This window comes from Aotus nancymaae, unplaced genomic scaffold (assembly GCF_030222135.1).
Source record: "Aotus nancymaae isolate 86718 unplaced genomic scaffold, 86718_ANA_hifiasm-v0.15.2.pri h1tg000020l, whole genome shotgun sequence".
NCBI lineage: Eukaryota > Metazoa > Chordata > Mammalia > Primates > Aotidae > Aotus > Aotus nancymaae.
In genome coordinates, this window is record NW_026988432.1 from 50,801,571 (window position 1) to 50,945,749 (window position 144,179).

Here is a 144,179-nt window from a genome sequence, read left to right on the forward strand (position 1 = left end):
CCAAGAAGCCGAGACTGTGGTGAACAATGATAGCGCCACTGCACTGCAGCCTGGGTGACAGAGCAAGACCCTGTCTCAAAAAACAAAACAAAATCTGTGGAGAGAAGGGGACTAGTGTAAAATCTGTCATTTCAACAATGTCTGTAATAATTTATAATTTCTAACTCATCAGTGGACTACTCAAATGTATTTGGCGATTGAAGCCCTAATATAAAGATGTTACAGCAAGAATAAGTATTAAAAGTCGTATTTGACTCCTATGTAATAAGTATGGTTATTAAACGATGTTACCAATTTCAGGATCATTTGATCCTGTCTCAATATGTATGTAATTGTGGCTTATGGTGACCTAATTTACTTCGACCACAGAACATGACAGCTATTGAACAGTTTTTTGCCTCTTATCAGTGAGATACACTCTTGGAAGTCTTGGAGTTAACTGATTTTCAATGTACGTGTGGCTGGTCTATGACTTGGTTGAAGGCTATGGGCATGCTCTTATGAATGTATGAAAAGTGGGGTCTTCTCTCTGCAATCGTAGACCTGCAGCGAATAAAAGACAATTTTGAAAGTATGCTATTAAGAAGGAATTGAGACAATGTTTTTAAATCTTGGACTTTAGCTACATTTATGATGGCTGCTAATGCAGGAAAACCTGCTAATGAGTAGGCCGCTTGTGTAATTTTTTCTTTGTACTTAAAGTAAAATGTAAAATGTCAGGCAACTATCCATGACTTACTCTAGGGAAAGGGAACAGCTAATGATTAGTCTTCTGTTTACAATTAAAATCTGATTTCTTTTCCTAATTTTGGTTGACTTGCTATTGGTCCTCTGGACTCCTAATAGGCCTTGTGGAGTCTGAATAGATTCTGCTTTGACTCCCAATTACCATGCAATTAACAGACCTGCAAATGCTGCCCTTTAATTTTGTTTATGTTCCTTTTCTCTAGACTTTTATTCTGTAATCTACTTTTAGTTACCATGTCTGTTCTTTATAATTTTATATCGTTTTTTAATGATATACCACCCTGATTTTCCAATATGGCTCTTCTTTATGTAAGAAAAGATACAAGAAAATCACCAAAATGCTTGCATAAACTTTGTTGGAAATAAGTTGTATGACAATGAATTAAATAAAAAAAGAACTGGCTTAAGAATATGTGCTTAGCTCGAGACCTGGAATGAAGGGATGCTTAACTTCATTATTTTGTGCTTAGCTTCCTAGGTTTAACTAAAGACCTTTTGTTTGTGTTCTAAGCTGAGGTCCCATTGTATACATTCTCCGGAGTCTGCATGCACTTAATAGGCTGTTTAATAATGGAATGTCAAGCTCTATCCTTTCACCATTACAGACACAGTCCTAAGGGCCATTTGCGGTGGCTCACGCCTGTAATCCCAGCACTTTGGAAGGCCAAGGCAGGCGGATCACGAGGTCAGGAGTTTGAGACCAGCCTGGTCAATATGGTGAAACCCCGTCTCTACTAAAAATACAAAAATTAGCCAGGCGTGGTGGCGCATGCCTGTAGTTCCAGCTACTCAGGAGGCTGAGGCAGAAGAATCACTTGAACCTGGGAGGTGGAGGTTGCAGTGAGCCAAGATCGTGCCACTGTATGCCAGCCTGGATGACAGAGTGAGACTCCATTTCAGAAAAAAAAAAAAAAAAAAGACATAGTCCTGAGGTTATTTACAGAAATCCTCCCTTGAAGAGCTGGATTTTTTGAGCCCTTCTGGGTGATGGTTAACTAAGCTGGTCATGGGAGAAAATTATGGGAGATTCCTCATGGTAAGTGTAAGGGTTATTGCCGAGTTTAAAATGAGGAAACTGAGGCCAGCACAAGAAGATCCAATGCGAATTTATTCAGCTCCTGGGTGAGGTTCTGCGGTCCGACAGGAGGGGCCAGAGAAGTCGCAGGGACTCCTCTCAGAGGTGGGGTTTTATAGGGAGTGGAGGCGTTTGATTGGTTGTGGGAGAGCAGGACGTGGGTGCGGCAAGCTTGCTACTGGCAGGTAGGCAGGGTTTGAATGCTATTGGGTAGCTTTACAAGACTCGACTGCTATTGGGTAGATTTACAAGACTTCTTTTGCATTTTGGCGGGGTTCTTCAATGACTGGCTAGGTGCTGAGTGCAGAAGTGGGCATGGAGTAATGACGTAGTTTCTAGGCGCAGAGAGGGATGGGCGTGTCCGAGCTCCCAGAGGGAGGCAGGTGTGTGTCCAAGCTCCCAGCGAGGCGACTGGCCTTACAGTAAGCAGCCCACAAAAATACATTTTAACAGTGACCTTTGAAGGGCCATGTCCCATGCCCTAAAGGAATTACTCAACTAGTGTCTAATTAAGACTTTTTTTCTGAAAGTAGCCTTAAAAGCAACTTCAATATTGGGGATTTCAGGAGGGTAGAACAGCTGGGACCTAGCAGGGCCTCTCCCATCACATTTGGTCTCTTCTAGCCCCATGGAATGGTAGCCCTAGACCCAAAGATCTTCAAAGGTCTGAAAGAATATAGGAAGAAGCCCAGGTACGAAGCTCTTAATGAAGATCAGTTCAGCATAGTAAGCAGTAATCACCATCAGACCTTGCAAAAAGTGCTGAGCTACTTTCCTTCTGCTTTCTCTTGATGATTCAGGACAGTAGAGGGGAAAAGTCACTGATACGGGTTACCCCAAACCATAAATAATTGCAAGTATATGTAATGCAAATTCTAATTCATTTCATTTAATAACAACCCCACTTAAACTGCCCATTCAACTGTGTATGCCAGTAAATGGAGTGGAATTGGAATTGACAAGAGGAGTTTCTCTTGACTGTGCTCGAATATGCCAACTGAATTGCAGAAATGCCTTCTAGTGCAAAACACAGAAATTGGCAAATGAAGCCAGTCATTTTGAGATACCTTACTACTTCTTTGTCTTCCTGATGAAGCACCTAATGAAATGTTAAGTGATCTGAAGAGTTGTAGTCAGAAGAATGGCTAAGTGGAATAATTGGCAGAAAGGTGGTTGCTGTAACAATGGGTCCAGGCTTATGGGTGAAGGTGTAAAGCAAACTTCCAGGCTGGGGTTAAACAAAGAGTACTCAGGATGGGAGAATAAGGGACAACAGCCTGCAGAGAAGGCAGCTTTCTTGCAATCACTGGTGTCATCCGAGGTTTAAGAACAATGCAATTTTAAATCAGATAATAGCAGATGCAGTGAGGTGGTGTTTAAAAATATTAACTCATGTTTTTTCTCTGTCTTCTATGATTAGTGTCTTCTTTCCCTCTTCTGCCCCACGCCATTGAAGGAATTCCTCTAGGTCATTGCCTCAAGGAAGTGCTGTGAAAGGTGTCCAAGAGAAAGGAGAAGTCACTTTGGTTTCCAAAACCTAAGCCTCAGGTAAGATTTGGGATAAAGGTGAAGAATTTGATAGAATAGGGTTTGAGGAGAGGGGTTTCTCTCTGAGTAAGAGACAACACCCTTGGGCCAGGGAGTGGATGGCTAGGGGAAGGGAGGAGAGCAAAGCTGTTGGTGGGTGATGGAGGGGGATCTGTGCCCTATTTCCCAGGCAGTACTGAGAGAGGTGGTGAGAGTGCTAGCCTGCACAGACCACGATCAAGGTGGCACCCAAATAGCAAGGTGTTCCTGTGCCCCTGCAAGTACTGTGGCATCTATGGAGACAGAAATGGGCCCAGGGTTGGGGGGTGGGGGCAGGAAAGATTGAAGAATGGATGCTTTATGGCCTCCTATAATGACCAAATATTTGTGAGACCCCCTTACACACAATCCTGGGGAAAGAATGTGGATTCCAAATTCATCAGGACTGTGCCCCTACCACCCTACAATAATGTGGTTTTAATACAGACCTTAAGTGAGTTCATGTAAAAATAGTTAATGAATGAAAATAAAGAGTGTACCTGTCATGGGTGGGGCTGGATCCAGGATTTCTTTTTCTTTCTTTTTTTCTTGAGACTGTGTCTTATTCTGTTGTTCATGCTGGAGTGCAGTGGCGTGATCTTGGCTCACTGCAATCTCCGCCTCTTGGGTTCAAGCAATTCTTCTGCCTCAGCCTCCAGAGTAGCTGAGTCTACAGGAACGCGCCACCATGCCTAGTTAAAAAAAAATTTTTTTTTTTTTGTATTTTTAGGAGAGATGAGGTTTTGCCATATTGGCCAGGCTGGTTCAAACTCCTGGCCTCAAGTGATCTGCCTGCCCTGACCTCTGAAATTGCTGGGATTACAAGTGTGAGCCACTGTGCCTGGCCTCCCAGAGGAATCCTTATGGCTTATGCCTGTAGGAAGAGACAGGCCAGCAAGCCCTTTCTGAAACTACAATTTCTCCAACGTTTGCAACTTGAAATAATCAGTATACCAATTCAGCACATTTGGGGATGAGACGTCCTTCGCTCCTTCGCTCTCCTCAGACATTTCAGACAGGCAGGTGGAATCTCCCTTGTCCCAGCTGGCCTGACACTCAAACAGGCCCTCAGTGGCCTGGGGCACTTGCTGAGGGTGGGGGACTAGGCCTTGGAGCAGGAGAGACAGATGTGGAAGCGGGAGTCTGCGGAACACTGCCCAGGCTCAGAAGGGCAATGTTTTGAAGAGAGTTGCAAGAGTTTCGGGAAACACAGATTTCCTTCCTTTTGCTTTTTTTGTAGGAAAAAAAAAGTGAACTTTTCATGGCAAACTCTAGAACAGCACAGCTGGCAATGACCAAACTAAGGTAGAATTGAGGTGGTCTTGGGAAAGCAAAGGCAGATCATAGCATGTGGTCTCTTAATTCCTGAGAATGGAAGATCAGGTGAGAATTCTCCACCTCCTGTATAAGGTGCCCGCCCAGCCTCACCTGAGGAGGAAGAGAGCAGACTGGAGATCTGAACAAGGGAGCTCACTACCCACATGGCTACCATCCTGAAGCCAGACACTGACAGGGAGTCCATTTTATCTTTGCACAAAATTCACTTTAGCCTGTTGCCAGACTCCCTCTGGGGCAGTAAATGCAAAAAGGAGAAGCTGAGGGACTCCTAGATGAGCCATCCCCAGATAAGTGAGGCAAGAAATTCGCTCTGCAAAAGGGCTTCCCTGCTTGAGCCTGGAGAAGCTAGCACCCACAGTACCATGGAATATTTTGCTAGAGAGTTACTGTTCCAAAAAACTGAATTTGGGGCAGAGACCCAGTTTGCTGGGGACATGTAGAGGAAGAGTAAGTTTCTTTTGCAGGAATGCACAGATCTACCAGAATACCAAATGTGGTAGAAGATAATTTTGCACTGATGTTTGTTTCTGTCTCCGTATTTCTCATTCTGGTAGTCCGTCTCCACCTGCCGTGGACTCTGGTTTTTGTGTTTCCAAAGCAGAAATCTGGGCTACAGCTATCACGAGCAAGGTCTTTAGGATGGAGGCATACCCCTGAGTGACAAAGATGAAGAGGGGGAGAATTTCCTTCAAGAGGTCGGTAAAGGATCCTCATGGACTGGTTTTGGAGAAGGAGAGTTAAAAACAGAAAGTCCAGGCCGGGTGCGGTGGCTCACGCCTGTAATCCCAGCACTTTGGGAGGCCGAGGCCAGCGGATCACGAGGTCAAGAAATCGAGACCATCCTGGCCAACATAGTGAAACCCCATCTCTACCAAAAATACAAAAATTAGCTGGGCGTGGTGGCGCGTGCCTGTAATCCCAGCTACTCAGGAGGCTGAGGCAGGAGAATTGCTTGAACCTGGGAGACAGAGATTGCAGTGAGCCGAGTTTGCAGTGAGCCAAGATTACACCACTGCACTCCAGCCTGGCACCTGGTGACGGAGCAAGACTGTCTCAAAATAAAAAAACAGAAAAAGAAAGTCCAATTTATTTGGGGAGGGCACATGTCAAAGGGAAGCCAGACACTGATTGGAAGTCCACCGAGGCTTACCTTGGCAAAATATTCAGTTTTGTCTGGTCAGACCTCTGCTGACAGCCTGAGCATCTTTGGGTTCAAGTTTTCAGGATTTGAATTGGGCCCCAGCCTGGCAATGCCTGTGTCTCTGCACCCTCTTCCTGGTCTTGTGGTGTTTTGGAATTTCCTTACTGTTTTGTTCCCCTTTGTTTTCTACCACTTAGTTGCAAGGTTCTGAGCAGGACCAAAAGGATGCTGCAAAGTGCCTGGACTCCCCTAACTCTTTCCACTTGCTTACCATTACTCAACATCCAAAGAGCCATTATTAAGGGCCTCCTCGTATACCAGGCACTTGTTTGGTGCTAGATATCAGATGGGAGTCCTGTCACTGTTGCTGAGTGACAGGAAAACTGAAAAATCACAGTACAGTCTGACAGGTGCTACCAGTGATGTGTACACTGGGGGCAAAAGGGACATATGAGTCAGCTTTTGGGGGTCTGGGGACTTCCTACCTGGAGAAGCTTCCCAACTGCTTTGTTTTTTTTTAAGAGGTGAATTTTGCAAGAGAATCATGGAGATGTTGACTCATCAAGTTGACATCTGTGAGAGACTGAATCAATTCCTAGAACTTCCTATCAGACTTCTTGTCATTTGAAGTAATTAAATGTATTTATTGCTTAGATAATTTTATGATTTCTGTAGCTTTTAGCCAAAAGCAATCCTGACTGATAGAGTGTTCTTTGTTATTTTCCATATTAAAGCATGTTGAGGAAAAAGTTGAAATTCTGCATTGTTTTGACAATACTTACTATTTGTTTTTTTACTTGCATTGCAATTTATGCAAGGAGAAAGAGTCCAACTCCAAGGAAACTGAAACACACTTTCTGTCTCTCTCCCTTCTCTTCCTCCCTTCCTTTCTTCCTTTTTTCCTAGTTGAATTATTTAAAACAATGTCGGTAAAGTAAAAATTAGTGGCTTAAATATTATCTTGTTGAATTAGTTAAAATTCATTTTCATCTGCTAAATAAACAATGAATAAACACTGTCCATACCAGACAAGCATACTTATTAATCTCAATGTTAGAGATTATGTACCAATAAAATAGTATTTATAAAGCAGAACCTCACCAGCGAGCTTCTGGCAAATAAGCTACCCAGGGCTCAATGTCATGGTGACAAAATACCAATTAAGTGTAAAGATTATAGGAAAGAACCATCACTCCAACCTGGGTAGTATTTATATTCTTGGTTTCTTTGAGGTAACTGACTTTTAAATATCTTGAGATTTCTTCCTCATCTTTGTCAATAAAACGTGAAAGACTTGCTCAGTGGTTTTTCTCAATATTTTATTTATATCCCTGCTGTTCAAAACTTGTAGCTAGGCCCAGTCGTGTGTGCTCTCAGCTACCTGGGAAGTTGAGGCAGGAGGATTGCTTGAGCCCAGGAGTTGAAGACTAGCCTGGGCAATGTAGCAAGACGCCAGCTCTAACTTATGACCTCTGATTTTAACTTGAATTTTAATTGAGGCTAAATTAAGGAAATTTGGGCTTATAATTTTTTGTGGTTTACTAGTAGTCCTCTTTTCCCTAGTGACTTATCAGGGGGCTTTATATTAATACATTAATATGCTAACTATTGTCATTTATGTTGCAAACATTTTCTTCTATATGTTGTTTGTAAATCACCTTGCAGTTATCTTTTTTGTTTTCGAGAATTTTTGTGTTATACAACGTACAGTCTTTGATTTGATCATTTCTGGCTTTTGTATCTGTTTTAAGAGGCTTCCTTCAAAATTGGGATTATAAAAATAGTTACCTATGTTTACTTTTATTATTTTCAAGGCTTCATAATGATTTTTAAGTCTTTGATCTGTGTGGAATTTATTTTAGTATAACAAATAAGTTAGGAATTCAAGCTTGCTTATTTGGGACGTAGCTAGCTACCCTATTGTTTTAGTAAAATTTGTTGAGTTTACCTTTCATCACTGCTTTAAAATGCCACATTAATCATCTAAATTTTTTTTTATTGCATTTTAGGTTTTGGGGTACATGTGAAGAACATGCAAGATTGTCACATAGGTACACACATGGCAGTGTGATTTGCTGCCTTCCTCCCCTTCACCTATATCTGGCATTTCTCCCCATGCTCCCTCTCCCCAACTACCCACTCCCTTCTGTCCCTCCCCTATTTCCCCCCAACAGACCCCAGTGTGTGATGCTCCCCTCCCTGTGTCCATGTGTTCTCATTGTTCAACACCTGCCTATGACTGAGAACATGTGGTGTTTGATTTTCTGTTCTTGTGTCACTTTGCTGGGAATGATGGTTTCCAGGTTCATCCATGTCCCTACAAAGGACACGAACTCATCATTTTTGATGGCTGCATAATATTCCATGGTGTATATGTGCCACATTTTCCCTCTCCAGTCTATCATCGATGGACATTTGGGTTGGTTCCAGGTCTTTGCTATTGTAAACAGTGCTGCAATGAACATTCTACTATAAGGACACATGCACATGAATCTACTAAATTTTTATGTCTGCTTGCCTCACATGATGGCTTGTTAGCTCAGTTGGTTAGAGTGTGGTGCCAATATCTCCTTGCCTCTATTTGTGAAGTTTCTATTGGATTAACTCATCCCTCGGTCTATATACCCATGCCGTTATCTCACTTTAAGAATGACTCCAGCTTGGCGGGGCATGGTGGCTCATGCCTGTAATCCTAGCACTTTGGGACGCTGAGATGGGCGGATTACCTGAGGTCAGGAATTCGAGACCAGCCTGGCCAACATAGCAAAACCCTGTCTTTACTGAAAATACAAAATTAGCTGGGCTTGGTGGCAGGTGCCTGTAATCCCAGCTACTCGGGAGGCTGAGGCAGGAGAATTGCTTGAACCTGGGAGGTGGAGGTTGCAGTGAGCCGAGATTAAGCCATGTACTCCAGCCTGGGCAATGGAATGAGAATCCATCTTGGAAAAAGAAAATGACATTGTAATAATTGGTAGCACAAGTTCTTACACTGCCTACTTCTCCAAGAATGTCCGGCTCTTCTTGCATTTTTGTTCTTTCAGATGGATTTTTAAAACAGTACTATAGCCAGGCATTTAATTTGTTTATTGTTTTTTTCTGTATTGACATTTTAAGAAAACAAATTATAAACATAAGCTTGCTATAACAAATTCAAACGATACAAACCAGTGGAGAATAAGTCTAGAACCACCCCCCAAAAACTCCACCCTTAACAGCACATCCCAGCCGTCACTCCTGCCAGCTATTTGTTTAGGATTTTTTTGGACTTTCTCCTACTTTTAAGCATAAACACACTTCATGAAGTGCCCCCAAAATACCAGTGAAATTTTGACTGGGATTTCTCAATAAATATTTGTAAGGAAATATTTTCGTTCACATTTCTGGCTTTCAAGTCAGGTAATGCCTGAGCCTTTCAGCTTCTTATATGTACACTGCTACAACACCACTTATCTACAACACAGAAATCGCATGAGACAATGCGTGATAATAAAACACAGTTCAAAAATATCTGATCATGGCGTTCCTCAAAGTATGTTCTGTAATACATAGATCCTGCAAGATACTCTGCAAAGAAAATAAGAGTTCCCTGGGCAAATGAGTTTGGAACATTAGATGATGTATTTTCCTTTTTGGACATTCATAATTCAGGGCAACATATTAGAAACTCTAAGTCCTATAGAAAAGGTTTAACTTTGTCTATCCAGTGTTTTCCAAACTTGTTTGATCAGGGAAAGTATTTTGCCTATTGACACGATGCTCATAAAACACCATTTGGGAAATGCTGAGTTAAGACTGGCCTCGCTCTTGGCTGGGGTGGGGTAGTGAAGAACCTAGACTAACTCCTAGGTCTCTGGCTTTGATAAGTAGATGATAGGTGGTGTCACTGACTGAGATGAAGAGTAGATGTGGAGATCAATTTTGGACATATTGCCTTTCAATTCTTCTGGGAGGTTCAAATGGAGATATTTAGTAAGCTGAGAATATACAAGTCTGGCACTCAGGTGAGAGGTCATTGCTAGAGAAACGTGGGTTAGAAAGTTTGCTTTGGATTGAAGTGTGTTGTCTAAAACAGCTCATTTTAAAATGCACATATATTACCTAGGAAAGGTAAGCATTAAATTATTAATACATATTATATTATCATATTAGCTTACCATCATTTTAAAGCAGAGATCAAGCCCCTGAAGAAATGGAAGTCAGGAATGGTGAATTTTGAGTGGAGGTCAGCCAAGACTCTGAAGTGATTTTCACCTTCTGCGGGCCCTTTTTCAATGCTAAAATAATTCACCAATCTCCCCACTGCCCCCAACATATTCAACTTTTAATATCTTTTGATTGAGAAAATATGTCCTGACTATAACTATGACTTAACATAGTTATGTCAGGACATATTGTTCTATACATAGAGGACATGTGTATGTATGAAATAGGTACATGTTTAGCAGGGTGTTTATGCTGCTTCCAGACAGTCAGTGTTGCTGTCCATACGGACTTCTGAGCCTCCTGTCACTCCTGTGGTTCTGTTACTGAAACACCGGGGCTTCAGTCTAGGTCCTGCTGTTCACCACCCAGAAAATCAGTAACTGAGATGATGAGAATTGTCAAGGAGGAGGGTTTTCATTCGGTGCTGCAGCTGAGGAAATGGGAGATCAGTCTCAAATCCTTTCCTTGACCGACTAAAGGTAGGGTTTTATACAGGAGGGAAGAAATGAAACAATGTGTAAGAAAACAGGAGCTACCAGGTGCAAGGAAGCAATCATGATGAAGGAGGGGTCCAGCATCTCATTGTTTGGATGCCATGATCTGGTGAGTTTCAGGTCTTTGATACTTTTTTTTTGAGAGGCTTGAAGGTCCTTTCCTGAGGAAGAAACTCAGATAAAACAAATGTAAGTTTCAAGCTTTAAGACCAGCAGGGTCAATTTGTATGTTTTTCCAAAAAACTATATATGGGATTATTGGGTCAGTTTCAGTTCCAGGCTGGGGCTGATTTACAGGATGTCACTTTTAGTTCTAAGTAAATATTGTGTTCTCCTCTTTACTTAGGCTCATGTCAATCAAATTCAAACTACAAGCCAAAGGAGCGAAAGATGATCGTACAATTGTTAGGTCAGTCTGACTATGTTTCAGCCTGGGTTCATTTTAAGTAAGAGAAGATGTGGGTATGTGGGAAGAAACAAGAGTGGACTCTTGGCTTGGGTTTACCCCACCACTAACGAGGTAACCTTAGAGAAACCTCTCTTTCGCCTTTACTCTCAAAATGGGGTAATAGTAATAACTTTTCTCTCCTTCCTGGGCCTTTTTACAGAATTCAGTAAAATAAATAATTGTGCAAGTAAGTAGGAAGGTTAAAAGTGCTGTAAAATGTAAGGGCTTTTCATGCCTGCATTTTAATATGGCTACCACTAGGTATGCTGAAGGTAGCAATTCCCCAGGAAGTGGTTCAGTCTTCTAGGTTCACCATAGGGTGGACTCCATTTAACCTTCGTGTTCTAGTTGATTAGGTTATTGTGTGTAGATTGCAGGAATTTCAAGCTCTACTCCATCTTTTTCTCTCTGATATAATTTTAATGAGATTCCCTCATTCTTTTATTGCGTGGCAGGCTACTGCTAGAATAAATATAAAGAAATTTTTACAATTGCAGAAAACAAGAGAGCTTGGGAGATGGAAAAATGCAGAGGGTGAGGCAGGGGATGAGGGCAGGAAGACTGTTCTCAGATCTGCACAGTCTCCCAATGACTTTAGAATTCCTGGGGCCCTTCTTTATGGGCCAGGCATTCTGAGAGCTAAGAGAGATGCCCTGACCAAAGCCACTGAAAGAAATGTCTTTTTTAAATTGCTTAAAGGAGCACCACCTTCCTACCAAGAAGCTCCATTACCAGGCCCAGGAATCCAATGCGTTTTTTTTTTTTTTGTATTGCACAAGTGAAGTCCACAGGTCTAGACTTTTCCTGTGTGATGGCTGCTAGTGTTTCTCTGAATGGGAATTTGTATGGGATATGCCAAGAGATTTAAAATGATATGAAAATTTTGGCAGAGTATATTTTTCAGTAGATCAATCTAGGTGATATGGTTTGGCTGTGTCCCTACCCAAATCTCATCTGGAATCGTAGTTCCCATAATCCCCACATGTGTGGGAGGGATCCTGTGGGAGGTAATTGAATCATGGGGGCGGTTACCACCATGCTGTTCTCGTGACAGTGAGTAAGTTATCTGGAGATCTGATTTATAAGGGGCTTTTCTCCCACTTCACTCTGCACTTCTTGCTGTCACCATGTCAAGAAGGATGTATTTGCTTCCTCTTCTGCCATGATTTTAAGTTTCCGGAGGCCTCCCCAGCCCTGTTGAACTGTGAACCATTAAACCTCTTTCCTTTATAAATGATCCAGTCTCAGGTCTGTCCTTATAGCAGTGTGAGAATGGACTAATACACTATGTAACACTTAAAAGCCATTTGTCCTGAGTTGAGGTTGTTATTATTCATTAATCAGGTCTGTTGATTGAGTATTAGCAATTTTGCCACTGACTAAGGCGTCACTAACTAACAAGTCATTTTATCACTGAGGTCTTATTCGTTTTCCTCTCTTGTGAAGGGATGTGTTTGTGTGTGTGTGTGTGTGTGCGCGCGCGTGTGCGCGTGCACGCATTGGGATGGGGAGTGTAGGGGATCAGAATATGTCACCCTAAAATATGCCACTTTGGCATGAAGATTATTTTGAACTGACTGAGAAACAGCAGATGCCAAAAATAAGTGAATGAATGACTGAATAAATAAAGCTCTCTCCCTTCCTCCCATTTTGCAGGCTTAGAGTCTTAGTAGGCACTGGAGGTAACTCTAGACTTATCAGCCCTGGGACAGCACTTAGAAGAATTCACATAACGAAACTTACTGAAATAACCCTTATTTTCCCCATATATTTACCTTCCCACAGCTTGCTGCCCCTTAAAGCCTAAACCCGTTATCCTTCATCTTGTCACTTCTCTAGGAATTTACTGTTCTTTGTGAAGATACAAGCTCCAAGTTCTATCCATTCCTTTGAATTACTCATCTCTGAGTTTCTCCCACATGTATATGCATTGCACATGTTAATACTCTCTATTTGTTTTCCTCTTGTTTGTCTGTCTTTTTCCCATTTAATTTTCAGGTCCCCAGTCAGAGAACCTAGGAGTGTAGAGGAAGAGTTTTGTTTTTCTCCCCTACTGGAGCAAGAGAAGTATGAGTAGCTGATACGCTGTGAGGTGGACCACTGTGATTATTTAATCCAATAACACAGGTAAGCATTAGTTCTCCCATTGAGCTGATATGACTCAGAGAGATGGAGTAACTTATTAAAGTCAACAGCTTGAAGTAGCTAGGCTAAATTTTCAATCTAAGTGTGATTCTTGGTCAAACTCATCTCACTGTACCAAGTTATTTTTGGTTTGATTCAGAGGTGGGAAAGAAGTTTCTACTCATATTTCACCTCTGGAGAGGCTGCCTAGAGGTGGGTTCCCAGGAAAGAGCACCGTGAATCAATCATAGATATTTATAGGCAGTGAAGGATGAGGAAGTGGGTCATATAAGCCATGTGTATGCCTTCCCTTGTTTAGAAGATCTCTACCAAACGTTTAAATTTTACCGTGCTATGGTGCTTTTGAGTGAGTAAGGGGGTTTCTGGAAGAAGGAAAGAAGGGAACGAAACAGCATTTATGGAGCACACAGAGGACTTCCTACAAGCCTGAGCATCCAAGACAAGAAAGGGGTCAGCAAATGACAGAGAGAAGTTCATAACATTTTGTAAATTCTCTTATCACCAATTTTTTTTGGTGTAATGATTTCTTTCTATGCAATAGAGTATTTTTTGGGCAGAACATTCTAGAAACTAAGTAGAGTCCCCTTGTTAAAGGACAATAGCCTGTCCCTGGGATGAAGGCATTATATTCTCTGCCTTTTGGGAATTAATGCCTCTGTAAAGACAGCCTCTATCTATCTATGCCAAGAATAGCATGGAGTAGAGAGTGGCCAGATGAGTGGGCGGGGCCTGCCACCATAGCATCATTGTCACACAAGGAGACATAATTGACCAGGCTTGGGTGAGCCATATCAATGAGGACCGGCAGTGGGCATGTGTGGAAACCATGTTTACAGTGTCATTGTCTGTTTTTCTTATTACTTGGGGACAACTTGAGCAATTTATTTCAGGAAAGAAACTACTTACTGTAAATTTGACTTACTTTGCTCTGCCAATTTTAGTCACTATTTACTTTTACAGCATTTTACAGCTGCCAGCATGGGAACTCCACTGTCAGCTTATATCCTCTTGAGGTATTTAGGTTCAAAGAATCTCATTCCCCTGGCTCCCAGCTCTAGATCAGTGGTTCTCAATCCTGACTGTACGTTAGCATCCTCTGAGGAGCCATTAAAAATACTGATGGCTGGGCTCCATCCCAAGAGAGTGTGATTTAATTGGTCTAGGAGGGACCCTCACATTGGTATTTTTCAACAGCTCCCCAAGTGATCCTAATGAGCAGCCAAAATTGGGAATCACCGCTCTGGATGGTCGACTCATCCTACATAACCCATCAACTGGAGTCTCTATGGCTTCTGGGGCTGTGCAACTACATTGGTGCCTTTGTGTGAATTAGAAAGCGGTGCCCCTCTTCCTGCACACATTAGAAAAATGTGCCATTTCTTCTAGATTAACACAGCTACATGGGCACATGGCTTGGCAAGCAGAGTGCACAGTCTTCACCGTCCTGTGGGCCAGTCTTGGTGGATTCCAACCTTAGGTTCCTCTTTGAGTCTTCTGGTTTCCTGGCTCCTAGCCTTAGGCAAATTTTATTTTTTAAAAAAACATAGAAGGAATACTTCTAGAATAGTGGTAAGAGGAGCTCCACTGATCTTCTCCTCAGCTAGCCAATTCTTTTTTTTTTTTTGAGATGGCGTTTTGCTCTTGTTGCCCAGGCTGGAGTGCAATGGTGCGATTTCGGCTCACCACAACCTCTGTCTCCTGGTTCAAGCAATTCTCCTGCCTCAGCCTCCTGAGTAGCTGGGATTACAGGCATGTGCCACCACACCTGGCTAATTTTGTATTTTTGTAGAGATGGGGCTTTCTCCATGTTGGTCAGCCTGATCTCAAACTCCCAACCTTAGGTAAGCTGCCTGCCTCGGCCTCCTACAGTGTTGGGATTACAGGCATGAGTCACTGCACCCAGCCTCAGCTAACCAATTCTTACCGGTAAACATTTTGAAAACATCATTTAAGGCTTCTGGAAATTGTTCTAAGGGCATACAGCAAATTAAGAAACATTTATTTAAGACAATTTACTAAGTCATTTTGGGAGGCTGAGACTGGCGGATCACCTGAGACTAGGAGTTCTAGATCAGCCTGGCCAACATGGCAAAACCCCATCTCTACTGAAAATACAAAAATGAGCCGGGTGTGGTGGTGGGCACCTGTAGTCCTAGCTACTCAGGAGGCTGAGGCAGGAGAACCTAGAAGGTGGAGGTTGCAGCAAGCTGAGACTGTGCATTGCACTCTGGCATGGAGGACAGAGCAAGACTCCATCTCAATAAATAAATAAATACAATTTATTAAGTCTCTATAAGAATAGTAAGAGTTAGTGACATTTAAGCAGAATTCCAACCCCTCCTTACAACAAACCCCATCTCAGTGTGATGGAAGCTCTGCTCTAGGCAGGTGTGGGTGAGAACAAAGAGCTTCTACTCCCCCAAACTCCAGTCTAGGGCTACAGTTTCTTCCTGGAGAAGCAAGCTGCTAGAGTTTCTTATTCCCCACCCACCAGCTCCATGTTGCAGAAGCTCTATTATAGACAGGCCAAAAATATTGGGCTCAATGGCTTTCACCTGAATTCACTTTTACAGTCCCGTTTCCATGCCAGGAGAGAAGACACAGACCAGGGCTACCACCTCCTCCCAATGCCCCACACATAGAGCAGAGATGTCACTCCAACAGAGGCAGGCCCTTCTTCCTTCCCTCAGCTCCAGAGCAGTGGGACAGAGGTTTTTCCCAGCGGGAAAGGCAGGCTGTAAGAATAGAGAGCTCCGCAGCTCTCCCTAAGGGAATGTGGTAAAGCTGAAGTCTAAGGCTGCTATCAAAAGCAATGGAGATTTTGGTAGTAAGCAATTATGAAGAGGCTGGTAGCTTCATGATAGCCATAAGTTAAACCACAGAACAGAAATAATTAGGGAAAGAGACAACTAACAAAAGCCTTTCCTGAGATTGAAACAGGCCTCAAAGACTGTCTTTGCAAAGGGGTTCAAATTTAATTGGATTAGACTGTGGAGCAATTAATGGCCCAGAGCATTGCTGAGAACAATAAAGCAATCAACTGTCAATTCCTGTAGCCAAACAGCTGAGTGAGATAGCAGTAGAGGCAGACTCTTAGGAAACTAAAAGAGAGTTGGAGGAGTGAGACAGAGAATCCTGCTAAACTCACTGTCATCTTTGGATTACTGTGAGTATACTCAACTTCACCTTTCTTCATTTAATAATTTAAAAGCACTTGTATCTCCTCTCTTTCTCTGTCTTCCACACCCACATCTTGATCTGTATTTTTGGACCTATAGCATAGAAAGATGTAATTTATTTGCCAATAATAACTCAAAGGATATGGGTACACAAAAGAGCAAAATGATTACTTTAAATTATTTGTTTATTCTTAATTTTTTTTTTTTTGAGGCAGAGCCTTGCCGTGTCACCCAGGCTGGTGGGTAATGGTACAATTATAGATCACTACAACTTTGAATTCCAGGGCTCAAGTGATCCTCCTTCCTCAGCCTCTTAAGTAGCTAGGACTACAGATCTGCACAACCATACACCCAGCTAAGCAAAGTTGTATTGGTGTAAAGTGACACCATATGGTAAAATCTGAAATCATGGGAACAAATGAAATGGTAAATAAGAAGGTTAATATCATAAACTTAAAGAATATATACTTAGTCTTACTTATTTGCTCAGCTTCTTTAAAAGACATAAGATTATATAATGTAATAATGTAACAATATATTCTTGGGTTTCTAACATGTAAATATAATATGTATAACAGTCATACAAAAAGGAAAGAGGAAATAGCACTGTACAGAAATAAAATTTCTATATCTCACTGAAATTAAGTTAGTATAAATCTGAAGTCGATTCTGAAAACTTAAAATGTACATGATAAGTCCTAGAGGAAGAACAAAAAATAAAAATAAGAAAGTATTTTAAAAGTCACTAATAATTGAAACGGTTACACAAGACAGTATTTGTTTAATATAAAGGAAAGGAGTAAAGGAGGAATAGGAGACTAAAAAGACTTGAGAGAGGGCCGGGCGCGGTGGCTCACACCTGTAATCCCAGCACTTTGGGAGGCTGAGGAGGATGGATCACCTGAGGTCAGGAGTTTGAGACCAGCCTGGCCAACATGGCGAAACCCCATCTCTACTAAAAATAAAAAAATTAGCTGGGCACGTGGTGTCAGGTGCCTGTGATCCCAGCTACTTGGGAGGCTGAGGCAGGAGAATTGCTTGAACCTGGGAGGCAGAGGTTGCAGTGAGGTGAGATCACCCCATTGCACTCCAGCCTGAGAGACAAGAGCGAAACTCTGTCTCAAAAAAAAAAAAAAAAAAAAAGACTTGAGAGAGACTTACAGAAAAAAAAAAGTAAAATAGCAGTGTAAATTCAACCGTATCAGTAATAACACTAAATCTGAATAAATTAGACAATAGAAACAAATAGAGATTGGAAAACTGGATATAAAACAAGATTCAACTACATGCTGTGTTTAGAAATCACACTTTAGACACAAAACAAGTTTGTTGAAGTAAAAAAAAAAAGAGGAATATATATACCATGCAAATAGTAACCACAAGAAAGCTGGAATAGCTATGCTAATATCAAATATGTTTTAAAACAAAAAAATGTTACTAAATGGGCAATTTATAATGACAAAAGAGTCAGATCATCAGGAAGATATATGTACGTGTGTGTGTGTGTGCGTGTGCGTGTCTGTCTGTCTGTCTGTCTGTGTGTCCCTAAGAAGCCTGTCTGTGTGTCCCTAAGAACAGAGTTTAAAAGTATGTCAAGCTAAAATGGACATAATTGAAGGAAGAAATGGACAATTCAACAATAATAGAACCACTATAAAGAAGATCATTAATGAAGTAACATAGTTGAACATCAGAAACCAGCTATATTTAATAGACATCTGTAGAGCACTTTACCCAACAACAGCAGAATATACATTTTTCTCAATTGTATATAGAATGTTTTTCAATATATATACCACATACTAGGCCATAAAAACTAAAAACAATCAAATGAAATCATGTTTTCTGAACACAGTGGAATGAAATTAGAAACTAATAACAGAAAGAAATTTGCGAAATTCTCAAATATGTGAAAATTAAATAACCAATGAAAATTGGAAAGTTAGAAACTATTTTGAGATAAATAGAAATATGATATACCAAAAGTTATGGGATGAAGCTGAAGCAGTGCTTAGAGGAAAATTTATAACTTTAAATACCCATATTACAAAAAAGAGAAAGATCTCAAATCAGTAATGTAACTTTTTATCTTAAGAAAGTAGAAAAAGAAGAACAAACTAAATCCAAACCAAGCAGAAGGATGGAAAATAAAGAAGTAGGGCAGAGATAAATAAAGAATAGAAAAATCAATAAGAGAAGCAGTGAAACAAAAAATTGGTTCTTTGAAATGGTTAACAAAATTGACAAAGCTCTATCTAGACTGAGCAAAAAAAAGAGGGAAGATTCAAATTACTAAATCAGAAATGAAATAGGAAATATCACTACTAACCTTAAAGAAATAAAATGGATTATAAGGGAATGCTACAACTAATTGTATGTTAACAAATTAGATAACTTAAATGAAATGTACAGATTCTTAGAATGATACAAACTACCAAAAATAATTCAAGAATAAATAGACAATCTGATGAAACTATAACAGGTAATGAGTTTAAATAAGTAATTGAAAATATTCCCACAAAGAAAAGTCTGGGCCCAGATGGCTTTACTAGTGAATTCTATCAGACATTTAGAGAAGAATTAATACCAATTCTTTATAAACTTTTTCAAAATATAGACTAGGAAGGAAAACTTCCCAACTCATTCTATGAGGCCAATATTACCCCGATACCAAAAACCAGACAAAGACATCACATGGAAAAAAAACCCAAACTAATATTTTTATTAAATATAAACACAAAAAAAAAACTCAGCAAAAGATTAGGAAATTAATATGACCATGTGAGATTTATCCTAGGAAAGGAAGATCTGTTTAACAGCTGAAAATCACTTAATGTATTATACTGTATCAATAGGATAAAGGACAAAATTACTTGGTCACTTTGTTTAATGCAGAAAATTATGGAACAAAATCCAAAACTCTTTCATGATAAAAATATTAAACTAGGAATGGAAGGGAACTTCCTCAATCTTGTAAAGAGTATTCCAGAAAATCTTTTTTTTTTTTTTTTTTGAGACGGAGTTTCGCTCGTTACCCAGGCTGGAGTGCAATGGCACGATCTCGGCTCACCGCAACCTCCGCCTCCTGGGTTCAGGCAATTCTCCTGCCTCAGCCTCCTGAGTAGCTGGGATTACAGGCACGTGCCACCATGCCCAGCTAATTTTTTGTATTTTTAGTAGAGACGGGGTTTCACCATGTTGACCAGGATGGTCTTGATCTCTTGACCTCGTGATCTACCCGCCTCGGCCTCCCAAAGTGCTGGGATTACAGACGTGAGCCACCGCGCCCGGCCCGAAAAATCTTATAAGTAACATTATATTTGATGATGAAAGACTGAATACTTTTCCATTAAGATCTGAAAAGAAGATGAGGACGTCCACTCTGGCCATTGCTATTAAATGTTGTACTGGAGAGATTCTAGCCTGGCAACTAGATAATAAAAAGAAACAAAATCACCCAGATTGGAAAGGAAGAAGTAAAATCATGTCTACTTGCAAATGACATAGTCTCATATATAGAAAATCCTAAGAAATACACCAGGAAAATTAGAACTAACAAATGAGTTCAGCCAACTTTCAGTAAATATTTGGTTGGTGCAAATGTAATTGCAGTTTTTGCAATTACGTTTGCACCAACTGAATAATATCAGTATAAAAAATTGTATTTCTGTATACTAGTAATAAATGAAATTAAGAAAACAATTTTATTTACAATACCACAAAATAATAAAATATGCAGATGTAAAAGTACGAAACATGTACTTTAAGTCTCCAAAACATTGCTGAAGGAAATTAAAGAAGATCTAAGTAGAAGAACATCTTATGTTCATGTATTAGAAGACAGTATTGTTTAAATGGCAATACTTGCTAAATTGATCTACAGATTCAACACAATCCCTGTCAAAATCTCAGCTGCCTTTTTTTGTGTATGTGCAGAAATTGACAAACTATTACTAAAATTCATATGGGTATTCAAGGGATCTGAAATTGCAAAAACAATATTGTAAAAGAAGACCAAAGTTGGAAGACTCACACTTCCTGTTTTCTGAACTTACTACAACATCAAGACAGTGTGATAAGGAAAAGCATATAGATCAATAGAATAAAAATGTGTGTCCAAAAATAAATGACCACATTTAATGTTAATTGATTTCTGAAAAAGTTGCCCAGGATGATCTTTTCCACAAATGATGCTAGGAGAACTTAATACTCACATGAAAAATAATAAATTTAGGTAGTTTCCTTGCACTGTATACAAAAACTAACTCTAAATGGATCAAAAATCTAAATGTAAAAGATAAACTATAAAATTCATGGAAGAAAACATGGGCGTAAATCACAGTGACCTCATATTAGGTGAAGCCATTTTAGACATGACACCAAAAGCTCAAATGACCAAAAAAAATTAGATAAATTGAATTTCATCATAATAAAAATATTTTGCATTTCAAAAGACATCATCAATAGAGTAAAAAGAAAACTACAGAATGAGAGAAAATATTTACAAATCATATATCTTAAAAGGACCATGTGCCCAGGATGTATAAAGTACTCTTAGAATTTAAGAATAAAAGACAAATAGCCCACTATGGAAATGGGTAAAGAGGACAGATGTGAAGGCTCATGCCTGTAATCCCAGGACTTTGGGAGACCAAGGTAGGAGGATTTCTTGAAGCCAGGAGTTTGATTCCAGCCTGGGCTACAAAGTGAGACTCCATCTCTACAAAACACATTTTTAAAAAAATAGCTAATCATGCGGGAGCATGCCTGTAGTCCCAACTTGGGAGGCTGAGGTGGGAGGATAACTCAAGCCCAGGAGTTCAAGGCTACAGTGAGCTATGATTGTGCCACTACACTCCAGCCTGGGAGACAGAGAGAGACTCTGTCTGTTAAAAAAAAAAAAAAAAAAAAGGCAAAGGTTTGAGTAAATATTTCTCCAAAGAAGACATACAGATGACCAATTTTCATATAAAAAAGTCCACTGTCATTAACCATTAGGGAAATGCAAAGCAAAACTGCAACGAGATATCCTTTCACAGCCACTAGTATAATTAAATTAAAAAATGCAGATAATAACATACTCATGAGAATGTGGAGAAATTGGAACCCATATACACTTCTAGTTGTAATGTAAAATGATGCAGTTTGAAAACATTTTGGCAGTTCCTGAAAATGTTAAACATGGAGTTATCATAACCCAGCAATTCCACTCCTAGGTATATTCCCATGAAAAACAAAACTCACATTCACACAATATCTTGTACTTAAATATTCATAGCAGCATTATTCACCATAGCCAAAAAGAGAAGACAACTAAAATGTCTGTGAGTGATGAATGGATAAGCAAAATGTGATATTTCAATATAATAAAATGTTATTCAGCTATACAAATAAATTGTGGTATAATACCATAGAATATTATTCAGCAGGGAAAAGGAATGAAGTACTGATGCATGCTACAGTATGGATGACCCTTGAAAACATTTTACTAAGTGAAAGAAGCCAGTCCCAAAACACCATGTATTGTGGGATTCCATTTATTTTAAATGTCTAGAAAAGATAAATCTATAGAGGAAAAAGTAGATTAGTTGTTACCTGTGCCTGGATGTTTGGGGAGAAATGAAGAGTGACTACCAAGAGAAACATAGTTTCCTTGTGGGTAATAAAAATCTTCTATATTGAGATTGTGGTGATGGTTACACAGCACTGCGAATATACTAATAACCATTGAATTTTATATGTCAAATGTGTGAGTTTAATGAGTATAATGAGGTATATTATACCTCAGAGCTGCTAAAAAATAATTATAGTTATATGTAACTGGTTTACAGTATTGTCCTTCAGTATACTGCCGTGGTTTGAATGTGTTCCTCAAGAGTTCATGTGTTGGAAACTTGGTTGCCATTGTGGTGGTGTTGACAGGTGAGGCCCTCGGGAGGCAATTGAGTCATGAGGGCATACATCATTTGTTCTTCTGCTCTTCTGCCGTGAGATACCGCAGCAGTAAGGCCCTCACTGGTGCCGGCCTGTTGACCTTGGACTTCTTGGCCTCCAGAACCATGAGATGAATAAATCTTTGCTTTTTACAATTTATCCAGTCTGTAATATTCAGTTATAGCAACAAAAAACAGACTAAGATATATACATATACAGTCATGTGCTACAAAATGTTCTCATCAATCACAGACTGCATATTATGGTGGTGGTCCCATAAGACTATAATATCATATTTTTACTATGCCTTTTTTATGTTTAGATCTATAAATACTTACTATTTTGTTACAATTGCCTTCAGTATTCAGTACAGTAATGCTGCATAGGTTTGTAGCCTAGGAGCAACAGGCTATCTTCTATAGCCTAGCTGTGTAGAAGGGTATGCCATTTAGGTTTTATAAGTATACTCTATGATGTTTACACAGTAATGAAATTGGCTTATAAGACATTTCTCAGAATGTGTTGCCCTCATTAAATGATGGATGAATGTATGTGTAATATACACATAACAATATATATAATAGACACTAATATATGTATTATACGTGAACATACCTATAGTATACTTATATGTATTAGATTTTAAAGCTTATTTTTATTATACAAACAATACTCATCTACTACAGTTAAATTAGGAAATATACACAAGAATCATCCATACTTCCAAGCATTAGGGAAAGCCACAGTTAATATTCTGATATTTATGCTTCTAGATACTATTCTTTGCAAATATACATAACATATTGAAAAGAAGTAGGATCATGCTCCCCAGGCTGTTTTGTTTTCTTTGTATTTCAGGCACAGAAAATAGCCATCATTCTCTTCTGTATATGCAAGGCCTTTCTTTTCTCCATCTGTCTCTGTCTCTTCTCCCTCCCCCTCCCCCTCGCTCCTTATCTTCAACCTGCTTCCTATCCTTTCACTCACTTGGACACCCATTTTATATCTTTGATTCATTTCCTAATATGCATGTATTCCTGTAAAAGGCATACTTTATGTGTAGAAATGGTCCTTAAATTTATGTAAAGGATATTGTAATATAATTTTTTGCAGTGATTTTATTTATCTAAGCAACATACATACATGTTTAGTTATAAGATATTAACTAAATTTCGGTGGCAAATATGCTTTATTGTGGCTAAAAAGCACATAACACATACCACTTTCACCATTTTAAGTGTACAGTTCCGTAGTATTAAGTGTAATTCACATCATCGTGAAACAGATTGCAGAATTCTTTGGCTTGCAACTCTGCAACTCTACACCCATTAAAGAACTACCCTTTCTTCTCTCTCCCTAGCTCCTGGAAACCAAGATTCTACTTTTTGTTTCTTTGGATGTAACTACTTTAGTTACCTCATAAGATAGGGTCATACAGTCTTTATCTGTTTTGTAACTGGCTTATTTCACTTAGCATAATGTCCTCGAAATTCATTCATGTTGTATCACGTGTTAGGATTTTCTTCCTTTTTAAGACTGAATAATATTCTGTTGTATGTATATCGCACATTTTATTTACCTAGTCATTCATCAATGGCCATTTGGATTGCTTCCACCTCTTGCCTGTTATAAATAGTGCTGCTAAGAACCCAGGCATACAAATATCTTTTTGAGACTGGCTTTCAATTCTTTTGCTTATATTCCCTGACATGAGATGACTGGATCATATGGTGGTTCTGTTTTTAATCTTTTGAGGAACTTCCATGTTGTTTTCTGTAGCAGTTGTGTCATTTTACAATGTCACTGATAGCACAAAAGGGTTCCAGTTTCTCCATATTCTTGCAAACCATTATTATTTTTTTAACAGCAGTCATTCTATTGGGTGTTAGGTAATAGCTCATTCTGATTTTGATTTGCATTTCTCTGACAATTATTGTTGTTGAGGATTTAAAAACATATATTTTTGACCATTTGTGTATTATTTTTAGAAAAATATCCATTCAAACCTTTTGTCTATTTAATTTTTTTTTTGCTGTTGTTGAGTTGTAGAATTTTTTTGTATATATTCTGGATATTAACCCCTTATCAGATATATGATTTGCAAATATTTTCTGCCATTCTACAGGCTGCCTCTTTACTCTGTTGATTGTGTCCTTTGTTCCTTCCTGCACAGAAGTTTTTGAGTTGGGTACAGTCCTACTTGTCTAGTTTTGCTTGTTGCCTGTACTCTTGGTGTCATATCCAAGCAATCATTGCCAAGTCCAATGTCAGGAAGCTTTCTTCCTGTGTTTTCTTATAGGAGTTTTACAGTTTTAGGTATTACATTTAAGTATTTACTTTATCTCGAGTTTTTTTTTTGTTTTGTTTTGTTTTGTTTTACAAGGTGCAAGATAAGGGTCCAACTTTATTTTTTTTTTTGAGACAGAGTCTTGCTTTGTCACCAGGCTGGAGTGTGGTGGCGCGATCTCAGGTCACTGCAACCTCCACCACTGCAACTTCCACCTCCCGGGTTTGAGCAATTCTCCTGCCTCAACCTCCCGAGTAGCTGGGACTACAGGTGTGCGCCACCATGCCCAGCTAATTTTTATTTTAGTAGAGATGGAGTTTCACCATGTTGTCCAGGATGGTCTCAAACTCCTGACCTCGTGATTCCCCCAGACTTGGCCTCCCAAAGTGCTGTGATTTCAGGTGTGAGCCACTGAGCCTGGCCTCAACTTTATTCTTTTGTGCTTGGATATCCAGTTCAAAAGAACACCGCTTGTTGAAACAAGTGGCCTTTCTCCATTGAGTGGTCATGGCATTCTTGTTGAAGTGTGAAAGAATCTTACTCAGTTTCCTCACTGTAACACATGGATAATGGTAATACAGTAGCTTCCTATATTCGTTTCCCATTGTCTATCTTAGTCCTGCTAAAACAAAATACCATAGACTGCATGGCTTTAATAACAGAAATTTCATAAAGTTATGCAGGCTAGAAAGTCCCAAGTACAAGATCTGGCTGAGTTGATTTCTGGTGAAGGCCTACTCCTGGTTTTACAGATGGCCACCTTCTTGCTGTGTTGTCATATTGTAAAGTTAGAGAGAGAGAAAGGGCGGGGGGGAGAGAGAGAGAGAGAGAGAGAGCATGGTAGAGAGTGGTCATTTGTGAATGAGTGCTAGCCATCTGGTGTTTCTTCTTACAAAGACACTAATTCTTGGCTGGGCGAGGTGGCTCATGCCTGTAATCCCAGCACATTGGGAGGCCGAGATGGGTGGATCATTTGAGGTCAGGAGTTGGAGACCAGCCTGATCAACAAGGTGAAACCCCATCTCTACTAAAAATGCAAAAATTAGCCGGGCATGGTGGCAGGTGCCTGTAATCCCAGCTACTCAGGAGGCTGAGGCAGGAGAATCGCTTGAACCCAGGAGGAGGTTGCAGTAAGCCAAGATTGCGCCACTACACTCCAGCCTGAGTGACAGAGCAAGACCCGTCTCAAAAAAAAAAAAAAAAAAAAAAGACACCAATTCTCTTGTATCAGAGGTCCACCCTTTTGATCTCATTTGACCTTAAGTAATTAAGTAACCTTAATTACTTCTTTCCTCTGAATACAGCTACACCTTAACATATGAATTTTTGACGGGGACACTCTCCTAATCTCCTTTTGTATACAAGACCACCTAACAAATTATTAAAACTCTGCAGCTTAAAATATAGCCATTCATTATCTCATAGGTTTTTCTTTTCTTTTAATTGAGATGGGGCCTCACTCTGTCACCCAGGCTGGAGTACACTGGCATGGTCTCCGCTCACTGTAGCCTCTGCCTCCCAGGCTCAAAGGATCCTCTCACCTCAGCTTCCCAATTGGCTGTGACTATAGGCACATGCTACCACGCCTGGCTAATATCTCCCAGTTTTTGAATTAAGAAGTACAGGCAGGCTTGGCTGGATTCTCTGCTCATGGCCTGACAAGGCTGAAGTCACGGTGTTGTTCAGGCTCTCATCTAGAGGTTCTGGGGAAGAATCGAATTCCAAGTGCATTCAGCTTGTTGGGTGAATTCAGATCCTTGTGGTTGTAGGAGTATGGGACTGAAGGCCTCACTTTCTTTCTGACTGTTGCTTGAGAGCTTTCCTCAGCTCCTAAGGAGCTTTGGCATGTGAAACTCTGTATTCAAAGGCAGCAATCACTCTTGTGCTTCAAATCTCTTACTTCCTCTTCTGCTACCAGGCAGAGAAACCCCCGTGCTTTTAAAGGTCTCATGTGATTAGATAAGACCCACCCAGATAATCTACCTTTTGCCACATAAGGTAACATAATCAAAATCACAGATTTCTCCCACCCCTCAAAAGAGAGGTGACAAAGCTGAAGGTCAGTTGAGTTCATTCTTAGAATTCTGCCTACCACACTCGCACAGAAGAAATTCCACCTGTGATGACAGCTTCCGCCTGTGCCCCTAGAGTTTCATCTCGCCTGTCGTCTTCCCTTCCTGCCTCCCAGTTGGTGAGAACTTTGTTCTGTGCCCACGATCTTCAATTCTCCACAGCTTTTGGGCTTGCACATCCGCTCCTAAATTTGTGTAAGTCAATTTCTTGTAAAAAAAAAAAAACTCTCTTAATAGATAGGTATATGTTAAGAGATATATAATATATAAACTTCTGCATGCTTGGAGGAAACGAAGAATGGCATAAAAAGGTAGGATATACCTGTAATCCCAGCACTTTGGGAGGCCGAGGCGGGTGGATCACGAGGTCTAGAGATCGAGACCATCCTGGTCAACATGGTGAAACCCCGTCTCTACTAAAAATACAAAAAATTAGCTGGGCATGGTGGCGCACGCCTGTAGTCCCAGCTACTCAGGAGGCTGAGGCAGGAGAATTGCCTGAACCCAGGAGGCGGAGGTTGCGGTGAGCCGAGATCGCGCCATTGCACTCCAGCCTGGGTAACAAGAGCGAAACTCCGTCTCAAAAAAAAAAAAAAAAAAAAAAAAAGTAGGATATAAACGCGTGTTCATAGTTTAAACATTCCTGTATTGCTTAACGTTTTTATGGGAGTGTATTCATGTAGTTGTGTAATTAAATACATATGTAAATATATACATATACATATCCTGTTGGAATGCTTACCTGGTTGAATCCTCACTATACCATATTGCCCTTTATTTGCCATTAAAAGTAATGGCAAAAACTGCAATGACTTTGGCACCAACCTAGTAAGATCATGATGACTAAATGAGTTAATATATGGACATATGTCAGAAAACTCATGGGGGTTTCTGATTACTTCTATGTAAGTATTGGTTGACATTATCACAATTATTATCCCTCAGGTGTGTTTTTAAGATGTATCCATTTTGTTTCATGTCCATCCAGATGGTAGCTTCCACCTGCTGCATAGTATTCCAGAACATAGATCCTCCACAGTGTGTTTATTTGTTCCTTTAGTGAAGGATGCTCCCATTGTCTCTCAGTCCCCACTGCTACTCACATCCATGCACGTGTTTCCTGAGTTTGTGATGTTTGGTGGGCATTTTGGGGTTTCCCTCAAGCATGTGTCCATTAGCAGTCAGCCAGAGATGTGTGGAGCTTTTATTACCCCTGCCCTTCTGAGGTTCTCTCACTTCCAGTATTGCCTTCTTTTAACCGCTCTGTCCCCCATCCTGAGTCCAGATCCCTCTGGCAGGTAGAGCTGAGGGTTTTGTCACCTAAGCTTAATATGCTTTCAGGCAAGGAAGCCACAGAGTCACTTAATTACTTAATTTACCCAAGCGATAGTTTTCTTCTTTTCTTTTCTTTTTTTTCTTCGTGTTTTGAGATGGAGTTTTGCTCTGTTGCTCAGGTTGGAGTGCAGCGGTGCCATCTCGGCTCACTGCAAACTCCGCCTCCCGGGTTCCAGAGATTCTCCTGCCTCAGCCTTCCTAGTAGCTGGGATTACGGATACATGCCACTGTACATGGATACTTTTTGTATTTTTAGTAGAGATGGGGTTTCATTATGTTGACCAGACTGCTCTTGCACTCCCGACCTCAGGCGATCCTCCCTCTTTGGCCTCCCAAAGTGCTGGGATGACAGGTGTGAGCCACTGTGCCCAGCCTAAGTGGTAGTTTTCATGAGTAAATACTTCTCCAATTGGTATCTACTTTTGGTCATTTTCCAGTTACCTGAAATTGATTATTTCTTAAAATAAATATGGTTGTCCAGTCTTATATTTATTTCTGTGGAGGGCACTCTCCTAATCTCCTCACATCGCCGTTACTGGAAGATGTATTTTGGGACCTTTGTCCCTAGAATCCAGTCACTGTGCCATAAAGCAGCACAGAGACCATATGGAGAGACCACGTGCAGGTTGTCTGGCCAACAGCCCGGCTGAGATCCCAGATGACAGCCAGCATCCACCTGCCTTTAGACGATTCTACCCCAGCTGTTGAGTCACCCCGATGTGTGAACCTTCCCAGCTGAGGCTCCAGGCATTGTGGAGCAGAGAGAAGTCACCACTGCTGTACCCTTCTCAAACCCTTGCCCCACAGAACTAGGAAAATAATAAATTTTTTTAATGCTACTAAGTTTGAGGTAATTTATTAGGCACTAACAAATAATTTGGGAGCTTTGGAGTATGATGATTGGAATAATTTCCCTAGATTGATGGGTGCCTGAGTATAGAACTGCAGCATCCTTTTCTAACATCATTTAGAAGGGAAATCAGGTTCCATTTATGGGTTTCAACTTTTAGCATTGTGTTCTGATGCAGAACCTACCGGTTCGCCTGCTTTTTAGATCTATTGCCACTCCAAATGTGTGATTCGTAACATAAATCCTAGTCATTCTCCATACCGCTGAAAACTCCAAGGGAAGAAAAGATGTTTGTAATTGTTTATGAAAAACATTCTATTTCTCTGGAAAGGATTACTGCAAAATTCAAGTCTAATTTTGCCCCCATAAAATATGTTGTAGTGGGAAAAGTACTGGGCGGGACAGTCAGAAAACCTGGATTGGAGTCTGGCTGCATGAGACAGGACCGGTCACAGAAATTCTACCAACCTCAGTACTCTCTGAAAAAACAAAGGATTTTTGACTAGGCAACTTTAAGGACACTTCCAGTGCTAACATTTATGATGAGTTCTAAAGGCGTGGCAACTCCTTAATCGTTCCTGCCTTTGTGAACAGAACTTGGCATGATCTTTTAAAATTTAATATTTGCACATTCTTCATCCCAGCAATTTTATTTTTAGATATCTGGCCAACAGATGTACTTGCAGAAGTGTATCAAGGTAGTTCAAGGTGTTCATGATGTATTATTTATAATAGGAAAAGATTAGAAACAACCTTAAATCAATGCAGAAATGACCAAATAAACCATGATACATCTTATTGTTCAGTGTTGTGCAACAGTTAGAAAAGAATGAAAGAGGCCTATAGGCAGCAATGTAGAGATATGGTCAGTACATATTGTTAAGCAAAAAAGCAAGTAGCAGAGCAGGCATATGGGAAAATCATGTTTTTGTGAAGTGAGACAAACCCAAACTATTTATTTACGTATATACTCAGGACTGCAAGGAAACACAACACAGATCTCGAGTTGTTTTCTGCCTGTGGTCATTTTGAGTGATAAGAAATGGCTCTCTTTGGTAAAGATGTCCAGTTTTATATTTATTTCTGTAGAAAGAATTCTCTGGACCTCTTCATGCTTGGTGGGGAGAGAAAGATGGAGATGGGCCATAAAAGGGTGTTCACGGGTTAGAGATTTCTGTGTTGCTTAAATTTTTAATGGAAGTGTATTCATGTCGTTATGTCATTAAATACATACAGAAAAGTTTATCCTCTGTTGTGAATTTTGTTGCTACTTTCTGAAGCCAAAATTTTGGTTCAGAGAAAAGAATTTCTAAATGTCCATGAAGTTATTATTTGCCTGGGAGAAAAAAAAAACAAAACAGGAGCAGCTGCCAGGGTTGAGAGCGTGTTGCCAGTTGAGCAAAACAGCAGGGGGACCTGCTGGTCACCGGATTTGTCCACCCCCATGCAGGTGCCACTGCTGTTAATAAGAATTACTACTTACTTAAAAAAAGTTGGGAGATGGGGGACTAATACAGACTATCTGTTGGTAATAAAAATGGGAATATATATGACCCAGTTATTTAGATGAAACACAGTTCTGTATTCCTTTGACTACCACTTTTGTTGTTAGCTTTAAATGTAAAGAACTTAAACATTGCTGTGTAGAAAGACAGAGTGATCCCAGAGAAGCTCCTGTCTGGTGTTTAATTAAACTATAATATGTGGTGAAATAAATTAAGCATCAGTGAAATTACAAGTAGCATTGTGTGTGGACTGGGATGTTTTAAAATGATGCATTCATAAGAGTATTTTATCTAGACAAACTGAAAATGTCCCAACCTCACCATTTTTAATCCTTTCTTGAAAGCACTCTTGTGCAAGTTATCTTTGTTGAAGGAATGTGGTTGAAGACGGAGAGCATTTAATTAAGAGTTATATAAGCTAAAGGTAGTAACAAAAGAAAATTTAAAAAACTCACTTTACAATTGGTTTCTGAATATTATATTTTGAAAAGTATATTTTGATACCTTTCTTTTGTTTTGTGTTTCATAGCCAACAAAAATATGTGGTCACATTAATTAATATAGTTACAATGACAATATCTTGACCTATTTTTCTATCCACTTATTAAAAATAAACCATAGTACAGTATTTTGATCGCTAAAATCTAGATACTTACCACTAGTGCCCACTAGGGGTCATGCTACTTACACGGGGGAAGTACCGATTGTAGTACGGGCGTTGTGTTGGCTGGATGCAGACAGGATTCCTTTGAATGATTTTTGTTTATATTACTGTATAGAGGAAGACAGTAGCATTGCTTTTCTTCAATTAGTGCTCAGGGTTTCTGTCTTCTAAATATGGAAAATTATTTGAGGATTCATGAAAATAGATTTGAGAAAAAGCATTGGGAAAAGAGGCTTTTGTTTTGTTTTTTTTAGATGGCAGAAAGAAAATAGAGTCCTGCCTGAGTGTGAATATTCAGTAGGCCAGGGGACACAAAGGTGAGATAACTCGGTGGTTAAGATCACTGAAAAGAGGTGGGAGGATCGCTTGAGCCTGGAATTGAGATCAGGCTGGGCAACAAAGTGATGCTCTGTCTCTACAAAACAATTTTTTAAAAAAATGAGCTGGACATGGTGGCACATGCCTATGGTCCCAGCTACTCAGGAGGCTGAGGTGAGTGAGGTGGGAGGATTGCTTGAGCCCAGGAGGTCAAGGCTGCCGTGAGCTGAGATTGTGCCACTGGACTCCAGCCTGGGCAAGGGAGTGTGACTGTCTCAAAGAATTAAAAAAAAAAAAGTCTGTCCAGTGTCTGACACTGAATCACTGTTCAAAAAATGGAAGCTACTGTTGGTTACCAAAATAGCTGCCTTCATTTCCTAACTTAAAATAGCCAAATTTCTTGTTAGTTTCTTTTCTGTATTCTCAAGATGAGCAATTAGAAAGCAAAATTTATGTTTCCTTTTCTTTTAAAAAATCTTCCCTCTGAAAGACTGTATGTAATTTAACACAAATTTGAGAAAGAAATTTACAATGGAAGGGGTAGGGCAGGGTGGGGAAAGTGAAATAGGATGGCTTCTTTTCTCATCTTAAAACAAAAACAAAACAAACTTCCAATCCAGTAAGGGAGAAAAGAAATGTTCACAGAGTACTACAGTCAATATTCTAAAAGCCGTATAAATACAAGTAATGATAAATAGGGTGGATTGGTGGAAACTGTGTGCTTTTAAGTCTGACAGCCAAAGATTTCATTCAAAAAGGTCTCTTGAGTCTCAGTTTCAGTATCTGCTAAGAACAATAATACCTGTCTTGCAGGATTGAGTGAGAATTAAATGAGATAGTTGTAAAGCCCCTAACAGGGCTGTAGTTTGTTGCCTTTCTTTGTAAGTCAAAGTTTTTCTCTGACCTTCCTCAAAGAGGAGAAAATATGTGTGAGGAAGATGTTTCTCTTCCTATGGGAGTTTAGAAAGAAAATTCCAGGTTAGGGAATCACTGAATAGGTGCATTTGAATTAAATCTTAACGTTTGTGTAGGATTTTAAGCTGAGGAGTTAGAAGGAAGGACATTCTATGTGGTGCATATGGCTTGCATGTAAAGACCTGGAGTCACCTTGGTTTCTTTTGGAGCCCTGAGTAATTCAGCTTGACAAGAATTATGATACATATAGGGAAAGAGTTGGATGAAGTTGGATTGAAATTTAGGGACATACCAAGAAAAGGCTTAAATGCCAGGCTGAAGAGTTTGGCCTTTTGGAGGAGGAAGGAGAGCAGTTGGTCATCAACTCTAAAAAACAGAGATATGGGGCCAGGCACGGTGGCTCACACTTGTAATCCCAGCACTTTGGGAGGCCAAGACGGGCAGATCACGTGAGGTCAGGAGTTCGAGAATAGCCTGGCCAATATGGTGAAACCCTGACTCTACTAAAAATTCAAAAATTAGCTGGACATGGCGGCAGGCACCTGTAATCCCAGCTACTTGGGAGGCAGAGGCAGGAGGATCACTTGAACCCAGGAGGTGGAGGTTGCAGTGAGCTGAGACAGTGGCATTGCACTCCAGCCTGGGCAATGAGAGAGAAACTCCGTCTCAAACAAACAAACAAACTGAAGAAAACTGAGACATGGGATTTTGAAAGAAAATTCTTTCCCCTGAATTTGGGATGAGGCTGGGAATAAACTTACTCATGAGCAGGTATTTATAACATATATTAACTTTCATATATATTTATATATTTTTCCCTTTTACTTGCATCTTTCAACTGAATCTAACATGGGCTGGCACTACAAGGCTCCCAGGAACCAGACTCTACTACCTACATAAAGCTCATACGCCAACATGTTGCCTTCTTTCAGCAAAGATGATTGGTTCTTGGAAATCAGGAATGTCAGAGGTAACTCTGATAAAAACAGCAGGCTCTTTTGCCTCCATATGCATGTTTCACCTGGAAATTAATCGGCTACTTTGTCCCTTGGCAGGTGTAACTACAGTTATAGATCCTCACCGTGATACAATGTCCCTTACACTAACACTCCATAAATTACTCTTTCTTTTCATCATAATAGATGAGATCAGGTTAAAATGACATTTCGAGTAAGGGAAAAAAATCACACAAAACATGCCCCTTAAGTTGTTCTGCTGTGAGGAAGGACCTTCCTATTCATGTGGTTTGGGATGAATTTCAAAATCCCACTTGTGCTTATTCTGCTCTGCACTTTATTTATTCTGGAGACAAAGGAGAATGAAATTCTTGGAAAAAACTTTTTGAAATCCCACTACGGGTAGCTGGTGGATCACAGTGCTAGAAATACTAACCAAAGTAATATGTTGATTCATAATGATTTATTCTCTGTAATCTTGGGGGCCTATTCTATCATCTCAAACCCCAAGAAAGGAACAGAAGAAGTTAGTTATAAGTAGGAGGAATTCCCATACTCATTACTTCTGCCCACAGCGTTCAGCTGTATTTATCAGGACAACTTTGCTAGGTGAAACTGTGCAATCAAACAGGAACACAGCTTTGGAGGCAATTAAGGCAGGAGACCAGGTAAAAATAAAGCTTTAGAAAGAAACACCAGATATTGAATGCCTACTTTCAAACTGCTAGGGTATTCTTTTTGAAAAAAAGGCACATGTTTTTGAAAAAAAGTATGTATGTGTGTTCATGAGTGTGTCTTCCTCAAGGTAAATGAGTATCACTGTAGACGGATAGATTCTTACTTTATAACCCCCAGTGAATATTAGTCAGACAGGCTGTATTCAAGTGAAACAGTATAAACACAGTATTGTGGTTGGGGTTGATTTATAGGAAGGCAAAGGTGGTTGATGGCCTTGTAAGGTCCATTAATGTGTGAGTCCTCCTGCTGGAAATCAGGAGATATGTGGAATGGAGAATAATGTAATTCTGTTGGCAGGTGACAATATTTAAGTATTGTTACAGTTTACAAAACCCTTTCACATATATTATCTTAACAGCTCTACCCCTTAGTGTAGCACACTCAGGCAGAAAAAAAATATGTTAAGGCTCCTTGCAAAGAACCCTACTAACCTGATGGCCCACTTGGGTCCCAGACCAATCTTTCACAATAGCTGAAGGAGTCCTCTAACTTTGTAAAAGAGTAAAAGGGTTTGTTGAGACTGGCAGAACCCATTCTCTGGAGTGCATAATTTATAGTTTACCAGTTAATTTAAAATTAAGTACATGTACCAAAAATGACAATTTTGATAAAGTGGCTATGGGATCAGCTCCAATCCCTCTTCACCGGAGAACTGGTAAAACCCTCAGCAGCTTGAGCTCCGGCCAGATTCTTCCCTTTCATCGACCTGTCTCTGCACCAGTTGCTCATCCTTTGTGTCTACTATTATGTCCTTCATCCCAAGTAAATCACTTACTTTGGGGAGGAAAGATACGAAAAAGGCTTATGGAGAACTCAGATTTTCCCATGGAAAGTACTCAAAAGTTTAGACCAAGTTCAGGATCTTCATAATGATATAATTAGGGTTCTAGTGCCCGCTCTTTCTAATTGACAGGAACACTGGTTTATGCAGTGCTACAGGGAAATTCATGACTCTATTAACCAGAAATCTGTCAATCCAGGCTTCACATCCTCTTTCCCCACCCACTTGATTGAAACTATTTTCCGACTGGCCTCCATTGTACTCCAAATCACCCAAAGCTAGGACAGTGAATGTTGTGGGATTGTTAACAAGGTAGTGTCAACCATGGCATTCCGCGACATCGTTTCTGCTGGCTTAATCCTGAGAATGTCCAGGAAATACAATAATCCTATTTTGTTTCCCTACAAAAATAGTCTATATGTGCCAGGCCCATGGTTCACAGTAGGAGGTAACTGAATTCTGCTGCAGTCCATCAGTTGAAAAGCCTGTGCCTGCTACTGTCTACAGTGAATTTTGTCTGAACTGAGAGAGACTCTGCCCAGGTTGGCACTTGACATTCAATAAAAATTTTAACAATTGTCTTGAGCTTTGTGAGTTTAGGGAACTTGTTTTAATAATCTGATTTTTAGCAGAGGAGAGCTTTAGATCATCTAGTCTTAGGTGTTTTTGAATGTAAATGTGCAGAGACAAATCTTACTTGTTTCTGAGTGTTAAATGCATTATTGAGAACATGAATGTTTCCGGCCTCCAGTGGGTTTACTTTCTTTCTTGGGCAATAGACCAGTCCTCCAACTCTACTAACTATTTGCTAGAGAAAAACCAATTTCACTTCTGGCAATAGAGTTCTTGGACAGATTTGATTTTCTCTTGATGAAAATTAATATTCGGCTGGGCATGGCAGCTCACACCAGTAAGCCCAGCACTTTGGAAGGCTGAGGGGGGTGGATCGCTTGAAGCCAGGAGTTTGAGACTAGCCTGGGCAATGTGGTGAAACCCTGTGTCTACTAAAAATAGAAAAATTAGCTGGGTGTGGTGGCAGGCACCTGTAGTCCCAGCTACTTGGGAGGCTGAGCCAGAGAATTGCTTGAACCTGGGAGAGGGAGGTTGTAGTGAGTCAAGATTGTGCTACTGCACTCCAGCCTGGCGACAGAGCGAGACTCTGTCTCAAATAAAAAAAAAAAAAAAAGGAAAAAAGAATACTGTTGTTATTATCATTATTATTATTTTTGAGACAGAGCCTTGCTGTGTTGTGCAGGCTGAAATACAGTGGCACGATCTCAGTTCACTGCAACCTCCACTTCCCAGGTTCCAGCAATTCTTATGCCTCAGCCTCCCAAGTAGCTGGGACTACAGGCATGTGCCACCACACTTGGCTAATTTTTGTATTTTTAGTAGAAGCGAGGTTTCACCATGTTGGCCTGGATGGATCTTGATCTCTTGACCTCGTGATCTGCCTGCCTCAGCCTCCCAAAGTGCTGGGATTACAGGCGTGAGCCACTGCACCTGGTCATAATAGTCTTTCTCTGTTTGTGCCTCCTTTTCTCTGTGAAAACAGAGTAGAGTCTCATATTCTCCCACCAGCTCATGATTAGTCTACCTTTGTCCACAAAGAAGCTGGAAACTCCAGGTTGGCTTGGGCTGACCTTCGCATAGTATTATACCACTGATGGTTTAGAGTAGGTATTTCCAAGTTCTTATATTTAGTGGGTAAGATATTTTTAAAATTTCTGTGGATACATAGTAGGTGTACGTATTTATGGGGTACATGAGATATTTTGATACAGGTATGCAATGCATAATAATCACATCAGGGTAAGTAGGGCATCCATCACCTCAAACATTTATCCTTTCTTTGTGTTATAAACAATCCAATTATACTCTTTTAGTTGTTTTAAGTAGTACAGTAAATTATTGTTGACTGTACTCACCATGTTGTGCTATCAAATACTAGATCTTATTCACTGTATCTAACTGTATTTTTGTACCCATTAGCCATCCCCACTTCCCCCAGCCACCCCTGCCCTCCGCTACTGCCCTTCCCAGTTTCTGGTAGCTATCATTCAACTTCCTATCTCCAAATGTTCACTTGTTTCCATTTTTTTTAGCTCCCTCAAATAAGTGAGAATATGTAAAGTCTGTCTTTCCGTTCCTGGTTTATTTCACTTAAGATAATGATCTCCAGTTCCATGCATGTCGTTGCAAATGACAGAATCTCATTCTTTTTAATGACTGACTAGTTCCCCATTGTGTGTATGTACCACAAATGTTTGTCATTTGTATGTCTTCTTTTGACAAATGTCTACTCAGATGTTTTGCCCATTTTAAAATCAGATTATTAGATTTTTTTTCCTATAGAGTTTTTTTGAGCTACTTATATATTCTGATTACTAATCCCTTGCCAGATGGCTAGCTTGCAAATATTTCCTCCCATTCTGTGGGTTGTTTCTTCACTTTGTTGATTGTTTCCTATGCTGTGCAGAAGCTTTTTAACATGATGGAATCCATTTGTCCATTTTTGCTTTGATTGCTTATGCTTTTGGGCTATTACTCAAGAAATTTTTGCCTAGACCAATGTCCTGAACAGTTTTCTTAATGTTTTCTTGTAGTAGTTTCATAGTTTGGGGTATTAGATTTAAGTCTTTAATCTACTTTGACTTGATTTTTGTATATAGTGAGAGATAGTGGTCCGATTTCATTCTTCTGCATATGAATATATTCAGTATATTTTTTAGCACTATTTATTGACAAGACTGCCCTTTCCCCAATGTATGTTCTTGGCACCTTGGTCAAAAGCGAGTTTACTATAAATGTATGGATTTATTTTTGGGTTCTCTATTATGTTCCATTGGTCTTTGTGCCTATTTTTATGCCAGTACCATGCTGTTTTGGTTGCCATAGCTCTGTAGTATAATTTGAAGTCAGGTAATTTGATTCCTCCAGTTTTTTTCCCCCTCAGGATAGCTTTGTCTATTTTGGGTCTACTGTGGTTCAATATAAATTTTAGGATAATTTTTTCTATTTCTCTGAAGAACATCATTGGTATTTTGATAGGGGTTGCCTTGAATCTGTAGATTCCTTTGGGTACTATGGACATTTTAATAATATTGAATTTTTTCCAGTTCATGAACATGGAATATCTTTTTATTTTTTGATGTCTGCTTTCAGTTTCTTGCATCAATGTTTTATAGTTTTCATTTTGGAAATTTTTCTTTGGTTAAGTTTATTCCTATGCATTTAATTTTATTTGTAGCTATTATAAATGGGATTACTTTCTTGATTTCTTTTTCAGATTGTTCATTGTTAGCATATAGAAATGCTGCTAATTTTTGTTTGTTGATTTTGTATCTGCAACTTGACTGAGTTGGTTTAAATTAGTTCTAATAGTTTTTTGATGGAGTCTTTAGGTTTTTCCAAATCTAAAATCATATCATCTGCAAACAAGGATAATTTGACTTCTTTCTTTCCAATGTGGATACCCTGTATTTCCTTCTCTTGTCTGATTGCTCTAGGTAGGACTTACAGTACTATGCTGAATAACAGTGGGACTAGCTGTGGGTCTGTTGCATATGGCCTTTATCGTATTGGGGTGTGCTCCTTCTATAATCATTTTTTTGAGGGTTTTTATCATGAAGGGATGTTGAATTTTATCATATGCTTTTTCAGCATCAGTTGAAATGATCACATGGGTCCTTCATTCTGTTAACATGATGCAGCACATTGATTGATTTACATATGTTGAACCATCCTTGCATCCCTGGGATAAATCCCACTTGGTCATGATGGATGATTTTTTGAATGTATTGTTGAATTTGATTTGTTAGTATTTTTTTGAGGATTTCTGCATTGATGTTCAGCAGGGATATTGGGCTGTAGTCTTCTTTTTTCCATGTGTCTTTGTCTGAGTTTGGTATCAGATTAATACTGGCCTTGTAGAGTGAATTTGAAAATATTCTCTTCTCTATTTTTTGGAATAGTTTGAGTAGGATCGGTATTAGTTCTTCTTCAAATGTTTGGTAAAATTCAGCAGTGAAAGCATTGGGTCCTGGGCTTTTCTTTGCTGGGAGACTTCTTATTATGGCTTTGATCTTATTACCTGTTATTGATCTGCTCAAGTTTTGGATTTCTTTATGGTTCAATCTTGGTATCTTGTATATGTCTAGGAATTTTTCCATTTCTTCTAGATTTTCCAATTTATTGGCATATAGTTGCTCAAACCAGCCTCTAATGATCCTTTGAATTACTGCGGTATTGGCTGTAATGTCTTCTTTTGCATCTCTGATTTTAATCTTCTCTTTTTTTCTTAATTAGTTGGGCTTAAGTTTTGTTGATTTTATCTTTTCCAAAAAACCAACTCTGCTTCATTGATCTTTTGCATTTGTTTTGTTTCAATTTCATTTATTTCTGCTCTGGTTTTTTCATTGATGAATTTTGGGTTTGATTTGTTCTTGCTTTTATAGTTCCTTAAGATGCATCATTAGCTTGTTTATTTGAAGTTTTTCTACTTCCTTTTGCAGGCGTCTATAGCTGTAAACTTTCCTCTTAGCTTTGGCTGTATTCCATAGGCATCAATATGTTGTGTTTTTATTATCATTTGTTTAAAGAAATTTTTCAATTCCTTCTTAATTTCTTCATTGACCCACTGCTCTTTCAGGAGCATATTGTTTAATTTCCATGTGTTTGTGTAGTTTCCAAAATTCCTCTTGTTATTGATTTCTAATTTTATTCCACTATGGTCAGAGAAGGTACTTGATACGATTTCAGTTTTTATGAATGTTTAAAGACTTGTATTGTGACAAAACATAATTGTCTCTCCTTGAGAATGATCCATGTGCTGAGAAGAAAAATGTGTATTCTACAACCATTGAATGAAATGTTCTTCAAATATCTATTAGGTTCATTTGTCCTATAGTGCAGATTAAGTCCAATGTTTCTATGTTGACTTTGTGTCTGAATGAAGTGTCTAATGCTGCAAGTGGGGTGTTCAAACCTCCAACTATTATTACATTGGAATTTCTCTTCAGCTTTAATAACATGTGCTTGATGTGTCTGGGTGCTCCAGTGTTTGGTGCATGTATATTTATAATTGTTACATCCTCTGGATTGACTCTTTGATCATTATATAATGATCTTGTCTCTTTTGATACTTTTGTTTTGAAATATATTTTGTCTTATATAAATATAGTTATAGGTTTTTTTTTTTTTCCATATGCATGGAATATCTTTTTCCATCCCTCTATTTTCAGTCTATGTTTCTTCATAGGTAAAGTGTGTTTCTTATAGACAGCATTAGATCTTGTTTTTTATTTGTTGTTTTTTTTCTTTCAAGCCATTTAGCCACCCTACATCTTTTGATTAGAAAGTTTAGTCCATTTACATTTCATGTTATTATTGATAGGTAAGGACTTATTCCTGCTATTTTTGTATTTGTCTTCTGGTTGTTCTGTGGGCTTCTCTTCCTTCTTTCCTTCCTTCCTGTCTTCATTTTATTGAAGGTGATTTTCTCTGGTGGTATGCTTTAATTTCTTGCGTTTTATTTTTTGTGTATCTGTTGTAGATTTTTTTATTTGAGCTTACCATGAAGTTTGCAAATACCATCTTATAACCCATTATTTTAAACTGATGACAACTTAACACTGTATAAACAAACAAGCAAGAGAAAACTAATAAAAACTCTACAATTAATCTCCCTGCTTTTTAACTTATTGTCATTTCTATTTATATATTATATTGCCAATGTCTTTAAAGGTTGTTCTAGTTATTATTTTTAATAGGATCATTTTTTAGTCTTTCTATTCAAGATATGAATAATTTACATACCACAATTACAGTGTTATAATGGTCTGTGTTTTTATTTGTATTTACTATTACCAGTGAGTTCTGTACCTTCAGAGAATTTCTTATTTCTCATTAACATTCTTTTCTTTTAGTTTGAAGAACTCTTCTTTAGCATTTCTAGTAGGACATATCTGGTGTTGATGAAATCCCTCAGCTTTTGTTTGTCTGGTCAAGTATTTTGCTTTCACATTTGTGAAGAATACATTCTCTGGATATACTATTCTAGGATAAAAGTTTTTTTTTTCCCCTTCAGCATTTTAAATATATCATGCCTCCCTTTCCTGGCCAGTATGGTTTCCACTGAAAAATATGCTGCTAGATGTAGTGGAGCTCCTTTATATGTTATTTGTTTCTTTTTTCTTGCTGCTTTTAGGGTCCTTTTTATCCTTGACCTTTGGCAGTTTGATTATTAAATGTCTTGAAGTGGTCTTATTTGGGCTAAATCTGCTTGGTGTTCTATAACCTTCTTGTACTTGAATATTGATATCTTTCTCTAGGTTTGGGAAGTTCTCTGTTATTATCCCTTTGAATAAAATTTCTACCCCAGTTTCTCTCTTTACCTCCTCTTTAAAGCCAATAACTCTTAGATTTGCCTTTTTGAGGCTATTTTCTAGATCTTATAGGCGTGCTTTATTCTTTTTAATTCTTTTTTCCTTTGTCTTCTTTGTGTATTTTCAAATCACCTATCTTCATGCTCACTAATTCCTCTTTCTGCTTAATCTATTATGCTGTTAAGACATTACGATGCATTCTTCAATATGTCAATTGCATTTTTAGCTCCAGAATTTCTGTTTGATTCTTTTTAACTGTTTAAATCTCTTTGTTAAATGCATCTGATAGGATTCTGACTTCTTTCTCTATGTTATCTTGAATTTCATTGAACTTCCTTAAAACAGCTATTTTGAATTCTTTGTCTGAAAGGTCACATATGTATCTCTGTCTCTCCAGGATTGATCACTAGTGCTGTATTTAGTTTGTTTGGTAAGGTCGTGTTTTCCTGCATAGTCTTGATGATTGTGGGTGTTTTTGGTGTCTGGGCATTGAAGAAGTGGGTATTTATTGTAGTTTCACAGTCTGGGCTTGTTAGTACCTGTTCTTTTTTGGCAGATATTCAAAGAGACTTGGATGTTGTGATCTAAATTTTTGGTCACTGAAGCTGTATTTGCTTTAGGGGGTGACCCTAGCCCAGTAATGCTGTGACTCTTGCAGATTCATATAGGTACTGCCTTGGTGGTCTTGGGTAAGATCAGGGAGACTCTTGTTCTCTTCCCTTACTTTCCCCCAGAGTCTCTGTCTGTGCTGAGCTGTCAGGAGCTGAGGGTGGGGTGACACAAGAACCCTTGTGGCCATCACCACTGGGACTGCATTGGGTTAGGCCTGAAGCCAGTGCAGCACTGGGTCTCCCCCAAGGCCCACTGCCTGGCTACTGCCAATGTTCATTCAAGGCCTTAGGGCTCTACAATCACCAGGTAGCAAATCCAGGTAGCAAATCTACAATCAGCAGGTAGCAAATCCAGCCAGGCTTGCATCCTTCCCCTCAGGGTAGTGAATTTCCTCAGCCCCAGGTGGGTCTGTAGATGCCATCCAGGAGCCAGGGCCTGGAGTTGGGAACCTCAGGAATCAACCTGGTACTCTATTCCACTACAGCTGAACTGGCATCCAAACTGGATGACTAAGTTATTCCCACTCTTCCATCCCCTTTCCTAAAGTGGAAGAGTCTCTACCCATAACCATCACTGTCCCTGGCCCACAGTAAATACTGCCTGGCTACCACTGATGTCCACTCAAGGCCCATACCTCTTCAGTCAGCTTGTGGTGAATGCTGCCAGTCTTTAAGGGCAGTGGGCTCCCCTCTGGCTCAGGGCAGGTCCAGAAATGCCACCCAGGGACCAAGGCCTGGACTCAGGGATCCCAGGAGCCCACTTGCTGCTCTACCCCTCTGCAGCTGAGCTGAACCCCAAGCTACAAGACAAAGTCTCCTTGACTCTTTCCTTTCCTTTCCTCAAGATGAAGAGTTCTTTCTCTATGGGCACCACAGCTGAGAATGTGCTGGATCAAACCTGAAGCCAATACAGCTCTGAGTCCCACCCAAGGCCCATGGCTACCACTGCTGATTATTCAGGGTCCAAAGGCTTTTTGATGAGCAGGTAGTGAATTCTGCCAGGACTGAGTCCTTTTCTTCAAGGCAGTGGGCTTGCTTCTGGCCCAGGGCATGTTTAGAAATGTCATCTGAGAGCTAGGGCCTGGAATGAAGGCCTCAGGACTCTGCCTGGGGCTCTATTCTTCTGTGCCTGAGCTGGTATACAAGTTGCAAGGCAAAGTCCTCTTCACTCTCTCCTCTACTCAAGCAGAGGGAAGGAGTCTTTCCAGGAGCTGTGAGCTGCGCTGGTTGGGGCTAGGGAAGGGGTGACCCAAGCACTCTTTTGCCTCCCTATGCTGATATTTCACTATAGCACCAGGACTTGCCCTGGAATTTCAGTCTTTGTGGCCTTGACTGCCTTTCAAGTTTATTTTGAACTCCAGAGCGCTTTAGCTCATGGTGGCAGGACTTGCCAGAACTCAGGTTCTGACTGCTGGGGTGAGTGATCCCCCTCTGGTTAGGGCTGGTCTGTATGCTCCCTCCATGAATGCTGGCCTAGCTGTCATGGGGCAGAACTGAGTTTCAATCCAAAGACCCACAATCACTGTGCTCTCCCTCCCTCAAGCACACAGATTCTCTGCACCATGCCACTGCTGCTGGAGTCGGGGGAGGAGTGGTGTAGGCAATTCAAGACTGCCTTACCTATCCTTTTCAGTGCCTCTTTCCTTAGCGTGATATTAAAACCAGGTAATGATCACTCACCTGAAATTTGGTTCTTATAAAGGTGCTTTGATAGTTGTTCAATTTGGTGTTCCTGCAGGGGGGTGATTGCTATCTGGCCATCTTGCTCTGCTTCCCTTCAGTGGGTAAGATTTTTGAAGATGGACTTTTATAAGCACATAAAGATGCATTGAACAAAAACAAAATGCCACCTTTTACTTCAATGTTTTTCTCCCTATTCTTCCCCCTACTCTTTGGCACAGTGAAAAAAAATGGTTAAACAGAATACTCTTTTTTTTAAAGGTAGAAGAAAAATAACCCTGTAAGATTGAAGTTTGCATTGTATTCACATTTTTCTTTTCTTTTCTTTTTTTTTTTTGTTTCATAAGTATCAGGATTTTATTGTTTCATAAGTATTTTTTAAAGTTACACACCATTTCTGTCGTATAAATAAGTCTATGCAGATGGGCATTGAGACTGTCACGCTGTTGCCCAGATGAGTGCATTGGTGCCATCTCTGCTCACTGCAACCTCTGCCTCTTGGGTTCAAGGAATTCTCTGCCTCAGCCTCCTGAGTAGCTGGGATTACAGGCGCCCGCCACCACACCTGGCTAATTTTTGTATTTTTAGTAGAGATGGGGTTTTGTCATGTTGGCCAGTCTGGTTTCAAACTTCTTTTTTTTTTTTTTTTTAAATTGCATTTTAGGTTTTGGGGTACATGTGAAAAACATGTAAGGTTGTTGCATAGGTGCATACGTGGTGGTATGATTTGCTGCCTCCCTCCCCTTCACCTATATCTGGCATTTCTCCCCATGCTATCCCTCCCCAACTCCCCACCCCCCCGCTATCCCCCCTCCCCCCCAACAGACCCCCGTGTATAGTGCTCCCCTCCCTGTGTCCATGTGTTCTCCTTGTTCAACACCCGCCTATGAGTGAGAACATGTGGTGTTTGATTTTGTGTTCTTGTGTCAGTTTGCTGAGAATGATGTTTTCCAGGTTCATCCATGTCCCTACGAAGGATGTGAACTCCTCGTTTTTAATGGCTGCATAATATTCCATGGTGTATATGTGCCACATTTTTCCTGTGCAGTCTATCATCGATGGGCATTTGGGCTGGTTCCAGGTCTTTGCTATTGTAAACTGTGCTGCAATGAACATTCGTGTGCATGTGTCCTTATAGTAGAACGATTTATAATCCTTTGGATATATGCCCAGTAATGGGATTGCTGGGTCAAATGGAATTTCTATTTCTAGGTCCTTGAGGAATCGCCACACTGTTTTCCACAGTGGTTGAACTAATTTACACTCCCACCAACAGTGTAAAAGTGTTCCTATTTCTCCACATCCTCTCCAGCATCTGTTTTCTCCAGATTTTTTAATGATCGCCATTCTAACTGGCATGAGATGGTATCTCAATGTAGTTTTGATTTGCATTTCTCTAATGACCAGTGATGATGAGCATTTTTTCATATGTTTGTTGGCCTCATGTATGTCTTCTTTTGTAAAGTATCTGTTCATATCCTTCGCCCATTTTTGAATGGGCTTGTTTGTTTTTTTCTTGTAAATCTTTTTTAGTTCATTGTAAATTCTGGATATCAGCCCTTTGTCAGACGGGTAGGCTGCAAAAATTTTTTCCCATTCTGTTGGTTGCCGATTCACTCTATTGACTGTTTCTTTTGCTGTGCAAAAGCTGTGGAGTTTGATTAGGTCCCATTTGTCTATTTTGGCTTTTGTTGCCAATGCTTTTGGTGTTTTGGTCATAAAGTCCTTGCCTACGCCTATGTCCTGAATGGTTTTGCCTAGGTTTCCTTCTAGTGTTTTTATGGTGTTACGTCTTATGTTTAAGTCTTTAATCCATCTGGAGTCAATTTTAGTGTAAGGTGTCAGGAAGGGGTCGAGTTTCTGCTTTCTGCATATGGCTAGCCAGTTTTCCCAACACCACTTATTGAACAGGGAATCCTTTCCCCATTGCTTGTTTTTATCAGGTTTGTCAAAGATCGGGTGGTTGTAGATATGTTGTGTCGCCTCCGACGCCTCTGTTCTGTTCCATTGGTCTATATCTCTGTTTTGGTACCAATACCATGCTGTTTTGATTACTGTAGCCTTGTAGTAGAGTTTGATGTCCGGTAGTGTGATGCCTCCCGCTTTGTTCTTTTTGCTTAGAATTGACTTGGCTATGCAGGCTCTCTTTTGGTTCCATATGAAGTTTAAGGTGGTTTTTTCCAGTTCTGTGAGGAAGGTCATTGGTAGCTTGATGGGGATAGCGTTGAATCCGTAAATTACTTTGGGCAGTATGGCCATTTTCACGATATTAATTCTTCTTAACCATGAACATGGAATGTTTCTCCATCTGTTTGTGTCCTCTCTTATTTCGTTGAGCAGTGATTTGTAGTTCTCCTTGAAGAGGTCCTTTACGTTCCTTGTTAGTTGTATTCCTAGGTATTTTATTCTCTTTGTAGCAATTGTGAATGGCAGTTCGTTCTTGATTTGGCTCTCTTTAAGTCTGTTATTGGTGTATAGGAATGCTTGTGATTTTTGCACATTGATTTTGTATCCTGAGAATTTGCTGAAGTTGCTTATCAGTTTCAGGAGCTTTTGGGCTGAGATGAGGGGATCTTCTAGATATACAATCATGTCGTCTGCAAATAGAGACAATTTGACTTCCTCCTTTCCTAATCGAATACCCTTTATTTCTTTTTCTTGCCTGATTGCTCTGGCTAGAACTTCCAGTACTATATTGAATAGGAGTGGTGAGAGAGGGCATCCTTGTCTAGTGCCAGATTTCAAAGGGAATGCTTCCAGTTTTTGCCCATTCAGTATGATATTGGCTGTTGGTTTGTCATAAATAGCTTTTATTATTTTGAGATACGTTCCGTCGATACCTAGTTTATTGAGAGTTTTTAGCATAAAGGGCTGTTGAATTTTGTCAAAGGCCTTCTCTGCATCAATTGAGATAATCATGTGGTTTTTGTTTTTGGTTCTGTTTATGTGGTGAATTACATTTATAGACTTGCATATATTGAACCAGCCTTACATCCCCGGGATGAATCCTACTTGATCATGGTGGATAAGCTTTTTGATGTGCTGTTGTAATCGGCTTGCCAGTATTTTATTGAAGATTTTTGCATCTATGTTCATCATGGATATTGGCCTGAAGTTTTCTTTTCTTGTTGAGTCTCTGCCGGGTTTTGGTATCAGGATGATGTTGGTCTCATAAAATGATTTGGGAAGGATTCCCTCTTTTTGGATTATTTGGAATAGTTTCAGAAGGAATGGTACCAGTTCCTCTTTGTATGTCTGGTAGAATTCGGCTGTGAACCCATCTGGACCTGGGCTTTTTTTGGGTGGTAGGCTCTTAATTGCTGCCTCGACTTCAGACCTTGTTATTGGTCTATTCAGGGTTTCGACTTCTTCCTGGTTTAGGCATCGGAGGAGGCTACTGTCCAGGAATTTATCCATTTATTCCAGGTTTTCTAATTTATGTGCATAGAGTTGTTTGTAATAATCTCTGATGATGGTTTGAATTTCTGTGGCATCTGTGGTGATATCCCCTTTATCATTTTTTATTGCATCTATTTGGTTATTCTCTCTTTTCTTTTTTATTAATCTGGCTAGTGGTCTATTTTGTTGATCTTTTCAAAAAACCAGCTCCTGGATTTATTGATTTTTTGTAGGGTTTTTCGTGTCTCTATCTCCTTCAATTCTGCTTTGATCTTAGTTATTTCTTGTCTTCTGCTAGGTTTTGAGTTTTTTTGATCTTGCTCCTCTAGCTCTTTCAATTTTGATGATAGGGTGTCAATTTTAGTTCTCTCCTTTCTTCTCATGTGGGCACTTATTGCTATGTATTTTCCTCTAGAGACTGCTTTAAATGTGTCCCAGAGATTCTGGTATGTGGTGTCTTCGTTCTCGTTGGTTTCGAAGAACATCTTTATTTCTGCCTTCATTTCAGTGTTTATCCAGTCAACATTCAGGAGAAAGTTGTTCAATTTCCATGAGGCTGTGCGGTTCTGGGTTGGCGTCTGAATTCTGAGTTCTAACTTGATTGCACTGTGGTCTGAGAGACTGTTTGTTACGGTTTCCGTTCTTCTGCATTTGCTGAGGAGTGATTTACTTCCAATTATGTGGTCAATTTTAGAGTAGGTGTGATGTGGTGCTGAGAAGAATGTATATTCTGTGGATTTGGGCTGGAGCGTTCTGTAAATGTCTATTAGGTTTGCTTGTTCCAGGTCTGAGTTCAAGTCCTGGATATCCTTATTAATTTTCTGTCTCGTTGATCTGTCTAATATTGACAATGGTGTGTTGAAGTCTCCCACTATTAATGTGTGGGAGTCTAAGTCTCTTTTCAAGTCTTTAAGAACTTGCCTTATGTATCTGGGTGCTCCTGTATTAGGTGCATATATATTTAGGATCGTTAGCTCTTCTTGTTGCATTGATCCTTTTACCATTATCTAATGTCCTTCTTTGTCTCTTTTGATCTTTGTTGCTTTAAAGTCTATTTTATCAGAGATGAGAATTGCAACTCCTGCTTTTTTTTGCTCTCCCTTTGCTTGGTAAATCTTCCTCCATCCCTTTATTTTGAGCCTTTGTGTATCCTTGCATGTGAGGTGGGTTTCCTGGATACAGCACACTGATGGGTTTTGGCTTTTTATCCAATTTGCCAGTCTGTGTCTTTTGATTGGGGCATTTAGTCCATTTACATTTAGGGTTAATATTGTTATGTGTGAGTTTGCTCCTGTCATTTTGATGCTAGCTGGCTGTTTTTCCCATTGGTTGATGCAGATTCTTCATTGTGTTGCTGCTCTTTACCATTTCGTGCGTTTTTGGAGTGGCTGGTGCTGGTTGTTTTTTTCTATGTGTAGTGTCTCCTTCAGGAGCTCTTGTAAAGCTGGTCTGGTGGTGATGAAATCTGTGAGTACTTGCTTGTTCACAAAGGATTTTATTTTTCCTTCACTTATGAAGCTTAGTTTGGCTGGATATGAAATTCTGGGTTGAAAGTTCTTTTCTTTAAGGATGTTGAATATCGGCCCCCACTCTCTGCTGGCCTGTAGGGTTTCTGCTGAGAGATCTGCTGTGAGTCTGATGGGTTTCCCTTTGTGGGTAACCCGACCTTTCTCTCTGGCTGCGCTTAGTATTTTCTCCTTCATTTCAACCCTGGTGAATCTGATGATTATGTTCCTTGGGGTTGCTCTTCTAGAGGAATATCTTTGTGGTGTTCTCTGTATTTCCTGGACTTGAATATTGGCCTGCCTTGCTAGGTTGGGGAAGTTTTCCTGGATAATATCCTGAAGAGTATTTTCCAACTTGGATGCATTCTCTTCGTCACATTCAGGTACACCTATCAAACGTAGATTAGGTCTTTTCACGTAGTCCCATATTTCTTGTTGACTCTGTTCATTCCTTTTTACCTTGTTTTCTCTAATCTTCCCTTCTCGTTTTATTTCATTGAGTTGATCTTCAACTTCTGATATCCTTTCTTCCGCTTGGTCAATTCTGCTGTTGAAACTTGTGCATGCTTCGTGAAGTTCTCGTGTCGTGTTTTTCAGCTCCATCAATTCACTCATATTCCTCTCTAAGTTGTCCATTCTCGTTAGCATTTCATCAAGTCTTTTTTCAAGGTTCTTAGTTTCTTTGCATTGGGTTAGAACATGTTCTTTTAGCTCACAGAAGTTTCTTATTATCCATTTTCTGAAAGCTGATTCTGTCATTTCATCACACTCATTCTCCGTCCAGTCTTGTTCCCGTGCTGGTGAGGAGTTATGCTGCCTTGTAGTGGGAGAGGTGTTCTGGTTTTGGGTGTTTTCATCCTTTTTGCACTGGTTTCTTCCCATCTTTGTGGATTTATCTGCCTATTGACTTTGTAGTTGCTGTCTTTCTGATTTTGGTAATTTTAAGTCTGCAGCAGCTGAACTCATAAACCCCCTTTTCTTCTCCCCAGGTGTTCTGGCCCAGGGGGTTAGCGCTTTATGTTTTTCAGCTGTGTTGCTACCGTTTTCCCTGCCCACAAGGTGGCAGTCTAGTCACACTCAGCCTGCAGAGGCTTCGCTGAGCTGTTTTGGGCTCTGCCCAGCTTCCGTGTGAGCTTCCCTGCAGTCCTGTGGGTGTAGTTAGAACTGCTTCTGCTATGCTGGCCCGCCCCTGTAGTGACGGAGTCTCTGTGGTGGCGGGTTGTCTTGGTTACGGAAAATTGCCCCGGGAACTGCAGGGTGTTTCCCGATGGAGGACGCCCCTCCCCCACAGAGCTGGACCGTCCCGGGTTCAGCCGTGTTTCCAGAGGGGCCCTCTTTGCCCGGTAATCTCTTGGCTTGCCTCCTTGCCACAGCTCCCCTTGCTGGCCCAGAGGGGACACAGTCTCGTTCACTTTGCTCAAGGAGCTGCTGCTCCCCACCCCCGGTGCAGGCCGAGCGGCTGCTCTGGTCCAACCAGCGGCGCTGGGAACCCGTGGAGCTTCTCCGCCTGTGAATCTCCTGGTCTGTGGGCAGTTAAAATCCGCTGCCCTGTGTGCCGCTGTGTCAGCCGAAGCAGCGGCTCTGAGATTTGTGGCACTCCCTTGCCCAGGGGTCTTCTGGCTTGGCTCCCTGCTTCAGCTCCCTTTGCTGGCTCAGAGGGAACTCTGTCTCTCTCGCTCTGCATAAGAAGCCACTGCCCCCCGCCCCAGGGCGTAGGCTGAGCGGCCACTCCGCTCAAACCAGCGGTGCTGGCGACCCATGGGGCTTCTCCTCCTGTGAATCTCCTGGTCTGTGGGCAGTAAAAATCCGTCTGGAAATGCGGCGTCCACTCACCCTCTGCGCCTTCTCTCGGAGCTGCAATCCCGACTTCCTCCTAAGTGGCCATCTTGGATCCTCCCCCCTCTTTTCTTTTTTGCTGAAATAGATATTGATGTTGCTTATACTTAGTCAAGTTTGGGACTCTAAAAATTTCAGGGGAAAGTTATTTAATTTCATTTATGGGCTGAGGTTTTTATTTTTGAAAGACACCAGGATTGAAGGAGCTTTGAATGCATGCACAAGCAAAAACCAATCATGCTGAACAATTACCTGTAAATAGATTTTACTTGACTCACAGTAGGCTGACAATTGTTTACCAAAGGCTTACCCATTAGGATATTTAGGGGTTGTTGGCAGGACTAACACCAGGCAAAATTGCCAGGTAGGACAAGCTTTCTAGGGACACAGTACTACATAGAGGAAAGCGCAGGGACTTTGGAAAGCAGCTGTTTAGGAAACTGAGTTTAGTTCTGGCCCAGGCACTTGCCAGCTGTATGATCTTGACATACTTTTTATTACCTTCCGTAAAAAGTGCCTTGCTATCCCCTCACTCTGCCTTATTTTTCTTCATAGCACTTATCACCATCTGTTATGCCATACATTCATTTTAAGAATACGTGTTATCTATCCCCTCCACGTAGCTTGAGTTAGCTCCTTGAGAGCATGGACTTCGCCTGTTTTCATTTTTGCACTATCTCCTGAACTAGACGACTGCTGAGCATATCTAGCACATGTTCAGTAAATATTTGTTGAGTGAATGAATGCCAATTGGGAATAATACCTGCCTTGCTGGAGTTGTAGGTTAAATACAGCATACATGTGAAACAACTAGCCAAGTGGACAGTGCACAGAAAGGGCTCATTAAATATTTGTTCCTTTTACCACTTCTCCCAAGTCTCACCCCGTCTCCGTATTCCCCTTGTTTTGAAAATCTCTAACTTTTAGGCATTCAGTATTTGGGTGGCCCTTTCAAAACCTTTTCTCATAAAGTACAACTGTCTCTTGGTATCTGTGAAGGACTGGTTCCAGGACACCCCATGTACTCAAATCCATGGATACTTAAATCCCTTATATAAAATGGCGTAGTGTTTGCCTATAACCTGTCCTCTAGTATACTATAAATCACCTCTAGATTACTTATAAAACCTAATACAATGCCTATACATCACTTCATTTGCATGGATTAAATGTGGTCTGTGGTGCAGGCAAATTCAAGTTTTGCTTTTTCAAATTTTGCTCTATTTCCCCCCCTGAATATTTTTGACCTGAGGTTGGTTGACTCTGCAAATGCAGAACCCGTGAACACAGACGGCCAATTGTATTTGATAGAAGTCCTAAACTCCTAGGGTGAATTTAATCAAGAGATGACTGCTCCTAGAAACATGCACTTTTAAACCTTATTTTTAATTGTGGAATAAAAGGAACTGATCCCCATTAAAAGAATTTAAGATTATTAGCTTAGCAGATGCAAAAGAAGCAGAGGCAGGATGGAAACGCTATGTGCCCCTGAAATCATACTATATTGCTGGTTTTCTACGCTGCCTGTGAGGATGGCTGGTCTGGCGCAAGTCTCAGAATCCTCGGCTGGTCTCAGCATCCCTGATGAGATCAGATGAAGGTGCCTGCTGCTGAGGTGGATTAAGAGCCCCTGGAAGAAGCACTTGACTGTGAACCAGGAGATGAGTTCTAATCTGAAGTCTTCCACTAATTAGCCTTGAAATATACAAGTAATGTATTTCATTTGACAAAACATGTGTCTAGAAGTAAAGTAACAGTGATAATCTTCAAGGCCTTCAGCTAAGACATGACAGCACAATACTGTGCTTTATCTATTTCCATTGGATTTCATGGTTTTACTATGACTTGACCCAAACTAAATTGTGGACTGCCGCTGGTAAATAGAATGATGTTTTTGTGTCATTTTTTCAGAAACGAGGTCTCACTGTGTCACTCAAGCTGGAGTGTATTGGCATGATTATAGCTCGCTTCAGCCTCCAGCTCCAGGGTTCAAGTGATCCTCCTACCTCAGCCTCCTGAGTAGCTAGGACTACAGGTGTGTCCACCATGCCTGGCTAATTTTTAAATTTTTTGTAGAGACAACGTCTTGTTACATTGTCCAGGCTAGTCTTGAACTCCTGGCCTCAAGGGATCCTCCCACTTCCGTTTCCCAAAGTGTTGAGATTACAGGTGTGAGCCACTATACCCAGCACATACTTTTTAAAATAACTTTTCTTGGTGTGATGATGATGATAATAATAAAAATAATAATATAAGTTTAATAGGGGAAATTTCAAAATAAAGAAAGGCATAAAGGAAATAAAAATTACTTGTAATCTTACTATCAAATATACTCATTGTAAACATCTTGGTATATTTCATTCTACTCTTTGTTTCTTCTATCTGTGGTCTATCTCTGTTTCTAACCTATATTTGTATATATCATCCTGTATAAAAAATAATGTGTTCCTTTTTCAATTAACATATTGTAAATATTTTCAATATAGTAACTGTTCTTCAAATCATGATTTTATGGAGTGTGGATATATGTTTATACCATAGTTTATAGAACCATCTACATTGCCATATAGTCAGCTTGCTTCATGTTTTCGTAGTTAGAAATCATGTCAATATGGAATTCTTGATTTAATCACCCAGCATGTTCCCCTTTTAGGCCTCCCCATCTCAGCAAATGACATCACCATTTATTCCATCACTCAAATCAGAAATGCAGAAGTCATCCTTTCCCTTATTTAAAATCCACTTCCTGTCCATCTCCTGATACTGCTAGTTCTATTTCCAAAATGGATCTTCCGCCTGCCCCTCCTCCTCATCTCCACTGTCCTGCCCTGGGCTTGCACTTGCTCTACTGCTGCGATTGCCAGACAGCTACCTCTGCAGCTCTCCATGTCTCCTTATGTCCATTTTCCACATGATCTTTTAAACCCATATGCTGCATCACGTCATTCCGTGCTTTGAATCCTTCAGTGGCTTCTTAATCGCACTTGCATAAAATTCAAAGTCCTCTAAGCCCTCCAGGCCCTACATGACCTGGCTCCTGGCCTCGTTTCCAATCTGATGATAAGTCACTTTGTTACTTGCTTACTGTTTCCTGGTCATGTCAGTCTTTGGCCATTTCCCAGAGGATGCCATGGGCTTCACTTCATTCTTCAAGGACATTGCACCTGCTGCTCCTCTCTCTTTCAGGCTTCCCCCTTGCTCTTCCTTTGACTGGATCCTTCTTATCCATCATGTCTTGGCTTTAATGCTTTTCCTTCAGCTGGGCTCCCCAGACACATGTTGTCTACAAGCGCTGCCCTTTATTTCAACACAATGCTTATTTTCTTCATAGACCCATGTTGGCAACTGGTGTTTATTTATTTATTTTTTAACCATCTGTAGAAGTTGTACAAGGACAGAGACTCTATCTGTTTTGTACACTTGTTTTTATTTTTGAGATGGAGTCTCACTGTGTTGCCAGGCTGAAGTTCAGTGGTGTGATCTTAGCTCACTGGAACCTCCGTCTCCCAGATTCAAGTGATTCTCCTGCCTCAGTCTCCCATGTAGCTGGGACTACAGGTGTGTGCCACCATGCCCAGATAATTTTTGTATTTTTAGTAGAGATAGGGTTTCACCATGTTGGCCAGGATGGTCTCGATCTCTTGACCTTGTGATCTGCCTGCCTCAGCCTCCCAAAGTGCTGGAATCACAGGCGTGAGCCACCACACCCAGCCTGTTTTGTACACTTTTATAGCCCCAGCATACAACAAAATACCTGAGAAGTGGCAAGCTCTCAATGAAATACTCACAGATGTATAAACCTCATTAATAAGCTCTAAACTGGAAATTAAAGCATGATTTTTTTGGCCAAAATAATAGAACATTAGAGACTGACACACGTAGTATTAGAAGCGGGGCAGAAAAATGCACATTTTATCTTATTTTATTTTTTTCAACTTTTATTTTGGTTTCAGGAGGTGTATGTGCAGGTTTGTGACATGGGTAAATTGCATGTTGTTGAGGTTTGGGATATGAATGATCCTGTCCCCCAGGTAGCTAGTTTTTCAACCCTCACTCTCCTTCCATCTTCCCTCCACAAGTAATCTCCCATGTCTATTGTTTCCATGTTTATATCCGAGTGTACTCAGTGTTTAGCTCCCATTTGTAAGTGAGAATATGCAGTATTTGGTTTTCTGTTCCTGTGTTAATTTTCTTAGAATCATAGCCTCCATCTTGCTGCAAAGAACATGTTTTCTTTCTTTTTTTATGGCTGCATAGTATTTCGTGGTATATGTGTACCACATTTTCTTTATCCAGTCCACCACTGATGGGCATCTAGGTTGTTTCCATGTCTTTGCTTATTTATTATAGAGCAGCTGCAAATTTCCAAAGCTTGGGTTCTGCTACTCCCAGCAAACCTCTAGGCTACAGTTAATCCATTGGTCTGTTCACTTGAAACTAAAACTACAGATACCACCTCTACATCCCTAATCCTACCCTCCATCCTTCTGGTGGAGGAGGGGGAGATAGTCAAATAAGATCTATTGGATAAAAATGAAAACTTGTGAGATGTACTAACTATACTTGACTTCCCTTCCTGCTTGGGAGTTCATTCAGAACAGTTATATGTAGTTATAGGTGTGGGAGTTCACTGGCTGAGACCCAGACTGGGGAGGTGAAATTTTTACTAACAAGGTTTTATTAAATCCATGAGATAATTGCAAGACCCAGGATGTTTTGAACCTAATGGGACATCAGTGCAGTTGAACTCCCAAACAGCTGTCATTCATTTTAGGGTAAAACTTGTGAATTAATCCCTTGATGTCTTTTTTTTCACTTATTTTCCTTTTGGTCTGTAGGAAGTGTGCCTCAGCTAAAGGTTACACTTTTAAAACTGTTCGGGAGGCAAACCCTTTCAAAGCTTTGTGTGGAAAATATTCTTTTAATTCAAATTTGGTGAGAAGTTGCCAGGGTAGCAAATTAAAGATTTATTGTCTGGGAATTTTTGGATTGCAACCTAACATAGGTCTGGTTGCTTTATTCTAAAATGTTTGGAGGTTTTCCAGCCACTGAGCTTTCTACTTGGGCCAGGTATTGGAAGCATAGCCAATGCATTGATTAATCAAAGCAATACATGTTGTGAATTCTGTTTCTGTGACAGATATTTATAAAAGATGTTGATGTAGCTATTTAATTATTTTTCTTGCCAGATTATTGCATGTTGGCAATATTTTTGAACTACGATAACCACGAAAATGTACCCTCTCGTTAGGCAGATAAAGCTTGGAGGATTAATACAGTTTTGTAAGAGTGTTAACTCATCAAGCAATGGCCTGTCCAGGATCACAAACAAAAACAAAGATGTGGTTCCAGGTGACTGTGCCTTGTAGCCACTCAACCCAGATCAAGTGAAATAAAGTGAAAAGGTGTTTTAAACTTCAGAAACTGCAGGACAAATGGAATGTTACTGATGCGAACTCCCACAAGGTACCAAAATAGATGCACTTTTACTCTGTTTTGAAATTAATTCCAAGTCCAGGGAGCAGAATACATAATGTCTGTAATAATTTCAGAGTGAATCCCAGGGAAATTAAACATTAAATCTGGCTGAGATTTCACATTATAGGAATTATCGAATGTGTGCCATTAGCAAACATCATTCAGCAACTTACTGTATCCGAAGCTGCGAGGTTTAAACAAATACTCCAGTGTAACATTTCACTTATTAGGAGGCGTGACCAAACAATCAAATTACCAAGAATAAAGTGGGAGTTCTAGACAGCCTGGTGTTGTAAATAAAACTAGTCTTAGCTCTGCACCAGGCATTGCTCTCTTTGGGTACCTTTGAATCCAGAAGCCAAGGGAAGGTGTATAAAGTAAGTTTATTTCAGTGGAGAAAAAGATTGTTCTTTTTAAACCGTATATTCCCCCTTTCCTCCCATTGCCACTACTGCTGGCTTTCTCTCAGGTGTTCTCCTCTCTCTCTCTGTTTCTCTTTACAAATCGCTTATCTTTCCCCCAAATCTTACTACAGAACAGGAAAGACTGGTATCTTGCTTGTTGAGGTGAATATTTACTTGTAAATTGCCTTTCTGAAGTTAGATGACTGATAGCTTGAACTTTTTTGCTTATGCTGAGTGAACTAATCTTGTTCAGCTCCCCTCATTTTAACACGTGTCTCCATACACTGGTCAAGGACCTGTCTTGTACATATGGTCCCCTATGTGTGGCATCTCTGGCAAAATTCCCAGGTTGAGCCATCCCTAGAGGCCACCTGCAATCCATGGGATTTTGTTTCCACACTGAGCTTTTACGCATTCTGAAGAAAGAGTCCAGACGTTCATTGGTGGTAAATGAGTAGCTTCCAGCTGCCATGGCATTTCTAAGGGTCAATAATCACTCTGACCTTCAATAGAACTTCTTGCGTGGCTCCCAGGAGCTATGTGGCTAGTATAAGACTTAGAATAATTTTTAAAAAGTCCAGATCCTGGCAGCATCTGGTCACATCAGACATGCCCTGTTTATGTGGAGCCAGTTGCTCAGGTGGTGAGCACACGGAGGGGTGCAAGGGTTAGCCAGAGTCGCCAGCACCCCTCCCTGTGACAGCTGCTGGGAGAAGAGTGCTGTCGATCTCACGGGGGACCAGGGCACTAAATATGGATGTGGATGGACCCCAGGAGTTGGTTACCGCTCCTGAAAAAGAACACAAAACCGGCCAAAGCTTACGGCTGGGTAATACATAGATAAATAAATATGTCAAGTGTCTCTGAATGAACCAAAAATCAGTCCATATTGTCAGACGAAAACTTTTTTGTTGTGTTTTTAATAAATGGCCTTTCTAGTGACAGGCAATTGGAGCTGTTGCCGAAGTCTGGGCTGAGTGGTTGACGTGCACGAGAAGGCCAGCGGTTGTTTGCCAGCTCTTCCCTCTAGGGCTGTAGTTCTCTTTGTACAGTGTATGAAGGGATCCTTTCCCTTTTTAAAGCCCCTGAGTCTTTAATGCACACAGGTATATTGTAACTTGCAGTCTGACAGCAAAATAAAAGTCACGATGTACGGCGCACCACTTCAGTATATTTTTTCCATGTATGACAATGTGGAGATGGAAACCCTTTTAAACTAAACAGAGAGCACCCAGGAGCTAAATCCAAAGCACATAAAACAAAAATCCCAATTTAACAAGTGGAAGGAAATATCACATTCTAGCTACACTATACATAATATTAAGAATTTTATTTTCTGCTTTTTCAAGAAAACCTCCCCGCACTTGAACCCCCTGTGACTTGCAGAACCAACAAAAAGGCCTTTGCCCCCAATTGAAATCCCCCTTTCCCTGATGCAAACTGAGCTGCGCACCTGGGGTGACAACCTGCCATCCCCGCCCGCTCAGTAATCATCAGCCAGTCTTTCCCTTTCCCGGGGACTGGAATGTTTTCTCAGCTGTTGTCATTCCTCTCTGGGTTCTAACAAGAGGAGGGCGTGTGCAATGCTGGGAAAGGGCTTTGGGAAAATAAACTATCTCAGTCGCCTGAAGGAGTAAGTTAGTTGGAAATAATGACACCACTTGGAGATAAAATTCAACAGCATCTTTTCCTTTTCATTGAACACATCGCTGGGTTAGTTTCTGACTTCAGTGCATTACAGATTAATCTTTTCCCCCTGTTGTATTTCAGCTTTAAGGAAGTGTCCACATCTGGACATGCTAACTGCTTTGCTGACAGTCCTCCAGGGCAGAACTCTCGAGTCGCAGAGCAGCCTAATCAGCAGAAGGGGTGAGTGGCTGAAACTTCCAGGATGCTTTCTAAGAGCATTTAGCCAGATGGAAAGAATCATTGTTTGCTTAAATGCAAATATCCCTTATATATCACTGGCACTTTTCCTATGAGATTTTCCTATGAGAGTGGCTTGCTCAGGAACTCTATTCATGACCTTTCTTTGGGGATTTAAAGAGTTCGAACGGCCAGCGTTCAAAGTGTCTGCCTCTCAGTACACTATAATGACTCTTACTTCAGCTAGCTCTCTATTCAGGTCCAGTTAATATTCATCCAATTTTTCCATAATAAAGATCAAGAGCTAAAGCTCTTCAGGGTGTGTTCACCTTATATCCAGATCAGAATTTTCCCTTTAAGGGCAAGTGAAGGCAAAGGCTGTGTTTGGACCCAAAGCAAAATGTATGCTTCGGCCATTCATCCTCCTACTGTTTATAGCCTGGCCTCCTCCAAGTCCTTAGAGCCACAATTAACTTGGCCCCTTGCCATTTGTCTTAGTCCATTTGTGTTGCATAAGAAAATACCTAATGCTGGATAATTTATAAAGGAGAGAGGTTTATTTGGCTCACAGTTCTACAGGCTGTACAAGAGGCATGGCACCAGTATCAGCTTCTGGTAAGGGCCTCAGGCTGCTTCCACTCAAGGGGGAAGGTGAAGGGTAGTTTGTCGGGAGATCACATGACAAAAGAGGAGGCAAGAGAGAGGAGGGAGATGCCAGGTTGCTAGGCTGTTTTGAACAACCAGCCCTTGTGTGAACTAATAGAGTGAGAACTCACTCTTTTTTTTTTTTTTTTTTTTTGAGACGGAGTTTCGCTCTTGTTACCCAGGCTGGAGTGCAATGGCGCGATCTCGGCTCACTGCAACCTCCGCCTCCTGGGTTCAGGCAATTCTCCTGCCTCAGCCTCCTGAGTAGCTGGGATTACAGGCACGTGCCACCGTGCCCAGCTAATTTTTTGTATTAGTAGAGACGGGGTTTCACCACGTTGACCAGGATGGTCTCGATCTCTTGACCTCGTGATCCACCCACCTCGGCCTCCCAAAGTGCTGGGATTACAGGCTTGAGCCACTGCACCTGGCCGAGAACTCACTCATTACTGCAAGTATGGCACCAAGCCATTCATGAGGGATCTGCCCCCATGATCCAGACACTTCCCAGTAGGCCCCACCTCCAACACTGGAGATCGAATTTCAACAGGAGGTTTGGAGGGTCAAACATCCAAGCCATAGCAACATTTATATATCTAATTGGGCCAGGTGACATCAGGGCTTAAGCAGCTCTTTCGTGGAAGTAAGTAAAAGCAAGTACCTTTTCTTTATAGTTATCCTGCACTGATAACGAATCATCCTTTTTAATTGTAGAGGATTCCCAACTTCAGCTATAACGCAATGCAAACAGCATAACTTGAGCTACAGAAGCTATCAGGTGTTCTGAAGAGCAGCCAGGAGACCCTGCTTAGAGTACCTTTGGACATTTGACCATTTTTTGAATCATTATCTAGACTACCAGTTTGCAAATGCATCTGGTTCCCAAGATATTTTGTCGGTGGAGGAATGGGAGATATAAATACCCCAGAGTTCACCTACTCCTTGGCCCCAGTTGACTGCAACAAAAATTAAATATCTTGGAAGTTAATGAGGAAAACAGGAATGATTTACATTAGACACTTGTAGTATGGATGGTTTATCAAAATAATACTTGTGTACCTTGTTTGATAATGTGGAGTTTTCACTAGGAGACTGCTATCTAGCTTCCCTTTCATCCATGAGCGGCCATGTGATTGGTTCTTGCCAATAAAACATAAGTAAAGGGGATTTGTTGTCACATTCAGCTGAGGCTTTTAATTAGGTGGGGTCTCTCTTTTTCCTTTCCCCTGGATGGAAGTAGAGTCCTCTAAGGCCCTAGGGGATGGTGGCAACACAAGATGGAAGAAGCCTGGATCCCTGAATCACCATGTGCAGGAAATCACCCAAATGACCAGGAAAACTCTCATGGAATTGATAGATGAATGAGAAATAAATTCTGTTGTGTCAAGCCACTAAAATTTGGGGGTTTATTTGTTGTGATAGTTAGCATGAGCCTAATACACTAATAAGATGGTGTCTGATTTTTATATCTAATGAATTAATAATTCACTTAGGAAAAAAGCACAGATATTTTGTTACTATGAACGTTCATAGCACAAGATGGCAGAGAGCTCCCTAGAAGGCCGTTGAGACCACCAGAACTTAATCAAGAATGAAAGGTCAATCATGTTTATTTCCATACTGATCTTACATGATCTTTCCATAAAAATGGATGTCTTCTTTATGATATAAATGTGTATTTTAAAGTCGGAGACATCCATGCATTTTCTCTGGTGCCTGTGTTGTTATAGAGGTAGATATTGTGAGTCCTGGTGTTTAATGTTCACATGAACTAAGTACAGTGGTCCCTCCTTATCCTTGGATATGCTCCGAGACCCCCAGTAGACACCCGAAACCACAGACAGTACCAAACCTTATATACGCTACGCTTTTTCCAATACATACATACCTACGATAAAGTTTAACTTATAAATTAGGCATGCTAAGAGAGTAACAACAACAATAATAAAATAGAACAATTATGAGAGTATACCACGATACATGTTAGGTGAATGTGGCCTTTCTCAAACTATCATATTGTGCTACACTTACCATTCTTCTTGTGCTGACATGAAATGATAAAATGACTGTGTGATGAGAGGAAGTGAATAATGTAGGCAGTGTGATGCCATGTCAGGCTACTGTTGGCCTTGAAGACAAGCACTGCAATACTACTGCAGTTCATCTGATAACTGAGATGGTTACTAAGGGAGTAAGGGGCGGGTATACAGCTGGGAGACTCTGGATTAAGGGATGATGCATGTCCAGGCATGTAAATTATTTCTTTATGGAATTTTCTATTTACTCTTTTCAGACTTGGTTGACTGCAGGTGACAGAAACTGTGGAGAGTGAAACCGTAGATATTGGTGGACTGTTGTATAGTGTGAGTTAACTTTCTGAATTAAGGTGTTTGCTTTTGTCTTGTGAAGGAATGCTACAAATTCCAGTTAGTCTGAATCTTTTTTTTTTTTTTTTGAGACGGAGTTTCACTCTCGTTACCCAGGCTGGAGTGCAATGGCACGATCTCGGCTCACCGCAACCTCCGCCTCCTGGGTTCAGGCGATTCTCCTACCTCAGCTTCCTGAGTAGCTGGGATTACAGGCACGCGCCACCATGCCCAGCTAATTTTTTTGTATTAGTAGAGACGGGGTTTCACAATGTTGACCAGGATGGTCTCGATCTCTTGACCTCGTGATCCACCCGCCTCGGCCTCCCAAAGTGCTGGGATTACAGGCTTGAGCCACCGCGCCCGGCCAGTCTGAATCTTTTATTCCTTTCCAGGTTTAGCCAGCACCTCTGGAAGTACTACTTAGGGGCCTTATACGAATTTGCTTTCGTAAGAAAAATCCCAACCTAGATATAAGACAATAAAAATAATAGTTAAAATAAGTCACATGGTTTATTAATGGAAATCCATGCATAGTCACTGATGTAGTTTCAACAATAACTCTAATCTTCAGAAGCACAGATGTTAAACTGCTCTGCCTCTCCAGATGTGCTCACGCCGGGTCTGTCCTAATAGAGCAATATGTAGTCTAAAACACGCTGCCCTCTCAGAGAACAGAGAGGTACTTAGTCCAGTTGTCCAACGTCTTTGTTTTTCCTCCAATAAGATCAAAACAGAGCTCTTAATATGTGTTTGGTTTAAATTTAATGACATAAGTATTTGCTCCCATCGGCACTTCCTCTCACCTGTGGAGATAAACTGTGTTATTTTACTACAAAACCCATATGGTTTCCATCTCTGTCTCGCCTGCCTTGGTGCAGTATCTGTTCACTGTGGAGTGGTCAGCAAGTCCGGCAAACACTTCATACAGTGTTGGTAATGCACTGAATTTTATATTTGCTCTTTTCTGTTCAGCTTATGTTAGGCCCATCTTAAAATAAACACAAATTCATTGAAAAGTATTTTCTGTCAGACTTAGCCTTAATAAATACCATCAAACTAGCTGAGACAGGAAAGTGCCATGAAATTCTGTAATTGCTTGGCATATTGGTTTTTTCTTCACTTTTATGCCATTTCTCCGAATAAACTCTAATTTGAAAAATGCATTTTTTTTTTTCAAGGAAACCATTCTGAGTTTTATACAAAACATATTGAGAGCTCTCCTTTTTTTCTTTTTGGTCTAAGAGGGATAATAATTCTTGTGGTATTTTTATGATATAAAGGGCTCAGATTCTCTTTTAAGAAAGAAAAGGAAGCAGACTCAAGATTCACTCATTTATCTAATTCAATTAATAAATGCTTTTAGGGTACACTGAACATGTCAAACATAACATGAAGAGACACTGTACCTCTAGGAGTAGTTAAGACGGATATGGTACATGATGTTGTAGGACTTAGCGGGCAGTAAGAACAAGTAATTTAAAATCTGACGATTGTTACAAAAGGGGAAGTACAGGGATCTGGGGCTCCGAGGGTGTCAGCTGCTCCATTTTGAGGTGTCCTCCTCAGATAAAGATAACCCAAGAGTTCTATGAAATTAACATGCCAACAGAGCATGTTTATGGTGCACTGAGTTACAAATCAAGTGCGATATGTAGATTGAGCTGGCTTCCAAACGTTACAGAATCTCAGATTGGGATAAAGATAATCTTTCCGACTCAGTGGATTAAGGTGAAATATGCAACAAAAGTGGCACAAACAGCAGCAACAAACAACGATGTCTCCTGAGAAAAAGCTTGCTGGGTTTACTGCGTGCTGCTCTTTACCAGATATCCTTTCTTTTCTTCCTTCCCCCGCTTCCTTCTCCCCTCTCTTTTTCTTCTTGTATAAAGCAATGGTACTTAGAAATGAAATCCTAAATTAATGATGCTCCCACCAGTTAAAACAAAAACCAACACAAAGTGAGGGGGAAAATAACTTGCCTTGCTTTCAGTGATCATTCCGCACTGGACAACACAGATGGTGATTATTTGAGTGTGAAAATTGGGTTGTAAAATGAATATCTTCAAAAATGTCAAGAGTAAATGCCCTTTTGCAGGCAAACATGATACTGAAAGAATTCCAGCAGCTTGCTGCCCAAGGCCCTTCATTCCATGTAAATTGAGCTTAGAGGAAAATTTGTCTCTGAGAGTTTTTGATAGTGCCAAGGCGCACTTGACTGAGAAGAAAAGGAGATTATGAGTTATTGAGTATTTTGTGGTGTGTGGTTGGGAACTAGGCATCAGGCTGTGGGGTCTGAGGTGCAAAGAATCTGCTTACATATTTTGTGGAACATGCACAAAACAGGATTAATGGAACCAGGTAATAGCCAAGTTGATCTCAGTTGAATAGCCAAGCTTATCTCATCGTATTCTCTTTCCAATTGAGACTGGGAAAGGTAGAAAACTGGGTAAGAAAAATGGATTCATCCCTGACTACTTAACTATTCCCTTTTTTAAAAATTAAAATTAAATAATTTTTTGAGATGGAGTCTTGCTCTGTTGCCGAGGTTGGAGTGCAGTGGCACAATCTTGGCTCTCTGCAACCTCTACCTCCCAGGTTCAAGTGATTCTCATGGCTCAACCTCCCAGCCTGTAGCTGGGACTACAGGCACCCGCCACCTTGTCTGGCTAATTTTTGTATTTTTAGTAGAGGTGGGTTTTTCACCATGTTGGCCAGGTTGGTCTCCAACTCCTGACCTCAAGTGATCTGCCCACCTCATCCTCCCAAAGTGCTGGGATTACAGGCATGAGCCACTGTGTCCAGCCAACGATTCCCTTTTAAAACAGACACACAATCTGGTTATGAGATACAAGTTTTAAGAATCAATCAAAGGCACATAGCTCCTTCAGATACACAAGGATGGAAGGGGATACAAACAATGCAATTTTATAGTTAAACACAGGGCAGATTCTAAGCCAAACCCTTATCTTCTGCAGTGTTCTGGAGAGAGGTTGGTACAATTTGAAGATGCAAAAAAGCACAGGATTAGAAAGGGCTGTCAGAAAAAAACGTTTCAACCAAAATACGCAAGAGAAAAACTAAGTTTCTTCCTTACCAAGAGTCCTTTTCTCCCTGGGAAATTGGAGAGAATGTTAGGATAAAGAAGCAAGAACTAAGCGCTTTTCTCTTTTTGTTGATAACCCCGTCGTGGCTCACTTGTGTTAGACAATCTTTACAGTCCTTAGGCTTTCTGAACAGATGTTTTTCCTCCCTTAAATGGTGAAGTGACCCCACCTCTTGGCCAGGTGGAAGTAGATGAATCTGGACCACTGGGATCAGCACTGAGAAGAGCCCAGGGGAAATTTCCTGGGGACATAGAGCCAATTTCATTTTTCTTCCCAGGGAAGAACGGACTGTCAGGATGCTGGAACCAAATGAGTGGGATATACTAAATTCTTAGAAGTGCACATTAAAATCCAAGGTAGGAGACAAGAATATAATGGAAAGTCTTCTGGGAGGCTGTAGCTCTTATCATCTGATGGGAGCTCACCCAGGTCATCCTATAAAGAGATCTGAGCCTATGTGTGAGATAGAAAATGGAGACCAGCCCCAGGCTGCAAGAACCTAGTGAGGGACCAAGGGTTCAGTTTACTCTCTGTGGTGCACAGCTAGATTCTAGTTCCCACCAGGGACCCGGAGGGAAAAACTGGGCACTGGAAACCATGGCAAAAGGGGTAATTAGGGCATACTTAAAGGGAGGGGAAGCAGGGAAACCCTTACCAGGTGCTCCCAGGAGTTCCTGAATGACTAAATGAATCCACGAGGCACATTAGATGATGGGTGTCAGAAATGCAGACTGTGTCTATACTTCATTTGCTGGAGAGAGGCGGGTGGATGACCCCAAACCCATGGACCCGGGGAGCTCTTTTGCTGGTGACTGATGCCATTGAAAGAGAGAGAAAGAGAAAGAGAAAGAGTGTTAGGAGGGTCATGATAGAATTCTGGGAAGACCCAGGATTTAAAAAATGCCTAAGTTGGCCAGACACGGTGGCTCATGCCTGTAATCCCAGCACTTTGGGAGACTGAGGCAGGTGGATCACCTGAGGTCAGGAGTTCGAGACCAGCCCGGCCAACATGGAAAAACCCCGTCTCTACAAAAATACAAAAATTAGCTGGGCGTGGTGGCAGGCACCTGTAATCCCAGCTACTCGGGAGGCTAAGGCATGAGAATCACTTGACTCTTGGAGGCGGAGGTTTCAGTGAGTCGAGATGGCACCACTGTACTCCAGCCTGGGTGACAGTAAGACTCCATAAAAAAAAAATCCTTAAGAATCACTGGAATTTCAAAGACAGACTTTTCCTAAGTCATACTATCTGAAACACTATTTTGATCATTCCACAACACAATGGTAATGAGACCCATTTTACAGGTAGAGAAAATATGAGAAAAAAAAATCAAAACTGATTCACTTCAGGCTACCCAAGTTAGTTATAGTGATAATTGGTTTTCAAATTTTGTAACCCAAATTTGCTTTCCACATGACCTTATTTAATAACAAAATAGTTTGTTCTCTTTGGTTTTACATTTGCAAATCTTTCCAGAGTCTGTTATTGTGGAAAACTATTTTAAAAGCTTCACATTTCTGAGAAATGCTTTGGTGTCTGGTCTTTACCAGAATTTCTCATTAGTAGCTTTGCACCAGATTGACGCTTCATACAGTTCAATTATTTGAATTGCAGCCTTTTTATTTTAAATTGTCAGTTATTCCTTCATTTTTGTAAGGCATAGGGAAGGATTGTGGAAAGAGGGAGATGATAAGGGCTGACTCTGAAATTGCAATTGACATGGCTTTAGTTTCTAATTTGTTTAGCCCGTTAGAGTTGATTTTAGAGGGTTCTGCAGAAAACAAACAAAACACTAATACAGAGCGAAAAGAAAAAAAAAAAAGCAGAAAACAAACCAAAACCAAAACCACAATAAAAACAAGCAAAGAAGGCAAAGACTCAGGGAGATAAAGACAGCCGCACTAATGAGTCCCTAACTGATTAAAAGTAAATACATTTCTATTCCTAGAAAAGTGTAAGTAACATTTGTTGCCTCAAACTGTTTAGCTTTAGCAAAAATAAAGAGTTGCCCTCAAATTTGTTACGGGAGGACAGCAACACTGCAGCTAATTATTTCCCAGGCGCCTCTGGCCTGAATTTAAAAATGAGCTACTAACGGCAACATGTGAAATGGGCCCATCTTTGGGCCCAGCTTGACAGATAACTCATCATTATGTGTGTCTTTAAGGGGACTCTGCATCATGACTGGGCATTGATTCTCTGCATGGTACCAACTAGATTTATGGGAGTTCCACAGTCTAACATGGGGTTAAGTACTTGAGCTCTAGAGTTAAAGGCCATCTGAGTTTGAATCTTAATCCTGCCTGTGTGACTTTGGGCAAAATACTTGTGTCAGTTAGCTTTGGCTGTGTAACAAACTATCCCCAAATTCAGTAGCTGAAAAAAATCACGATGTATTTGTGCATGATTTGATGGGTTGACAGTTTGACTGGGTTCAACTGGGACAGCATCATTTTGCTCCTCATAGTGTTGGCTGGGCTCACTCACACATCTGCGGCCTTGGGTAGGGCCCTTCTCTATGTCCTCTCTCTTCATCTAACAGGCTAGCCTGGGTTTCTTTATATGGTGGCTGAAAGTTCTCAGCAGCAAGAGAGGGAGAGCTCCAATGAGCAAGCATCTATCAAGCCTTGACTTATGTCCCATTTGCTAATGTCCCATGGACTAAATGAATTCACATGACTAAGACCAAATTTAAGGTTTAGAAGGCTGGGTGCTGTGGCTCATGCCCGTAATCCCAGTGTTTTGGGAAGCTGAGGTGGTAGGGTGGCTTGAGGCCAGGAGTTTGAGACCAGCCTGGACAACATAGCAAGACTCTATCGCTTAAAAAAAAAAAATCAGCCAAGCATGGTGATGTGCACCTATAGTCTTAGCCATGGGAGACTGAGGTGAGAGAATCACTTGGCCAGGAGTTCAAGGCTGCAGAGAGCTATAATTGCACCACTACATTCTAGCCTGGGCAACAGAGTAAGAGTCTATCTCTTAAAAAAAAAAAAAAAGAATCCTGGAGAAATAGATGCCTCTTTCTGAATAGGCATCCGTACAGGGAGTTGTGAACAAATTTGGGATCACAGTAGTCACAATTGACCACACTCCTTTTCTAAGCTTCCAGATTCTCACTGGTAACATTAAAACATAATAGTAGCTACTCACAGGGTGCTCAGCACAGGGCTCAATCAGCATAAGGTGTAATTATATTACAGACAATTAAGAAAGGGAGAGAGAAAGAGAAATTAGGGAGAAGAGATAGAATGGAGGAAAGGTGTTGAGGATATGTCTTGAAGGTTGAGATGGGGAGGGCCCTATGGAGAGTATGTTACTGATGCTACTTGAAGAACTAATAATTATTTGGTCCTGGTTATAACCTGTTATCACTGACCTTTGTGGTTCTTATTATCTCATTGACAATTTAGAAACAGTTCTTTCTACAGCAGAAAAACATATTCTCTGTAATTTTAAGTTTCAAGAGTTTTTTTCATCACAGTGACTATATTTGATGGTGGAACCATGGGTGGACTTTCTTTTCTCTATTTTATACAGTTTTGATAATGGGATCTTATAGCTTGTATAACAAAAAGCATTTAAAATATCTCAGTTTTAGAACAAAAATTCTTTCTTATTTTTCAGTTCTTTTAGAATTCTTATGGAATTCTAGACAACTTCACATTGGTTTGTAAAGTGGATAATTTTCAGAATTTTCTTTGTTACCTCAGAGGTATCAGTCAGTTTTCTCACCATACCCTGAGGATTCCCTTGACATGTGTAAGCTATCTGCCCATCTGCGTTTTTGAGAGATTAGAACTTCCTAATTCCAAAGTGCCCGAAGGTTTCATTTGGAACCAGCACTTGTTTATGTGATAGTACAAGTCAGAACTACATTTAGCTTTCTGGTGTGCTGTAAGTTGGGTTCTATAAATTTAAAATGATCTTTTCAAGTATGGAGTTGGAATAGTCACCATATAAATTTTGAGAAGAATGTTAAATGAGTGATTATACACATTCTAGGCTGAATTAATTAAACTAGCCTGAAAGTTTAAACGTCTCCTCTCACTCCCTGCCAAATTTGTTAGAAAATGGAAAAAAAAAAATCACAGCTGCAGTTGGGAGCTTTGGACCAGGTTTTTATCAGATGAACTTTCTAAGCACAGTGGGATATACTTACATCTTTCTGCATCTGAAGGGCCAGATCAACTCCCATTTCTCCAAGTGTGGTCTGTGGACCAGTATATGTGAGATCCCCAGAGGGGCTTTTTTTTTTTTTTTTTTTTTTTTTTAAGATGGAGTCTTGCTCTGTCGCCCAGGCTGGAGTGCAGTGGTGTGATCTCTGCTCATTGCAATCTCTGCCTCCTGGGCTCAATCAATTCTCCTGCTTCAGCCTCCCAAGTAACTGGGATCACAGGCATGTGCCACTACACCCAGCTAATTTTGTATTTTACTAGAGACAGTGTGTTTCACCATGTTGGTCAGGCTGGTCTTGAACTCCTGACCTCAAGTGATCCTCCCACCTTGGCCTCCCAAAGTGCTGGGGTTACAGGCATGAGCCACTGCACCCAACCCGCAGAGGGGCTTTTGACAGACAAGACTCTTTTTTGGGGGCCCTGCACTTGCTTTTAGGTTCAGACCTGGAGCTTTGAGGTATGAGAAGAATGTGATTTGCTCCAGGGCAGCGCCTTCTCTGCTGCAGAACTGGAAGCCCTTGCTCCTCTCCAGCTCTAGACCCCCACATGCTACCTCTTGCCCTGAGTTTCTGTTTCAGTGGTGACTGATTGTGTATCTAGACAAGGCATCTGAAGATATTTTCTCTAAAGGGCCAGGGAGTAAACATTTCAGGCTCTGCAGGCCACACCATCTCTGTTGCAACTACTTGCCTCTGCTGTTGCAGCTCCAAAGTAGCCTTAGACAATATGTAATGGGTGAGCATGGTTGTGCCTCTGTTAAACTTAACTTGCAAAATTAGGCAGCCAGCCAGATTTGACCAAACCCGGATCTAGATAAATTCTGGTTGGAATATTTTAGTCTTTTCCTCCTCCAAGCCCAGAGCAATTTTTTTTTTTTTAAACAATGCTCTGCTCAGTTCCTCAGAGGACCTAGATTTATGCAAAATGAGGTCAGAGAACATTGGGTAATCCTGGAATATTTGCAGAAGAAATAGAGGCTTCCAGAATAGGTTATACTTCACCCCAAGGGTATAGAGTGGAGTAGCGGGTTTGGATCACGGTGTTTGGAATGACTAACCATTTTCTAGATAGAACAGGATAGAAGGATAGCAAGGTGAAGTCCATCTATAAGGTCATCTTTGAGTGGGCAGCTGGGCTAGGAGGTGACCTCAAAGCTTATTCTGCATTCTCTAGAATACAGTTCTCCTACTTGAGCTAGCATCAGAAACACTGGGCAGGGGGTGGGCTCAATAAAATGCAGATTACTGGGCCCTACCCCAAGAGTTTTCTGGATCAGTAGGCTTCGGCTGGTGCCAGAGAATCCGCATTTCTTTTTTTTTTTATTTATTTATTTATTTATTTTTTTTGAGATGGAGTCTGGCTCTGTGGCTCTGTCGCCCAGGCTGGAGTGCAGTGGCCACAATCTCAGCTCACTGCAACCTCTGGCTCCTTTCTGAATTTGATCTCCTGCCTCAGCCTCCCTAGTTGCTGGAATTATAGACATGTGCCACCATGCCTGGCTAATTTTTGTATTCTTAGTAGAGACAGGGTTTCGCCATGTTGGTCAGGCTGGTATGGAACTCCTGACCTCAGGTGAGAATCTGCATTTCCAATCAATTTGTGAATGATGCCGATGCTGCTGTCTGAGGACTGTGCCTCGAGAATCACAGCACTAGAGGAGGCCACTCTTATCATACCTGGCCACAGCTAAACATTCTCTTGTTTCATGAAGCTTTCTAGCAGCTTTTCTCTGGTAAACAGAGATGGAGTCTTTCTCTTTCATCCAGGCTGGAGTGCAGTGGTGCAATCTTGGCTTACTGCAACCTCCGCCTCCCGGATTCAAGCGATTCTCCTGCCTCAGCCTCCCAAAGTGCTGGGATTACAGGCGTGAGCCACTGCGCCTGGCGGACTACATCATCTTTATTTTCGTCCTGAGGAAAAAGCTCCACACCTCAATGAGGGTGCATTCCTCATTGGCTTTATTAATTTTTGATATGAAATCTATCTAAACGTGATCGGTACACCGTAATGAAGCTCTGGCATCAACGCTTTCTGCTCCTGAGAATGGTGACAGTCGGTCACTTGGCCACTCTCCGGAGCAGGTGCTTTCCCAGCCCCCATGGCACCTCCACACTCTGCTTCAACCCCTCCTGTTTTCCTAATACATCCAGTCACATTTTAATGGCTGAAATGGCTTTGAAGCTTTCCCCACGGAACCAATTTTCACCCTCAGCGAAGGGCAGCTTCTGTCCTTCAGCAAGGAGTGTGCTTCAGTGATAAGTTTTCACAGGAGTCCGGAACTCAAATATATTTTGACTGTTGCCTGGATGGCAGCATGTTAACATCGGCACCAGAAGTAGATTTGTCATGGAGCTTTTCTGATGAGACAGGCTCTCCAAATTAATCGAGGCTGATGGCAGATTTTGTCAGTTGAGATGAGATGTTGCCCACAGCTAGTTAGACTGCTGGAATATTTGGTGCTAATGGCAGTGTTTCATTGAGAGACATACTTAGGAGAGTCACAGCTAATATGATTCTAGATCCTTCCAGGAAAATGGTGAACTTATTATAAACTACAGGACACTGATAAAAAGGTTTTGCACCAGTCAAAAATTCACAGCTTAGGTTCATTAATAAATGCTTTGGGGCAGGGGGGATAAAAATTGGCCAACCAAGCTGTTCAACTGAAATATCAAAAGCCTGAAAAATCTTAAAAGTCCTTCGATGTATTACATGTATCTCCAGAATTCTGAACAAAACCGACATCAGTTTAAGTTGCGTCTGTTGATTGTAATCCAACAGAAATATCATACCTCTTGGCTTCGCCCCGGGCAAACTTTTCACTGAAGTCATTCGTTTTGCTTTTTGTTATGGTTACCTAACTTCAGTTAGAATGCAGCAGGCTACCAAAAAATGTGAGGCAGCCATCTGGAAAGTTCCAGTTCCTAACATTTCTCTGCTTTGGAAATGGGACAGAGTCCACTGACTTTTCCCGAATTTGATCTTTATTTTAAAGATAGAAGAAATTATGATTAGGTATGGGAAGGGACTCAAATGTCAGCATGAGAGAAAGACAGTGCATCTCACAACCTACACACATGCCTGGGATCGCTAATTTGGCTGCCTGGAAATATTAGTACCACCATCTACCCCTCTCATTTTCTCAGAGTAAAGCCCCAGGACATGGGGACTCAGCAATAACTCTTGCTCCCAACTGGAAATGCCCCAAGTCTTCCAGTTCCAGAATTAGAGGGTTATATTGTTTTAAATTTTACAGAGCACACTATAATTATGTGGCTTTTAAAGATGTTTTAAACTTTGGTATATTGGGTCCAGAAATCACCCTTTCTGAGAGCTCACTTACCATAGGTAGTTTCATTCTTAACTAGTAGCTCAGACCCATGACAAGAACTCATGAGGAATCAATCCTCTTTGCTTATTTTGTTTCCATGGTCAAATCCTTCTATAGCCCACTTTGGGGGCTCATTTATTCCTACAGAAAAATGTGTTCTCTATTTACAGGTGCCTAGCATGGTGCTGTGAAGTGAGTCACTGAGAAAGGTAATGTCTTGTCTTCTGACTTGGAGTTAGTTGTGCAGACAAATACTGGTAAAGTGGATGATCTGTATGCGTAGATTTGTATGGAAACTTACAGGAGCTTAAGGGAGGGGGAAATAATTGTCGGAAGAGGTTAAGAAGGTGATACTTGATTAGGATCTGGAAAATGAGAAGATTTTTTCTAGGAAAAGAAGTGGAAAGATATTTCAAGCAAAGGTCATAGCTTATGTGGCAGAGAAAATTTGTGCAGAGAAATTGTCAGTGTGCTCCCCTGTATGTTTTTAGGTTTCTTGTAGTTGAATTGATCCTCGTGACTGAATAGGGTTGAATTGGATCCTTAGTGAATAGGGTTGTGAGCAGAGATGATGCATGACTTAGTATACTAGGCATTCAGGCATTGGCATGCTTCATGCATTTCTCCCTTCTCCTGCTGCCGCAACTTGGTAGTGATGTGCTGAGCCAGTTGAGTCACAAGATGGAGGGAACCTGGATCCCTAAGTCACTGAAAAGAAGAGAGTCCTCCTTGACTTGCCGGGTACTTTGTGTGAAAGAGAAATAGACTTTTATTGTGTCATGTTTGTCTGTTGTGGCAGTTTTCACTAATTACTTCGATACAGCATGTGGAATACTTGAAGACATAGAAGAGTATGGCATATCTGTGGAATGTTCAACACCTCAATAGAGCTGGGGGCTAGCATATGCAGGAAAGAATTTACAGCTAGGTTGGAATCCAATAGGAATTCTCTAAGCCATGGTAAAACGATTGAAATTCATTCTTGAAGCAACTGGAAGGTATGGGAGATTTTTATGCAGGGTAGTCAAGTAATAAGAATTAAATATTGGAGATAACATTATGATGGAGTGCATAGAATGAGTTGGAGTGGGGACATCCTGAGGCCAGGGATAAGTTAGAAGTTACTGTAATAGGCTGGGTAAGAGATGGTGAGGGCCCAAGCTATGGAAAAATATTCTTTATATTTTTGCATCAGTCAAATTTTTTAGATAAAGAAGGAAAGTTGCCTCACTCAGCAGATGAGGCTGGCAAACTCCCATCACCTGTTTTTTTAAAGAAAACTTTATTGCAATGGAGCTGCACCCTTTTGCTTGTGTGTAATCTATGCCTGCTTTCACAAGACATGGACAGAGTCAGATGATTGCAACAGGAGCTGTGTGGTCCCCCAAAGCCTCAAATATTTACTCATCTGTCCTTTTAAGAAAAAATTAGCTAATCCCTGGGTTAAACTATACAGATAGGCATGAGTTGAACCCTGGTAACATGTTCAGAGATACCTGTAACTTGGTTAATTGTGTCGAGGACTAGTTTCTGCCCACTAAGTTCAAATCTGTTAATATATTCCTATTTAGCTGTCCTATGTAGCATCACAGTAGCATTGGGAAGAAACCTCTCCTCCCCACGTCTCTCACTGCTGGGTTTCCATGGGCGTTGGAGATGTATGTGATTGGTGAGGCAGTAAGAATGGGATACTCATTGTTTCTCTAGTGAAAGGAGTTAATAATGGCTTACAGGTGGCCCATATGTATGGCCTTTCCTTATTTAGTATTCTGCTCAACAGGGGTTGAGTGGAGCCATAATCTTTTAAGTGACTGCCTAGTTAATTATCTACTTGGTTGTCCCATATTTCCCACGTGTGGATTCTAAAATCCAGATGTAATGGGATGGTGTAAAAAGACTGTTTTGATCTCTGGTCATGTCTCTATACATGCGCACATAAAGATGACCTATACCCCACATAGTTATGCACCTAGCCTTGTAAAATTTAACTATGCATCATGGAGTTTGTTCCTTCTCAGGAAATATCAAGCGGCCTCATTCTTTGTACTGGTAATCAAATCAGTGTTTTGATCTTTATTTGACTTTTATATTGATTCAGAACTTGGAATGGAGAGTATGTACAATTTAGGAACCTTCTCAAACTCCTGTATAAATGATATAAAGTCTCAAGTTTGGACATCTGTTCTAGGACCTAGACATTGTGCTGGTGATATGGTTTGGAAAAAGGCTTTGGAAAAGGTGAGTCTGTCAGATTTTTCTTTACAATCTGTGACATCTTTATTGCTGGTAGTCACAGGTGTGTGGCTATTTTTATCAGGCACAGGCGATGGGAGTGGGGTTGCTGTTTTTGACCTTAGCAGGTGCACTGGGTATAAAATTAAAGTATCTTTTGTTGTACAGTTTTTTTGGCTTTGGTAAGTGGAAACATTTTTGTTCTCTTTACATGTTTCTCTGCAGGCCAGGACTTAGAAATACTGGTATGTATGGTTCCAGCCTTTAAATTATAAAGGGATTGGTAGCAGTTATTGGTCAGCTGCTTCAAATCCTCATCTTTAACTTGTTTTGACTTGTAACCAGTTCTAGGGTCAACGAGGGAACAATGGCAAGACCATCCTCTTGGTATCATGTGGTTTGTTCTTGTGCTATTGAAGCTAATGCCCTTCATCATCCAACATGGTCTCAGATTGACTTTCTCTTGTTAATTATATAATCTTCTATGGTTGTAGATTTCAAGGACCCATGCAGGGTTCAGATGCAGGTAGATTTTTGTTAGTAAATCTCTAAAGGAGAATGGGCCCTTACAATACGAGATGTCATCCTCTTGTTAGGTGGAGGAAAACCTCAGTGGAATTATTGTAATTACATCTTTTTAATATAATAAAAGAAATTAAAAAGCTTTATGTAGTTCTCTAGAAATCAAGTTTGCTGAAACTCTCCAGGAAAAACTGAGTAGGTTTAATAGCAGGCTTTGATTTAGAAATAGGAACAGTAACAGTGGGAGATTGAAAGAAAAATCATTCTGATTGATTAGGAATCATTTTGTGAGGAAGAAAATTTCCTTAAGAAAAGACTGAGATTAAGTAGATTAAATGAAACAGATAGAAAAGGTCAAGTGAAATCTAGCAAATCTTAAGGAAAGGTTGGAGTCTTGGAGGCCCAGTAAGACAGATCTGAAAGAAGGACAGAGGAGGCCAGGTGCGGTGGCTCACGCCTGTAATCCTAGCACTTTGGGAGGCCGAGGCAGGTAGATCACGAGGTCAAGAGTTCAAGACCATCTAGGCCAACATGGCGAAACCCTGTCTCTACTGAAAATATAAAAATTAGCTGGGCATAATGGTGTGTGCCTGTAATCCCAGCTACTTGGGAGGGAGGCTGAGGCAGGAGAATCACTTGAAACCAGGAGGCAGAGGTTTCAGTGAGCTGAGATCGTGCCACTGCACTCCAGCCTGGGTGACAGAGTGTGACTTCGTCTAAAAAAAGAAAAAAGACAGAGGTTGAGCTCCTGGAGGCCTCCTGTTCGAAGAAATTCTTTTCTTTCCTGACCTACTTGACTCAGTCTACATTTTTCAGCAATTTAACCCAACAACAGAGTAATACACATTTGTGTCAAATACTAATAAGGCACCCATAGATGTACCATATTTTCTCCCATAAAACATTAAAAAATTAAAGTCCTAAAAAGTTTACAATTATAATAGAATTAAATTAGATATCAGTAACAGAAAAAGAGAAAATCTTCAATTAATTTAGAAGTTAAGCAAAACTTTTAAATCATTCATGATTCAGAGAAGCCCACAAAAGGAAATTTAAAGTATTTTGAAATGAATACAAATAAAATATAACATGTCAATATTTATGGAATAAAACTAATATAGTACTTAGATTTAAATGTCTATTAAATGCTTATATTAGAAAAGAGGAAAGCTCTCAAATAAACAGACTAAATACTGACTTTATACAATAAGAAAAAGCAAATTACACCAAAAGCAAAAGGAAGGAAGAGATAATAATAGTAAAAAGAGCCAATTTAATTAAATATAGAAAAGACAATAATGAAAATCAATGAAAGCAAAAGCTTCTTTTTTGAAAAATTCAGTCATTAGTGAAATTCTATCTGGACTAACAACAACAAAAAGAGACAAGAAACTAAATTTAATATCAGGAAGGAAAAGGAATCATCACCATAGTCACCATGAATATTAAAATGGTGGTAAGACCCGGGCGCGGTGGCTCACGCCTGTAATCCCAGCACTTTGGGAGGCCGAGGCTGGTGGATCACGAGGTCAAGAGATCGAGACCATCCTGGTCAACATGGTGAAACCCCGTCTCTACTAAAGATATAAAAAATTAGCTGGGCACGGTGGTGCGTGCCTGTAATCCCAGCTACTCAGGAGGGTGAGGCAGGAGAATTGCCTGAACCCAGGAGGCAGAGGTTGCGGTGAGCCGAGATCGCGCTATTGCACTCCAGCCTGGGTAACAAGAGCGAAACTGCATCTAAAAAAAAAAAATGGTGGTAAGAGAATATTGCAAGTAAATCTCTGCTCATAAATTGATAAACTTAAGTGAAAGGGACCAATTTCTTGAAGAACACAAACTATCAAAACACATCCAAGAAGAAACAAAACATCTGAATAAACTCTTATCTATTAAGGAAATTGAATTTGTAGTTAAAAACTTTTCCCACAAGGACAACTTTAAGTCTTGATGGCTTTATAAGTAAATTCTGTCAAATATTTATAAAAGAGACAATATGAATTCTTTTCAATCTCTTCCAGAATTATTTTTCTTTTTAAAAATTAAATTACATTTAAAAATTTAAAATTGACACAAAATCATGTATATTTTTGGAGTGCATAGTGGTGTTTCAATATATAGAGTGTCTAGTGATCAGATCAGGGTAATTAGCATATCTATCCATCATCTCAAACATTTATCATTTCTTTGTATTGAGAACCTTCAATGTCCTCCTTCTAGCTATATGAAACTATATAATATGTTATTGTTCACTGTAGTCATCTTACAGTGGTATAGAACACTAGAACGTATTGCTCCTATTTAGCTATAATTTTTACCTTTTAACAAATCTCTTCACATCCTTCTCTCCTCCCTACCCTTCCCAGCCTCTAGTATCCTCCATTCTACTTTTCACTTCTGTGAGAACTACTTTCTTAAGCTTCAGCATATGAGTAAGAAGATGCTGTGTTTATCTTTCTGCTCCTGGCTTAGTTTGCTTAATATAATGTCCTTCCAGGAGATTCTTGGTCAAATTCTCCTTTGTAGGTCTAGTATTCCCTTAACTCCCATCATATATTTGATGATTTTGTTACCTCTTAAAGAAGAAAGTAATATGTCAGTAGAGTTAGCTATTGTTTTCAAGTTAAGGCACAAACTTGTAGATGCTTTTCCCAGAAGATGAATTTTATATTATTACAGCATATGGAATATATAATGCTTGCTAAGTATTCAAAAATTGTGAAAGCTTGATCTTTGAGCTTAGTTTATAAAATCCACTTCGAAAGAGGAAGTAGAATCATTGGTTGTCTTCATTGCCAACCATTTCTTTCTCAGGAAATTGTATAAAGAGGATGAGAGCACACCCACCTGCTGCCCTACTTTGTAGCAGTTGGCTGGTTGTAGACCAGACCTCTATGCCTGCTGTCCTCAAAGCCCAGGGAGTCCAGGTCACTGTGGGTGCTTGAAATCATTCATCTCACAAGCAAATGGCTAAAACCCATGAGTAATACCTCAATGTTCAGTAATCTGTGTAGAGTCAAGGCCAAAGCAGTGGTAATAAACCAATTATTGACTGGCCTGTAGGTCGGTCAGTGGTTCAGGCCTGTAGAGACTGGTCTGTCACAGGATTTCTTAGAAATCACAGGATGTCTAAGTCTCTTAGCAGTGAGATGGTCTGAAACATCTGCCTCCTTGAGTATTTTAAAAGAAACACAATTCAGTCTTATCTCAAAGATTTTGGCAAGCATCTAAAATACTGGACTGATACTAGACTAATGGGAAAGAAAAAAGCAAATAAGTCAGGCATATTGCTTGTCAATAGGAGACTAAGAGAATTACCAGATCAGGAGAGGGACTGAGCACAAAGAGCTCCAATAGAGGAAGACAGGCAAGGTCTGGGAGAACAAATGAGAATGATTATCCCTGAGGGATCTGAGAAGCCCCAATTGTGAGGGGCGTAATTAATGTTGGGGATAAGGAGTCAAAATAAAAGCCACTGGGGCAGCTTGGAGATTGAGATAGCTGTGTCCAATGTGCTATCATTTTGGACAGATTTGAGATAGGAAGACCAGAGAGATGAGCACTGAAAAATTTAACTAGAATTAGACGAGTTTTGGGGTAGCACAGAAATTGTAGGTGGGAATGTAGCCATTATTTATCCCCTGAGAGAAGGTTCCTGGGAAATACAGTCTCGTGCCACATAACGTTTTGGTCAGTGATGGACCACGGATATGATAGTGGTCCCATGAGATTATAATACTGTATTTTTACTTTTCTGTGTTTAGATATGTTTGCCATTGTGTTACAGTTGTCTGCAGTATTTAGTACAGTAACATGCTGTCCACGTTTGTAGCCCAGAAGCAACAGACCATCCCATATAGCCTAGGGATCCAAGAGAATATGCAGAAATCGGTTAGAAAGATGAGTATCTGGGGCAGAAAGAAAAGGAGAAGCAAAAGGAAAGAAGGCTGTGGGATCTACTCCTACATGTGGAAGAGGAGGCATGGACTCAGTGTAAGGATTAGGCTGCAATGGGAAAGATGTGGCTCGCCTGCCTATTGCAACGAGGACAGCAGAGGGAAATGGAGCCCGAGGGCAGATCCTGGTATCACCAGTGGAAGGAGGAGCAAGGCGCATTTCTGTGTTGCTGAAGTAGTAGATGCTATTCTCCCTTTTGTGAATCTCAAGGCATTGGTTGGTTTGGAGTTACGAAGGGTAGAAGGCCCAATTTGGGCCTAAATAAAGCTAGCTTCTCCAGTCCAGTTTCCCCGATTACAAAACTAACATTTGATTCATTTTGAAGGCCTGGGTCTATTTCCCAGTTTGCTTAGAACTCAGCATGGAGAGTGATCCACTAGCCTCAAAAATACCTAAGCTTTCTGTGTTAAAGTCTTTTATAAGTTCTCTCTTTATATCCTTTATTTATACTTCCCAAAGCCCTGTGAGGGGGGTTCATCCCCATTTCACAGATGAACAATGTGGGGCTCAGAGAGCTTCAGTCACTTGTCCATGGTTCACGTCAGAACTGGAATGAGAACAGGGATCTGTGTAACTCCAATGCCCTTCTACTCTCGATGCCTCTGTGAGATCACTTCACTGACATGCGATTACCTTAAGCTCATCCTGTTCTGTGATGGGAACTTCTATACAGACCACCAACCTTTCTATTGGTTTCTCTTCTTCTCGCGGTAGTTTTGGGAGGAGCCATAGATAGTGCTGTTGATATGTGCTTTCTCTGCCCCAACCTTCCATCCCATTATGAGCATCCTTGAAAATAACCATCAGGAACAGCTTGGCTTATTTATTCCCTTCAAATTCACAGGCTTGTTAGAGTGAAAGACAAAAGACTTTAAAAAAAAATCACACTTCTAGGTGGGCACAGTGGCTCACACCTGTAATTCCAGCACTTTGGGAGGCCAAGGCAGGAGGATTGCTTGAGGCCAAGAGTTTGTGACCCGAATGGACAACATAGCAAGACTCTGTCTCTATAAAAAGTACAAAACAGCCATGCATGGTGGTGCATGCCTGTAGTCCCAGCTCCTGGGGAGGTGGGAAGGCTAAGATGGGAGAATTGCTTGAACCCAGGAGTTTGAGGCTGTAGTGAGCTATGATCATTTCACTGCACTCTAGCCTGGGTGACAGAGCAAGCCTGGGTGACAGAGCAAGACTCTGTCTCTAAAAAAAAAAATTAAAAGAGAAAGAAAATGTCATTTTTGTTGCTATCCTCTTTTACTGGGTTGTGTTTGGCAGCTGACCTTGAGACTTAAGAGGTACAGAATGCAGCAGATGAAATGATGTGACCCAAACCGCCTTATTTCCTGGCATAGGGAGAATGATAATTGGGATGGAGCAACTCAGGATAGAAAGCTGCTTGTCACTTAAAGCAGTCATCCACTCAGTCATTTATTCAGTCATTTATTCAGCTGGTCACAGAACATATTCTGAACCTCTTTTGTGTACCAGGCACTGTGTTAGCCTCTGAGGATAAAAGACAAGAGTGCTAATAACTAGCAATAATAATAACAACAGCATCAGCTAACAGTGTTTGGAGGCTTGTTTTGTACTGGACATTTCTGCTTAGAGACCTTACAGGCTATTAGCATCATCCTAACTTTTAAATGAGAAACTGCTGCACAGAGTGGCAGTAACTTGCCCTGGGTCACACAGCTTTGTAAATGGGGAAATAAACACCTTATTTATCCTTGAGGGATTCTTTTTTTTTTTTTAAGGGCAGAAGGACGGGAGAAAGTGGGGAAGAAGCTCTATCCCTGAGGGATTCATAAAATGTAGATTAATATGTGAAGAAGAAATTTGTAGTGAACAAGTATTTTTTTGTAAACAAAAAGAAGGGAAAGATAATACCAAAAATTCCCAGGAGAAATAGAGGATATTTATCCTGCAGTATCTAAGAAAGAGGCCCAGATACATTGACTGTTGGCAAATTTGATGAAAATTAAACATCGAGGACCTTATATGTGTTACAGGTGACGTGGTGACTTGAATTACCCATTGAGTTCCAAGCTCATACCAGATTGTACTGGCCTGGGGAATGGATGCAACCCATCACACCTTGGTAATCTGGAGCAGGTAGACTCTGCACTGGGGAAAGGAAAGGAGCAGCCATTTACTCTCTCCTCTGTGCCAGGAACATCCATTACCATGTCCTGCCTGCGCAGGCCAGAGCCAATGCAGCTGCTAAGCGAACAGCAGATGACTTCCAATGTAACCTCTCCTAACCAGCACAAAAGCATTTTGCTGGCTGTTTACTGGTTTGCCTGGTCTGAAGGGGGTCAAGGCACAAGTGTCATCCTTCTTGCTCAGTCTTTTTTAATTAGTTACCTGCTAGCCACTGTTCTTTTCTTGTTACTAAAGCATTCAGGAGTCCCGATTTCCTGTAAAGCAGCATATTTTGAGTTCAGCCTCAGTAGTGGCTGTCCCCTTGAAATGCTTCTGCATCTCCAGGGTGGGAAAACCAGCCTCCTGTTTGTGCAGGCTGGGCGGCTGTCTGTGCAAATTGATTGCTAAGTGCTCATTTTCCCACTATGGGTCTCTGAAATTGCAAATATGGAGGTGGGATGGCAATGTGTGGGTGAATGAGGGGTGAATTGGTATGTGCTGCATATGACAAGTGCCCCCCATGTGTCTGCTTTTGAATGTGCTGTCCTGGAGCTAATGACACTTCTCAATTAAACTGCAGTTTTGCTCTCAGTAGCTTTGCCCTATTGTCTAGGCCACTTGACCTGTCAGGCAAAGAGGAGAGGGTGTGTGGGAAAAGAAAATTCCCTCCCTCCTCGCAGAGAGAGAAGCCTGTTCGCATTCTGAGGATCTCTCAACTTTGCAGAGCTGGAATGGCCTATCTCAAGACATCATCAGATGCAAATAAAACAAAGCCTTTCAGCTCTGGCTGTGCAGTATTCTCTATCTGCGCCGTGAGTCACCGTGCTCATAGTAATGGCTTGCCTTGTGAGCCGCTATCAAGTGTGTGCGTGTTTTCCTTTTTGAGAGATGACAGTTCCCAAGTGAAAAGACACTTCAGTGCTGATAAAACTTTCCTTCTATTGTTTGAGTTTTGTGTTTGTTTTCTGGCAAAGCCCACTGCTGCCTGAGCATTGTGTGCAGTGGAACATTTTCCATTTTTGTATGGTGAGGCCAGCCTGGGTCTTTAGGGGGTTCTTACTAGTATTGCCTGAAGCGAATACCACAGCTCAATAGCAATTTAATATTGTAATCAGGGAGCAAACTGTGCAGTTTTGGCACATTGTGATAATTATTAACTACATCTATTAGTGTTATGGTTCTAGTAAGTAATATTTACAAAAGGTTCCCTGTGTAGGGGAGACCTTGCCCAGACACAAATGTCTGAGTTATTCCTAAGTGATTGTCAGAGGCCCTTTGAGTCAATGTTCATGTTCATCACTATTTAAAGATAAAGCATCAATCCTGAGAAATCAGACTTCAAAAGGCCTGGCTCATGAATAACAAATTCTCAGGGTGTAAACCTAAGCTGAGGTTTGGAACATTTTTTCATGAGTTTTTGGGAAAGTTTTCCTGGGGGAAAAAAAATCTCAAAGATAAATTGAGAAAGAGAGAGAACTAGAGATATAGATAGATAGATAGAGAGAGAGAGAGAGAGGAAGAGCCAGAGGATAACACAAGGAAATACTTCTATTTAATTGGTGTAATCCAGAAAAAGATGAGTGCATGTTCCCCTTTATGTGACAGCAGAGTAGCTTTGGAATATCAGTGTTTTTGTTCTCCTGGTGTGCTAACTGGGTACAGTGGGCATGATGAGTGGCTTTTAGGGATGGGAAGCTGTTGCATGCTGCCAACACCACTCTTTAGCACAGAGATCCAACAAACTGAGTCACACAGGCTCAGTGAAGAAGCTGACCAAAAGACAGATGCTTCCTCTAAGCTCCATAATTCTGATTCTGCTAGTGTTCAAATGATGTTTCCAGACAACATTAATGCCTCATATTTGTCAAGTTACAAAATAGTATCATACTTTTCCCTCATGAATTTTCTTCAATAGCTGTATTTAATGAATAGAGTTTACTCTTAAGTAGTATTCTGGGCTAGAAGAACAATTTGATTTTACTTTTCTGAATATTCTACTCTTAAACTTCAAAGAAAATACTATTTAATGATTATCCCTATTTGTGACTAATAATGAAGTTTTGTTTATTTGCGTATTTTGATTTTCAGACAGACACACACAACACACACACACGCAAGCACACCCCTCCATGGCATATTTGTTAAAGGTTTTGACTATGTGTACAGAAGGTTGGAAAGTTGTCCGTAAAGTTTTGAAAAAAAAAATCGGAACGAGGAAGCCTAAGGAAGCCTAATCATGACATTGAAGTGATTGAAAACATAGATGGTTGTGGGGAGGGTCTCATTTCACTCAGAGAGGTAGAGATTTGGGGGAGTTTTACACATCTGTAGTCAAGATAAGCTCATTGACATCAGGTTTTCTCCCTTTCTGAAATGATGTTGAATGACATTTCTTTTCTACACTTTCTAATTAAAATCTTGCTGTCTGAGTACTGTTGGTGCAGCCCAGAGTGCCTTCTCCGTGTCCCCCATCCCTTGGCTGCTGTGAGTGGTGGCTGCTCCTCACCACTGCCCGCTTCTCAGGAGGACTGCCCTGCACTGAGGAGGCCTGGGGGATTCTGCCTCCCACAGCGGGAAGCCCTACAGCCGAGGACGGGCTGCCTCAAGGTAGAGAAGACTCTGTAGGGTAGATTGTATTCCAGGCTCTTTGTGGATCAGGCCAAGGAAGGACTTGATCTGATACCGCATCCTCGCTTGGCCTTTCCACACTCCCCTCCAGGGGCTTTTGGAAGAGCGCTGCCTCTACAAATCACACGGACCAAATCCCTGTCTCAGGCTCTGCTTCTGGGGAATCTAATCTATGACACTTGCCTAATATTGTTGACTATGACTCCAGCTTTGGTACTGAGGGGTATGTCAGAAAATTACAAACAAAATAGAATGACATTTCCATGAACTGTGTGTCAAACAAACTACCCCAGCCATTCATCTGTCCATTCTTTCACTCACTCACTCACTCACTCACTCACTCTTTATGATGACCTAAGATGTGGCAGGAACTCGGGTATGTATTATGAAAGCACAAAGGATCATAAACCATGGTCCCTGCCCTCAAGTAGCTTACAGTAGATGTGGGAAGACATGCATATGAGTGGAATAGAAAGAGCACAGACTTTGGGGTTGAGAGGTCTGGATTCAAATCTTGCTTCTTGCCATTTATTACTGTGGGACCTTAAAGAAGTCGCTAAAGCCCCATGAAGCTCAGCTTTCTCACCTGCTAAATGGAAATAAAAATACCTACTTTGTAGAGTAGTTGAGAGGATTAACTCAGTGTTTGGCATAGTATTTGTTCAATAAATGGTTGGCTAATATTAAAACAGAAAGGTGGAATGGTGTTTCATAAGAAAGTTACAGGTGCAGTCTTCAAGTATATGGTATTCTGAAGAGGTAGGTGATTTTTAGCTGAATATATCAGTTAAGATAAGGTTTGGCTTCTAATTTAAAAAAAGTTAATAATGGCTTAAACAAATTGAGTTTATTTCTCCAGGAAAAGTCCATAGGTCTTATAACACACATGACTAGATGGTATAGCCTATTGCTTCTAGGCTACAAACCTATACAGTATGTTACTGCATTGAATACTGTAGGCCACTGTAGCACAATGGTAAACATTTGTGTATCTAAACATAGAAAAAATGCAATAAAAATATAGTAGAGGAGATAAAAAATGGCACACCTATATAGGGCACTTACCTTCAATGGAGCTTGCAGAAATGGAAGTTGCTCTGGTGAGTCAGTGAGTGAGCAGTGAGCAAATATGAAGGCCTAGGACATTACTGTACACTACGTGGACTTTAGAAATGCTATGCTTAACAAAAGCCAAGATAGACAAATGGGATCTAATTAAACTAAAGAGCTTCTGCACAGCAAAAGAAACTATCATTAGAGTGAACCAGCAACCAACAGAATGGGAAAAAATTTTTGCAATCTAATATCCAGAATCTACAAAGAACTTAAACAAATTTACAAGAAGAAAACAACCCCATCAAAAAGTGGGCAAAGGATATGAACAGACATTTCTCTAAAGAAGACATTTATGCAGCCAACAAATGTATGAAAAAAAGTTCATCATCACTGATCATTAGAGAAATGCAAATCAAAACCACATTGAGATACCATCTCACACCAGTTAGAATGGTGATCATTAAAAAGGAGACAACAGATGCTGGAGAGGATGTGGAGAAACAGAAACACATTTATACTGTTGGTGGGAGTGTAAATTAGTTACATTGTGGAAGACAGTGTGGCAATTCCTTAAGGATCTACAACTAGAAATACCATTTGACCCAGCAATTTATAACTCTGGGTTATAAATCATTCTTTTATAAAGCCACATGCACGGGTATGTTTATCATGGCACTGTTCACAATAGCAAAGACTTGGAACCAACCCAAATGCCCATCAATGATAGACTGGATAAAGAAAATGTGGCACATATACACCATGGAATACTATGCAGCCATTAAAAAGGATGAGTTCATGCCCTCTTCAAGGACACGGATAAAGCTGGAAACCATCATTCTCAACAAACTAACACAAAAACAGAAAACCAAACACCACATGTTCTTACTCACAATTGGGTGTTGAACAATGAGAACGCATGGACACAGGGAGGGAAACTTCACACACCAAGGCCTGTTGGAGGGTGGGGGTCTAGGGGAGGTGTAGCAGAGGATGAGGGGATAGGGTAGGGATAGCATTAGGAGAAATACGTAATGTAGATGACGGGGTGATGGATGCAGCAAACCACCATGGCACGTGTATACCTATGTAACAAAGCTGCATGTTCTGCACATGTACCCCAGAACTTAAAGTATAATTTAAAAAAAAGAGAAACACTATGCTTAGGCTACACTAACTTTATAAAAAGATATTTTTCTTTCTTGATCTCTTAACCTCGTGCTCCTTCTTCAGTAATAAATTAACCTTAGCTTTCTACAGATTTTTTACTTTATAAACTTTTACATTATCTTTAACTTTTTGACTCTTTTATAATAACATTTGGCTTAAAACATAAACACAATGAACAGCCATAAAAAAGTTTTTTTCTTTACATCCTTACACTATAAGTTTTTTCTATTTAAAAAATTTTTAGTTTTACTTTTTTACTTTAAATTTTTTTTTTGTTAGAAGCAAAGACACAAACACACACATTAGCCTAGACACACACAAGATCAGGATCATCAATATCCCTGTCTTTGCCTATGAATATGAATATCACATTTCGCCCCACTGGAAGGTCTTTGGGTCAGTAATGCACATGGAGCTGTAGTCTCCTGTGATAACAATGCCTTCTTCTGGAATACCTCCTGAAGGACCTGCCTGAGCCTGTTTTACAGTTAACCTTTTTTTTAGTTTAATAATTAGAAGGAGTATATTCTAAAATAATGATTAAAAAGTATAGTAAATACATAAACCAGTAACATAGTCATTTACTATCAAGTATGAACTGTACATAACTGTATGTGCTATGCTTTCATACGCCTGGCAGCACAGTATGGTTTGTTTATACCAACATCACTCCAAACATGTGTAATGCATTGCACTATTATTAGGACAGTGCCAACATCACTAGGCAACAGGAATTCTTGAGCTTCATCATAATCTCATATGACCTGGGTCTGTCAGGGACCCAAACATCTGATGTGGTGCATGACTGTATGTGTGTAATATCTATTTATATAACATTTTATAACATAAACTACATACATGTATATCATTATATAACATTTTATACACAGATAAAATGTTAGGTAGTGGTAAGTGCTATGGAGAAAAGTAAAGCAGAGAGGTGGAATGAAGGCTACCAGGTTCTCTTTTTGGAGATAGCTTCTCAGTGGAAGTGGCATTTAAGTAGAATCTGAAGAAAACGAGGCAATAAGCCATGTGGCTATCTCCATAGCAGGAGACCCAGAAGAGACTTCTGGTTGAAATGCTAACCAGTAATAAAGAGTGTGGGGGCTGGGCGTGGTGGCTCATGCCTGTAATCCCAGCACTTTGGGAGGCCGAGGCAGGTGGATCATGAGGTCGAGAGATCAAGACCATCCTGGCCAACATGGTGAAACACCGTCTCTACTAAAAATACAAAAATTAGCTGGGCATGTTGGCAAATGCCTGTAGTCCTAGCTACTTGGGAGGCTGAGGCAGGAGAATCGCTTGAACCCAGGAGGTGGAGGTTGCAGTGAGCCGAGATCACGCCACTGCATTCCTTGGGTGACAGAGCGAGACTCTGTCTCAAAAGAAAGAGTGTGAAACTGCGTAGTGAGACATCTGTGCTATACATTTCTTGGAAACCAAGTAAGCATAAAGAAAAGCTTCGTGAAGATGCAGGGCTTCCAGATGATGACCAGCCCAAAAGGAATAACCAAGTTCTGGGAATTGTGAGACAAGCATCTAGACCCAAGATGCTGTGTGACCCAAGATGCTGTGTGATTAGCTGAATGTGAACTAGCCACGAGTCATCTTCAATTATACAATAATGGCTAATATTTTTGAGTATTTTCTATGTTACTGGCACTGTTTTAAGTGCTTTACAGGTAATAGACTTAATTTGATTATCACAATAACACTTCGAGGTAGTTTATTATATGCTCCAGTTTACAGACAAGGAAACTGTAGCACAGAGTGGTTAAGTAACTTGTCCAAAATTACATACCAGTAAATGACAGAAGTAGGATTCAAACGTTGGTAGGCTGACTTCAGAGCTCTAAGTTCTATTGTTTCAACTTCACTGTATAGTAGCTTGGAGTCTTAATCCTCATGCTTTTATTTCTGCACTTGATGGTGTATAACTCATTCTCTGGTTTGTCACAGGTAGCTGCATTTCCTTGAAGAGATAGTATTGCAATAGCAGGAGACAGACTCAATACTTGATCTATTTGGCTTTCAATATAGGCTCTTGAGAATCAAAAGAGAAGGAAAGTGGAGGATGGATTTTATGCCATCACAATAGATTGGAAAAAGAATAGAGGGGAAATCAGGTCACCTTGGAAGACTTGTTGTGGGGAGGGCTGAGAAGGTAGAGTTGGAAATGGCAGGAAGCCATTCTTGAACTAAGTAAGAAGTAGTAAGCTCATGGAAAGACTGCTGAGGCCTATGAATAACATTATCAGAGATGCTCATGGAAGCAGAGCAAATGCTCTAGAAGGTCCCTGCATGTAAGAGAGCATAGCCAGTGGCCGGGGTGGAACAATTGGGAAGGACTGGACTTGCTCTTCTTGGGACTATCAGGTGAGGATTACCCTCTGCTAGCTGCATGCACAATGTACATCACCTCTGGATCCTGTAGTAGAAGGAGGTGTACCTGTGCCCAGAAAATTTGTGAAATTGTGCTCAAATGGCATTGAGGGGACGGTCGCACTGTCTCCTACTCTTCAGTGACACAGAGGCAGTGGTAATGTAGGAGAGAAAGTCCAAGTACTGGCGTTTGACACGGTATGTGTAGGGGTACATGCGTATCAGGGCTAGTGTGGTGAAGGGCAGGCCTTTGCAATTTTAGAGGACAGTGTCATCTGTGGCAGAGTGGAGGCTCAGTTTCTTGCAGTGACATCACATGGCAAAAAGAAGCAAATGTATGTCCTTTTGTTCCGAGGTTTGGGCAATTTAGAGGGAGGGTTGGAGTCCCAAGAGCTACTGAATTTTTCACAATCATGGTAAATAGAGTCTTAATAAATATAAAAATAGTCCATTTCATTTTTTTTGTTTGCTTATTTATTGAGCACCATTAGATTGTCAGTGGGACTACAGCTGCAGGCATTGCCTGTCTTATACTCAAGGGAGTGGCCCCTTTGTTAAGTGTGGGCCTAGAACCTAATAGACATTAAATAATACTTGTTGAATGCCTGAAGGCTGAGCTTTATATAAGCAAATAAAAATACTATAAAATAGTTTTAAAATTAAAAATTTTTTTGATTAGATGTTGTTTTCCTAGGTTGGTTGTTGTAAATCCTGTTCCCTTTCAGAAACAGTTTTCCTTTCAGAAAACTATTAACTGAACAAAATTAGAAAATACAACTACAAAAATATGTCATTTGTAGTATGATTAAAACTATAAAATATTTAAGAATTCTTATGAATAATATGCATAATATCTTGTAGAAGAATCTTATGAAAATTGAAGTCTGAATAGAATGAAATGCAAATTTAAACAGGAATATCTAGAAGACTAGCAAAAATAAAACTATCTCAACTACCAAATACTGATTAAGGAATGGTGAAATACAAACTTGCATACATAACTGTGATAAAGAAAAGCAGTATAACCACTTTAGAGCATAACTGACATTATTGTAATAGTGATAAATTGGAAATAGCCTATGTACATTAATGAATAGGGAAATGGATAATCTCTGGCTATATTTATACAACAGGTTAATACCACATAGCGGTTAAACAGGAATAAACTAGACCTATATGTATCATATTGATTGTGTCTCAAAATATAATAGCAAGTGAAAAAAATCAAGTTGTGTAGAGATAAATATACCATTTATGTAAACTAAAAATATAGAATACAATATAATACATTCTTTATGATCAAATATATATACATATAGATACACATATCTGTAAATATATATATTTATCTATCTATTTATACATATGTAGTTCAAGTATATAAAGGCAGACTGGGCCAGGCATGGTCACTTACACCTATAATCCCAGCACTTTGGGAGGCCAAGGCAGGAACATTGCTTGAGCTGAGGAGTTTGAGACCAGCCTGGACAACATAGTGAGAGCTTGTGTCTACTGAAAGTTTTTTCTGAGATAGAAGTAAATGAAATGAGACCAGGGAAGGAAGTGAGGGACTTGGGCTGTTTTGTTTCTTTTGTAGATTAAGAAGTAGGAACATTTTAAAACACTGGGTGATGGCTACTCAGGTATTTGTTACATTTTTCTTGATAGTAGGTAACTTTACAGAACCTTTTCAAATGAAAACACACACATACAGAGTTATCTAACCTATTGTAATTTCTTATAACAAAAAAAAATTGATCTTGTCAGTTTTCTCTTCGTGTAGCACATGATGGATTAAGATCCTTTGGCAAGGTCTCCTCCACATGAAATAACAATTTACATAAATATATAAAATAGTATGACTGATTAGCAAGGTTGAAATAAAAAATATATACCTAGGAAACATAATACAAATAAGAAAAGATATTCTTTAAATATTTTATTAGTCTAAAAATGGACACTTAGACAATTTTACCTTATAATTGACAGAGAAATATTCCCTGTCTGACTCAAAGGGTAAAACTCGGGTCAGTGTGAGAAGACTGTAGGGAGAGAGATTTTAGATCAACATAAAGAAAACTTCCTAATAGCTAGAGGTTTAACGGCACCAGAGTGCATCACTTATTTATGTCACAGCTCAGTGCAAGTCAGGCAGTTCTCTAGGGCAGCCCTCCTGAGTGTTCTTCATGGGTCCAATCTCCCTTCTTTTGTGTTGGTCCCGCATTAAAATGCACTGACCATATTGTTACCAAAGGAGCAGAGAAAATATGGAGGATCATGCAGAGAGTTTGTGTTCAGGCCAGAAAGTGGTGTGCATCATTCTTTCCATCATTAGATTGGCTCAAACCCTATCACGTGAGCCCAATTTAATGCAAAGGGGGCTGGGAAATGCAGTCTTTTGGGGTGGCCAAGAAGAGGAAAAGGAAGTGGGATCTGGATAACGTGGTCTCTGCCTGAGATGCTAAAGCAGAAGACAGAGTAAAAAGTAGGGCTTTTTATTGTATTTATTTAACTTTTTTACAATGTCCTCTTCACGCCCCTCCCCCAGGGGGAAGATAATATCCCCTATAAATTGCTCCCTGGAATAAGTCCCAATTGTAATAGGAGGATAGAAAGCCAAAGAGACTGCATAGTTAGAAAACTTAGAAAAACATAATATGTTTGAGTCAGCAGGACCTGATGGCTTGCCCTGTAGGATACTGAATGAAATTTCAACTTTCATCTTAGGACTATTAGACAGTGTTTCCCCCAAATCACTGAGGATTTGAAAATCCCCTAAGGATAGCAAAAGGGTAAATGAGGTGCCCATCTTCGAGAGAGAAAGACAGGATGACCCTGAAAATTTCAGACCTGTGAGCTTAACATCGATACCTGGGAAGATCTTGGAATAAATCATCCAATAATCAATTGAATAGCACCTGAAAGGGTATAAAATACTAAGTAGCAATCAGTAAAGCTCTGTAAAGAGCAAATAGTGCCAGACCAATTTAATTTCCTCACGTGATTGTGAAAGGCTGCATAGACCAGGGGAATTGATTGATGGGCTCTATCTCGATTTTAGTAAAGATTTTGATTTCTTAAGGCAGGCACTGTCTTTGATATGTTATTAAAGTATATTTCTGTCTACACTTCTACTAGAGGATAGAAGGCTTCACCCCAAGGGGGACATATTGAGTGCTGTCTCAGAGGTATTGGGGCAGGATCTGTCCTACTCAATAGCTATTTTGATGGGCTGGACGTAAGAATTAAGACTATGCTCATGAAATTTGCATCAGGCACTAAATTAGGTGGTGGTGTTGCTGCCCTGCAAGACAGAAATAAAATTCAAAATGGCCTTGACTCATTGAGAAAATGGCTCCACAAAACTGGGATAAATTTCAATGGGGACAAGTGTAAAGTGGCACAGGTGCCCCACAGCCCTAGAATAGTGGTTTGGGCATACTTGGCACTCAGCAAATATCTGCCGCACCTTCCTTGCGGTGTTGTTGTGAAGATCAAAGTGTGATAATGATGCGGAAGTGCCCTGTAAACCACAGAGTGCCTTATAAATGGTAAAGGTTGGCCCCAATAAGAGGAAACTTATTATTAAAGGCAAGGAAATATGTCCTGTGAGGAAATGTTAAGGGAAGTGGAGCTGCTTAATCAACAGAAGAGAAGAATAAGAGAAGATTTCATGACTGTAACCAGTTTATAAGGGTTTTAACAAAATAAATGACTATCTCATCTCTGTGTGAAGGAAAAATGAGCTTGAATGATGAAAGACATATTTAAATTAGACGTGAGGAGGAACCTCTTATCTAGTTTGGGTCCCCTATGGGGACACCATGCTTCTCTTTCCTCGTAGATGTTACACTTGGTCAAAACATTGGCCAGCTTCCTGCACAGGATCTCTGCAGGTCCTTGTTATAGCTGTACTGCCTGGAATAAGACTAGACATGTAGTATATACACAATAAATATTAATAACAGTTGAATGTGTGAATGTCAGGGATATAAAATATTGGCTAAGAACTTGGGAAATCAACTTTCTTAGAGATCTTTGAAAAACAGCAGTGATTTACTCTAGGAGACAAAGTCTTTCCAACATTGATTTCATGATTGTATGTATTTTAAAAAGAAGGGAAAATACTTGTGATATATTCTCATCCTGATCTTAGCTTTGGCTCTGTAACTGCTCATGGATAGGACTACTAGCAAAAGAGGAAAGGAGGCAAAATCTTACTGATCTCAGTCCCATCAATACCTTGTTTCTAGCCACAGAACCCTCATGAGGAAAAAGGAAGAGGAAGGAAGGTACAGCTAGCTCTTCATGATATCTGCTAAAATTAGTTCCATTTTATTTATCTTAGCTGTTCATTGCTACACCTGTTTTTCTAGAACCTCTGATCCAGGCCACAGAAGACATAATCAGTGGGTTGATGCTGGAGTATTCTCTCCTAGCTTTGCCCTAAGGCTTTGGAGATGACAGGATGGGCCAGGAAGGTCTCTGCTCCCATTGTTGGGGTATTTATTCCCAGTTGGGATTGTAAATGAATCTCTCCCCAATCCTTCCACTGAAACCTATTTTAAATGGATTAGTGCATAATTAAGATGTATCTTTTTTAAATGACATGCATTATTTAGTTTCTAAGTAAAGCCATAAATTTTACACATGAGTGTTCTGGAATTATGCCCAGAAGGGGTCATTCTTTGAGGCAGTCGATCCAGATGGCTGCCTTGCAGCATCTACAGTTGCCATCAGTGGCTTGGACCTTGGGGTCGGTGTCCATGCCCCTTTTTGGTTTCTGGGTAGACAAAATGAACTGAGTGTGTGTTGAGCTATATGTATCAAAGGCAGGGATTTTTAAACTGGAGTTCATGCATCAGCCTCTGATGGGTCAGTGAATCTTTGTGGCCAAAATATGTGTATAGGAGTATGTGCTTTTTCCTGGGGAGAGGAAAGAGTGTACTAGGTTTTTAAGAGAAAGTCAAGTGGCGAGAGGGTAGGGTTGTTCCTACCAAGATGGAAGGATGGCAGAGAAAGTGTTTTGGTACAGTTTGTGCTATAGGGAGCAGGTTCTGAAGCCAGCTGTTGAGTCACTGGAGTCAGGTGGGAGTCACTTGTCATCTGAGAGTTCTGTCCATTGGCAGCTTCATGCCAGCCAGCAGGGATGGGAGCAGGTCTATCCCAGGAGAATGGATGCTGGCAAAAGGTTGGGGATATGGACTGCAGTTCCAAACTCAGAGAGGCATTTGCAATTATTTTATTTTCTAAAACATAATTCAATTAGAACCTCTATCACACTGCACTGGTAGCGAACTTAATCTCAATTATTTCAGGGTTCCCCTCCTCGCTAGGGCCATTAGAAGGTTCTTGAGGATTGATACAATTTCAATGCCTGGAGAGACCCTGTGAATATTGGTCACATATCTCCATAATCCATTGTTGAGATGGTCGTTGTCCAGTCTGTGCCTGGGCAACTAGGAAGGTAACTGGTAAGAGTGATGGGACTCCTGGGGAGTATGCATGGGAGGTGGGCATGCGATTAATGGCAGGGAAAGCTGACCCCGAGGAGTTTGGGAATCTAGGAGCTGGATATGATGAATGAACAGCAAGGGACTTTGGAGGAAATGTGTGAACCCAGCAGTTGTAACTGGGCCTATTACCAGTTCAAGGTGATGCCCTGTGTGCTCAGGGTGGCCTGAGACAATTGATAGACTTTTGACCTTAGGTAGAACTGGCTCAGGAATTGGGGTGGAATTGAATCTGGAAATGAGGGTCATTATAAACCTCCCTGTGAAAGACCAGAGACATGACTACACACACCAGGAAGGACCTGTACATGCATAAATGCTTGGGTGTCCATCAAATCATAAACTTACATTTATCTTGAATGGTGATGCCCCATTTCAGAAAAAAAGTTAGGTGTCAACTTACCTCAAACTTCTGTTCAGTTCTATCTTTCCTCCAACTATTGGATAGAAATATCACACTTTGGAATCTTTTAAAACAGCATGAATAAAGTTTCTGTCTAAAGTAGGGAGCCTTTTTGACAGTAGATACCTTGGGGCCAACAGTCACTTCCAAGAGTAACAAAATGTAGAGTAAAAATAGCAAAAACCTTGAGAGTAATGATGGTGCCTCTAGGCACCTTGAGCCCCTTGGATGCTGTGTTACATCAGTACTGATCATTGCTACCTTCATCCTTTATTATATTTAGAAAATGAAAACCAGCAGAATGAAAATGATGGCTTTACTCCAGCCACCTGCCACTTAAGGAACCTAGAGGATCAGACATTAGGGACGTTTCACAACATCCCAGGATAAACCAAGGCATGAAAGGATTCAGCATTTGTTCCAAGTCCAGCTGTGGCTCAGTTGTGGAGAACAGGCTAGGGACAGGGTTCCTGTTTCCCAGCTCCTTTCTTGCCTCAAGTGTTTATATGCCACATGCCTCCCTCCTCCCAATCTAATAATGTATAATAGTCTCCAAATAGGCACTCTCTTTTTTCTTTATTTACTCCTTTTCCCTTGTTCCTTTTCTCTCAAATAAGTGCGGTTCCTCTCGGAGTAATATTTATATTTTTATCCTTGCTTTGTAGTTGGGGAAATGTGGTTGAGACCTTCGGCAATGCCCTTGTCTGAGGCAGGGAAAGAGGGAAGTGTGCCTGGGATTTATTTTCATCCTTAGATGCCCAGATTATGTAATATTCAGAGCAATGTCCTTTGAAAAGTGTGTCTCTTGTAGGCTTCTGGCTCTCTCAGTGCGTTGAGAACAGTGCTTTTCTATTTAAGAAATGATTTTAAAATCCCCTTTCAGCCAGTATCCCAAATGAAATTTCACTTCCCATTCAAATAAACTAGGGTTAGAAATTTCAGGATGGGTGCATTAGGAGGTCTGGACACATGAGGGTAGCTGGGGAAATACATATTAGGGAAGCAGGGGCAATGAATGGGGACTTCATATCCTAATGGTAAATGTGAAATGACTTGTTGTAATATATTCCTCCAGTTAATGTCTCCACTTTTACAAGAGCAATTTCTGGAAGGATTTAGTTTTTATCCCTACTGCTTCCAGTCTTGATTTGTTTATAACAAGTACAACACCAACAACAGCCTCTAAACATGCTGCTGTTGCTGGGTGCTAGGCACTATTCTCCATGTTTTAACTCAATATCACAACTAACTTATGAGGCAACTATTATAGGTTGAGTGTCCTATCTGAAATGCTTGAGACAAGAAGTGTTTCAGATTTTAGCTTGTTTCAGATTTTGGAATATTTGCATATACATAATGAGATATCTTGGGGATAGCACTGTCTAAACATGGAATTCATTTGTTTTGTATACACCTTATACACATAGCTTGAAGGTAATTTTATACAATATTTTAAATCATTTTGTGCATGAAACAAAGTTTGTGTTAAGTACTTACATGTGGAATTTTCCATTTGTGGCACCATGTCAGTGCTCAAAGTTTAACATTTTGGAACATGTTGGATTTCACACTGTTGGATTTGGGATACTCAACTGTATTATCATCTGCATTTTCCAGATGATAAACTGAGGCACAGAAGATCCAAGTGAATTTCTCTAATTTCACACAGCTGATGAGTGTGAAAGACAGAATTCAAACCCAGGCAGCTGGCTCCAGTCTTGAATCTTCTCTAGATTGCCTGGCTATTCTCTTGGTTCCTTTGGGAGTTACCTCACCTCTTCTTTTTTCTCTACACCCAATCTGTGCTTACTATTGGCTTTTTCTCTACAATATTTTATCACAACACAACACTCTTTCCTTTCTATTCAAACTATTATTAGTCTCCATTATTTTCCTCTGGACTCTAGCACCTCATCATCCATCCAGGCAGCGTATTTGTGCTTTGTAAGCTATTGCCCTCAACATAGCCCTCCTCTCAACACAAATCACAAATGGTTCCCAGTTTCACATTCATAGAGAAAAGTCCCTCTCCTGGCATTGTAGGCCATCCCCATACGCTGTCAACCCCCGTTTCCAACCACATCTCCCATTGCCCCTGCATGCAGCCCCTGCATTGGTGAGTCCAGGAAGGTGGTGAAACCGCCATATGCATTTCTGTCTGTGCCTTTGCTCTGCTTGCTTGGAATATCTGTCCTCATCACCATTTTGTCTTTTTGTTCCTCAAAGTTAAGCTGAACCCTCAACTTCTCTTTAAATTTGCCTGTCTCTGAACTCCTTCAGAACACATTTATCAAACTTGTATTTTTCTTAAGATTCTGGATATTAGTCCTTTGTCAGATGCATAGTTTGCAAAAATTTTCTCCCACTCTGTGGGTTGTCTGTTTACTCTGCTGACTCTTCCTTTTGCCATGCAAAAGGGGTGGGGAGGGAGGGGAGGGTGGGGAGGGATAACATGGGGAGAAATGCCAGATATAGTATGCCCCTAAAGTAAAATAAATAAATTTAAAACACAACACAACAAAACAAACAAAAAAAAGATTCTCTTTGTGACTATTGAAACTTGGAGACTGAGCTGAAAACAAAAGCTTGTATATGAAAAACTCCCCTTCAGGTGCATTTTTCCTCTATTTAGAAAAGACAGAAAGTCAAAATATTGGCGATTCAGATGGTGATTGTGTATTGGTTCGAAAGATTTCATGAATCAAGAGATAACTTTGTACTGACCAACTGGATGGACCCAACTGAATGAACCCAACTGTGACAATGTTCTGATTGATTTATTATACTTCTGTCCTGCAGTTAGTTGACAAGTTGAGTTAGATGGTAATTAGATATTTTCTCCTCTGCCTACATTCTAGGAATGTGTTGGCCAATGAGAGAGAAGTGCCCTTTTTCTGAGGCAATGGGAAGTGGGAAGCCAGTTTTCCTTGATGGATAAACTGAGACGGGGGACATAGGATCATTTCTGAGTCCTGGTCCTATGCAGAGACTGCTGTAGAGGATATTTTCTCTATTGTCAAGATGATGCCCTAAGACCAAACCTTATTGTCCAGCATCCCCTGGGAAGGAGAGACGGGAATTTTGAAGCTGAACTTCAACCATATTTTTTGTCGTGTTAGTCATCTTTTCAAAGGCATTTGATGTTCTCCGTCTCTAGACTGCTCTTCCTGTCATGGTAGAAACAGTAACGTCAAGCTTTTGTGCACCTGCCACAATTTTAGAACAGTGCTTTGTACGTATGCATGCAGTAAATGCTTAATGAATACATTTATCGATAGTGATCAGATCAATGAATTCTGTCTTCTTTCCAGACCAATCCATACTTAATGATCTTCATGCTTGGAGAACTCTTGCTCAACTTGAGACACTGTTCTTGTGTCCTTAACACACCTTGAGAAGCATGGCTTCTGCTGTTTTATTTTATTTTATTTTACTTTTTGCCTTTTCCACATGTTCTAACTGTTTTGTTTAGGAGGCAGCATGTGAAAAAGAACACAGAAAGCCAGCTGCCTCAACATTCAAATGAGAGTGCAAATTCCTACTATAAGAGGTGTGGTTATATACTTACTCAAATGTTCACATTGCAAGAAGGAATACAGAATTCCTAAAGATGCCCAGGTAAATGGCAGTGAACTCAAAATTCATGTTTGTTGAATGATGCCATGGAAAAGGGGTTTTGATTCCACAAACACATTGGGAAGCAACTCAGTTGAGTTGGGAGAGTTTTGAAAAGTCTGTTACTTCAAAGTAGAGATCTGACTGAAATAAAGACTGTGCATTTTATTTATTTATTGAGACATGGCTTGCTCTGCTGCCCAGGCTGGAGGTCAGTGGCACAATCATAGCTCACTGTAACCTTGAATTCCTGGGCTCAAATGATCTTCCCACTTAAGTCTCCTGAGTAGCTAGAAATATGGGCACGTGCAACTACACCTGGCTAATTTTTATTTTTTTTTAATTGAAATGGAGTCTTTCTATATTGCCCAGGCTTGTCTTGAACTCCTGGCCCTGCTTCGGCCTCTCAAAACACTGGGATTACAGACATAAGGCACTGTGACTGGCCGATGCTGTGCATTTAAAGGAGGCCCAGTACAGCTCTGTGCAAGGCTATTTTAATTGAGCTGGCTGAGTTCAGGGAATGAAAATTGTCCAGAGGTGAGTTCCAGGGCCTCGGCCCTCTGTGAGGCTTGCTTCTTTGAGGCTGGCTTGGCTCTTTGTCAGTATTTCTGCTGAGCTCAAGATGTGTTTGTAGAATTGATGTATGTGTTCCCACAAAGTACTTTGAAATTTTTTGAGCAAAAATTTTCTTCAAACATGTCTACAGTGCTGAGATGAATTTACACATCTATGAATTTCTGGCCAATAAATTTCCGGTGTGGGTTTGCTCATTACTCGTTCATTCATTATTCATTCATTTGTTCATTCATTAATTTATTCAATGTGCTAAATTCTGAAGCTATAAAAGATGAATGAGATCAACTTTCCTCAGGAATTTTATTACCTAGACGAGGAAGACAGTCACTTACAGAAATACACTAAAATGTTATAGATGCTGATGAAGTAGATATGAAACTCCTGGTGTCAGTGAAAGAGAGGGAGACAGGAAGGAAGGAAGACTGGCCACTGGGATTCGAGGATGATCAGAGTAACATTCATTGAAGAAGCAATTCTTGGACTGAGCCTTAAAAAGATAATGATCAGCTAAACAAATGAGTAGGCATGTGGAGAAGAGGGCCGAAGGCATGCCAGGCAGAGGGATAAGATATGGAAAGAGTAAGAGACAAGCAGATGTGATCGATGGGGGTTTCCCAGCCCTCCTTTGGTGTGGAGTGGCTGGGGAGGAAAGCACAAAGTGGGAGGTGGTGAGAGGGGCCGAGGAGGTTTCGGGTCACACTGAGAGGGTCTTGTGCGCCCTGCTCAGGAGTCTATACTTTGTTATTTAGACATCGGAAGGTGCTGGCTTGTTTTTAAACTAGAGATTTTATTCATATTTTTGTCAGCTTCTCCAAGAACATCCTATTCCTGTTACGGGATCAAATTCAGAATCCCACATTGCATTAACTATCTCATCTCCTTACCGTTCTCCAATAGGTGACTGTTCTTCAGTTTTTTCTTATCCATGACCTTGACACTTTTGACAAGTCTGGGTCAGGTATTTGAACATGTCCCTCAATTTGGGTTCATCTGATACTGTGTCATGATTAGCCCAGGCTTATGGATTTGGGGGAAGAATACCAGAGAGGTGAAGTTCCCTGCCAGTGCATGGTATCAGGGGATACATGAGATTAACACAACTTATTGCTGGAGACATGAACCATGACCACTGGTTAAGGTGATGTCTGTCAAATTTCTCTACCATAATGTACTCTGATTTGTGTGTGTGTGTGTGTGTGTGTGAGAGAGAGAGAGAGAGAGAGAGAGAGAGACAGAGACAGGGGTCTCACTCTGTCATCCAGGCTGGAGCACAGTGGCCCAGTCATGGCTCACTGCAAGTGATCCTCCTGGCTAGCTTCCTGAGTAACTGGCGCTACAGGTGTGCAGCACTATGCCCAGCTATTTTTTGGTATTTTTTGTAGAGACAGCATTTCGCCATGTTGTCCAGGCTGGTCTTGAACTCCTGGACTCAAGGATGTGCCTATCTTGGCCTCCCAAAGTGCTGGGATTACAGGTGTGAGACACCATGCCTGGCTACAATGTTATTCTTTTTCCCTTTCCAGACTCCATTTTTTAGAAGTAGGTCACTAAGTTCAGCCCACACTCAAAGGGAGGGGTATTAAGCTCCACTTCCTGGAGAGAGGAGTATCAAATAATTGGTGGACATATGTAAAAACCACCGCAGTAATTAATAAATATTGTAGAGGAGATAATTTGAGGCTATGCAGATATCTTGTTTCTTCTTAACATCTCACCTCCTAATTTTAGTATTCATCAGTGACTCTTGCCTGCAGCAATCATTACTGTGGTGTCCTAATAGTGATTTTCTCTTTATTATTCCTTTTACATTTGTTATTTGGAATTCTTCTGTAAGGAAGATTTGTCCTTTCTTCTTCATTTATTTATTTATTCAGTCATTTATTTATATCAGTATGGACTCACGGATACTCATTTAATTCTTTGGCTATCCTTTGGGTTATAAGCAATGCTAGTGTTAATTATTTTGCTTCTCCAATCATTCTAGTTCTGGCCATTGGGAATTCTTTGAAGTTGCCTCCTGTGTCATTTTGACCTGCCCCTGTCATTGTGGCTGTGGTGTCTCTGAGTGTGTTTTGTGTACTTCCTTACTTTCTGGCATTGCAAGATGCTCCAGGCTCATATTGTATGTGTTGTATCTCCCCTGTCTCAGCCCTGGAATCATCCATTTCTCCAGAGAGGCTTGGTTCCATATATTGAAGAATGGTATTTAAAAACCAGTATTTGGTCACTGGGTGTGCTTGTTGCTGCTGTGTCACTGCTTCTAAGTTTTTAAGTAAAGAAGTAATATAACTATAATTGGAGAATGTCCTGGCAGGTGGTTGGCAGGGGGTACTGCAGGAGATGGTGAGGACACCATGCTGATTGACTGTCCTAGCAAGACAGGAGGATGTGCTGACCCTCAGCAGTGGCAGCACTGGTGGAAAGGAGGGTGAGGGAGTTTGTGGCTCATCTAGACGTTGGTCTCCGGCAGTTATAGCCTGAGGTAGCCTGAGTCCTACCCTGCTACTTGCTGGCTATGACCTTGGACAATATGAATGTCCTTGGACAAGTCATTCAACCTTTCTTTGCCTTAGTTTCCTCATCTAGAAAAAGAAGCTAATTACACCTGCTGAGAGAATCAAATGAAAGAAAATGTGGAAATTCCTGGCTATTTCAAATCACTGTCCCCATAGGAGGAACTTCAGTGTAACAGCTTTTCCCTATGCTTTTTTTTTTTTTTTGGCTAGTGAGAGTCTAGCTGCTTAGGGAGGCAAAGGAGAGTGGGCGTTCCCATGGGACGGGCAGGAGAAAATGGCCTAGAGAAAGGCTGAAGACATCCAGCCAATCCGGGTGTAAACCAGAAATCTTCAGGCCTGTAGGAGCAGAGCAAAGCCACAGAAATATTCAAGGCAACGGTGACCAGCAAAGGGTGACGGCTGGGTGGGAGCTTTTGCCCAACAGCTTCTGCAGAGATCCCGGGCAGTGGGGGGTTCCCCAAGCATGGCTGGCCTGGGGCAGTGCTGCTGGCTTTAGCCAGGCACCACAAGACTATGGAAGGATGTTCATCGGAGATGCTCAACTTCACTGGGGTAAAAAAGGTCACAAAGTATATTTCCCCTCGCCTCTGCAAAGTGGGATGTATGGTCTGGAAGTGACTTTTTCTGATGTGTGCTTATACGATGTGGGAAGCATAACAGTATGCCCTCATGCTGTAGCCCAATGTCCCAAGCTGCAGAGATCTTGCTGTTAGCTAGCCAAGCACCCACTCTAAGACCTAAGATGTCTTGTGTTTGAGTTTTAAGTAATATATTCTAAACCACTGTGGAGCTCTCCAGGGGGGCTTGAGGATTGGGTGGCTTTTTTGTTCTGTTCCATGCCTAAGCCTCCCACTGTTTATCTCAGAGGTGTGGGCCCTGGTCCAGCACCCTCACCATAGGCAGAGGGACTTCCTCCTCCTTCTTCCCACCTTCTTCCCCGCCATCCCTTCAGGGGGCCTTTCCTGTGTCCTTCATCTCCTCTTTGGTTCACCAGGCTCAGGAGCTTGCTTCTTGTCCTCTTGCTCTCTGGCTCCTCACTACCTCTCAGGAGGCTGAGGGAGGGCTCAGAGGGTGGTGGTGGGGGAAGATGTCTTTAGTGGTTCTGCCCTCAGGATGAATTATCTGCAAAATAATTACATCTTCCCAAGGCACAGGCTAACAATCCTGTGGGGAATTAGGCTGAAAAGCGCTCTGTGTCCTTCAGCAATATTAGTTTAGTATGTGCAACTCCTAGGAGGAGGAAGAGAGAGAAAAATATACATTATTTCTAAAAAGTAAGATAATACCTAGTTGTCTTAGGGTATTTGGACTGCTATAACAAAACACCTTAGCTTGGGTAATTTATAAACAACAGGAATTTATTGCTCACAGTTCTGGAAGCTGGGAAGTCTAAGATCAAGGCACTGGTATATTCTGTGTCTGGTGAGGGCCCTCTCCTCACAGATGGTGACTTCTAGCTGCATCCTCACATGGGGAAAGGGGCCAACAAGCTCCCTCAGGCCTCTTTTTTATTCACAGTTAAAAATTGTTAATTGACACATAATTATACAAATATATGGGTTACAGTGTGATATTTCAATATTGGGTGCAATGCATAATGATCAGATTAGGGTAATAAGCTTATCCATCATGTAAAGAAGTTATCATTTCTTCTTACTGAAGGATGTTCAAAATTCTCTCTTCTAGCTATTTGAAAATATAGAGTGGATTGTTGTTAACTGTGGTTACCCTACAGTGCTAGAACTCATTCCTCCTATGTCATTTTGTATCCGTTACCCAACCTCGCCCTATCCCTGCCTTCCCCTACCCTCCCCAGCCTCTAGTAATCACTATTCTACACTCTGCTTCTGTAAATCCACTTATTTAACTTCCATATATGAGTGAAGATGTGTGGTATTCATGTTTCTGTGTTCCTCAGGCCTCTTGTATCGAAGCACTAATCCCATTCACGAGAGTGGAGCCACCATGACATAATCACCTCCCAAAGGTCCCCTCTTCTAATGCCACCACATTGGAGATTAGGTTTCAACATATGAATTTTGGGGACCACCAGCATTCAGACCATAGCATTGAGTGTGTTCGATATTCGAGGCAGTCTTTGTGCATGAAATAGTCTCAGTATTCCCATTATATAGGCACCATTATTATCCCCATTTTATCAATGGGGAAACTGAGGCTCAGAGAGGGACAGAGCAGGGTTTCAAAGTAATGTCAATCTCACTTCAGAGCCCTCACAATGCCTGCATACAAAGCTGCAGAATGATACGTCGCATGGTAAGAAATTCTAGGGTGGATGTGCATGTGTGAGATCAGAAGTGTCTGAGAAAACTGGGGATGAGTGGGTGCCACAAGAGAGGGCATCTGCATGTGAGTAAGAACAGATTGATGGCAATCTGCACAGAACCAAGGCCTGGCTGGGGAGGGAGCTCTGCTGCCACATGGGGGCCCATGACCCCATTCCCTGCACTGCTGGCCATGGCTCCCGAGCCCACTTTTTTTGTTTACACAACCTAGCAACTGTTCTTCCACAGCTGCTCCTTTGGTTCAACTCTCCAATATAGCATAGTCTTCTGCATAATTTAGGGACTTCTTTGATGTTACACGCTTGCTGGGTTTATAGTCCAAAAGGTTTCTGGGGGAAATTTCTTGTAAGTGTACACTTAAAGTCCGAGGCCTAATGATTTCTCTTTACTTATTTTTTTTTTGGTCTCTGATGTATAGGACTGATCTGTTGACATTTTGATCATACAGAGGACATGCCAAATTTTGCATTTGCTACAAGCAGAAAATGTTTGCATACCAAAGAACCAGAAGGTTTGAGATATTCACATTGTACAAACCTAATTTTTGAACAAATACCTTTTGCTGTGTGATAAATGAACCCAAAACTTACTGGCTTAAAAGCAACTTAATATCATCCTCCAAATTCTGTGGGTTGACTGGACTCATCTGAAAGATTCTTGCCAGGAGTGTCTCATGCAATTGAAGTTAGGCATAGCTGAGGCTGGAATCAGTTGAAGGGAGGAGACTGAAGTGGCTTCTTTGCTCCCATGTTTGGTGCTGCAGCTGAAGGCTGGCATGAGTAGGGCTGACCACGCATTTTTCTCTCTTTCCAAGGGCCTGTCCTTAGCATGTAGTCACAGGGTAGTTGGACTGTGACATACTAGACAGCTTCCCCCAGAACAAAATCTTCAAGATTACTGAAGGCATAACTTTGGAAGCCATACCAAGTGATTCTGTCACATTCTCTGGGTCTCGGTTCTCTGTGGAAAAGGATTATATGTTACTCATGAATGACAGGAGACATGATTGACTGAGGGAGGTGGGGACATCTTTGAAGAGTAGTTACCTTAGTTTGTACCCTGCTTCCAATAATTCATGTCCTTCCACATGCAAAATGCACTCACTCCTCCCCATAACACCCTGTCCTCCTCCTAAATCTTGTTTTATTTAGGCATCAGTCTTATTATCTATTCTAGGTAACAAATAATCCATAAAGTATTCTCATTACCTATTGCTATATAACAAAGCACGCCATAAGTTAGTGTCTTAAAAACAATTACCACTTTATGATTAGGATTCTGTGGATTGTTAGAGCTCTGGGCAGTTTTGCTGCCTGTGATCTTGGCTCAGGCTGTGGCCATCCAGGGCTTGGATGGGCTGGAAAGTGCAGATGACTCACTATATGGCTGGCCTTTGAGACTTGCTGTCCAGGTCTTTAATACAGTGAGAAGCATCTGTAGTCCTAGACTGTCCCTGTGTAGTTCAAGTTCAAGACTGGTTTAGACCTCTATCTGGGCCACAGTCAGGCTAATCTCAGCCAGTAGACATGTGACTCTCAGGAGACCTTCAGGCTGATTTTATATATATATATATATATATATATGTATGTATGTAATTGGTTGGTAGGGCTATAGGACACCCAGAACCAATTGGGTGAGTAAACTGAATGGGTGAGTAGTTCCAATGGCTATCTTGCACACTCACCCTTAATTCAAACTTCACTAGCTTGCTTTAGAAGTCACCATGGCGTATATTTTCTCTCTTTCTCTCATGTGCTTTCTGTCTTCCATTCATGGTGACCAGCAGTAAGAAGATCTGGTGGAAAATATGTGTACCATAAAGGAAACCAATTAGTACCCAACGATTGCCACAATTGCCAGCCACTGTTGCCAGTGCTCCCCCAGTCCCTCCAGCATCTCTGTTATATCTTGTTTGTCCTCTTGTTACAATCCATAAACATACATGGAGTTTGCACAGTTAACCTTGGAGAGCACCTTGCTAGGTATGGTGAGAACCATAAATAGTTCATCCTGAAGGGCTTATTGTCCCATAAGGGAGAAAAGACAAATTAACAAGGAAGTTTATCATGTTGTGATAAAGAATGTGGGTATAGGAAAGATGCAAAAACTCCATGGTAGGAGGTCAGAGGACAGAAGAATTCTACCTCTGTGTTCTGGCTTTGACTCTCCTTCTAGCTCTGGACAAATTTTTACGTTTCACACTCCAATTTCCCCATACGGATAATGAGGGAAACATATCTCTTTTTACAAGTATCACCGAGGAGTGGTGAGAGTCGGTGACAAGGTATCTGTAAAGGTTTGAGGTTTTATTTTTGTAGAGTCCAAACACATCTTTAACCTTACAAGTGCTTGGGATGGAAAGAGCAGGTAAAGTGGTTAGATTTGTGTATGTGTGCGGGTGTGCGTGCGCATGTGTGTGTGTGTGACTGCCATGCTCCAAATGAGGCCTCGGGGGTAATAAAAAGAGGGCCTGCTGGGACCACCAATTTCTTTTTCCCATCTGTGATGGCTGGGGCCCTGTGCTTCACACTGGGAAGGGTATTGCAGAACTCTCCTCAGTCTTGTGGTGCGGCCGCCTTTAATTCATATTTGCATGTGTTGTGAGACCAGTCAGGCAGCTGAACACTGCCCAGGAGTGGAGCTTGTGATGATGTAGAGAAATGAAATCACTGTTTAATGAGAATTGGTGAGATAAGGTCCACAGATGGACAATTCGGAGGGCTGTGTTTGAACCATGGTATCCCATTAATTTTATAATACACCTTACTGTGGGCTTAAATTGCATTCTTGGAAAATTTAGCCCAGCACGACTAGTTCTTCTTAGAATAGCATCACTCACGTACTGTTGTGTTCAATAAGCCTGTTGCATAAAAGGTTATGATGTAATTTTTATCGTTATAAGTCTCCAGTGCTTCTAGATCTTGCCTTCAAACTAGTGAAAATGATATTTCATATATCCACGATTGTATTTCAAAGTAAGTTCTAAAAAGCCATGTGCCTCAGTTTATCCTTTGGAATTTGCCTATCTTTTCTTTAAAGAGTTATTTTTATAAATCAATATTCTAAAAGAATATACCTACATATTTTCCTATAGCTTTCAGTCTTTGATTAATGTTTTAATGGTGTTTTTCCCTGTTTTAATCCGTGTAGTATATTGAACTAAGCCTGGGACTTAGAGTTAGATGAACTAGGGTCTGAATCCCAACTCTTCTCAATCACTAGCTGTGATTATAGTTAAATCACATAATGATTCTGAGAAATCATTATATATCTCATTTTATATATATATATATAAAATGATACATATGTAATATATATATCATACATATGTAATATATATAATGATACATATGTAATACATATATACATATGTAATATATATTATGTGTCATTACATATAATGATATATATGATATATGATTATATATATATATATTTTTTTATTGCATTTTAGGCTTTGGGGTACATGTGAAAAACATGCAAAGTTGTTGCATAGGTGCATTCATGGCAGTGTGATTTGCTGCCTCCCTCCCCCTCACCCATATCTGGCATTTCTCCCCATGCTATCCCTCCCCAACTCCCCCCCCGCTGTCCCCCCAACTCCCCCGCAACAGACCCCCGTGTATAGTGCTCCCCTCCCTGTGTCCATGTGTTCTCCTTGTTCAACACCCTCCTATGAGTGAGAACATGTGGTGTTTGGTTTTGTGTTCTTGTGTCAGTTTGCTGAGAATGATGGTTTCCAGGTTCATCCATGTCCCTACAAAGGACGCAAACTCCTCATTTTTAATGGCTGCATAATATTCCATGGTGTATATGTGCCACATTTTTCCTGTCCAGTCTATCATCGATGGGCATTTGGGTTGGTTCCAGGTCTTTGCTATTGTAAACTGTGCTGCAATGAACATTCGTGTGCATGTGTCCTTATAGTAGAACGATTTATAATCCTTTGGATATATGCCCAGTAATGGGATTGCTGGGTCAAAGATTATATATAATGATATATATGATTGCTTATATATCATATATATCATAAATATATATGATATATCATATATATTATAAATATATATTATGTATTATATATAATATATAATTATAGATATATAAATTAATATATATATAAATTATATATATATAATTGTACTTTAGGTTCAGGGGTACATGTACAGAACATGCAGGACTGTTGCATAGGTACCTACATGGCAATGTGGTTTGCTGCCTCCATCCCCCTGTCACCTATATCTGGCATTTCTCCCCATGTAATCCCTCCTCTACCTCCCTACTCCCTGCTGTCCCTCCCCTAGTTCTCCCCAACAGACCCCAGTGTGTGATGCTCCCCTCCCTGTGTCCGTGTGTTCTCATTGTTCAACCCCCACCTATGAATGAGAACATGTGGTGTTTGATTTTCTGTTCTTGTGTCAGTTTGCTGAGAATGATTTTTTGTAGGGATATGGACAGATTCATCCATGTCCCTACAAAGGACACGAACTCATCGTTTTTTATGGCTGCATAGTATTCCATAGTGTATATGTACCACATTTTCCTTGTCCAGTCTATCATCGATGGGCATTTGGGTTGTTTCCTGGTCTTTACTATTGTAAACTGTGCTGCAATGAAGATACATGTGCATGTGTCTTTATAATAGAATGATTTATAATCTTTTGGATATATACCCAGTAATGGGATTGCTGGATCAAATGGAATTTCTATTTCTAGGTCCTTGAGGAATCGCCACACTGTCTTCCACAATGGTTGAACTAATTTACATTCCCACCAACAGTGTAAAAGTGTTCCTATTTCTCCACATCCTCCCCAGCATCTGTTGTCTCCAGATTTTTTAATGATCACCATTCTAACTGGCATGAGATGGTATCTCCGTGTGGTTTTGATTTGTGTTTCTCTAATGACCAGTGATGATGAGCATTTTTTCATATGTTTGTTGGCCTCATATATGCCTTCCTTTGAAAAGTGTCTGTTCATATCCTTCGCCCACTTTTGAATGGGTTTGTTGGTTTGTTTCTTGTAAATCTGTTTTAGTTCTTTGTAGATTCTGGATATTAGCTCTTTGTCTGATGGATAGATTGCACATTTTTTTTCCCATGCTGTTGGTTGCTGGTTCACCTAATGATTGTTTCTTTTGCTGTGCAGAAACTCTGGAGTTTAATTAGATCCCATTTGTCTATTTTGGCATTTGTTGCCATTGCTTTTGGTGTTTTAGTCATGAAGTCCTTGCCTATGCCTATGTCCTGAATGGTTTTGCCTAGGTTTTCTTCTAGGGTTTTTATGGTGTTAGGTCTTATGTTGAAGTCTTTAATCCATTTGGAGTTAATTTTAGTGTAAGGTGTCAAGAAGAGGTCCAGTTTCTGCTTTCTGCACACTGCTAGCCAGTTTTCCCAACACCACTTATTAAACAAGGAATCCTTTTCCCATTGCTTGTTTTTGTCAGGTTTGTCAAAGATCAGATGTTGTAGATGTGTGGTGGTTGCCTTTGAGGTCTCTGCTCTGTTGGTACCAGTACCATGCTGTTTTGATTACTGTAGCCTTATAGTATACTCTGAAGTCAGGTAGTGTGATGCCTCCAGCTTTGTTCTTTTTGCTTAGGATTGTCTTCGCTATCTGGGCTCTCTTTTGGTTCCATATGAAGTTTAAGGTGGTTTTTTGTGTCTCTGTCTCCTTTAGTTCTTCTCTGATCTTAGTTATTTCTTGTCTTCTACTAGCTTTTGAGTTTGTTTGATCTTGCTCCTCTAGCTCTTTCAATGTCGATGATAGGGTGTCTATTTTAGATATTTCCTCGCTTCCCATGTGGGCATTTATTGCTATAAATTTCCATCTAGACACCGCTTTAAATGTGTCCCAGAGATTCTGGTACTTTGTGTCTTCATTCTCATTGGTTTCAAAGAATGTCTTTGTTTCTGCTTTCATTTCATTGTTTATCCAGTCAACATTCAAGAGCCAGTTGTTCAGTTTCCATGAAGTTGTATGGTTCTGAGTTAGTTTCTTAATCCTGAGTTCTAATTTGATTGCACTGTTGTCTGAGAGACTGTTTGTTATGGTTTCCGTTCTTTTGCATTTGCTGAGGAGTGATTTACTTCCAATTATGTGGTCAATTTTAGAGTAGGTGTGATGTGGTGCTGAGAAGAATATATATTCTGTGGGCAGATGTCTATTAGGTTTGCTTGGTCCAGATCTGAGTTCAAGTCCTAGATGTCCTTGTTAATTTTCAGTCTTGTTGATCTAATATTGACAGTGGAGTGGTAAAGTCTCCCACTGTTATTGTGTGGGAGTCTAAGTCTCTTTATAGGTCATTAAGAACTTGCTTTATGTATCTGGGTGCTCCTGTATTGGGTGTGTATATATTTAGGATAGTTAGCTCTTCTTGTTGCATTGATACTTACCATTGTGTAATGCCCTTCTTTGTCTCTTTTGATCTTTGTTGGTTTAAAGTCTATTTTATCAGAGATTAGGATTGCAACTCCTGGTTTTTTTTTTTCTCTCCATTTGCTTGGTAAATCTTCCTCCATCCCTTTATTTTGAGCCTATGTGTGTCCTTGCATGTGAGATGGGTTTCCTGGATACAGCACACTGATGGGTTTTGACTTTTTATCCAATTTGTCAGTCTGCGTCTTTTGATTGGGGCATTTAGCCCATTTATATTTAAAGTTAATATTGTTATGTGTGAATTTGATCCTACCATTTTGATGCTAGCTGGTTGTTTTGCCCATTAGTTGATACAGTTTCTTCATTGTGTTGATGCTCTTTACCATTTGGTATGTTTTTGGAGTGGCTGGTATTGGTTGTTCCCTTTTATGTTTAGTGCTTCTTTCAGGAGCTCTTGTAAGGTAGGCCTGGTGGTGATGAAATCTCTCAGCAATTGCTTGTTCATAAAGAATTTTATTTCTCCTTCACTTATGAAGCTTAATTTGGCTGGATATGAAATTCTAGGTTGAAAGTTCTTTTCTTTAAGGATGTTGAATATTGGCCCCCACTCTTCTTCTGGCTTGTAGGGTTTCTGCTGAGAGATCTGCTGTGACTCTGATGGGCTTCCCTTTGTGGGTAACCTGACCTTTTTCTCTGGCTGCCCTTGGCATTTTTTCCTTCATTTCGACCCTGGTGAATCTGAAGATTATGTGCCTTGGGGTTACTCTTCTTGAGCAATATCTTTGTGGTGTTCTCTGTATTTCCTGGACTTGAATATTGGCCTGCCTTGCTAGGTTGGGGAAGCTTTCCTGGATAATATCCTGAAGAGTGTTTTCCAGCTTGAATTCATTCTCTGTCACATTCAGGTACACCTATCAAATGTAGATTAGGTCTTTTCACATAATCCCATATTTGTTGGAGGATTTGTTCATTTCTTTTTACTCTTTTTTCTCTAATCTTACCTTCTCATTTTATTTCATTGAGTTGATCTTCAATCTCTGATATCCTTTCTTCTGTTTGGTCAATTCAGTTATTGAAACTTTTGTATGCTTCTCGAAGTTCTCGTGTTCTGTTTTTCAGCACCATTAAGTCATTTATATTCTTCTCTAAGCTGTTTGTTCTCGTTAGCATTTCATCAAACCTTTTTTCAATGTTCTTAGTTTCTTTGCATTGGATTAGAACATGTTCTTTTAGCTCAGAGAAGTTTATTATTACCCACCTTCTGAAGCCTGTTTCTGTCAATTCATCAGACTCGTTCTCCATCCAGCTTTGTTCCCTTGCTGGTGAGCATTTTGATTTCTTGGAGGAGGAGAGGCGTTCTGGTTTTGGGTGTTTTCATCCTTTTTGTGCTGGCTTATTCCCATCTTTGTGGATTTATCTATGGTGGTCTTTGTAGTTGGTGACTTTTCGATGGGGTCACTGAGTGGACATCCTTTTTGTTGATGTTGTAGTTGTTTCTTTCTGTTTTTTAGTTTTTCTTCTAACAGTCAGGCCCCTCTGCTGTAGGACTTCTGGAGGTTCACTCCAGACCCTGCTTGCATGGGGATCACCTGCAGTGGCTGCAGAACAGTAAGGATTGCTGCTAGTTTCTTCTTCTGTTATCTTTGTCCCAGAAGGATACCCGCCAGATGTCAGCCTGGGCTCTCCTTTATGAGATGTCTCATTGGATACATGGGAGTCGGGGAGCTGCTTGAGGAGACCGTCTGTCCCTCATAGGAATTCAAGTGTTGAGCTGTGAGCCTCATTGTTCTTTTCAGAGCTGCTGGGCAGGTACATTTAAGTCTGCTGTAGTGGAACTCATAACTGCCTTTTTTCCCAGATGCTCTGTCCTGGGAAGATGGGGCTTTATTTGTAGGTTCCTGATGTGCTGCTGCCTTTTTTCAGAGATGCCCTGCCCAGCAAGGAGATAGCCTAGTCACAGTCTGCCAGCAGAGGCGTTGCTGAGCTGCTGTGGGCTCTGCCCAGCTGCTGTGTGAACTCCCTTGTGGTTTTGTTTATAGAGGTATAGTTAGCACTGCCTTGGTAATGGCAGTCTGCCTCAGTAATGGCGGACTGCCTCAGTAACAGTGGACTGCCTCGGTAATGGTGAACTGCCTCATTAATGGTGGACGCCCTTCCCTTGACAAAGCTGGACTGTTCTGGGTCCAGCTGCGCTTGCTGCAAAACTCTTAGTCCAGAGCGTTTCAGATTGCTGGTCTCTGTGGGGGTGGGACCCACCAAGCCAGATCACCTGGCTCCCTGCTTCAGCCCCGTTTTTTTCAGTTGAATGGGTGGCTCTGTCTCCCAGGTGTTCCAGGCGCCAGTTGAAATGGCTGCCCAGATTTGTGTGAGTTTTTGTGCAGAGTTTTGTGTGAGTTTCTGTGCCAGCTGAAAATAGCTGTGCTAGAAATTCATGGCACTTTTCAGCCTGGGAATCTCCTGGTCTGTGGGCAGTAATAACTCGTTTGGAAATGCAGTGATCACTCACTCTCTGTGTTATTCTCACTGGGAACTGCACTCCAGAGCTGTTCCTATTCAGCCATCTTGGATCCTCCTAAATAATCATTTTTAATGGAGTTGAAAGGATTTGAATTAAGGTGGGTACAAAAGGCTGCCTATCACATAGTATGTACTCAATAATCAATTTCAGCTATTATTATTGTCATCAGAAAGAATGAAAAAAATCTCTAGTTTAGACCTCTAACCCTCTATGAGTAGATCTTTCTTTGAAAATTTCACCTTGCCTTGTTTCATTTGTATCTGTAGAGTCACTGTTCTTATCAGGAGAACCATTATGCACAGCTAATTTCAGGTTCATGAGTTCTTAAGCACAGTAGGAAACTAATAAATCAATTAAACATATATTTCATAAGAGATTGCTGTATTTATATGTGCATACATAAATATAATTTTAAGAATGAAAGGTAGCTTGTCATGAGTAGCTTATTTTATGAGATAAAAAGAAAGGGAAATAATAAACAATACTTCAAAATGCATTTCTATGTAACAAACTCTCTTGAAATTCCACAAGATCTTGTGGTTCTCTGTATTACATTAAAAAAGAATATCAGATAACAAGATGGCTGGCCACAATGTGGGATATACTGTTGGAGCAAATTGTCCAGTGTTTTGAAAGGAAAGGAGAAGCCTTCTAGGAATTTCTCATCACAGAGAATTTACACTGAAGGAATTTGCCACGGTGTTTTCTGAATAGCCTTAGAATTTTATATTGGATTTAAAAATTGGGTTAGTGAGGGAGTGGTTCCTCAGAATGAAGCTTTTCCAAGCTCCCTCTTACTTTGTTTTTGCCTGGGGCATTATTTTGTGTTTGCCAAGACCAGCTGCTTCCTCGCTAGCCAGGTTTCCGTTTAGTGGCCCAGGGCTGCTTCTCTGATGTCGGGGAATTTGCCCCTCTGAGGTTGAGCCGGGCAGCTGCGTGTCCCCAGGCTGGGCGAGGGGGCTGAGCTGCCTGGAGGCCTGGATGGCTGCATTCAGCTGCTGCACTTTCACCGGTATCTCTTCGCAGATCTTCAACAAATGTGACCTCTGCCAACCTTATCTGAGCTCATCAGCTCTGCTGCCTCTGGGACCCAGGCGGGAGACAAAGGGGGCTGGTTCAGCATTGGATGCCAGCTATTTTTTTCCACATGGTCTCTGGGAACAGTTACTAATCATATCAGACCCTAAAACGATTTAAGCCTTTCCTATCTACTAAGCACGTGAACTATTGCTGGCACAAACAAATCCCAAACTATCTCAACATGATAACACACACATTTTTAAATTTTAGTGTAAAACATGCCATTAATCAACCATCAACAAGTATTCATTCATTTTTTATGTGCTGTGCTCTGTGATGTGGGGGAGACAGAGCAGAAAGCTCAGCCTTCTCTGAAAGAGTAGGTTGGATCATTGTGAGTACAGCTGGTCCTCCACCCTTCCTGGATGGACCCCTTCATTACAGAAATGTTGTTAGGGGTTGAATTGTGTCCCCTGACATTTATTTGTTAAAATCCACACTTCTCCCCTCCCCTGTACCGTAGAATGTGACTTTATTTGGAAATAGGGTTGTTGCAGATGCAGTTAGTTCAGGTGAGTCAAACTACAGCAGGGTGGCCCCTAATCCAAAATGACTGTTGTCCTTATAAATGGGGGAAATTCGGACACAGACATGCACACAGGGAGGATTCCGTGTGGACACTGAAATTGTGCTGTTCTAAGCCAGGGAATTGTCAGTGCTGGAAGAGAGGTGAGAGCAGACCCTTCCCCGGTGTCTTCAGAGAGAGCAGGGCCCTACTGACACCTTGATTTTGGACTTCTGGTCTCCAAAACTGGGTGACAATACATTTGTGTCTTTTAAGCAACTATTAGTGTTACTTTGTTATGGCAGCTCCACCAAACTAATACAATTGTGAGGCAGGTGTCCACCCATTTTTACTGGGGAAAACTGTCAGCTGGCCACTGACTTGGATGCACAGTCTGGGCAGCCTCTTCTCCATTCAGCTGATGCTCAGCCCAAATGTCACCGCTGAGACGAGCCTTCAGGACTGCCTTACCTAAGCAGGCCCTGCTCTCTCCATCCCAGCACCTTGCTTCACTTCCTCTCTGACTTGTCAAAAAAACCTTGCTTATTTTTCTTGATTTTTAAAAACTGTCTATTTTTCACACCAGAGCTTATGCTCCAAGAGGCTCCTGTCTGTTTTGCCCTGTGCTCAGCACATAGTAGGTGCTCAAAAAATACTTGTTGCAAGAAGAAATAAATGAAGGGGTAAAGCTTCATTTGGGAATATAAATTTTCATGTGTAGCCAGCACTGCGCTTCTGGGCACTGCCGATCCCACCCCCTCCCACCTCCCACTTCTTTCTTTTTCTCTCTTTTAGGGCTGGGAGCAAGTGACTGGGCTTGCTGCGTGGACACAGACGACACGAGCCTGGGTTGCTCTTGCCCTGCTGGGGATGAGCGTGGTTTTGTTTGGTTCCGCACTTCAGTTGGTCTCTGAGCTGCAGAGGACAGTGGCCGGTCAGCTCTCAGTCCTGCCTTGCCAGCCTCCTGGAGAGGAAAGGCAGTGGGAGGAAACTGGACGTACCAGCCAGGCTAAGGACGAAGGCCTCAGGACCCCCACGTGGAAGAAGCCCGCGGAGGAAGGAGGTTGTTACAGATCTGCCTTTCTGTGTTTACAGAGTCCCTGGAACTTTCAGCTTCGCACCCAGGCTTTGGAGTCCAAGAGGAAGGGGCTGCCGGGCCCCTGGGCGGTGTAGGCCCAAGAGTGCAGGCTGGGGGCAATGTGTGGGCATATTTAAGCCAGCCAGACCCTAGAAAGTGAGGAGGGGCAGTTGTGGGAGACTCCACCTTCCTGCCTTTGAACCTTCAGACAAACCTAAAAGGGACTCAGAAACACTATTTGGTCATGGAATGATAATGTGGCTGTGTTTGTGTTCACCAGCTAGTGAGATACAGAAGGGTTGGACTAAAATGACAGGCAGTGGGCGGAGAGGCCTCCTGAGGAAATTCTTCAGATAAATACTTCTGGGATAAGATCCTCAACCAGGCGTGAAAGTGGGAACGGAGAGGGAGAGGTTTACATAATAGTTGACTATATGTTTGTAGCTGCTTAAAGGCTGTTTTTTATTTGTATGAGATTTATGTTTTATCTACTTCCAAAAAGGATTGGAGGGGATGACTAGTTGAAGGTGAAAGATGAGTTAGGAATGACTCCCAAGTTCTCAAGCCTGAGTGATGGAGAAAAAGAGGGCGTCACTATCGCAGGCAGGAAGAAGGGCTGGGAGGAGAAAATATTTGTGAGCAGACAATGATATGTTCGGTTTTGGATTTGTCACCCTTTAGGTGATGAAGAGACATTCAAATGGAAGCGTCTACTAGACTGTTGCAAACATGTTACTCAAAGAATCCCTATCTTTGATAAGCAGGGTGTCTGCAAAAACAAATCTATGTGATTAGTACAGAAATAGGAACTCCTTCGTTTATAGCTGTAGCTATTGTTTGCTTCTCACTGCTTTTAGTATCATATCTTTGCTCCAAAGGAGTTGTAATTTTGAGTATCACATGCATGTATGAGCACACACACGCACAAGAACACGCACACACACACACACACACACTCTCACACAAACACACAAAGCCTGTTTTCTGCAGTTGTATCCCTGGGTTTTGATGCTAAATTGCTCAAAGTTTTGCTTTCCTGTGTCCTGGGAGAGCCCTTTGGTTTTCTGTGTTGTCTCCCTGCAGCCACTCGCTTTGGCTCCCCGACAGGCACTTCCGTGTACCCTTCTGTGATCTCTCCCTTGTTTGTGTCTTGAGTAGCAGAAATGCATTCCAGCAAGACTCACCCCTTTGCTGTGACAGATTGCTACGCTACAGAGCCCATTCAAGTAACTTTTCTTCTGCCTGCCTGCATTCCCAGAGAAGCTTTTAGTGTCCTCTTTGGAAAACCACACGAAACAATGTGAGCTATCCAGAGTAAGAGCTCAGCAAATGAGCACCAAGTTAGGACTTAGAAGCAAAATAAAGAGGTTATAGCCAGGAGAAGTTTCCAAGGTTGCTGATGTGTAAAAATGTCTAATTGGCAAGTGTCTTCTCCTTAAAGACTCAGAAGAGGGGGTATTGATCTATTACTGCTCTCTAGAATAGATTCTTTCATAGAATCCAAGACAAAGTTTTATTTTTATTTTCTGTCTCTGTGTGTGTGTGTCAGAATTTAGAATATATTAACTTTCACTAGTACTGAAATATTTCACTAGTACTGAATAACTCTCTTTGCTTTAACTGGGTCCTCCCCAAAATATATTTTCCTTTTCTGTTTCTAACTCTTTATAAGCATAATTTAAAAATTACACAAGTAAAACAACCAAACAAATAGAAGGATATAGGATAAAGCTTTTATCTTCTCCTGCTCTTGAATTCTATTCTTTTCTCTGGAGGTAGCATGTGAATAGTTTGATATGTAGCCTTCCATGCCTTTATTCTGTATATTTAATTAAATACATGCCTGCAATGCTCTGCCCAGCTAGTCACTTGCTGATCACCCAGTTCATTTCCTCAGGGAGGGCGTCTCTGATGACATGATGTAAATGAGCTCCTCTCATTACCACCTTTTGCCTGTTACTGTTTTGGTTTTCCTCCTGGCATGTATTACCATCAGTAGTAGGCAGAATAAAACTTCCTTCTTTACAAAGATGTCTGTGTTCTAATCCCTGAAACCTGTGAATGAATATGTTCTCTTCTGCGGCAAAGGGGACCAAATGTGATACAAGTGAAAGCATGAATCCAAAGGAAGGGAGATAAAATCCTGGATTATCCTGATGGGTCCAATCTAATCACACAAGGCCTTAGAAGTGGTGAACTTTTCCTGGCTGAGTCAGAGAGAAGAAGGGCAAGAGATTCAGAGTATGAGAAGGACTTGGTCTGCTACTGCTGGCTTTCAAGATGCAGGTGGGGACACCAGGCAAAGGATGCAGGTGGCCTCTAGAAACTGGGAATGGCCCTTGGCTGACAGTCCTACAACCACAAGGAACCAAATTCTACAACAGCTTGAAAGAGCAAGGAAACATATCTTTTCCTAGAGCCTCCAGGAATGCTACCCTTTCTGGGCAAAACTCAGATTGAATGTCTGACCTACAGAATTGGGAGATAAATTTGTGTTGTTTAAGCTGCTAAGTATGCAATAATTTGTTCTGACAATAATGCAAAACTACACACCATTTAAATTATTTTGGTATTTTATTGTTGCTTGTTTGTTTATTGTCAGCCTGCCCAATAGAATGTGAACTCCAGGAAAGAGAGACTTTTTCTATTTGGCCCACTACTTTATCTCTACTGGCTAGAACAGTTCCTAGCATGTAGGAGGTGCTAATTTTGTTGTTGTTAAGTGAAGAAATGAATATGTAGTGTGTACGTGTTTGTATATGAAATCAGGTTACATGTATTATCTTTTGCCTTGTTTTTTACACTTAATGATTTATCTTAGATGTCTTTCCATTTAGTTCCTATAGCTATAGCTCACTCTTTTTAACTGTGATACTACATACAATTTATCATTGGATATATATCATTTTTGTTAACCATCCTCTTATTGATGGACATATAAGCTGTTTTCAGTTTTTTACTTTGCACATCTCTGGGCACATGTCCAAATATTTCTATGAGATAGAAATGAAGTTTCTGGGTCAACACATAAGTTTTTTTAAGTTTGATGGATATTGTTAAATTGCCCTCTAAAAATTCTTTGCCAAGGGACATCCCCAATAACCGATTATGAGAGAAAATGTTTCCCAGCACTCTTGGTAATGTTAGTTTTATAAATCCACTTAAAAAACAATGACTGGTAGGTAAAAATACCTTATTGTGTTTTAGTGTTTGCATTTCCCTGATACTTACTAATGTCGAACTGCTTTTCTTAAATTCTTTTTCATTGAATTAGTCTCTTGTATCAGAATTTAAAAATCAATCCTGACTATAGCATTTACTAACTGTATAGCTCTGGGCAAGTTTCTAAATTTCTCTTTGTCTCAGTTTTCTTGTCTGTAAAATGGAGATGATAATAGCATCTGATCAAAAGAATTACTGTGCAAATTAATAGCGTTAGTAGATAAAAGGTACTTAAGATATTGCCTGGCAAATAGGATCCTATTAATCAATATCAATTATATCTTTGTTCATTTTTTGTCCCTTTGGTTGCTTTATTATTGATTTATAAAAACTCTTTATATATTATAAAAATTATTGTCTGAAATACATTTATTGCAAATATATTCTTTTTTTTTTTTTGAGATGGAGTTTCGCTCTTATTACCCAGGCTGGAGTGCAATGGCGCGATCTCGGCTCACTGCAACCTCAGCCTCCCAGGTTCAATCAATTCTTCTGCCTCAGCCTCCTGAGTAGCTGGGACTACAGGCATGCACCACCATGCCCAGCTAATTTTTTGTATTTTTAGTAGAGATGGGGTTTTTCACCATGTTGACCAAGATGGTCTCGATCTCTTGACCTTGTGATCCACCCGCCTCGGCCTCCCAAAGTGCTGGGATTATAGGCGTGAGCCACTGTGCCTGGCCTCAAATATATTCTTTAAGTTGCTTGCCTTTTAGCTGTGGTTCTGATGTATTTCATCTTAAAGAATTTTAAAATTATTTCCAATCTGTCCATCTTTTTCTTTATATAGACTATATATAGTCACAAAAGTATAAAAGAATTCTCCCATATTTTCCTCTACTATATTTCTATTTTTTTTATGTTTAGTTCTTGAATTGCCTTGAGATTTATTTTTGTATATGGAGTGATGTAGGAATCAAGTTTTCTTCCAAAGTAAAGACATAATTTCCCCAGTGTCATTTATTGCATATATTTCTCCACTGATTTAAAATACTTGATTGACTGTATGTATTAAATTCACATATATATGAGATATTTTGTATTTATTCCTCTCTATTTATTTATTTTTTAAATCGGGAGCATACGCCTTCCCAAATACCACATGATTTTAATTTGTATGACTACATAGTATATCTAATACTTGGTAGCACAAGTTCGCATTGCTATTTTTTCTCTAAATTTTCTTGGATATTTAAAAACCCTTTCTCTTTTATATGAACTGTATTATCAGTGTGTTAAGTTTATTCTGGTTGTTTTTAATGTATGGGTTAATTTGGGGAGAAGTTTTACACATAAAATATTGAGCCTTTTAGCATATTATGACCTAAACTTAGCATTTTTCTGTTATCATGATAAGGGGCTTTGTTCATTACATTTCTAAGGGGACATTGTTGATAAATGAAGATGCTAGTGGTTTATGTGTATTGATCTTGTATCTGGCAATCTTATTTATCTCTTACATTAATCAAAACAGTTTTCCAGTTGAGTCTTTTAGATTTCTGGGTAGATAATAGCATCATATAAAAATAATTGCAGTTTTGTCTCTTTCCAATTTGCCATCTCATTTATTTTCTGTGACTTCTTCTATCGGCCGGGACCACTGGTATGATCGTCATACTTGATGACATGATTTCTTATCCTTTCCTTGACTTAAATGGAAAAGGTTTTATTTTTCTCCTTACTTAACTCATTTTGCTCATGTATAAATAGATTTTTAAATTTTCTGTGGCCTGTTCAAAGAGATACCCTTCTTTACTCATTAGAGGGAATGTATGCCAGGAAGTAGATATCTTGATATAAAAAACTGAAAATAGGTTTGTAAAGAATGTGCTGTTTTGTACAGTGATCTAGGGAGGAAGACGGGAGGGATAAAGTATAAGAAAAACAGGATGAAAAAGGAGAGAAGAGATAAGAGAGGGAGACTACTGAAGCAAAACAAACCAAAAACAGGAGCGTGTATGTTCCTAGACTTCAGTGGTAGAAACAGTGGCCGGACTGCTTTTTACCCGATAGGTGGAAGAAAGGACATGTTTGGCAGGAGGAAGGAAAGGAAGATGATGGGTATTAGGTATGCATGGTTATGGTGGGCATCAGGATTGGAGTGGAATAATGAGTAAAGCCTTAGCAGCAAAGCTGTACCAACACAGTGTTGGAAACTCTGTGCCAGCCCAAGCATTGACAGTGCCCTACTCAGACACCACTTGACGTTGATGTGGCACAAATGCGTGGCTGCAGTACCGTCAGCTGTGTGCTTAAGATGGGGTGTGCACGTTTGACCTACAGAGACCGCCTTGGGGTTGTCAAGACATTTTCCTTCCTAGAGTCTATTTGGCAGGCACCGCCCTCTCCACCAGTCTGCATCATAACATATTATAGAAGGCATTAGAATGTTCTGCCAATTTGCACCTTTCCCCATGCAGGTAAGTTCCTTGTAGAAAGATAAGAATTTTCCTGTATAAATAAAGACAGAATAGCCAGAATTCCAGTTTCCCTCTGCAGCACAATCCTATATCACAGCATATCTTATATGCCACGGCCCCTCTCCAAAGGTGCCAAACATGACACCCAAATATTTCCATGTCCACATTATTTTAAGAGTCTTTGCCTCATAATCGCTTCTTCTTACCTTTAAACTATTTACTAAGAAAATAGTTATTTTAAAAATGGCAAGGTGTTTTTTCTTTGACTCTGTTTCTCAAATAAATCTCTATTAACAAGTTTTCTTCTCCAGAGCTGGCACTCTACTTTGCAGTATCTTTATCATAGCACTTAGGTGCCATTAATGTCAGTTGCCCTCCTAGACCGTGTGGTCTCTGAACGTAGACACTGTGTATTTCCTTCATTCATTCTTAACACAGCGCCTGGCATGGAGAGGATGAACAATACATTTGTTGGATAGATTAGTATGTGAAAGAAATGAGCAAGATAGCATATATAGATGTAGTTTTCTTAGTCTCAAGATAGTAGTAGAAGTGGGCTGATCATGGCAAACATGAAGATGGAGGAAAAAGTTCTGCCAAATAGATTTTAGTAATTTTGCTTAATAAGACTTATGTGATTAGTCATGTGAATATTCGTTGATACCAATTGATAATGTCACAGAGTATATCATCATCATCATGAGCAGCAGCAGCATCGTCACCACTAGATTATTTTTCAAAGCACAGGAGCCCAAGTAATGATGCTTAACTCATTATTTCTCTCATTATTCCTGTGAAATTGTAGGTGGCAGGGCATTATTTACTTCTAGGCTCTGTGTGTCTGGGAAGTTGTCCTTCTTGGTGCAGAGCTGAGCAGATTCTCCTTTTGCCTACAGTCCTTTGTGTGTAGGCATCACACCAGCTGAAGAGCAGAGTCCTTGCAAAGAGGCCAGAGGTCACCTGGCTGCTGACAGAGAAGCCTCTCTGGACTCCTTGAGGAAGGGCACAGGGACGCTCCCAGGGAGGGGTGGCAGCAGGGAGACTGCCTATGCATTTTTAGGCACCAGTTCCCCTCTTCTCCTGCTCTGGCTGGTTTCCTTTTAGGGCCTCTGGGGCTCCAGAATAGATATGTGAGCACCACATGCTGCTAGTCTCTGCTTAAACCCGGGAGGCTCCTCCTTATTCCCCAGAGAGCTCTTGGGAGGGAACAAAGGAGAAGGTGCTGCGTGCTCTTTCTTAGTGGGGAAAACGAAGCAGGATTAAGATGAATACAGCATGTAGGGAGAAAGCCTAATATCCCCAAAGACAGATTTTAGACTCATAAAGTCTACACTTGAAGAAAGTTACCTTATAAATAAATTGGGTTAATCCCCTTATTTTACAAAGAAGAGAATTGATACCTAGAAATCTCACAGTGGTAAAATCAGGAGTAAAACTCAGAGCCCCTGGTCCAGCACTCATTTGGTTATAGTGACTTGGATTAAATTATTCAGTTAATCATTAAAATTCTTTGGTTATAAAATTTACTTACAACTTTTGAAGAAAGCAAGGGACAGCTTTATTTCTAATCCAAGAATAAGCACTACGTTTTCAAGATGTAGTTTTGTGGAAGCTGGTATTTTAGTTACTCAACTATATATATACGATAAATATATATAATAAATATATACACATATATAATAAACACACACACACACACACACACACACACACACACACACACATATATATATTTTTTCCTGAGACAGGGTCTCATTCTGTTGTACAGAGTGGAGTGCAGTGGTGCAATCTTAGCTCACTGCAACCTCCACCTCCTGGGTTCAAGTGATTCTACTGCCTCAGCCTCTCAAGTAGCTGGAATTACAGGTGCCCGCCACCATGTCCGGCTAATTTTGCGTACTTGTATTTCTAGTAGAGATGAGGTTTCACTGTGTTGGCCAGGCTGGTCTCGAACTCCTGACCTCAGGAGATCTGCCCACCTCAGTCTCCCAGAGTGTTGGGATTACAGGCGTGAGCCACCGCACCCGACCCACTCAATTATACGTTAGTCATACTTTTCCAAAAGAAGTAGGAACACTGGGTCAGCAGATCAAAATGATGTATTATTTGAGCATGCAATCTTAGAAAGATGTGGCCACACGGAGAACAGAGATCAGGCATTGGCCGAGCTGGATGCTGGAGCAAATCTGCCCCAGCTTTTTGTGGGGCCATCAGATGCTGTTCAACTCTGGTAGCTTGTCTGTAAAATCCTTTCCTTCCCCTGTGGGATCATGAAGACCTCACTTGAGACAAGAGATGTCAAGGGTTTTTAAACACACTTTCTCTATAGAATGGCGTTACTTCCTATTTATGTTAAGATGCAGAGCTATTAGCTCGAGAGGTATTCCTGAGGACTTTGTTCCAAAGTGCAAAATATTAGCTCATTTGTATTGCTGAGAAGATAAGTCTTCTCAACTGTTGTTAACTTTGGAAAGAGCATTAATGAGGAAAAGGTAGCCATGCGAGGCTACCTTTTCTACTGCTTGGGTTTCTACTGCTTACTTGATGTCTCCAAATCACACACCCACCCTCTGGCTGGGGCCGTCAGTGTTAGCAAAACTTAACTCTTAGACCTGAAACTTAACATGCTCAACTCTTTCACTTCAAAGCATCCATGCTGTCAAGTCTGTACTTGACAGCATGGATGTCAAGACTTGAGACTTCCTGTGAAATCTTTCAATTTATGATGTCAGAAGTTTCTTAAATTTGCTTTAAAATAATTCAAATACTTTGGTTTTGATTTCATTTTTGAAATTGTTGAGCGAAGATTCCCTTGTCTTAAGCATCTTAAATAGGTAGGATGTTCTATGAATTTGGGCTAATCTATTCTGTCTGAAACGTGTTACTAAAAGTGACAGAGGCTCCAGCCTGTAGTCCCAGCTACTCAGGAGGGAGGCTGAGACTGGAGGATCACTTGAGCCCAGGAGTTCTGGGCTGTAGTGCACTACGCCAGGTGTCTGCACTGAATTTGGCATTGATATGGTGACCTCCCAGGAGCAAGGGATTACCAGGTTGCCTAAGAAGAGGTGAACTAGCCCAGGCTGAAAATGAAACAGGTCAAATCTCCCATGCTGATCAGTAGTGGGATCATGCTTTGAATAGCCACTGAACTCTAGCCTGGACAACATAGCCAGACCCCGTCTCTTAAGGAAAAAAAAACAAGAGTGACAGAGGGTGGGTTAAATAAAAGGCTAAGGAAGGAAAGAGGACAGTGATTAGAGAGGAGAAACAGTGGGCCAGGCACACCTGTAGTCCCAGCACTTTGGGAGACCGAGGCCGGTGGATCGCAAAGTCAAGAGATCGAGACCACCCTGGCCAACATGGTGAAACCCCGACTCTACTAAAAATACAAAAATTAGCTGGTCGTGGTGGCGTGCGCCTGTAGTCCCAGCTATTCCGGAGGCTGAGGCAGGAGAGTTGCTTGAACCTGGGAGGCAGAGGTTGCAGTGAGCCAAGATTGCGCCACTGCAGTCCAGCCTGGCACCTGGCGATGGAGCAAGACTCTGTCTCAAAAAAAAAAAAAAAGAAAGGAGAAACAGTGTGAGCCAAAGAATTTGAGGACAGCGGGGAAGCCGACTCTGCCTGGGAGATCAGGTTGCCTGTTGAAGTCTAGCTACTTTGTCTTAACCAGGAGAAGAAAGTTCTGAGGTCTTTGATTCATAAAGCACATCCCACATTTTGTCATTATAAGCCATCAGCTCTTTCCACACCTTTCCTGTCAACATATAGGTCACTGTGTTTAATTTTTGTGACACATTTCCCTCTCACTGGCCCTGAGTCAGATGGTAGAGAGAGTAGCTAAATGATCTTAGCTGCCCACACAACATTTCCAATTTTTTTTTTAGGTTAGGGTTGTTTCTATTTCTGACAGTTCAGACAGTTGTTCACGTAAGTCAGTGATAAAACTTTCTTGTGTTAGCAGGCGGTGAAAGGATTAAATCATTTTCCATGAAGTCACTTATGTTGCTCCATCACTGGTGTTTTATCACTTCTTTTTAGCTCTTTCTTTGGTGAGGCAAGGATATCTGTATTAGGTAAATGAAAAATGAACTGCACTCTTATTCTCTTGTTAGTACAGCTGGTGCTCTTCCAAAAATCATATACTACCGCTGACAAATCACTGTAATAATCACAAGCCTAAACTTTAATTTCTTGGACCATTTTTACAAAGCATTCATCTTTTTAGATATTAAGACGAACAAAATTGATTGTTTAGGAAGAATGTATAGGGCTTATAGCTTCCTTCCTTGTGGTCTGAAATGTATCGCAAGGACCCTCAGTTCTAGTGCTTGTGATAATGCCTGGCTCCAGGGAAGTCTCACTATTCCTTGTGCCTCAGTTTCCTCACCTATAACATCTCTCATTCTTAGTTTCTGGAGTTGATTAAGTGATAGAGAAGTACAGTTAGTCTCTTAAAGGGAGAACGCTAATGCAAGGTATTATTGACACTCAGATACTTACTTTTAAATTGAGAACATGTACTCTTCCTTCAGAAGACATCTTTGAGAATTTAAAAATTTTAAGTTGTATCTCAAAAATAAAACATGTAGAGATTTATTCCCCAAGGGCTTCCCTGAGAGAACCACTTTGGCTCCAGCATGAAATACCTATTTCTATAAACAAATACCCAAGAAAGGGCCAGGTGTGGTGGTACATGCCTGTAATCTCAGCACTCTGGGAGTCTGAGGCAGGCGGGTCACCTGAGGTTGGGAATTCGAGACCAGCCTGACCAACATGGAGAAACCCCATCTCTACTAAAAATACAAAATCAGCTGGGTGTGGTGGCTCATGCCTGTAAACCCAGCTACTCTGGAGGCTGAAGCAGGAGAATTCCTTGAACCTGGGAGGTGGAAGTTGCGGTGAGCTGAGATCGTGCCATTGCACTCCAGCCTGGGCAACAAGAGTGAAACTCCGTCTCAAACCACCCCCACCAAAATAAAAGTAAAAAAAACAAAAAACAAAAAAAGCCCAAGAAAGACAATGAACATTACCCAGTAACCAAAAAACTACAGGAGGAAGCAAGGCCTCTGATGGGCAGAGGCCCCATTATCCCTCATCCTGTATCCCAAGAAGTCGCTCAGTTATCTCATCGAGCTGAATCTGTGAGAGAGGCAGGTCATGTGTCTGAAGATGCTTCATGCTCCTTTTCTTCTTCTTTTTGTAGCATCTCCTTGGACCCTCCACCCTTGGGTAGCTGATGTCCTCATGATGATTCCTAGAGTTCCCTAAGTGTCCTGCTTATGCCCATCATTCCAGGGAGTGCCTCGATTCAGTCTAACCCCATTTCCCAATAAAATTACCCCGTTTTGTCACTTTTCTTCATTACCTCTTCATGTAATCCTAACTGTATAATGGTAGCTGAAAGCAACTCCATTTAATGAAGGAATGTTGTGTTAATTGAAAGACGATGAGTGTGGGGTGTAACCGACTCTGTGACAGACAAGCTGTTTGGTATCAGACCACTCCCAATCTGGTTCTCCACTGCTGTTCTCGACAGACATAGGAGTCTGGTCATGGAAATACTTCTGCTAGGTCCCAGGAGGACACAGGACTCTAGATTCATCCCAGCGTCTCAAAAGGAAAAAAGGTAACCAGGAGCCTGTGCAACTGATAAGTAACATACACCTCTTTACTTTCCTCTGTCTCCGAATAAAGGGGCCAAGCCAAAGATGTTCGAGCCCAGCCTGTCATGAGTTCCAGGAAATGACTGACCCAGAAGCCACAAATGCTTTCAGAAGCTCTGGAATTAGAAATGGTAATGAACTCATAAATGGGTGAGGGGAAGGATTAGCATGTGAGCTGCCCATTTCCATGGATACAAGGCTTCTTTCATTTATTTTTACTGGACTTTTACGGAGACTCAGAGCTCTAAATCTGATAGGACATCTGTGCTTCATTAGCTGTGTTTCATTAGCTTTATAATGTGATTTAAACAGATCCCTCAAAGTTGCAACAAGGGAGGCTCCTGAGGTCCCAAGTTCCTGGCCTTGCCTTGCAGGGGGTCCATGAAATGGCCACATGAACGGAGCCAAGTGTTCGAAGGTCATAGGGCTGCTGGAAGATGGATCTCAGGCTAGGATGAGGTCAGACACATCTTTTCCTCTACAATTAAGATCTTAGAAAGGGGGTCTGCTAAATGCAAGAGTATCCCACAGGGAAAAAGGAGAATTTGGCTGTAGGGCCTGGAAGGTTCTGCTAATTCTAGCAATCTGGGTACTTTCACCTACCCCTGTAGCCTTCCCTCTTCTCTGCTTTGGAAGTCAGCACAATCAACACGTGTTTTCTCAGTTGAGGGAGGAAATGTAAAACATGAGGGCAGTTTGGTGGGCTGCAACAGGAAGCAGGAAGCAGCCACTTTTTGAGTGTTCCCTCCAGCAATGATTAAAGTAGAAGCAGGTAGTCAGTCATGTGACAGGGCTGAAATGTATAAACTGGGTATCACACTGCTCTGAGAATAGTTGCTATGGTAACCCAGACAGAGATGGAACAGCAGTAAAGGAGAGCTGCCCTGAAAGCAAATGTTATTGATTAAATGAAATTTTTTTGCGGGGTGGGGTGGGAGGTTGGCAGTTGCGAGAATGGGAGGAGGAGGCAGGTGAACCTACTGTAATGACCGTCCAGAGAGTGTGATTTGGTTGAATATTGACAAATCTTGTCAGGAGCCCTCATAGAAACTGGAAGTTAAATGATCATTTGCACAAGCTACCGTTTCAGTTCACTGCTGAACTTTTTGATTTCAACATTACGTAGGCAATTCATTGTTTCGTAAGAAAGCCTATGATGTTGGAGCCAGGTAGCACCGCTGACCTTGAGTTCAAAACCCGGTCATCTGAAGCAGGATTATTTTCTGCAGGGTTTGTGAATGTGTCCACTAAGCAACCTGATTATTTCTGAGTTCCACATCCTGCCTTCTGTTGTTCCCATTCCCACTCCAGAGGTAGCTGTTTGGCGTTGGAGGTAGGGTGGCACTCTAAGTGTGTCCTTATTCCAACTTTGGAATGCATGCTCCCTGTGAACTTTTTATGTTGTGACCTTTCTGTACTTTGTTTCTCCTTAACTATAACATTGAGAAAAGAACTCTGCCCTACTTTTTGGGATAATTGTGAGAAATGACTTATTAATGATTATAAAGCAGCTTGAAAATACAAGCTCTTTACAAATGCAAGATGATAAAATATACATATGAGTAGCACTCACAACAATCACATTGAGGCCACAGAGAAGGTAGCTGGAGTGTGCTCCAAGATCCAAAGGGAGAATAAGGACCTATAGGTAGGCAATATCCTTTGATAGACCACATAAGACATGAAGATAGACAGCATCCTGGACTTCCTGAACGGTCATCTGCATGTACAACTCACTTTCATTTACAGGGACGAGTTGTGAGTTGCAGATTTAGCAATAACTCTTTTTTTTTAAAGGAATTGTTGGTCGACTATTTATTTTCCTCAGCATGCCCTTGCCTTTACTATGAGCTGGTTGGAATGACCTTCCCAAACAACTAGTACCCCCACTCTCGAGGCTGATGACCTTCCTTTTGTCCCTTGCCTTACCTTTTCTGCAGCAAAACTGTACAATACAATACAGCCCTCTGCCAGCAGATCTGTTACTAAAGGAATTCATGCATCTTGCATCTTGAAGATGCATTATTAATGCCTGGACAAATCACATCAGGTGAAACCCAGCAAGTCCCTGGCACTGAAAAAAAGGAACAAAGGCTGGCTCTACAAGAGAGCGATGGATGAGACAAATTATAACAGCTGGGAGTTTCTTGTAAGTAAGATGGCATAAAAACCAGAAATGCTAAAATTGTGTGCATAGACAGCAACTTTGTATTTCTGTGGTAAAACAGATTACATACAGTGCTGGAAGAAAGCCATTCTAATTGTAGCTTCGTTAAAGTCATGGTGCTGCAACTCTTTGAATTTCTCAACAAAAGGGGCCAGCTTGCTGGTGACCAAATTACTTCCAAGCACAACCCCAGGCTCCTGTACATGATTTCAGAGATGGACTAGGAAGGATGGATTTTTCTAAGAGGCCAGTAATGAACTCTGTCTGCACAGGGAGAAAAATAAAATGTGACTTGGGAGAGCCCACCAGGGAACTCTGGAGCAAGAGAGACCGTGGGGGACAGGGAAAATGGAGTCCCTCATGTCATCTCTCCTGGCTGTGTTGGGGGATGCCTGGACAGGTGGGCATGGGATGGCAGTTTGCTTGTGTGTGATTCATCCTACTGTGTGAGAACTTAGATCTTTTGACTTCTAAACTGGGTGATTGGAGATAGATAAATATCAGGTTTATTTCAAATGGATTACCAAAAGCCACAAGCGCATAATCATTTAGCTGTGCAGATCTATGACTGTGCTGACTCCCAGTGGTCACTAATGACACATGAGCTGCTTCAGCCTGGTTGAGCCTCCCCGCTCTTTTTCTGTAGGGGCCATGGCAGGGAGGATTTGTTTTAAATTGTAGGCAGTGGTTAAAGTTTACGATCACATTAAAGGGAGACATTTTTCAAACCTACTTTCTATATAATCAGTTTATTAAATAACATTTCTTTGGACATCTTGAAAGAAATCATATTCTTTTTAAATATGAGAGCTGCTGATGTGTTAAAGAAAGGGGCCAGAGGTTTCTGCGTGTGTATGTGTGTGTGTACGTGCACGTGTGAGTGAGCATGTGCTCACACTTGTGCCTTATGCGCACAGTTCTCTTGTGGTTTCTGTGTAATATTGCCTGCAGTTTCTATTTGGAGAATCACTTTCCCTTACATGTACTCAACAACAAACATGAAACCACCTAATTATATTTTCATAATCATGATTAAAACCATCTAAATTACCCTACTTGATGTACTCAAAGAGTTTGTTGATTGCTTTTTGATGTGTATTAGAGCTTTATGCAGAGCCACATCAAATGAGTTGCTTCATAATGAAATAAAGGGAAAAATCCTTTAATATACATGCATATTTACTTAAAATATACATATATAATTCATATTTGGCTAATTAACCAGCATCAACACAAAATCCATGACCATGAAATAATTGTGGAATGGCTGATTACCTTCAAATAGTACGTTAATTTCCATTTCATATATATATTTACATATGTATCTCTATTCACACAATGATGAGTCTACCTTTTACAGAAGCCACTCAGTCTTTTGAACTATCAATGCCTCAAAGTATTTTTCCACATTCTGGGAAAGAGTTGTGAAATTAGGATGTGAATTTCAGATTTAATTTTATAACAGGAATTGCATGTAAGTACTCCCCTTCCCTACCATCTGTTCCCTTGGACAATGGAGGGATTCTGGGCCAGTTCACATGAAGGAACAGGAACAAACAGCAGTCCAGTGTGATCTCTTCCTGTTGATTCCCCACAAATGAACAAGTGTCCCTTCCCCTCTTTCTAGGGAACATCAGTGTATGGACTCCTTTTGGTTTTCCTGTTGATACACATTCATATATCCCAGGGCAGGGAGAACTAACTTTTAGACCTTTTTCTCTAAGCAATTTCTTTTGTTTGTGGAAGCATTATGAGATATGCCTCACCTTCATTTTCATAGTCCAAATTATACATCATTATCAGATGTGTAAAACATGCACAGGTGACTTTTAATGAAGGTGTTTGTGATGATGTACTCATAGTTTTGCACGACTGATGAATCTTCAGAGCATTGGAGGCCTTTCGGTTGCCTTTGGAGACCATGGTTTGGAAAGAACAGGTGGTTGACAGGTGAGGAAGGGCCTGCAAGAGATGTAAATCAAAGGGGAGAGGTGAAACGTTGTCCATATTCAGACAAAGGTGATAATGGGTCTAAACAAAAAGTCAAACTAAGGAGGGGTTCCAATTTTTTTTTTTTTTTGAGACAAAGCCTTGCTCTGTTGCCCAGGCTGGAGTGCAATGGCTTGATCTTGGCTCACTGCAACCTCCACCTCCCGGGCTCAAGTGATTCTCCTGCCTCAGCCTCCTGAGTAGCTGGGATTACAGGCATCCGCCACCACACCTGGCTAATTTTTGTATTTTTAGTAGAGACGGGGTTTCACCATGTTGGCCAGGCTGGTCTTGAACTCCTGACCTCAGATAATCCACCTGCCTTGGCCTCCCAAAGTGCTGGGATTACAGGCATGAGCCATTGCACCTGGCCAGGTTTCAATTTTAATATGAAGAAATAGTGGCGCATTTATTCATTTAACAAACCTCAAGAACCTACTGTTTGCCAAGTACTGGGTAATTCTGAAGGTTAATGGTAAGTAAAAGAAAACTGAGATATCAATATTCTTCTGGGTGGGGAAGTTACAAAGACCCAATATATTGTGCAAATTGATGAGTAGAGATTTGTACAGAGGACTATGGGGAGATGGGGAAAGGACTTTGTAGTTGTGTGGGGAAAGGCTTTACTGAAGGTGAGTTGGATTTCTCTCTGTGAAAAGCATTTCAGGCAGAGGAAACACTAGGTACAAAGGTCAGAGGTGTGAGGAGGTGCACATGTCCTCCTCATGTTGAGTACACATGCATTACCGGGCTGCATTTTCAGCTGTGAGGTGGGAAGAGTTAGCAGATCAAGTCAGAAAGGCAAGAGGCCAGAATGAAAATAGTTAATGCTCTGCACCAAGAAATTTGGACTTTATCTCTTAGGCAAAGATGGAATTGGAGAAGGACATGATCAGATTTGCATCCTGGAAGGTGAAATCTTTTGAAGTGTGGAGGATGCATTGAAAAGTGGAAAGAAAGATTGGCAGGAGGGAACATAGGAATTTATGGTAATGCCTCTGGAGAGCATCAGGGAGAGCCTGACACACACAGAGACAGGGAGGATAAAGAGTAGGGAAAAGTCCTTGACTGTGCCTGTTCCAAGCTAAATGACCAAAGTGGTTAGAGCATCTCCTTTCAGTGATTCGCAAACTTCAGCCACACCAGATCGCCTGCAGTTCCTGCCCTGACTGTGCCTTTGCAAATGCTCTTCCTTAGGCTGGAAACAATGCTGACCCCTTGTCTGGGCAGCTAACTTCTACTTTCACTTCAGAATTCCTCTTCAGCATTAGTTCCTCTGGCAAGCCCTGTTCCCCGTTTTTTGGATTCCCATAGAACCCGATCTACCTCTAATGAAGCAATGACCACAGTGCCTGGTCCTTGGTTCTGGCCTTCTTGACTGTTGAGGGGACTATGTTTTACAATATATGACATCGGGCTGGGCGCGGTGGCTCACGCCTGTAATCCCAGCACTTTGGGAGGCCGAGGTGGGTGGATCACGAGGTCAAGAGATCGAGACCATCCTGGTCAACATGGTGAAACCCTGTCTCTACTAAAGATACAAAAAATTAGCTGGGCATGGTGGCGCATGCCTGTAATCCCAGCTACTCAGGAGGCTGAGGCAGGGGAATTGCCTGAACCCAGGAGGTGCAGGTTGCGGTGAGCCGAGATCGCGCCATTGCACTCCAGCCTGGGTAACAAGAGCAAAACTCCGTCTCAAAAAAAAAAACCATATATGACATCAAAGTGGCCACTGTGCAATGGGCACTCTCTGGATCTCCTTTGAATGGACAAAACCAACAGTGTGTCATTTTATCAAATAGTTCTACAAAAGGAAATGAAGAGCCTGTTGTCCTAGGAAATACTACTGGGTAAAACTTTTCTATTGATCCTGGACCTATGGACTGTAGCTACAGAGTGCAAAATCTCATAATGATGCCCTATGTTTTTCTTTTTGGTGATTTAGATTAATATGGGCCACCAGTAGAAGTAAGAAAGGCCCTAAAACTGATTGTCATCATATATGTTAATTATATGTATATGCAGAGAACCAGGCCAAAAAGTCTCCTTTATTACATCCTACATTTGAATTTTTATTTGACTAAGGTAACCAAGTGACAGTAACTGGCCCACTTTTCTATGTTGTAGAGTTAACAGACACCGAACTTTAATGAGTTGGCTCAGCCCTTTGAGAATTGCCTTAACATATGATGTTATTTTATCTATCCCTAATTTACTTTAGAAAATGCAATGATCAGAGGCCACCGAATTGAACTTCCATTCACCGTACATAACACTGTATGGATGATCTGGAAATACAATGAACCTCTAGTTCTCTGTGCTGTCTCTTCTGGTCCTAGTGAACATCCCTCTTGGATTTATTTATATTTATTTATTTATTTATTTATTTATTTATTTATTTTTAAGATGGAGTCTCACTCTGTCGCCCAGGCTGGAGTGCTGTGGCGCCATCTTGGCTCACTGAAACCTCCGCCTCCTGGGATCAAGCTATTCTTCTGCCTCAGCTTCCTGAGTAGCTGAGACTACAGGCATGTGCCACCATGACTGGCTATTTTTTCTATTTTTAGTAGAGACAGGGTTTCACCATATTGGCCAGGCTCGTCTCAAACTCCTGACCTCGTGATCCACTCACCGTGGGCCTCCCAAAGTGCTGAGATTACAGGTGTGAGCCACCGCACCCGGCCCCCTCTTGGATTTATTATAGTGATGACTTGATCCCTTGGTATTTCCCTATAGAGATGCTTTTGATGTCCCCAGATGGTCTCGTTGTCTTGAGACCTCTGGTTTTTGTCTTCAGTTGTTTCCGTGAAGAGTCTTTAAGGTAACCTAGACTGGTGGAAAGAGCAGTAAACTGTGTAAAGTCTTGGCTCTGTCCCCAAATAGCTGGGTGACTTTTGAGAAGTCACCTCAATCTTTGGGAAAGAATTTCTTTCTATGAAGCAAGGTGGTTAGACTACATATATTCATTGTTTTCATTTCAGAAACGATTTACGGTTGTTGCAACCATTTATTTATCAACAGTTATTAACTGTCAGCTTGGTCAAAGCCCTGTTCTAGGCAAGGTAGAGACGCCAAAAGAATAAAACCAGCTTTCAGGAGCTCACTGTTTAGCACAGCTATTTTGCCTCTGGAATTCTGGGGCTGTGCACTTTGATATTATAATAAAAGGTGATATGGCTTTGAATCTAGAGTAGAGTTAGAAGGGAGTTTAGAGGCCATCCATCTACTGTATGGAATGCTGTATGGATCATCTGGTTTTCATATTTTTCTTGAACACTTTCAGAATGAGGAATTTATAATTTCTTTCCTAATTATAAGACAGTTTCTCTTGATATTGAGGTGAAAACCGTATCTTTGTGATGCACAAACTTTTAAAATTCCTTTACTTTCTCATCCAATCGTTCCATTAGCAAGTATTTATAAAGCACCCTCCATGTATGGGGTGTGGTATTAGACCCTGGGGATAAAACAAAACAAAAAGATAGACTTGGTCCTTGCTCTATGGATCTTATATCCCGCTGGAGAGGCTGGCAATTAAACAAGCAATGATAATACATTCTGACAAACACTACAATCGTGGAAATATAAATGTGTTACAGCAATATACAGCAAGGATTTCAACTCTAAACCCTAGTGATCAGTGAGATTCCTCAAGTCATCTGGACTTAGATTTGAAGGACGCAGCAATGCTTGGTAATTTTAACTCCTTATAATAGTCTTTTTAAAAACTTCGGCTTTTATTTTAGATACAGGTGCTGCATGTGCAGATTTGTTACATGAAAATATTGCCTGATGCTGGAGTTTGGAGCACAAATCCTGTCACTTGGTAGTGAGCATGGTACCTGATAGGTAGTTTTTTGAACCCACCTCTGACTCTCCACCCTTTAGTAATCTACGGTGTCCATTGTTTCCATATTTATATCCATGTGTGCCCAATGCTTAGCTCCCATTTGTAAGTGAGAACATGTGGTATTTGGTTTTCTGTTCCTGCATTAGTTTGCTAAGGATGATGGCCTCCAGTCCTATCCATGTTGCTGCAAAGGGCATGACTTCATTCTTTATTATGGCTGTATAGTATTCTATGGTGTACATGAACCATATTTTCAATTTATTTAATAATTTTATGTGCAGAATGTTCAGGTTTGTTACATAGCTATGCATGTGCCATGGTGGTTTGCTGCACCTATCAACCCGTCATCTAGGTTCTAAGCCCTGCATGTATTAGATATTTGTCCTAATGCCCTCCCTCAGCTTCCGCCACTCCCGACAGGCGCCAGTCTGTGATGTTCTCCTCCCTGTGTCCATGCGTTAAACATATTTTCTTTACCACGATAGTCTTTGAAACACTTGAAGATAGCACTTCCCTCAAGTCCTATCCCTCTAGTCTAAATATAAAATAATTATTTCAGTTCTCATTTCCAGATCTTGTAAGTATGCTTCTAGCATCTTCTCATCTTCTAATTTACTAATTCAGTCACTTTTTTTTTTTTTTGAGACAGAGTCTTGCTCTGTCACCCAGGATTTGCCTCTGGAATTCTGGGGCTTGGCCACGATCTCGGCTTACTGCAACCTCCACCTCCTGGGTTCAAGGAATTCCCTGCCTCGGCCTCCTGAGTAGCTGAGATTACAGGCACACGCCACCATGCCCAGCTAAATTTTGTATCTTTAGTAGAGACGGGGTTTCGCCATCTTGGCCAGGCTGGTCTTGAGCTCCTGACCTGGCGATCCACCCGCATCAGCCTCCCAAAGTGCTGGGATTACCAGCATGAGCCACTGCGCCTGGCCAATTCAGTCACTTTTTAAAGAAATAAATAAAATTTGTTTGGCCTAACATCTTCTTAAGTGAACCCATTTTGGCTCCTAGTGATGATAATTTCTTCTCTCAAAGTGCTAACCAACCATCTGTTTAATTATCCATTAGAGAATTTAGTTGGGAATCCGTATCAAGATTTATCAAGCATTTACTATTTAAAAATCAATTCTTTTTCCTATTTGTAGTTTTTTGGCCTCTCTGGTTCTATAAGATTTTGAACAAATCACTGAAAGTGGTTCTCCAATTGTATTTGCAAACCGTTTCTCTTCGGAGTAATTATCTGAGCCAAGTTACAATTTTCCCATTATCTCCATAATCTTACCCTTTGGTTGTATCTTAATTTTGTCTGTTCTTCCCTTTTCTGTTTGATGATCACCCTTCTTGGTAAAGATGAGTGCAAAGTAAAAGCCGTTTGTTTTGCACCACTTGATAATATTGCACCATCTTCACCAACCAAAGATAGCATTCCTTTTATTTGTCACTTCTTTGTTTTGAATACAGCACAGTAGATGTGTTTCTGTCTTTGCACTTTTTGCCAGGCCAAGTTTACTTCTTTTTACTTCTTTTTCTTTTCTTATTTTATTTTTGAGACAGAGTTTCGCTCTTGTTACCCAGGCTGGAGTGCAATGGCGCGATCTCGGCTCACCGCAACCTCTGCCTCCTGGGTTCAGGCAATTCTCCTGCCTCAGCCTCCTGAGTAGCTGGGATTACAGGCACGTGCCACCATGCTCGGCTAATTTTTCGTATTTATAGTAGAGACGGGATTTCACCATGTTGACCAGGATGGTCTTGATCTCTTGACCTCGTGATCCACCCGCCTTGGCCTCCCAAAGTGCTGGGATTACAGGCTTGAGCCACCGCGCCCGACCCTCTTTTTTTATTTTAAAACAGAGTTTTGCTCTGTCAGAGTTGTGCTCCAGGCTGGAGCACAGTGGCATGATTTCAGCTCACTGTAACCTTTGCCTCCCGGGTTCAAGTGATTCTCCTGCCTCAGCCTCCCTAGTAGCTGGGATTACAGGCTCCTGCCACCACACCCAGCTAATTTTTGTATTTTTAGTAGAGATGGAGTTTAACCATGTTGGCTAGGCTGGTCTTGAACTCCTGATCTCAAGTGTTCCACCTACCTCAGCCTGCCAAAGTGTTGGGATTACAGGTGTGAGTCACTGTGCTTGGCCTAAGTGGTCTCTGGCCTGTGGTCTCTGTGGACCTTATCTTGTGGTCCATTGTCTCCTCTTCCTACTCTTAACCTTGGGTTATGTAACTGTCCTTTCTTTTTCATTCACACACTTAAAAAATGGATTTATTGGAGGATACTCTAAGCAACTACTGTGATTCCTTAGGATAATTCCTCTTTGTTAATACTATTCATAATTATATAATCAGCTTTCCATTTTTAGTGCGTCTAACACTTCTTGGGCTGCATTCCTTTTTAGTGTTGTATTTTCCCTGATTTTGTTTTAAAATATTATCTTCTAAGATGCATTGATCTTATGGGATAAAGAAAAGGGAAGAGAACTAGTACTTATTTTCTTACTGTGGTTGATGCCCAAGTTATTTAGCTTATTCATTTTCTCAACGTTCTTTGGGGTTGGTTTGATTGTTTCAATTGTTTGAATGAGTAACTGAAACTCAATATGTTGTCCAAATTTGTAAAGAGGAAAACTGGGATTTGAGCCTCAGTCTCTCTGCCCCCAAAGCTCTTTCTAATTACCATAGGCTATGCCACAGGCACATCTATATTCTTTCATATTCCGCAGAAGATGGATTGTTACTACTTCTTCAGAAAGTCAGAATTCATTCTCCTTGGAAGATAAATGGAGATCCACAGGTGTGAGTTCACTAATTTCTTTTATGTATTACATTCTTCCACTCAATGATATCTTGACATAAAATGTGGCCTTTTATAACTTTTTTATAATCTTCTTTGGATTTTTTGGTAGCACATGTGTGTGATCACACTGTATAAAGGAGAAGCCCCTAGGGATGAAAGAACCTAGTCAGTCTGGATGTGCTGTAATCCTAGCACTTTGGGAGGCCAAGGTGGGTGGATCCCTTGAGGCCAGGAGTTCCAGACCAACCTGAGCAATACAGTGAGACCCTGTCTCTACAAAAAATAAAACAATTAGCCAGGCATGGTGGTGCATGCCTGTAGTTCCAGCTACTCAGGAGGCTGATGCAGGAAAATTGCTTGATCCCAGGAGGTCATGGTTGCAGTGAGCTATGATTGCACCACTACATGCGAGCCCAGGACACAGAGTGAGACTCCATATCCAAAAAAAAAAAAAAAAAGAACTGAGTCAAAGTCAAAGCCTTTGGCATCAGCATTAGTTCTGTAGTAATTATTTATTGCTGTGTAATATTACTTAGCTACTTACAACACAGACTTATTATGTCAGTTTCAATAGGTCAGGAGTCTGGGCAAATCTTGGTTGTGTTCTCTGCTTCAGAGTCTCAGGTGGCTGCCTTCAAGCTGTCAGCCAGGTCTGTAGACTCATCTGAGGCTTGACTGGAGAAGAATCCAGTTCCGGCACTCAATTCCTTTCAGGCTGCCAGACTGAGGGCCTAAGATTCTTGCTGCCCATCCGCTGGAGGCTGCCCTCAGTTCCTTGCCACTTCAGCTTAAGTGCTAGTAGCAAGGAACTAGCCACTAACGCTGAAAATGGGTCTTTTCAGAATGGCTGCTTTCTTTCTTGAAGCCAGCAAGGGAGATACTCTCCTCCAAAGACAAGGATCACAGCCTTATGTAAAGTAAGCACATGCACGGAGTCATGAACATCCCATCACTTTTGTCATATGTGATCAGTTAGAAGCGACTCACAGTCCCGCCCACACTCAGTGGGAGGGAACAACACAAGGGCATGAATATCAGGAGATGAAATCATGGAGCCCATTTCACAGCACTTCTGGCTCAGCTTTCATTCTTTTGGATATCAAGACACTTTTGGCAGTCCTTTGAGGATTTTCCTTGCCAACATTCTGTGCAACTACCATGGACATACCTGTTCAGTTTTTAAAAATCGTATTTTTCTCTAATGTTAAATCTGCTATCCTTCTGTGAACTTTCAGCATGTAACAAGTTCTTTCAGTTAGAATGTTTTAATCTTCCTGTTTTTAGCATACACACACACACATGCACACACACACACAGTACAGCATACTACAGCATCCCCTCACAATCCTTACCAAAGATTAGCAAACTCTCTGGTCCCCATGGTCACATGTGACATTCTGCCTCTGACCTATTGCTATTGCTCATAAGTCACTTCCCAGATTACAATTCTTCTCTTCCCATAAATATTAAAGGAAGGAAATTTGCTTCTTTCACCATGACCTTTCTAGTCTTCCAGGTTTGTTTATGTGCTTTAAAGAATTCATGTCAACATTATATCTCTTGCAGGAACTTTGGCCAATTTCTTCATTATGCCCTACAAGAAATAGCCTGTGGTCAAGTTAATTCAAGGGAGAATGCATGAAGTCTGCAGTGCTGGCAGGCGGGAATGACAGTATTGACCCAAGTCTCTGCTGTTATCAGCCAAGTAGACCATTTATGTTGTAAAGAAAATCAGCATGGCTGGAACCTTAGTTTTAACGGGCTCAAGTTGGTATTTGCTTTTTTGGACTCTTGTTCCCACCCAATACATTTTATTTTATTACAGGAAAAATAATTTAGGACTTAGGCAAAAACAATGAAATAATTCAGAGACTGGTGCTTTTTTTCATATTTGTAGTTGGATCAAATATTCATAAGATGTAGACTCGTAGGTATATTTCTTAGATGGGAAGTGTGTGGACCACCAATGCTTCCTCACAGTGTATTTGACAGAGCCTGAAGTCAGGCAGCCCTGGACTTGGTATTCACGTAAAGAAGCTCTCTGTACCATTGCCTTCAAATCCATTCTCTCCTATCTCCATCCCTGCTGCCTGATACTTGATGTGGCATCCTTGACAATGAATGGAGCGTCAAACACACCTTTTGTCCTTGATGGTGTTTTGAGTATCCCTTTCAGTAAATTTTTAATGACCCTTTCAATTAAGGGCCCAACAACATTTGACAGAATGTACCCTAGTCTAATACCAGCACTTAAGCTGAAGTGGTGTTTTTAGACAGCAATTAGTATCCACAATGCTGTCATGGTATTTGTGAACATACTTTAGGGTTGATCTTAATGATCCCATTACAATAGGCTCTGCTTTTTTCACAAATGTGATGGTTTTGCTTTTATGATATTGTGGAGAAGCTCTGGATTTTGGTTTTGATTAGAAGGGAACAAGCTCATGTGCCTCTCTCTTCTGGGTCTATGACTTGCAGAGTCAGATCTGTTGAAGGTCTTTCATGGTTTCCCCATGCAGCCCTGTGGTGCAGTGCGAGAGAGGGCTGCAGCTATTTTATGTGAAACCACGAGGAGGTGGAGATGCTACAGCGATGCCTTTTGTGAACCTTTAGGTAAGATGAAAGGTCTTGTGGAAATTTCCAAAAACGGTAGGCATGACACAGTGTCTCAGACAATGTTTGTCTCATCCATAAAACAATTTTGAGTGCCCTCAACTGTGTGTAAGCTCCTTCTAGATGTGTAACTATCACCTTTGGCTTGAGTGGGTAAAATGTACATAGGCAAGTTGAGATGAGCAATTGTTCAGAAAATATAGCCCAAAATACTCTTGGAAGTGAGATCAGTGGAAATGTTTTGTTGCAGTTATTTATAATTATTCTGGTTGGCATTGCAAAATCTTATCTTGGGGCTTTGTTTTTATGGGAGTGAAGTAGCTACAGGTGATAGCTTACATATGGCAGAGCCAAGTGCCATTAGAAGTTGGCTATTGAGAACAGAGGGGAACCAGGAGGCTAAAAGACCCCGGATGAATGCGTGACCTCCTTCTGGATCTGAAGAGAAAAGTATCATTGATCTTTTTTATTCCTGAATCTTGAGTGCTTTGAGGGCATTTTATAGTTAAATGCTTATGAAAAGAACATATTCTTCTGTAGGATGTCTGTATTGCCACCTACTATGGTGCTGAAGTCTATCTTAGTGGTTGATTTCTCACTTTCTCTATGAGGAACATGCCGTTGCACAGCTGCGGGGAGTGCAGTAGCATTCAGTGAAGTTTTCCTTACATCAATTTGTTCTGTCTTCAGACTATATTTATGCTTTCTCTGTTTGTTTTCCCACCAACTGGAGTTTGAGTTCTAAACAAAAGGCATAAAACCTCAGATGACATGGATTCCACACTTCTATATTATGATCAAATTTACTTAATATTTGCCCAAAGAAAGTACTATTTAAACTTAATAAGTTGGCATATTTACATACATTTCTGCTTGTTCCACTAACTTGCTTTCATAGCCTGGTGTATTCTATCATCCTTTTCTGTCTCAGGCCCTTTACGTACCTGATTCCTTCTACCTGGAATGCTCTTTTCTTCTTTTTGCCTGGTTAATTCACCTTTAAAATTTACCTCAAAGTAGCTTTTCAGAGACTCTTACATGAAACTCTAGTTTGCCACTGAACTCATTCCGTTTCTCCACTAAAAGCTCCACATCTCTTCTTTGTGGTCCTAGTCCCAAATATAATTAAACAATATATTAGGCAACCAGTTTCACATCTGAATCCCCTGGTAGAATATACATGTCTTGAGATGGGCTGCTGTCTTATTCATAGTTCTACTTGACACTTCTCACTCAGGTTCTTGTAGTAGAAGCTGCTCAGTTACTATTTATTGGATGATTGAATAAATATTGTGTGAAGAATTTGATTTTGAAAAAAATCTGATATACTATACTACCAAAACACAGCAATTATACTTGAAGCCTAGTTTGTGGGCTTCAACTACCACCAGTTCTCTGATGTCTAACACATTTCTATTCCCAAATTGTCCCCTGAACTCTAGATCCATTTAACCAACTCCTCCTTATAGAACATCCTCATCTGAACTTAAAAGACACCTCTCAATCTCAACTTACCCCAAATGGAATTCATCATGGCCTATTGCTCCTTCTCCTCAAAATCTATTTCTCCTCCTAATGCATTGTCTTGATTAATAACACTATTATCCACCAAGTTGACTGTAAAAGTGATGCAACCCTGGCCCCTGTGCTTTCATATTCATGCCATGTTTTGTTTCCAAAGTTTACCATTTAACAAGATGAGCTTCTCAGATTAACAGGGATGTTTTCCCATCAACAATAGTAAGTGACAGAATTTCCCAGACAGATCCTTCAAACAAGAGCTCAAGGTCCATTAAGAGATCTGCCAGCCATCTTAATATCTTTCTTCTCTCCCCCTGTTCTTACCTCAGTCACTGAGTCTTGTTCATTCTACTTGTGAAGTGTCTGTCTGGTGCCTTCTCTCCCTCTGGTGTTGGTTCACACCCTTATGAGCTCAGCTAGTACCACTGCATCAACTCCCAGTTGCACTCCCAGCTGCTAGTCTTGCTTTCCTCCAGTCCAGCCTCCCAACTGCAATGTGAATGCTGTATTGAAGATAAATCTGGTGTTGGCTGTACCCTACCCTGCTTAAAACCTTCTAAGATGGCTGGGTGCAGTGGCTCATGCCTGCAATCCCAACACTTTGGGAGGCCGAGGCGGGTGGATCACGAGGTCAGGAGTTCAAGACCAGACTGGCCAACATGGTGAAACCCTGTCTCTACTAAAAAAAATACAAAAATTAGCTGGGCATGGTGGCTCGTGCCTGTAATCCCAGCTACTTGGGAGGCTGAGGTAGGAGAATTGCTTGAACCGGGACTAGGGAGGCGGAGGTTGCAGTGAGCTGAGATCGAGCCACTGCACTCCAGCCTGGGCTACAGAGCCAGACTCCATCTCAAAAACAAAACAAAACAAAAACAAAAGAAAACAAAAAAACCTTCAGAGACTCTCCTGAGACCCATGTTCTTCATGATCTTCTCTTTGGCGATATTCATGACTTCAGATCCCAGCACTTCCCTTCATATGGAACCAACCACTTGCAGTTTCCCATGCATTATATCTTCTTTCCTGCCTCTTGGCACTTACACGTGGAGTCCTCTGCTAAAATGCAATTTCTCAGTAACCCTGCACATTGTTTTTGTTTGTTTGTTTGTCTTTGAGACAGGGTCTTGCTCTGTCACCCAGGCTGGAGGATATTGGCACAATCAGGGCTCACTGCAACCTTGACCTCCCAGGCTCAAGCAATCCTCTCACCTCAAATGCACTTTTGATTATGTATTTCTAATTCATAATAATGAAAGTATGATTCTAATTTGAATTAAAATAGAGCTGAGAATAGCTATTGGGAGAGAAGAGGAGTCTTTTCTCATACTTTTTTTTTCAGAATGGAAAAAATGTGTTTGGATCTTGTATCTGAAGAGAAATTGAATGTTAAATAAAAACTAATATGTGACAAGCAAGCAGTGTCTCATCTTGTAGAGGAGGGGTACTACATATTCTGATATATTTTGAAATAGACCAAGGAACTAAGGTTGGATAATTATCTTTCCTAACTGTATTTGGAGGGCATTGCCATTGATGGATGTTTTAGCCTTATTTATCTTAATGGAAAAACTTGCTGAAGAGGATCCCATGTAGTTCCATCTTTAATAAGCTGGATTCCAGAAGTGTATCCAGTCTCATGTGACTTAAGTTACATCACAATCCTTCATTCTCTGAGGCCTTTCCATAAACCAACTGTGAAAGCACTCTCTACAGCTCATACTTTTCTCAACATTTGTACCAAAAGTATTCTCCTGAGTGATGAGAAAAATTATGATATCTTAGGTCTTGCAGAGGATATGCTAAATTTTAGTTTTTGCTAAGAATACATGAAAAATGAAATACGTCTGGAGCAGTTATCATACTCCTGGAGCAAGCATTAGATAATGAGATATCCAATTATGTTACAGTTGATGGCACCATCTTGGATTTATTCCTCATCCCCAAATTTGTCAGGTTGGACTTGAATTTTTGAATGCCAAAGTGCCTTTCATAAAAGAAGCATTGTTTGTTGGCGGTCTATGGCAGAGGTCCCCTCCGGTGAACTGTTTATCCCTCAATGCTAAGTGGACTTATCTCTAAATACTTAGCCCAGGACGTGGCATATAAAGCCTCAGTTAAAAAAAAAAAAAAGAGCCTGTAGAGGCTAGGAAGAAACCACAGCATCTTTGAAGTTCCACACATTTGCGTTGTTAGGTGATGAGAGGACTTATCTAAAACATATCTTTTAGTAGCCCCAATGTAAACCTTCCTTTCTTTTGTGTTCATTTGTTTCTTTTCTTTACTTTGAGGATGAGAAGATGCAAGAACTCATAACTACAAACTTTAAAGAGAAATGACATTTCTCTCATACTTCAGAAGTAGCCAGGGATGAATGAGGTCTATCCTCATGGACTACAGATCCAAGTTCCTGGCGTTCCAAACAATCAGTGCTGGTGCAAGAGGTACTTGTTTAACTTTGAAGAGTTTTAAGGAAAGATCCATGTATTTTTTTTCTTCTACTATAAGAAACACCATATGGTCATGTAGAAAATGGTAAGACATAATTTTGTGCATTATCTTTTAATAGCATTTATTTATTATATGATCTCTTTTTGATTTTGATTTTGTGCTGTCTCCCTTATACGGGTTAAGATATTTTCAAGGCAATCACTTTATTTTGATTATATCTCTATCTTTTGTGCCTTTATATCACAAATGATTGTGATTTGTGACTATGGACTAAATTAGCAGCCGAAAATACTATAAGCATCATACCAGGTCTACAGTTATATAGACAATAACAGCATACACAGGAGGTTTTAGATTATTCTGAAACACGCAGCATAGTTCTTTAGAGCAGCTTTAATTGAGAAAAGGCAGGGATTTATTTTTCTTCTAGATCCAGAGCAAATGAATATGCAACTAAAAGTTTTCTGTCTTTTTTTTTTTTTTTTTTTTTTTTTTTTGAGGCGGAGTTTCGCTCTTGATACCCAGGCTGGAGTGCAATGGCGCGATCTCGGCTCACCGCAACCTCCGCCTCCTGGGTTCAGGCAATTCTCCTGCCTCAGCCTCCTGAGTAGCTGGGATTACAGGCACGCGCCACCGTGCCCAGCTAATTTTTTGTATTAGTAGAGACGGGGTTTCACCATGTTGACCAGGATGGTCTCGATCTCTTGACCTCGTGATCCACCCGCCTCGGCCTCCCAAAGTGCTGGGATTACAGGCTTGAGCCACCGCGCCCGGCCAAGTTTTCTGTCTTAATGTTAGTTTGAATATGCAGCTAAATATTTTCTGCTTTGATTTTAGTTTGATGATTGATTCATCGACAGAAAAAAAAGTAACATAAAATAGCATTAAGAAGCTCAACATTTTTCTGGAATGGCTAAGAGGATGTGGCCCTTATATGATCTCAATTTCAGATCAAGCTGTTAAAAATTGGAGAATGGTAGTTCAGCCATAGATGTCACATAAAGCTTCTTCATCATTTTTACCAGCATTATCTAAATGCTGTAATTGACATCAAATTGCAAGACAGGAGGCCTGGCAATAGAACCTTGCAGCTCATCTCTCTTTAGATGGCATATGGGGAAGACTGATGACAGCTGGATCCTGGAAAACCATTGCACAGTGATATAAACAGCTGAAAGGCTGAGTAAGGTACTTTCTATTAATATACAGTAAAGAATTTTGGACTATACACTCCAGGCCTAGGCTTCTGGGAAGTGGTGAATAGGCCAATTGCATGCATAGATGATCAGATTAAGGATCAACTCATTCGGAGCAAAAGCCTCAAGGCAGAGATGGAGCCTCAGAATGAGACCCACCTAGAATGGCCAGGAGGTGGGTCAACTACTCACAGGTGCAGCAAGGGGAGGACGATGGACTTGGCCATAGTGTGACAGTTTC

At 40.8% G+C, this 144,179-nt stretch overlaps 1 long non-coding RNA gene across 2 annotated transcripts; it reads left to right on the plus strand.

Annotated features, from left to right (window-relative positions):
* The first annotated feature begins 1,585 nt into the window (after window positions 1-1,585).
* Window positions 1,586-80,518, plus strand: LOC105712119 (uncharacterized). Of its 2 annotated transcripts, none has more exons than XR_001106253.3 (3): window positions 1,586-3,370; window positions 13,011-13,139; window positions 80,199-80,518. It is a non-coding gene; the product is annotated as an uncharacterized LOC105712119 (long non-coding RNA). The 2 variants fall into 2 exon arrangements; XR_001106252.3 differs by lacking the exon at window positions 80,199-80,518 and adding an exon at window positions 57,761-57,851.
* Window positions 80,519-144,179: the final 63,661 nt, after the last annotated feature.